We start from the raw sequence: 144,179 nt of genomic DNA, 5'->3' as shown, positions 1-144,179 counted from the left end.
GGCGTGGCGCCTGCGGGACTCAGTCTGCGGCCCGCCCTGGTGGGGGGCGGGTGGACCATTCACCGGCGGTGGGCCTCCAAGACGGCCAGGCTACCAATCGGCAGCCACCGATCCGCAGGCCGTGCGCGATCTGGGGGGGCGTCTATGTTTTCGGTGCTGGTCCGCGGTGTGGGATGGCCATGGCGCCACCGTGCGCATGCGCAGGCCCCCGACCGGATGTGCAGGGCCCCGTATCGGCAGCCAGAGCTGCGAGGACTATTCCGGGGCCCTGCTAGCCCCCTGCAAATCGGAGAATCACCCTGGACTTTCTCCAGGTAATTCTGGAGTGATTCGCGCGTGTTTCTTTGCAGGTGTGGGGACAGGAGAATTCCGCCCCATGTGTTCCACAGAAGGTGCTAGTGAGGAGTTGATAGCAGTCGCATATTAGAGTAGCTCTGTAGTATCTTAGTGTAAGTTAGTGTTAGACCATTATTTCCAACTGTGTTAATCTTAGACAGTGTAGTAATCCGTTTGAGTAGTGTTAGTAATATTGTTTTGTTGTAAAACAAAGTCTAATGTTAACACTACCACATCAAGGTCCAAGATCAGGCGGGAGTTTGTGATGAAGTTGGGGGTCCACAGGGAGGGAGAGTTTATAAGTTTGTGAGGGGACTTTTATGAGACACCTTATCCTTCCAGAATAATTTGAGGTCGACATGGGCGCTTTTTGAAACAATGTTGTTATTGCAGCTTTACATTTTATACACTACATTCAACCAGGGTATGTGCACCGTGTACAATATACCAGACATTTCCCTGGATATATCCCTTCCTTTTGTTGTTTTAAGATCCTTTCACAGGTCACTTATTATGCAGTGGGCAGTTATCTTCCATGTACATTAATGGAGTGTTTCCCTCTTCCCCTCCCTCCATTTGTATTTTGACCCCACCCCCTTCTCCTAACCCCCCATCCCATTTTTGGTGTTTCTTTGGGGGATCCGTTTCTTGTGGCCTTGCTCTCGGCCCCCTGATATCTGTTTCGGCCATTTCCAAGCCTCCCCCTTCTCTCTCCCTGCCCCCCCCCCTTGTCTGTTCCCTACAATCTCCTATGCTCATGTGTGACCCCCCCCCCCCCTCCCTCCCCTCACTCTATTGGCTGTTGACCTCGAACAGATCCTGGAACAAGTTGATGAATGGCCCCCCTGCGCTTTCAGTTTTTCATCCATCTCCAGCAAGGCAACATTCCGTCAACATTTCAGTGAAGTAAGCTTGTACTTAAGTTACCAAATGGGATTTTAACTCACAACTGGCTGATATCAGAGATATGAATGTTATGAGTTAAACCAAGGTGGCACTTTTAGTGCAAAATGTTATTGCTATTACCACATAAAGATTTTTTAAAAGGACATTCCATTACCTGCTCAAATTATTATTATATATATTTACTGGTTCACATTGTGATAACCCTCACATGGACCACGGGGGATTACACATTTATCCATTTATCTCCCCGTGGGGCTTGTGGAATACGAGTTCCCATGGTAACGAGCTGAGACCTGTCCAGCTGGGACTCGCTATCAAGCCTTTTAAATACCATCCCAGACCCGGAATAGGAGTTCCTGTTCGTCCTGGGATGCGACACTAGTGTTGTATGCCGCGCATACAACTTTACTTTTGAGTTAAAATAAATTTGGATTAACCTTTATCTTCATGTCTCATGGATTACCACACGCATTAATTTTGTACTCCCTCCACCAGAGGGGGATATGGAGCAGTTTATATTTCTGATCCCACATCAGCTCAGCAGTTTTTTTTTGCTGTGACGGTAAGTCTCCCAGTTTGATGATTATCATAGAATAGATTATCATAGAATTTACAGTGCAGAAGGAGGCCATTCGGCCCATCGAGTCTGCACCAGCTCTTGGAAAGAGCACCCTACCCAAGGTCAACACCTCCACCCTATCCCCATAACCCAGTAACCCCAGCCAACACTAAGGGCAATTTTGGACACTAAGGGCAATTTATCATGGCCAATCCACCTAACCTGCACATCTTTGGACTGTGGTAGGAAACCGGAGCACCCGGAGGAAACCCACGCACACACGGGGAGGATGTGCAGACTCCGCACAGACAGTGACCCAAGCCGGAATCGAACCTGGGACCCTGGAGCTGTGAAGCAATTGTGCTAACCACAATGCTACCGTGAAGACAAGTTCTCCCATCTCCCCTCCACATATTAATTAACTTAATTTTTAAAATTGAATTAACAATTTTCTTTTGCCCTAACTTTAAAAAAAATTGTTTCTTCTCACTATTTCAAACAGGTCATGTTTACAGGTAAACCTTAGATTAATAGCTTAGCTGTCGTTCACCACTTACTGATTTAGCTCAACATTACTTATCAAGGCCGCTATTTTCGTCAAGTTGGGATAACTGGGGCGCCCTTTAAAAATGGTGGTCAGGGCCTGATTCTGACATTCCTGCTCTCATTCTAGAGGGCACAGATTTCAAGCAACTGGCTGTGGTGAATGTATAATTACTGATAATTCACCAGTGCACTGTATTATGTTATGTTAGTTATTAACCCTGTGGGCTCCACCTATGGGCCATTGTGTGGCTTCACCCACAGGGGGATATGTTGGGGCATGTACAGGCTCCGCCCATGGATCCACCCTTTTAGAGGAAGTATAAGAGCAGCTGACCTGCGGGGCCACCTTCAGTATTGTACCGGTCGCAGGCAGGCATAGTTCTAAGCTGATTAAAACCACGGTTTACTTCTCCACGTGTCTTCGAGTGAATTGATGGTTGCATCAATTTAATCAGCTTAAAATACTACTGTGGAATCAGCCCTCAAACCTGACAGACTGCAACTCGATCCACAGGCCGCGGAGGCTTCACATTGGCTTCAATGCTTCAACGCCTATCTCGCCGCGTCGTCTACGCCATCCGTCACTGACGAACAGAAGCTGAGCCTCCTCCACGCACGGGTGAGCCATCGCATTTCTGTCCAGCTCGACGAAGCCACTTCCTATACAGAGGCTCTCGCACTACTCAAACGCCTCTACGTGCGGCCTGTGAACGAGGTCTACACGCGACACGTCTTCACCACTCGCCGCCAGCACCCCAGGGAGTCGCTAGATGATTACCTACGCGACCTCAAAGCCCTCGCGTGCAACTGTAACTACCAGGCCGTTACGGCCAACTAGCACATGGAGCTCGCCGTCTGAGACGTTTACGTGGCGAGGGTCCGATCGAACTATGTGAGACAGCACCTGCTAAAAAAGGAGCCCAGGACCTGGACAACACGGTAAAGTTGGCCACCCCTCTGGAGGTTGCTTTTCAGAGTCTTACTGTATTCCCGGCCCCCGATCAGAGACTACCCCAGGCCTGTGCCGTGCGGCCGCCAGCCCATCATGGGGGGCTACCCTGCTATTTTTCCGCCCAGTCCTAACACCCCCGACAGCACTGCCCAGCCGCAACACGAACAACAGCAGCTGTGGGCGAAAAGGACACTTCGCCAAGGTCTGCCTGGCCAGGCCTAAGAACTCGAACTCACAGACCTGATCCACAGACTCACAAGCCCGCAGACCCCGCAAGGTGGCAGTGTGTCTGCCGACTCCGCATCCGCACAACACGGGCGAATCATGGGGGCCGCCATCTTGGCCATCCTCCCTCACGCGGCCGGCCACGTGCGATCCATGGGGGCCGCCATCTTCCTCACCACCCGCCACGCTCGACCAACGGGGGCCGCCATCTTGGCTGCCATCTACTACACCGCTTGACGCGAATGATCTGCATGGACAGCCATCGCAGGGCCGCCCCAGCACCTCCGATCGCGCTGCCGGCTACCCACAACTCCAGTGCAGTCACCTTCGATCAGTCGCGACCTAAGCACCTCCGGAGCTCCATGATGGCCGTCCGGGTTAACGGGTACGAGACACTTTGCCTCTTCGACTCCGGGAGCACAGAGAGCTTCATTCACCCGGACATGGTAAGACGCTGTTCGCTCCCAATATTCCCGACGCAACAAACCATCTCCCTCGCCTCTGGGTCGCACTCGGTGCAAATCCAAGGGTGCACTACTGCAACCCTAGCGATACAGGGCACTCCCAGACCTCTGCGCTCCTCTCCTTTTGGGACTCGACTTCCAGTGCAACCTCAGGAGCCTAACTCTTAAGTTCGGGGGGGGCCCCTGTCCCCGCTCACCATATGCAGCCTCGCAACCCTAAAAATCAACCCCCCCCCCCCACCCTTCGCAAACCTCACCGCCGATTGCAAGCCAGTAGCCACCAGAAGCAGGCAGTATAGCATGCAGGACTGGGCATTCTTTAGGTCCGAGGTCCAGCATCTCTTGCGGGAGTGAGTCATAGAGGCCAGCAATAGCCCCTGGAGAGCTCAGGTGGTTGTCGTCAAGACCGAGGAAAAGTCTGAACTAAGGAACTGCTGTATGGGGGTGAAATGTGCGGGTGGGGAGGGATCGAGGGGAGGACGGCGGGTAAAGCATAGGTTTATGGGCCTGTCTGCCCTAGTTTGGTTGAGGGTTCTGTTGTTTGTTTTGCTTGTTTTCCAGGTGTGCGGTGCTAGGGGGTGGGCAACGCCCGGGACGGGCTGTCCAGCGCACGGGAGGTCCCAGATGGCGCTTGCCCCTCTACCCTGCCGGGGAGGGGGTAGGCGGCCCGAAGGAGGCAACAAGTTAAGGGTTGGTATATAGAGGCGAGAGCGGCCGGGGTCAGCATGGGTGAGCCTAACTCACTGAAGCACAATGGGGGGGAAACCAGAGCTAAGTGGATGCTTGGCTGGGGAGGGATGCTGCTTTGCTGACTGAAGGGGAGCTAGGTGAGGGGTATGGATGGAGAGTCTGGCGAGGGGACCGCCGGGGGGAGAGCTGGAGGAGGGAGGCGGGGGCATGCGGTTGGCCGAAAAAGGGAGATGGCTAGTCGGTGGGATGGGGGGGGGGGGCCGGGGGTGGTTACCCCCCCCCGACCAGGCTGATCACTTGGAACGTGAGGGGCCTGAATGGGCCGGTCAAGCGGTCCCGCATGTTCTCACATTTAAAGGGGTTGAAGGCAGAAGTGGCCATGTTGCAAGAGACTCACTTAAAGCTCGCGGACTAGACGAGGCTAAGGAAAGGATGGGTGGGACAGATGTTTCACTCGGGGTTAGACTCAAAGATCAGAGGAGTGGCTATTTTGGTCAGTAAACGAGTGGCATTTGAGGCGGGGAGCATCGTGGCGGATAAGGGGGGCAGGTATATAATGGTGAGTGGCAAGCTGCAGGGGGCCCGGGTGGTGCTAGTGAATGTGTATGCCCCAAACTGGGGCGATGCAGACTTTGAGGCGCGTGTTGGGTAGGATCCTGGACTTGGAGATAAGTCACCTGATTATGGGAGGGGACTTTAATACGGGCTTGGATCGTTCCAAGTCCAGAACGGGAAAGAGGCCGGCGGCGGCCAGGGTCTTGTGGGAGTTCATGGACCAGATGGGGAGAGTGGACCCCTGGAGGTTTGCGCAGCCAAGGACGAAGAAGTTTTCCCTTTTCTCCCATGTCCATAGAGTCTATTCGTGAATAGACTTCTTTGTGTTGAGTAGGACGTTAATCCCGAGGGTGGAGGGGGTAGAATACTCGGCCATTGTGGTTTCAGACCATGCCACACACTGGGTGGACCTGCGACTGGGGGCGGAACGGGGTCAGCGCCCTTTCTGGCGACTGGACGTGGGGCTGCTGGCGGACGAAGAGGTGTGCGGGCGGTTAAGGAGGAGTATTGAGAATTATGTGGGAGCGAATGACACAGGAGAGGTGACGGTGGCAGTGGTTTGGGAGACTCTGAAAGCGGTCATTAGGGGAGAGTTAATCTCCATTAGGTCCCATAGAAAGGAGAGGGCGGAGAGGGAGAGACTGGTGGGAGAGATACTCAGGGTAGATAGGAGGTACGCAGAGGCCCCAGAGGGGGGGCTGTTGAACCAGTGCCGGAAATTACAGACGGAGTTCGACTTGCTGTCCACGGGGAAGGCGCCTCGCAGCTGAGGAAAGCGAAGGGGGCAGTTTATGAGTATGGGGAGAAGGCGAGTAGGATGCTGGCGCACCAGCTGCGCAGGAGGGAAGCGACCAGAGAGATTGGGGGAGTGCGGGATAAGGAGGGCAACATGGTGCTGAGCCCAGAGAGGGTCAATGAAGTCTTCAGGGAGTTCTACGTAAGGTTATACAAGTCGGAACCCCCCCCCCCGGAGGGGGAAGGGATGAGGTGGTTCATGGACCGGTTGAGGTTCCCAAGGGTGGAGGCAGAGCGGGTGCAGGGTCTGGTGGCCACGATTGGGTTGGAGGAGGTAGTTAGGGGGCTGGCAGGCCTGCAGACGGGCAAGGCCCCGGGCCCGGACGACTTCCCCGTAGAATTTTACAAGACGTTCTCGGAGCTGTTGAGCCCGCTCCTGATGAGAACCTTCAATGAGGCAAAGGAGAAAGGGATGCTCCCTCCGAAAACGTCGCAGGCATTGATCTCGCTTATCCTGAAGAAGGAGAAGGATCTGCTACAGTGTGGGTCCTACAGGCCGATATCGCTCCTGAACGTGGATGCCAAGCTGTTGGCAAAATTTCTGGCCACCAGAATAGAGGACAGTGTCCCGGGAGTGATTGGGGAGGACCAGACGGGTTTTGTTAAGGGCAGGCAGCTGAACGCGAATGTTAGGAGGCTCCTGAATATTATCATGATGCCCTTGGAGTGGGGGGAAGTGGAGGCGGTGGCTGCGATGGACGCGGAGAAGGCCTTTGACAGGGTGGAGTGGGAGTATCTGTGGGAGGCTCTAGGCGGGTTTCGATTTGGGGAGGGATTTATAGGGTGGGTCAAGCTGCTGTTTCAGGCCCCTGTAGCGAGTGTGTCCACAAACCGGCAAATGTCAGAATATTTCAGGCTGCATCAGGGGACGAGACCGGGGTGTTCCCTGTCCCCTTTGCTGTTTGCCCTGGCAATCGAGCCGCTGGCCATTGCGCTCAGGACTTTGGGGGATTGGAGGGGACTGGTACGCGGAGGGGAGGAGCACCGGGTCTCCCTCTCTGCGGATGACCTGCTGTTGTATATTTCGGACCCGTTAGAGGGGATGGGGGAGGTCATGCGGATCCTGGGGGACTTCGGGAGGATCTCGGGGTATAGGTTGAACGTGGGGAAGAGTGAGCTCCCGTGGTCCACGGTAGGGGCCAGGAGGAGAGACTGAGGGAGCTCCCACTCAGGATAGTGGAGAGGAGATTTTGGTACTTGGGGATACAAGTGGCCAGGAACTGGGATGCCCTGCACAGGCTCAACGTAACCCGGCTAGTGGAGCAGATGGAGGGCGAGTTTAAAAGGTGGGATATGCTCCCGCTTTCCCTGGCGGGACGGGTGCAGACTGTGAAGGTGACGGTTCTCCCCAGGTTCCTCTTTGTGTTTCAGTGCCTCCCCATTTTCATCCCCAAGTCCTTTTTCAAGCGGGTGAATAGGATTGTTACGGGATTTGTGTGGGCAAATAAAATCCCGGCGCGTCAAAAGGGTATTCTTGGAGCGGGGCGGGGGGGGGGGGGGGGGGGGGGGGTGGCCATGATCAGGAAATGGATGATGGAGGAGGGGGCGGTTGGAGGCGGTGTCGTGTAGATGCACCGTCCAGGGGCACTTGTTACGGCTTCGCTGCCGTTCACGCCGGCGCGATACACCACTAGTCTGGTGGTGACGGCGGCGCTGAGGATCTGGGGGCAGTGGAGGAGACACAGCAGAGAGGAGGGGGCCTCGGTGTGGACCCCGATACGGAATAACCACAGATTTGCTCCGGGTAGGTTGGATGGGGGATAGCAAGGCTGGTATAGGGCAGGTATTAGGAGGATGGGGGACCTGTTTATTCTTGGGACTTACCCTAGCATGCAGGCGCTGGAGGAGAGGTTTGGCCTACCCCCAGGGAATGCGTTCAGGTACCTCCAGGTTCGGGACTTCCTTAGAAAACAGGTGGGGGCATTTCCGCTGCTGCCCCCCGCGTAAGATCCAGGACAGGGTGGTGTCTGGCATCTGGGTGGGGGAGGGGAAAGTGTCGGACATATATCAGGAGGTGGAGGAAGCCTCAGGAGGAGTTGAAGGGCAAGTGGGAGGAGGAGCTGGGTGAGGAGCTGGATGAGGGCCTATGGGCCGCCGCCTTGGGCAGGGTGAACTCCTCCTCATCTTGTGCCAGGCTCAGCTTAATTCCGTTTAAGGTGGTGCATCGGGCGCATATAACGGCGGCAAGAATGAGTACGTTTTTTGGGGTGGCGGACAGGTGCCTGAGATGTGCAGAGAGTCCGGCGAACCATGCCCATATATTTTGGGCATGCCCGGCGCTTAAAGAATTCTGGCAGGGGTTTGTGAGGGTGATGTCTAGGATTTTGGACACTCGGGTGAAGGCGAGTCCAACAGTAGCGATATTTGGGGTGTCGGAGGATCCAGGAGTGCAGGAAGCGAAAGAGGCCGAGGTACTGGCCTTTGCCTCCCTGGTAGCCCGGAGACAGATCTTGCTAATGTGGAGGGACTCGAAACCCCCGGGTGTGGAGACCTGGGTTAGCGATATGGCGGGGTTCCTCAGCCTGGAGCGAATAAAGTTCGCCTTGAGAGGGTCCTTGATGGGGTTCTCCCGGCGGTGGCAACCTTTCCTGGACTTTCTAGGGGAGCAGTAATTGTCAGCAGCAGCAGCCTCCTGGGGCGGGGAGGGGGGTTCAGGTGAGAGTACTGTTGATATAATGTGAGATGGGCATGGAGACAAAACCCACCTTGTTCTGTTTTAAAAAAAGGAAAAACTTTTCTGTTGTGCAAGTAGTTTCACTATAAGGTTTGGGATATGTTGATTGTTATTTTTTATTATCTGTATTTCTATTTTTGTTATGTAAAAACGCTCTTTGGAAAAACTTTAATAAAACATTTATTAAAAAGACCGGGGAAAAGTTCCGGATGGTGGTTGATTACAGCCAGATCATTAACCGGTTTACGCAACTCGATGCGTACCCCCTTCCCCGGATTGCAGACATGGTAAATCAGATCGCACACTACCGCGTGTTCTCCACGGTGGATTTGAAGTCTGCATACCACCAGCTCCCAATCCGCCCGGAGGACCACCACTACACGGCGTTTGAGGCAGACGGCCGCCTTTTCAATTTCCTCCGGGTCCCCTTTGGCGTCACGAACGGGGTTTAGGTGTTCCAACGAGCGATGGACCGAATGGTGGACCAGTACTGGCTGCGGGCCATGTTTCTGTACTTGGACAATGTCACCATCTGCGGCCATGATTAGCAGGACCACGACGCCAACCTCCACCGATTTCTCCAAACCGCACAAAAACTCAACCTCACCACAACCAGGCTAGCTATCTTCGGCTACGTCGTGGAGAACGGGGTCCTAGGGCCCGACCCTGACCGTATGCGCCCACTCCTACAAGTCCCTCTCCCTTACTGTCCCAAGGCCCTGAAGAGGTGCCTTGGATTTTTCTCCTATTACACCCAGTGGGTCCCCCAGTATGCGGACAAAGCCCGCCCACTATTTAAGGCCACCCTCTTTCCATTGGTAGCCGAGGCCCGCCAGGCCTTCAACTGCATCAAGGCGGACATCGCCAAAGCCGCTATGCGCGCGGTGGACGAGTCCGTCCCCTTCCAGGTGGAGAGCGACGCCTCAGAGTTCGCTCTCGCCACCACTCTCAACCAAGCAGGCAGACGAGTAGCGTTCTTTTCATGCACCCTCACCACCTCTGGAATTCAACACTCCTCTGTCGAAAAAGAAGCCCAAGCCATTGTGGAAGCCATGCGACACTGGAGGCACTACCTCGCTGGTAGGAGGTTTACCCTCGTCACCGACCAACGATCGGTTGCCTTCATGTTTGACAATACGTAGCGGGGCAAGATCAAGAATGATAAGATCTTGAGGTGGAGGATCGAACACTCCCCCTAGAACTACGATATAGTATATCGTCCTGGGAAGTTTAATGAGCCCCCAGATGCCCTGTCCCTGCGGCACATGCGCCAGCGCGCAAGGTGACCGACAATGGGCTATCCACGATGACCTCTGCCATCCGGGGGTCACCCCGCTTGCCCATTACATCAAAGCCCGCAACTTGCCCTACTCCACCGAGGAGGTCAGAGCTATAACCAGAGACTGCCAAATCTGTGCGGAGTGTAAACCACACTTCTATTGACTGGATAAGGCCCACCTGGTAAAGGCATCCCGGCCCTTTGAACGCCTCAGTATTGATTTCAAAGGGCCCCTCCCCTCCAATAACCGCAACACGTACTTCCTTAACATCATAGATGAGTTCTCGCGCTTCCCGTTTGCCATCCCCTGCCCTGATATGACCACCCCCTGCCCTGATATGACCACCCCCACTGTCATTGAAGCCCTGCATAGTGTCTTCACCCTGTTTGGTTTCCCCAGTTATGTCCACAGCGACAGGGGCTCGTCGTTCATGAGCGACGAACTGCGTCAGTACCTGCTCAGTAAGGGCATCGCCTCGAGCAGGACTACCAGTTATAACCCCAGGGGAAACGGGCAGGTGGAGAGGGAGAACACGACGGTCTGGAAGACCGTCCTACTGACCCTGCGGTCCAGGAATCTCCCAGTTTCTTACTGGCAGGAGGTCCTCCCCGATGCGCTCCACTCTATTAGGTCCCTCCTTTGCACGGCCACAAACCAGACTACTCATGACCGCTTGTTTGTTTTCCCCAGGGGAGCTACCTCAAGGGCCTCGCTTCCACCCTGGCCGATGACAAGTCCTCCTTCGAAAACCCATTCGGAGCCATAAGACCGACCCCCTGGTAGAGAGGGTCCAGCTCTTGCACTCCAACCCACACTATGCGTACGTCGAACACCCCGATGGCCGGCAAGATACCGTCTCCCTCCGGGACCTGGCACCCGCAGGCTCCAACACCACTACCACTACTGCATCGCCCCCACCCCTATATGGTTCCCGCACTCCCTCCCACCCACCGCACCGGTCCACAGGAATGAAGCTCCGTAAGAGCCGCTCCTGGAGTCCACGCCTGTGCCTGCTCCGGACCCACTTCCACAGCCACCCGAAGCGGCTGCAACACCAGTGCTTCGGCGGTTGCAACGTACGATCCGGGCACCGGACCAACTGAATCTATGAGCTCGTCACCCCCGCCGGACTTCATTCTTTAAACAGGGAGTGAATGTGGTGAATGTATAATTACTGATAATTCACCAGTGCACTGTATTATGTTATGTTATGTTATTAACCCTGTGGGCTCCACCTATGGGCCATTGTGTGGCTTCACCCACAGGGGTATATGTTGGGGCATGTAAAGGCTCTGCCCATGGCTTCACCCCTTTAGAGGAAGTAAAAGAGCAGCTGACCTGCGGGGCCGCCTTCAGTATTGTACTGGTCGCAGGCAGGCTCAGTTCTAAGCTGATTAAAACCACGGTTTACTTCTCCACATGTCTTCGAGTGAATTGATGGTCGCATCACTGGCAAAAGAAGCAAAAGAAATATGAGGAAAAAAAACTTTTTAATGCAGTGATTGGTTAAGGTCAGGTATGCTCTGCTTGAGAGTGTGGTGGAGGTAGGTCAATCAAAGCATTCAAAAGGAAATTAGGTTGTTATCTGAAAAGGGAGACTGTAGGGTTGCGGGGAGAAGGTGGGAGAATGGCACTAAGTGAGTTGCCCATTCAGAGACCCGGTGCAGATATGATGGGCTGAACAGCCTCCTTCTGCACTCTAACACTTCTGATTCTCTAATTCTGAGATTCCCGTTTCTAGGAATGTTTGCAGGTAGGGATGCGATTAGCCTGCCTGCTGCAGCACTCCTTCCTGACCGGTTCCATTGTTGGGGTGAATCATTTAAAGCCCCCTCCCCTCCCTGGGCCCGCATTTTAGTGGAATCGGGCCCTTCCGTAAGTAGACATGGCTCATGGCCTCTCAAAGGACATGAATCACAAGGAAACACCAGTCTGAAGTGGGGAGCCAAAAGAAAAGTCATCTTCTTTGGAATTCTTTCATTGACCGTATTTGAAATACAAATAAATATTATTTCTATTTCAGGGTTAGATTCTATATTGTAAGTGAGATGTGGGGCGGCACAGTAGCACAGTGGTTAGCACTGTTGCTTCACAGCGCTCGGACCCAGGTTCAATTCCAGGCTTGGGTCACTGTAGAATCTTCACATTCTCCCTGTGCCTGCATGGGTTTCATCCAGGTGCTCCGGTTTCCTCCCACAAATTCCGAAAGACGTGCTTGTTAGGTGAATTGAACATTGTAAATTCTCCCTCGGTGTACCCGAACAGGCGCTGGAGTGTGGCGACTAGGGGATTTTCACAGTGACTCCATTACAGTGTTTATAATTTGTGTTTTTACTACAATGATAATTATAGAGTTCTGTCCTGTAAAGATAAGTTGGCTGCTACTAGACTTGAGATCCAAGCAGTATTTTCTTCAGTTTTGAAAGTATAAGAGCACTTATGCATTCAAAACTGAGGGGAATACACTAATATCTCCAGGGTTATAATCTGAAGTGATTTAAATACCCGAGTACTTTAAAGTAAAAGAAAATCTTCAGCAGCTTTCACTTAACAGCTCTGTGGTGAAATGTATTCACCAGGAGATGTGGTGCCTGTGTAACCTTTAACCTTTTAAGGATTGAGCTGGAACCCTGGTAGGCTCCGCCATTGGCTCCGCCCCCCCCCAGGGACGGTATATAGTCCTGCGCCCAGTGAGTGGCGCTCATTTGTACAGAAATCACTGGCAGGCTAGTTCTTTGTGTAATAAAGCCTTCGTTCACTTGTTCATATGGTCTCGCTGTGAATTGATGGTATATCAATTTATCAATTTAGTCCGGGTGCGGCGATGACCAGCTAGGTCGCACGTTTCGGCAGCTCCCGGTGGAACGGACTTTTGGGCTCTTAATAAGAGCCCCAACGGCAATTTTAACGGCTAAAAGCACTGTGCGGTAAACCAGAAGGGAATCCCCCCTGGATACGGATGGAAAAAGGAGAGGAAAGTGGTCGGATTGCGGTGGATCCTTTAGAGCAGCGGCAAGGAAGGCAAGCAAAAACCAAGATGGCGTCGGAAGGTGGCAGTTTAATATGGGGCCCTGAACAACACGAGTTTTTGAAACGCTGCGTGGAAGAGCTTAAAAAGGAGATGAAGAAGGAGCTGTTGGCCCCGATATTACAGGCGATTGAAGGGCTAAAAGATGAGCAAAAGACCCAGGAGCGGGAGCTTCGGGTCGTGAAGGCAAAGGCTGCCGAGAACGAGGACGATATACAGGGCCTGGTGGTGAAGACGGAGATTCACGAGGCACACCATAAACGATGTGTGGAAAGGCTGGAGGTGCTGGAGAATAATGCGAGGAGGAAGAATTTAAGGATTCTTGGTCTTCCTGAAGGTGCAGAAGGGGCGGACGTCGGGACATATGTGAGCACGATGCTGCACTCGTTAATGGGAGCGGAGGCGCCGACGGGTCTGTTGGAGGTGGAGGGAGCCTATCGAGTTATGGCGCGAAGACCGAGAGCAGGAGAAATTCCCAGAGCCATAGTGGTGAGATTCCTCCGTTTTAAGGACAGAGAGATGGTCCTCAGATGGGCAAAGAAAACTCGGAGCAGTAGGTGGGAGAACACGGTGATCCGCGTATATCAAGACTGGAGTGCGGAGGTGGCGAGAAGGAGGGCGAGCTTTAATCGGGCCAAGGCGGTGCTTCATAAAAAGAAGATTAAATTTGGAATGCTGCAGCCGGCAAGACTGTGGGTCACATATCAAGGGAAGCACCACTACTTTGAAACGGCGGATGAGGTGTGGACATTTATTGTTTAAGAGAAATTGGAATAAGTGGGTTATTAAAAAAGAACGTTTGAGACAAAGTGGTGGGGCGAATATGGGGGGCGAAGAGGGGGTAAAAAGGGGGGAGAGATGATTTTTATGTTGTTAATCCTGCGACCCGGTAACTTTTCTCTCTTCCACAGGTTGTGGGAGAGGGAGGAAGGGAGGTGGAGGAGCTGGGGGCGTTGGCCATTGGGGGCGGGGCCAAAAGGGAAGCGCGGGCTTTGTTCCCGCGCTATGATAATTATGGCGGGAATAGGGAAGCAGGAAGGAGGGGGCGTCGCACGGTGCGAGCCGAGGTCACGGGGGGAAGCCGAGGTCGGCCAGAGTTTGCTGACTTCTGGAAGCAACATGAGGGGTGTAACTACGCTAGTGGGGGATCTAGCGGGGGGGGGGAGGGAGGATTTGCTGGGGAGAAGGGGGAGCTGGTATGGGGTGGGGTGGGCGGGGCGGGAGGGCACCGCCTTGGGGGGACACAGCTGCGTGGGAACCGGGTGAGGAGCTGGATAAAAGGGGATGGCTAATCGACAAGGGGGGGGGGTAAAGAGCCCCCCAACCCGGCTGATCACGTGGAATGTGAGAGGGCTGAACGGGCCGATAAAGAGGGCACGGGTACTCGCACACCTGAAGAAACTTAAGGCAAATGTGGTTATGTTACAGGAGACGCATTTGAAACTGATAGACCAGGTTAGACTATGCAAAGGATGAGTGGGGCAGGTGTTTCATTCGGGGCTAGATGCGAAAAACAGGGGGGTGGCTATACTAGTGGGGAAGCGGGTAATGTTTGAGGCAAAGACCATAGTGGCGGATCGTGGGGGCAGATACGTGATGGTGAGTGGCAAATTACAGGGGGAGGCGGTGGTCTTAGTGAACGTATATGCCCCGAACTGGGATGATGTCAACTTTATGAGGCGCATGTTAGGACGTATCCCGGACCTAGAGGTGGGGAAGTTGGTAATGGGTGGAGATTTTAACACGGTGCTGGAACCAGGGCTGGACAGATCGAGGTCCAGGACTGGAAGGAGGCCGGCAGCAGCCAAGGTGCTTAAAGACTTTATGGAGCAGATGGGAGGAGTAGACCCATGGAGATTTAGCAGGCCTAGGAGTAAGGAGTTTTCGTTTTTCTCCTATGTCCACAAAGTCTATTCGCGAATAGACTTTTTTGTTTTGGGAAGGGCGTTGATCCCGAAGGTGAGGGGGATGGAGTATACGGCTATAGCTATTTCGGATCACGCTCCACACTGGGTGGACTTGGAGATAGGGGAGGAAAAAGAACGGCGTCCACCCTGGAGAATGGACATGGGACTAATGGCGGATGAGGGTGTGTGTCTAAGGGTGAGGGGGTGCATTGAAAAGTACTTGGAACTCAATGATAATTGGGAGGTCCAGGTGGGAGTGGTCTGGGAGGCGCTGAAGGCAGTGGTTAGAGGGGAGCTGATATCAATCAGGGCACATAAAGGAAAGCAGGAGAGTAGGGAACGGGAGCGGTTGCTGCAAGAACTTCTGAGGGTGGACAGGCAATATGCGGAGGCACCGGAAGAGGGACTGTACGGGGAAAGGCAAAGGCTACATGTAGAATTTGATTTGCTGACAACGGGTACTGCAGAGGCACAACGGGTACTGCAGAGGCACAGTGGAGGAAGGCACAGGGTGTACAGTACGAATATGGGGAGAAGGCGAGCAGGTTGCTGGCCCACCAATTGAGGAAAAGGGGAGCAGCGAGGGAAATAGGGGGAGTGAGGGATGAGGAGGGAGAGATGGAGCGGGGAGCGGAGAGAGTGAATGGAGTGTTCAAGGCATTCTATGAAAGATTATATGAAGCTCAGCCCCCGGATGGGAAGGAGAGAATGATGTGTTTTCTGGACCAGCTGGAATTTCCTAAGGTGGAGGAGCAGGAGAAGGTGGGACTGGGAGCACAGATCGAAATGGAGGAAGTAGTGAAAGGAATTAGGAGCATGCAGGCGGGGAAGGCCCCGGGACCGGATGGATTCCCAGTTGAATTTTACAGGAAATATGTGGACTTGCTCGCCCCGCTACTGATGAGAACCTTTAACGAGGCGAGGGAAAGGGGACAGCTGCCCCCGACTATGTCAGAGGCAACGATATCGCTTCTCCTAAAGAAGGAAAAAGACCCGCTGCAATGCGGGTCCTATAGGCCTATTTCCCTCCTGAACGTAGACGCTAAGATTCTGGCCAAGGTAATGGCAATGAGGATAGAGGATTGTGTCCCGGGGGTGGTCCATGAGGACCAAACTGGGTTTGTGAAGGGGAGACAGCTGAATACGAATATACGGAGGCTGCTAGGGGTAATGATGATGCCCCCACCAGAGGGGGAAGCGGAGATAGTGGTGGCGATGGATGCCGAGAAAGCATTTGATAGAGTGGAGTGGGATTATTTGTGGGAGGTGTTGAGGAGATTTGGCTTTGGAGATGAGTATATTAGATGGGTACAGCTGCTGTATAGGGCCCCGATGGCGAGCGTGGTCACGAATGGACGGGGGTCTGTGTATTTTCGGCTCCATAGAGGGACGAGGCAGGGATGTCCTCTGTCCCCATTATTGTTTGCACTGGCGATTGAGCCCCTGGCAATAGCATTGAGGGGTTCCAGGAAGTGGAGGGGAGTACTCAGGGGTGGAGAAGAACACCGGGTATCTCTGTATGCGGACGATTTGTTGTTGTACGTGGCGGACCCGGCGGAGGGGATGCCAGAGATAATGCGGATACTTGGGGAGTTTGGAGAATTTTCAGGATACAAACTGAACATGGGGAAAAGTGAGTTGTTTGTGGTGCATCCAGGGGAGCAGAGCAGAGAAATAGAGGACTCACCGCTGAGGAAGGTAACAAGGGACTTTCGCTACTTGGGGATCCAGATAGCCAAGAATTGGGGTACATTGCATAGGTTAAATTTAACGCGGTTGGTGGAACAGATGGAGGAGGACTTCAAGAGATGGTACATGGTATCCCTGTCACTGGCAGGGAGGGTGCAGGCGGTTAAAATGGTGGTCCTCCCGAGATTCCTCGTTGTGTTTCAGTGCCTCCCGGAGGTGATCACGAAGGCTTTTTTAAAAAGGATTGAGAAGAGTATCATGAGTTTTGTGTGGGCCGGGAAGACCCCGAGAGCGAGGAAGGGATTTTTGCAGCGTAGTAGGGATAGGGGGGGGGGCTGGCACTACCGAGCCTAAGTGAGTACTACTGGGCCGCCAATATCTCAATGGTATGTAAGTGGATGGGAGAAGAGGAGGGAGCGGCGTGGAAGAGATTGGAGAGGGCGTCCTGCAGGGGGACTAGCCTACAAGCTATGGCGACGGCGCCGTTGCCGTTCTCACCGAAGAAATACACCACAAGCCCGGTGGTGGTGGCTACTCTGGTGGAACCAGAAGGACTCTCAGGGATGTTAGTGTATAAGTATAATATGTATAGGTTGTTGTTATAGGTAATTGTATACTGGACTGCTGAATTGTATTTTTGGAGAGTATTTATTTGGGACAAGGCAGTTGCCATTTAGTTTTGTTTTTTAATTTTGATGTTGTTTATATATTATTTATTTCTTGTTTAAAAAACTGGCCATTGTTATTTATATAGTTATATAATTGTGTAAAAGATACACAATGTACTGTTATGGTTGGCCAAAAATTTTGAATAAAATATATTTAAAAAAAATATCAATTTATTACACAAACAAAGTCACTATGGACGCCACTCACAAGCCAGAACATTTTGACTTAGACGCCCGTGCCCCAGAAGCCAAGGGGATCTTCTCTCACTGGCTCCGGTGCTTCGAGGCCTACCTCGGCTCCTCCGAAGCGCCTATTCCCGAGGCTCGCAAGCTGCACCTCCTCCACGCCCGGGTGAGCCATCGAATTTCAGTTTTGATCGAAAAGGCGGCCACGTACGAGGCAATGGTCGCGATTCTGAAGAAGCGCTTCATCAAGCCTGTAAACAAAGTGTTCGCGCGGCATCTGCTCACTACCCGCCGGCAGCGCGCAGGACAATCTCTTGACGAATATCTGGAAAACCTGGCCCTACTCGCCAGAAACTGTAATTACCAAGACGTGATGGCTGAGGAGCACATGAAGCTGCAGATCCGGGACATCCATGTGGCTGGGGTCTGCTCTAATTACGTCAGGCAGCGACTGCTGGAAAACGGGGCTACCGACCTGCAGGACATGTAAAACTAGCCACCTCGTTAGAGGTAGCCTACCAGAACCTCAGTGTGTCTGCCCGCCCAGACCGGGGGACCGTCGTGCTACTTCTGTGGCCAGGGCTAACACCCATGGCAGCGTTGCCCAGCCCACTCCGCGACATGCAGCGACTGCGGCAAAAAGGGTTACTTCGCCAGAGTCTGTCTGGCCAGATCAAAAGCCCAGAAACCGAAAGCTCCTCAGGCCTGACCCATGGACTCACTTGCCCGCAGACCCCGTAATGCGGCTGCGTGCCTGCCGGAAACGCCCCATTCAGGCGCATCATCAGCCACGTGCAACTCGTGGGGGCGGCCATCTTCAGCTCAATCCGACACGTGCGACTCATGGGGGCCGCCATTTTATGACCCAGATTCCTCAGACTACACTAATTGCCCGCAGCTCGGCGCCGTCACCCTCGACCAGTCGCGGCCGAAGCACCTGAGGAGTTCCATGATGGTCGTCCAGGTCAACGGGCATGAGACCCCCTGTCTCTTCGACTCCGGGAGCACGGAGAGCTTCGTACACCCTGAAACGGTAAGGTGCTGCTCCCTGCGCATCTACCCCGCATCTCAAATGATCTCCCTCGCCTGCGGATCCCATTTGGTCCGGATCCGGGGGCACTGTGTCGCGAACCTCGCGATACAGGGCGCTGAGTATGCCCTATTTAAGCTGTATGTCCTCCCTCACCTCTGCACCCCTCTACTGCTTAGACTGGACTTCCAATGCAGTCAACGAAGCCTGACCCTGAATTTTGGCGGACCCTTGCCCCCCCATCACGGTATGTAGCCTCGCGACCCTTAAGGTCGCCCCTCCCCCCTCGCTCTCCGCGAACCTCACCCCTGACTGTAAGCCCGTCGCCACCAGGAGCAGGCGGTACAGTGCACATGATATGACTTTCATCAAGTCAAAGGTCCAACGACTCTTGAGAGAGGGGGTCATCGAGGCCAGCAACAGCCCCTGGAGAGCTCAAGTGGTGGTTGGCAGGACTGGGGAAAAGAACCGGATGGTGGTGGACTGCAGCCAGGCCATTAACTGGTTCACGCAACTGGATGCGTACCCCTCCCCCGCATTGCGGAGATGGTCAACCAGATCGCGCAAACGGGGTTTTCTCTCCGGTGGATCTGAAGTCTGCCTACCACCAGCTCCCGATTCGCCCGGAAGATCACCACTACACGGCTTTTGAAGCAGCCGGCCGACTCTTCCACTTCCTCAGGCTCCCTTTCGGCGTCACCAATGGGGTCTCAGTCTTCCAGTGAATGATGGACCGAATGGTGGACCAGTACGGGCTGCGGGCTACATACCTGTACTTGGACAATGTCACCTTCTGCGGCCATGACCAGCAGGACCACAACGCCAACCTTAAGAAGTTCCTCCAAACCGCACAATCCCTCGACCTCACAAATAGGGAGAAGTGCGTTTTCTGCACAACCCGGCTACCATACTCGGCTATGTCGTGGAAAACGGAGTCCTGGGGCCTGACCCCGACCGCATGCGCCCCCTCACGGAACTTCCCCTTCCCCACAGCCTCAAGGCCCTCAAACGGTGCCTGGAGCTTTTCTCATACTACGCCCAGTGGGTCCCCAACTACGGGGACAAAGCCCGCCCACTTATTAAGACCACTACGCTTCCCCTGACGGCTGAGGCCCGCTCGGTCTTCAGCCGCATCAAGGCCGCTATCACTAAGGCCGCCGTGCACGCGGTGGACAAGTCCATCCCTTTTCAGGTAGAGAGCGATGCGTCAGACGTTGCCCTGGCTGCTACCCTCAACCAGGCGGGCAGACCCGTAGCCTTCTTCTCTAGAACCCTCAATGCTTCTGAGATTCAACACTCCTCTGTTGAGAAGGAGGCGCAAGCCATTGTGGAAGCTGTGCAGCATTGGAGGCACTGCCTAGCTGGTAGGAGGTTCACCCTCGTCACCGACCAACAGTCGGTAGCCTTTATGTTTGACAATGCACAGCGGGGCAAGATTAAAAATGATAAGATCTTGAGGTGGCGGATCAAACTCTCCACCTACACTTACGATATTAAGTATCATCCTGGGGAACTCAACGAGCCCTCAGATGCCCTGTCCCGTGGTACTTGCGCCAGCAGGAGGACCAACTGCGGGCTCTCCACAACGACCTCTGCCACCCAGGGGTCACCCGGCATGTCCATTTTATTAAATCCCGCAACCTGCCCTACTCCACCGAGGAGGTCAGGGCCATGACCAGGGATTGCCAAGTCTGCACAGAGTGCAAACCGCACTTCTATCGGCCAGACAAGGCCCATCTGGTAAAGGCCTCCTGGCCCTTTGAGCACCTCAGTATCGACTTCAAGGGGCCACTCCCGTCCACCAACCACAATCTGTACTTCCTGACCGTCATTGACGAGTACTCCCGCTTCCCTTTCGCTGTCCCTTGCCCTGACCTGACCTCGGCCACAGTAATAAAGGCCCTGAACAGCATCTTCACACTGTTCGGTTTCCCTGCATACATCCACAGTGACCGGGCCACATCTTTTATGAGCGATGAGCTGCGTCAGTACCAGCTCGGTGAGGGCATTGTCTCGAGCAGGACTACCAGCTACAACCCGCAGGGAAACGGGCAGGTGGAGAGGGAGAACGCGACGGTATGGAAGGCCGTCCTTCTTGCCCTGCGGTCTAGAAGTCTCCCGGATCCCCGCTGGCAAGAGGTTTCTCCCCGACACACTCCACTCCATTAGGTCGCTCCTCTGCACAGCCACGAATAAGACCCCTCACAACCGCTTGTTTGTCTTCCCCAGGAAGTCTATCCCCGGGGTCTTGCTTCCATCCTGGCTGACAACTCCGGGACCAGTCCTTCTCCGGATGCATGTGAGGAGCCATAAGACCGACCCCCTAGTCGAGAGGGTCCAGCTGCCGCACGCAAACCCCCATTACACCTTCGTCGCGCACCCAGATGGACGGCAAGACACAGTCTCCCTACGGGACCTGGCGCCCGCTGGTTCCCCTGCCAACGCGCCCCCCCCCCCCCCATCCCAGCATCGCCTACCGCCACCAACTGTGTCTCTTTTGCCCCCCTGGGGGTCCTGTGTCCTCCCATGCCTACATGAAAACAAGGCAGACAGAGGACATCTTACAGGAGATGAGTCTGCCAAGTTAGGAATTTGCATAACTTGATATTCCTGTTTCCTCCATGAAAATCTCTGCCAGTTTCTTTCCATTCTCCTTGATTTTTCATGAGCTCCAGGAATTGTTCAGTTGCTACGATGCTTCTTAGTAAAGGCTGTTCCAAATCAGGCCTTTTCTGAAGCACTCTATTCAGTCTTTTATGAAGTCTGTGCTTAGTATGATCTGAAACTGATCAGCAAATTCAGTGAAAGGAGTAAGTGGAAGCTGCCTATGATATTCATTGTAAGTATTCGGGATGCGAGGTTTGAAATTTTGTAGTAACATAGCACAAGGTTCTAGTCCTGTGCTAATATTTCCTCCAAGTGGTGTTCAACATGAATTCAACATACAGTCAAATGCGTAAAGATTTATTGAAGGTGAAATTAACCTGATCATTTTCACAACCAACACCTGAGGTTACAAAGGATGCTTTGTCACATAAGATGGCATGCAGTAGGAGGAGTTGAACCTTCCGGATTTCTCCTTCTTCACCTCCCAATGGCAAACCCAGCCCTGCTCACCCTGCAGAGTCCTCCTTACTAACATCTGGGGGTTTGTGGCAAAATTAGGAGTGTTATCTCGCAGACTAGTCAAGCAACATCCTGACATAGTCAGACTCACAAAATCATACCTTATAGATAATATCCCATACACCACCATCAATATTCCTGGGTACGTCCTACCCCACGAACAGGACAGACCCACCAGAGGTGGGGACACAGGGTAGATAGCTGGGACGGAGTTACCCTGGGAGTTTTACGCATTGACTCTGGACCTTATGAGGTCTCACAGCATCAGACCAAACATGGGCAAGGAAACCCCTTGCTGGTTACCACCTACCTTCCCCCCCCTCAGCTAATAAATCAATACTTCTCCATGTTGAACACCACTTGGAGGAAGTATTGGCATGGAATGTCCTCAGAATGGGGGACTTCAATGTCTATTACTAAAAGAGGCGCAGGAGCACCGCTCAGGGGCTGACTGGGTTCTAAAGGACATAGCTGCTGGACTGGGTCTGAAGCAGCTGGTGAGGGAAGAAACAAGAAGGGAGAACCCATTTAACCTCATCCTTACCAACTTGCCTGCCGCAGATGCATCTGTCCATGTTAGTATTGGCCGGAGTGACTGCTACGTATGTGGAGACAAAGTCCCATCTTCTTATTGAGGGTACCCTCTATTGTGTTGTGTGGCACTAAATAGGATAGATTTTGAAAAGATCTAACAACTCAAGACTGGGCATCCATGAGGCGCTATGGGCCATCAGCAGCACATTTGTATAGAGCCACAATCTGTGACTTCATAACTTGGCAAAGCCCTCACTCTACCATTACCATCAAACCAGAGGAATCAACCCTGGTTCAATGAAAAGTGCAGGAGGCAATGTCAGGAGCAGCAACAGGCATACCGAAAAATGAGGAGTCATCTGGTGAAGCTGGTAGGCAGCGCAGTAGCACATTAGTTAGTACTGTTGCTTCACAGCGCCAGGGTCCCAGGTTCGATTCCCGGCTTGGGTCACTGTCTGTGCGTAGTCTGCACGTTTTCCCTGTGTCTGCGTGGGCTTCCCAAACAAACAGAGGGAAAAGGAGTGTAAAAATAATGGTGAAAGTAAAAGGATAACAGTCTTTGTTTCAGATGGTTGTCTTCCAGTACATCTTTCTTCAGTCTAAGCTTTCAGTTCGAGGTTTTTGTTTTCAGTCTATAATGATTCAAAAATCAGAAGTATTTCTGGAGAGAGAGAGACACTCACAGCTGCTCCTCTCAGCTTCCAGCATCCGACTGACACGACTTGTATCCTCTGAAAACCATCACACTCAGAAGGACCCAATCACCACCTGTTGCCGGACACAATACAGCCTTTTGTCAATACATTGGCTATCAGCCAACCAATCAAACTGAATATCTCCAATCTCTTGGGTGCCATAAAGTCTGAGTTCTGCTGTTCAAAAGGCTATATCTCCAATATTACAGTGTACTATTTTCTAACTTTTGAGTTGCTCACTTCCTCTGCTGAATTTAAAGGTATATGTCCATTAAACATCTATGGATCAAACTGATAACAACAAATTAAAAGAAATGGGAAATAAATGAATCAATAGGAAGGGCCATTATAATATAAATACTGAGGTTACAACAGGTCACAGGTTGGGAACTCTGCAGTTAGTAATTCACCTCCTGACTCTCCAATGCCTGCCCATAATCTACAAGTCACGTGTACTCCCTGCTTGTCTGGATGAGTGTAGGTCCAAGAATTGTCAAGAACCTCGACACCATCCAGGACAAAGCAGCCGTTTGATTGCCATCCCATTCACCACAATAAACATTTATTCCCTCCACCACCGATGCACAATGGCTGCTGGGTGCACTTGCACCATCTGCAAAATGCACTGCACCAATTCATCCAAGGCTCCTTCGACAACATTCCAAACCCGTGACCTCTGTTGATTAGAATGACAAGGACTTCAGATGGATGGGAAAACCACCACCTACAAGTACCTGCCAAGTCAAATGTCACCCTGACTTGGAACTATACACACTGTTTCTTCACTGTCACTGGGCCAAAATCTTCAGCCAGAGGGTTGTGAATCTGTGGAACTCTTTGCCACAGAAGGCTGCAGTGTAGTCTTGGGGATCCTTGGATCCCCCACCCCCCCACCCCACCCCCCGCCAGGGAAAATGGGAATGCATCCCATGTCTGTAGGTCCTTTTTAACTTCCTCCGCTAGATTGGTCAGGTTCCACTTGTGGATCCGTGTCCAGTCATGGGTTACCTGGATCCCTAGGTAGTGGAATATGTTTTGGGCTAGTTTGAATGGTAGCCCCTCCAGTTCTGTCCCTCCCCCGTTCGGGTTCACTGGGAAAGCCTCGCTCTTGCCTAGGTTGAGTTTGTAGCCTGAGAAGGCCCCAAACTTGTCCAGGAGCTTCATGTTTACTTTCAGGCCGTTCTGTGGGTCTGAGATGTAGAGGAGTACATTATCCACATAGACTGAGACTCTGTGTTCTCTGCCTCCTCTTCAGATGCACTTCCAGCTTTCGCACCTCGCAGAGCGATTGCCAGGGGTTCGATTGCCAGGGTGAACAGGAACGGGGACAGTGGGCATCGCTGCCTTGTGCCACTGTGCAGCTGGAAGTATTCAGAGCTGGTGGTGTTGGTCCGAACTCTCACCTTAGAGGTGTTGTACAGGAGTATTACCCTGTGATAGCTGAACCCTGAACCTAGCCCAAACATTCCTGTACCTCTATGAAGTACTTCCATTCACTCTGTCGAAGGCCTTTTCTGCGTCCAGGGAGATCATCTCTGGTGTTCTCTCCCGGGATGGGGTCATTATCACATTCAGCAGCTGCCTAATGTTCAGTTAGCTGTCTACTCTTGACAAAGCCTGCCTAGTCCTCTGCAATCACTTCTGGTACTTAGTTTTTCAGCTTCTTAGCCAGGGCTTTTGCAAGTATTTTTGAGTCTACGTTGAGCAGTGAAATGGGTCTATACGATCCACATTCCGTTGGGTCTTTATCTTTCTTGGGTTTTAGCAATATTGTGGCCTGTGTTAGCGTTGGAGGCAGGGTGCCCCTCGCTAGCGAGTCTGCGAACATTTCCTGCATGTGCGGGGCCAGGGTTGCTGCGAATATTTTATAGAAGTTGGCCAGGAACCCATCAGGTCCCGGCACCTTTCCCGCCTGAATGGAGCTCCCCTCCATACTGTCCCCTCCTCCCAGTCCCCCCATTGTGTTCTCCCTCGCTGTCACTGTGTCCCCACCCTCCTGGCAGGCTCTCCCTCCCTGCCGACAGATGCGCTGCAGCCCCTCTTGCTATCATACTTCCTGCACTAGCTTTCCCCGCTAGTGTGATGGCCCCCTTCCCAGGACTGGTCTTACCCCTGTCTCATGCCCGCTGACGGTCCGCTCCCTCTGCCTATTCCTCACCCTCACCTGCATTCCGCTGCCCTCACCTTTCTCTGTGATCTGATCTTTCTGATCAAAGTGAGATAGTACAGCCCCACGCATAGTGTCTCCATCCTAGTTCTTTCTTTCCCTTGTTCCTCCTCTGCTTCGCCTTCAGCTTTGCTTTGCCTGTCCCTTGTCCAAGCCGTTCACCTGAACAAGCTCATCTGCGTCCGCCAGGGTGTTGGAATAGTGTTCCTTATTTTGGAATGTCACCCAGAACCTGACAGGGAACAACATTCCAAATTTTACTCCGTTCCTCTACAGGGCTGATTTCATCCGGTTAAATCTGACCCTGCATTTTGCCAAGACTGCCCCAATGTCTTGATAGATCTGGATTCTAGGTACTTCCCAGCTGCTCGCCTTTGTCTGTCTTGTCCACCTCAGGATCCTCTCACGATCTTGATACCGGTGCAGTTTTGCGATAATCGCCCTTGGTTGTTCCCCGCCTTGGGCTTTGGCCGGAACAACCTGTGTGCTCTGTCGAACTCCGGGGGATTGGGGAAGCTGTCCCTCCCAACTAGGTTGCCCAGCATTTGGGCCACATAGCAAGCAGGTCCCTGCTTTCGATCCCCTCTGGCAGGCCCACATTCCAAATTCTGCTGTCGGGACCTATTCTCCTGGTCCTCAACTTTCCCCTTCCTCCCCTGGGACAATCCTGTCGCTTTGGTCCATCGACCCCTTCTCCAGCTCGAGGATTGTTTTCCCCTGCGTCTCCACCTTCTTACCCAGTCCATCGATCGCTATGGCCGGGGGAGGGGGGGGGGGGGGGTGGCTGATGCTCAGGTCGTTGGTCTCCCTCTCTCTGGAATGGTCGGGGTCTCTTTGCCTTGTGGGTCCGGCGACTCACCCTCCTTTTGTTCGTGGCCTTTTCTTCCACTCCTGCCGTCTCTTCAGCCTCTTGAGCTCCCATTTGCCAGCATGCTGATATTGTTCCTTCCCTTTCTTAATTGAGGGTGCGATGCTACCGGATTTTCAGGCTAATTTTGCCTAAAGGTGCCTATTTCGCTATGTTCTGGAGTAGAGCCAGCTGATGTGCACCTGCTCAGCGCATCACTGTCACTGGAAGTCCCTTAATTTTTCTAACTTTTTCTAGGTAATTATTACTGCAAGACATTTGGAGTCATCCAACGTTTGCGATTTAAATTGTACATTCACATGGCTTTGATTTCAGGGTAATTGACCAATGGAAGTTAGACCTTCTTGGCAATTGCTGTGCAATCCTTACCTGGGGACTCACATCCTAGGATAGATGTTCCCCTAGGATATCTTTGGGGTACTCCCAGTTATGACTCTTGGAAGCTCAGAAGTTACATCCTTGTGCTTTGTTGAGACTATCAACATTATTATTTTTTTATTAATGGGCAATTTAGCATGGCCAATCCACCGACCCTGCACATAGAACATAGAACATAGAACATACAGTGCAGAAGGAGGCCATTCGGCCCATCGAGTCTGCACCGACCCACTTAAGCCCTCACTTCCACCTTATCCCCATAACCCAATAATCCCTCCTAACCTTTTTGGACATTAAGGGCAATTTAGCATGGCCAATCCACCTAACCTGCACGTCTTTGGACTGTGGGAGGAAACCGGAGCACCCGGAGGAAACCCACGCAGACACGGGGAGAACGTGCAGACTCCACACAGACAGTGACCCAGCGAGGAATTGAACCTGGGACCCTGGCGCTGTGAAGCCACAATGCTATCCACTGTGCTACCGTGCTGCCCTATCTTTGGGCTGTGGAGGTGAGACCCACGCAGACAAGGAGAGAATGTACAAACTCCACTCGGAGAGTGACCGCGGGCCAGGATCAAACCCTGGTAGGGATCGAACCCGGGTCCTCGGCCCCGTGAGGCAGCAGTGATAACCACTGCACCACCGTACCGTCCGTGACAATCAACATTAATAATTCTGATTAACATGTCAATAGGTTTCACAAATCGTCATGTTCAGACTTTGGTGATTAAGCATATGACTTTGCTAAGTTTTACTTCATCTTTAGATATAAGCCACCAGTATGAAAACTGCGGTAGTTTTTTAACATCAAGTGCACTTGCACAATGTCTTGATCTCCATGTTTATCCAACTCCTCTGATGCTTGTTTGAAACAATAACAATTTCAGAAGAGGTTCATGATGGAAGGCATTTATTGCCGTTGACCAGTTTCCACCCAAGGAAGAGAGTTCACATTGCATTAGTGGCAGTAAGACCCCATGATCCCGCTTGCTTCACATAATCATCTCTGAGTCACAATAAATATACCAGAAGATAGTAGACCATGGAGATATCAGATAAGACAGATGCAAACCATTCGATAGCCACAGCTTTACTGAGGACATGTGTCTGCTTAAGCAGGTCATCCATCATGCCCATGTCAATTGGTTTTATAATAGTCTTAATGTTTTCAGTTGGGTGTACTCAGTTGGCAGAACAGCTGGGCTCTCTAATTAATCTTTTAATTGAACAAGCCCAGAACTAACAATAGGTATCATTAACTCTGTATAGTTGCTTAGTTTCCATGAACAATGTGAAGATCTTTCTGGAGGGATTCTGCTGCCATTATTTTCTAGCAGTTGAGATGGTTATTGTAACCATAGTGTCATCCACTCAGTGCTAACATCCCAAAACCAAAATGCAATATCAAATTTTAGCTCTGGCAACGGCAATGTGACAATGCTCTTAATGGTATTATTTATCTTTTGCACTTAATTTTTGAAGTCTTGGATGGTAGTTCAGATGTGGCAAAGGGAAGTTAAGCTTCCACATCATTCAATAGTTCAGTTACTACCTACATTGCAACAGAAATAATTGCAGTTTCTCATTTTTACCTTTTATACTTTATACTTCTGTATTTCTGTGTAATCATTTTAATGAAATAGAGTATTTTATTTTTCTCCTGTTTTCTTTTAATATGAGCTGTGAACTAAAGGCGGGCATTTAAGTATAAATTGGACTCAACATCATGCTAGCTCTTTAACTCATTAATGTAACGCCCAAGCCTGTGATTGAAATATGGAAAACATCTTGCTTCAATTGAAATAAAATGATTCAGCTGCAAGGTTATTTTCTTCTATTTCTGACATAGATTATTATTACAGACTTGACACATGTTTACTATCTTCTAAGGGACAAGCTTAAAAAAAACATGTCTAAAGTGTTACCCTTGGCAGGTATGAATAAGAGGATTCCATGAAAACCTATTTAAATGGGATTCTAAAGAAATACAGGAAATTAAACAGCAGTATGGATTAATGAAACACCATGGTGCCAGAATTCCTGATGGGTGGAACAGTGGTGTCGTATTGTGTGAGGGAACTGCAACTTGGGGCAGAATGTAAATCTCCCATGTTTCCACTTAACATATTCTGGGAATTGCACCATAGAGTGGACAGTCTTCTTTCCTAACCCTTATGCCCAAAGTCAACTATGGTGGTATTCCTGAGGAATTTGTCCAGTCCCCTGGGGGAATTCCGCCCATTTATCATCTGAAAGGCACTGCTTGCGTTAAAAATAACAAAGGAAGGAATTTCCTCTGAATCCATTCAATCTTCATTCAGTACCATCAGCTACAGACCAAGTGCTGCAAAATGGGATTAGTATAGATAGGTTCTTGATGGCTGACGCAGACACGATGGGCCAAAGGGCCTCTTTTTGAGCTGTAAAACTCTGATTCTATCATACTGCTTAAATGTGGAACAGTAACACATTGTAGTGTTACGGTGCAGATGGAGGCTTTTTGGCCCATTTTGTCTGCACTGGCTCTCCAAATGAGAAGTTTCTAATGATAGAAATAAAATTCTATACAGATTGGTTGTAAGGCATACCGAATGGAAATTCAGACAGCTGATACAATAATTTTTTTAAAATCACTTAGTTATCTCCCCACCTGTTTATGGAAACATTAGATTTCAAAGCTGCCTCCATTTTCCATATGGTTGATACATTTAATTTTCTTTATTAAAAAATGAAGCTGAAACTTTAACATTAATGAGCCATCTAAGTTCTATTTAAAAGATGTATATTTGCAGAAATCGTCCAAGTTACAAGCTCCCTATCATGTATGGTGAGCATTAAGGATTTACTTAATGCAAAGTGATCTGGCCTTTAAAGATAGTGGACCTCAGCAGTTTCTAAATGCTTTGTAATGTAAGCTACTAAAAACTTTTCATTATCTGGCTCTTTGAGGTAAAAATGGCCTCCGGGAAGCTTGTGGGTGGTAAATTCTCCACTTGTTAAGTCGTTCCAAGCTGCGGAATTAAATCATGAAACAAGTTTAATCCTCTCTCCAATAGTAAAATTTAATTACAAAACATAAAATATAATTTCAATCCTAATTTCTTTGCTGAACTGTCATGAGAACTGAACTGGCTTCCCGAATGTTCATTAGGAAAAGAAAATGCCACTCCATCTACTCGGGTCTACACATGATTCAGGTCCCACGTTATGTGGTTGACTCTGAGGGAGTCATCTTAACCCCTCGGTTCAAGTGGGTTTGGGTAAGGTGGAAAGTAAAAAAATTAAAAGTTTCAAACTGGACCCTAACCTGTCCACTTCTTTTTTTAACAGAGGTGGGGCAGCCAATCAATCTGCTTTCAGGGTGTCAAGGGCAGTCTTGCTCTCATCTTCAGAATTCAGTTCTTTTGTCCAATACTGAGATCTGAAGCAGAGTGGTTCTGGCAGATTGTAAACTGAGCATTGGTGAGGCAAGTGCCACTCGTTGGGTGGGATTTACCGATCAACCCGCTGCGTGTTTTCCGGCGGCAGAGGTGGCCCGCCAGCGGAATTTACCCACCCTGCCATTATCAACGGGATTTCCCAGTGACTGCACACCTCATCGTCAGGAAACCCGTGAGCTGGTGTGTGACCGGAATATTCTGCTGGCATGAACAGCTGGTAGATCGCGCCTGATAGTGCAGTCAACAATACCTTCCATCACGTGCAGGTGCAGGACTTCGCAAGGAAGGTTTTCCTGACAGTTCCAGTGACACTGCCCTCCTCATTGTTGGAGGGTGTTGTTGTCTGTGATGGGATTGGAGGGAAGGTTCATCTCGGCAATTTATGGGAGGATTTTGGAGGAGGAAATGGTGTTCGCTGGAAGGGGTTAAGGCCAAATGGGAGAAGGAGCTGAGGTGGCGCTGAAGGAGGGGTTGTGGTGTGAGGTGTTGCGGAGGGCGAATGCTTCAACCTTGTGTGCAAGGTTGGAGTTAATACAGTTAAAGGTGGTGTGCAGGGCGCACCTATGAGATCGAGGATGAGCCGGTTGTTTGAGGGGGTGGACACTTACAAGCAGTGTGGGAGAGGTCCAACCAATCATGTACATACGTTCTGGTCTTGGCCAAATTTGGAGAAATTTTGGAGATTGTTTTTCAGTACCAAGTTGGCGATCCTGCCCGTAGACGTGGATTCCAGTCCCCTAGGGGCCATATTTGGGGTGTCAGATCTGCAGGAGCTGCAGACCAGAGCGGGGCGGATATTTTAGCAGCTTTCCCGTTGCTGATTGTTCGCAGGCGGGTCCTGTTGGGGTTAAGGTCAGCTTCTCCGCTCTGTATGACTTGGAGACCTGAAGGAGTTTCTGTATTTGGAGGGGGGAAATTGGGGGGGGGGTTCCACAAGAAATAGGGTCTGTTTATTCCACACAAGTGTTATTTACCATCAGCTGCTAAAGGGAGGAGGTGGATGGTTGGGGGGGGGGGAATTCTTAGCATTATTGGGGAATTGGCTGGTGAAGTGGGGGGCAGGTTCTGTTGTTCTTGTTGTTTTGCATTGTTTTTTATGTATAAAATGTTAAAAACTGAACAAAAATATTTTTAAAAATACCTTCCATCACTTTGCTGATGATTCAGAGTGGACTGATGGGGCGGAAATTGAGTGGGATTTATCTTTTTTTATGGACAGGATGTATCAGGGTAATTTTGCCTTTTGTCAGGTAGATGTTAGCTGGTGTGGCTAGCTCTGGAGTATAAGTCCTGAGCACTAAAGTCATTGCTGTTCCCTCCCACCTTTCAGCCAGGCCCTTTGGCCAGTTGCCTTTAGGTTTGGCAGCATCTCAGCCTCACCTGATATACTACCAGTATATATTATGCCTTTATTTCGAAGTAATCAGAGTTAGTAATTTATACCGAGATATAGGTCAGAAAATTTGACGCACGCATGATCAAAGCAAAATATATTTTGTGAGATAGCTAGTTTAAGTTATATACTGGAACATTGTTGAAATTAATCTCACCTTCAAGGTCATGTGGTACATCCTGTTTTCCATCAAAGCTGCTGATAGAACAAGAGAAGAGCTTGTTCGGAGGTTTCTCATATCTGCAGAAGAAGCAAACTCAATTCAAAATCATTCAAAAGTTATTAACTTCACATTAAACAAGAACAACCTGCATTTTTATAGTGCTTTTTACATTGTAAAGTATTCCAAGGTGCTTCACAGGAGCGTACTTAGACAAAAAATTGTCATCCCACATTGGAAAAACACATCAGCAGCGTCAACGCTTCATTCTTTTAAAAATAGGAACAAAATCAAATTTTTTAATTCAGTCCTCTCTTCAGTTCCACCTTACACATGAAATTTTAGAGACATAGCAGCAGAGAGATGATTGGCTGCTAAGCTGTTTTGAGAAACTGCACAAGGGAAGCTTGGTGTCAGTCCAGTAGTCATGAAAGACACTATGGGCGGGATTTTCCGGCTGCACCTGCCCCGCGACCAGAAATTTCTGCCCGAGGTCAATGGACCTTTACATGGTCCACATCCCACCAGTGACAATATTGCGCCAGGCGGAAGAATCCAGCCCTATATAAATGTATTTATTTATTTTATATACTTCATCTCACAAAGGTGATTCAAGCTGGTATCGGTAATCGAGCAGGCATTTGGTAAGAAAATTACTCGAGGGATATAGTATGAAATGAAAATCGCTTATTGTCACAAGTAGGCTTCAATGAAGTAACTGTGAAAAGCCCCTAGTCGCCACATTCCGGCGCCTGTTCAGGGAGGCTGGTACGGGGATTGAACTGTGCTGCTGGCCTGCCATGGTCTGCTTTTAAAACCAGATCTTTAGCCCTGTGCTAAACCAGCCCCATGTTGTGGGGTTCATGGATGCTCCAAAATAGCTTTACCTATCCTGCACATTTATGTGCCCTTTGTTATTTCACAACAAAATGTACATGCTATATATCAAGGCTACTTTATAACTGATTCAATCATTCTGAGGATCAATGACAGGATTTAAAACTTCATTAACATTGGCACATGAGAATTTTTGCATTCCTGACTGCTCGGAGTCCTGCCAAGGTTAAGTGACCAGCAAGCCTACAGTGGAAACAGGAATATCAAGCTTTTGGGGGAAAGTTTGTGGTGTAATGGGAATGCACTAGTAATCCAGAGACACAGGCTAATGCTCAGGAAACATGGGTTCAAATCCCACCACTGCAGCTGATGGAATTTGAATTTAATTAATAAATCTGGAATTGAAAGCCCATCTGGCTTCACTAATGTTTATTATGGAAGGAAATCTACCATCATTACCTGGTCTGGCTTACATGCATATCCAGACTCACAGCAATGTAGTTAACTCTTAACTGACTTCTGCGTTGGCCTAGCAAGCCACTCAGTCAAGGGTAATAAATACTGGCCTTCCCAGTGAATCACCAACCCTTGTAGGAATGAAGAAAATAAACAGGGATGGTGTTGGGACCCCGAACAGGAGCGTACTTACACTGCCTAGCTTTAGGCAGCCCTCTTCAAAAAGAGTCTGACTTGCTATGTTTCTGGGCTGGGATTGAGCCTGGGTGGGGTGATAATCAGCTTAAGTGCTGGAATTGCTCCGTGGATTTTATGATGTTATTTTCGTTTACTCTAAAACTGAAGTTTGTTATCATATAAATATTTTTAATAAAAGGGTCTCATTTACCTTCTCTGAAAGAATGTTGCTGTAATGACTGTGCAGTTTACCTACTGTAAAATGACAGCTGAAGGCAAGAAGTTTTATCCAGCTGGATGCTTTCATATATGAACCATATAGTTACAATGTTTCGGCAAAGTGATAACCCCAAAAAGGTCCCGACGCACTTCAATTTGAATGTGAAAAACAAATCAAATGGAAAATGCAGAAAATAAATCATTTACACATTGTACACCTATTTTATAATCCTAATCTTACTATATATATTATAAAGTGAATTCACCTAATTAATTCCACAAGTCTAAGATCTGCTTTTAAAACTGGGACAAATAGTTGCAGAATGTCTTTATTGGCAAGAATTTCAGATGGAGTACCACCAATGGATGCCATCCATTCCAAGAATTTATCATCTGGGAGGTCAGCCCTCTTCTGAATGGGGTAACGAGCTGGAGACTACATTGTGGGAAAAGGTGAAATCATTATTCAGTCTCATTTAATCAATTACACTTTACTACAAAAGACAAGTAGAGACAGGTAGAAACAGTCCAAATTAATTTCTGTACTTTGCATTTTCTCATGGTAATATTTGTAGTGGAGTTGGTTTTCCTGATATATCCAGACCATGGTGTACAGGGAAAAATTTATAATGAATACACAACTTGGAAGTATTTTACACTACAAGGAGGAAAATGTAGAACTTCAAATGGACATAGACAAGTTGGTGGAATGAGCAATGAGGTGGCAGATAAAGTTTATGCAGAAAAATGTAAGGTGATATATTTGGATAGGCAGAACATGGAGAGGCAGTATAAAATAAAAGGTTCAACTCTAAATGGGGTGCAGGAGTAGAGGGACATGGGTGTATATGTGCATAAATAATTGAAGGTGACAAGACGGTTCAAAGAGCAGTCAATATGTGCGGCACGGTAGCACTGTGGTTAGAACTGTTGCTTCACAGCACCAGGGACCCAGGTTTGGGTCACTGTCTATGCGGAATCTGCATGTTCTCCCTGTGTCCGTGTGGGTTTCCTCCGGGTGCTCCAGTTTCCTCCCACAAGTCCCAAAAGACGTGCTTGTTAGGTGAATTGGACATTTTGAATTCTCCCTCAGTGTACCGAAACAGGCGCCGGAGTGTGGTGACTAAGGGATTTTCACAGTAACTTCATTCCAGTGTTAATGTAAGCCTACTTGTGACACTAATAAAGATTATTATTAATGCTTACAGTAACCTAGGCTTTACTAATAGTGGCATTGAATATAAGGATAAAGGAGGTTATGATGAACTTGTATAAGATAGTAGTTAGACCTCATTTGGAGTGTTGTGCATAGTACTGGGTGCCATATTTTAGAAAGGACATGAAGGCATTGAAGAAAATGCAGAAAAGATTCATGAGAATTGCCCCAGGAAAGAGGAACTTCAGTTATGAAGTAAGATTGGAGAAGTTAGGACTCTTCCTTGGAATAAGACTGAGAGGAGATTTAATAGAGGTATTCAAAATTATGAGGATGTGGACAGAGCAGATAGGGAGAAACAGTTTCCACCCATGAAAGGATCAAGACCAAGACAGCACAAATGCAAAGTAATTGCCTAAAAAAGCAAAAGCAAGATGGAAAAAAAAAACCCTCCTCACACAGCGAGTGGTTCGGGTCTGGAATGCTCTGGCTGAGGGGAAATGAGATGATTATTTGAAAAGGAACAATCTGCAGGGTTACGGGGAGAAGGCAGAAGAATGGCACTAGGTGAAATGCTCACTCAGAGCTGGTGCAGACATGATGGACCAAATGACTTCAATCTGCACTGTAACAATTCTGAGATACTATGATTTAAGGTGTGGAATACCAGTGCCAGTATGTCAGCTGTAATCGCTTCCAGTAGTTACAGCCCAAGTTACATGCAGCTCTTTACTCTGCTCCAATAAGGCACATTAATCTCAACTTCATATTACACCAATTAACTCTTTTTAATTTCTCACACCAGCCTTCCTTAACCAAGTACTAATGAAGTGTAAAATTATGGTCACTTAAGTTTTGTGTTGGCACAAAGAACATAGATGAGACTGCAGAAATGTGCTCAATTTAGGTCTTTTGCAACTGCCAGCAAGAAAATAAACAGATTTTCATCCAATCAAACTGGGTTCCAAAGGTGATGGGTGAAAGGATATATGATATGGAATCCACTGGTATGTACAGACATATGAAATAGGGGAAGTAGGCCATTCTGTCCCTTGTTCCTGCGCTGCCATTCAATAAGATCATGGCTGATCCGTTTGGGTTTCAAGTTCCAAAATCCCACCTACCCCCTATAACCTATCTTACCTAACAAGAATCGATCGACTTCTGCCTTAAAAAATATTTAGTGGCCCCGCTTCCACTGCCTTCTGAAGCAGAGAGTTCCAAAGTCATGCAACCCTCTGAGAGAAAATAATTCTCATCTCTGTCTAGAAGTGTGATTCCTCATTTTAAAACAGTGATTCACCTTGGTCCCAGTACAGTGCACATTAAGTAAACACAATAAATATTCAAAGTACATACAATTTCAGTACTAACATCCCAGATATAGAGCAGCATCTTGATGTGGCATTGGGGATCTTGCCTGCCAACTGGAGAGCTGGCAAGAGACCTGCCATGCCTCTTTTCGGGAAGGCCCGCTGAGCAACACCCCAATCAGGCAGTGGCAAGGCCATGGAATCCAGACCCCGGGCAGAAGTCCCACCTAGCAGCTGGTCGGAGGATGGCAACTCTTGTGCTCAGCAGTGCCAGGTATGGCAAGTAATAAGGCATATGGAATTTTTTCTTTCAGAGCTAATGAAATAGAGTATAAAAGTAGGGAAGTGTTGTTCCAATTGTACAAAGCATTGGTGAGACCGCACCTGGAATACGGTGTACAGTTTTGGCCCCCTTATTTGAGGAGGGATGTAGTTGCATTAGAGACAGTTCAGTGAAGGTTCACTGGATTGATTTCAGAGATGAGGGATTTGTCTGATGAAGAGAGATTGAGCAGTTTAGGCCTTTACTTTCTAGACTTTAGAAGAATGTGAGGAGAACTAATTGAGGTATACAAGTTGATAAACTGTATTGACACAATAAATGTAGGGCCAATGCTTCCTCTTGTGGGGCAATCAAGAACAAGAGGTCATAGTTTTAGGATAAGGGGTAGCAGATTTAAAACGGAGATTAGGAGAAATTACTTCTCTCAAAGGGTCGTGAATCTGTGGAATTCACTATTCCAGAGTGCAGTGGATGTTAGGACTTTGAGTAAATTTGAGGAAATAAACAGATTTTTAATTAGTAATGGGTTGAAAGGCTATGGAGAATGGGCGGGAAAGTGAAGTTGAGGCCGAGATGAGATTAGCCATGATCTTATTGAATAGTGGAGTGGGCTTGGGGAGCTGAATTGCCTATTCCTGCTACTAATTCTTATGTTCTTTCATTCACTGAGAAATTCATGGTCCTGTGTACTTTGCCTTATCTGAACTCTCCAGATGAACCATGACTCTCACCAGTATTCACAACTGAATACTGGTTGGACAACAAAATGCAGTCGGGGGACTCCTGCAATATGTGCCTCGTCCACTTTGATTACCTGGCAGTCACCTGTTCTGCCTGCACACCTGGAAGTCAGGTGGTCTCAGCTCTGCAAATACACCACAGTGAGGCCAGCTGTTGTTCAAGCTCCAAATCCCACACCACAAGACTGAGGCACTCTGTATGCCTCTATTTAATAAAATAACTAAAGTTAGCAGAGATAAAACTAAAGACATATTACAGCCTTATTAAAGGAAGAAGATGACACACAACTAAACTGCCACTCTGTGAAAGCATCAGAGAATACAGTTTTTCCCACAAGCAATTAGTGTGAATAGGATTTGGGATCACTAGCTGCCAAGAGTTTTTTGTTATGTGGCAGATTAAAGTGGTTAGTGAGAGATCTTGATTTTATGCAGTGAACTCGGGAAAGATTTTATTTGATGAACGATTGAAAACACGTGAAAATGACTATTGTGCTTTGGTTGTTCAAGCATACAAGTGAAAATATCTGTAAAATACAGCCTTATCACTCTGTCTGATCGACTAGATATCTATTTTGCCTCAGAGCCAAGGTTATTTTCTATTTCCAAACTTCTTTGGCTGAGACACATTTGTCAGAAGAAATTACGTAACTCCAGCAGGTTGCAATGCAGAATCATTATCTTTAAGAGTGTATTCTAGTATTGTTGGACATTTCCAGATATTTGCGGTTGAGCTAGCATTAATGGGAACCTAAGAATAGATATTTATTATGTAGCTGCTCCCATCCCCGCACCACCTGGATGCCCATGTATCTGAAGCTCGCCCCCACCACCTTGAATGGCAGCTCTCCCAACCTCCTCTCCTGCCCCCTGTTTCTTCCCCATGCTTAGGTTACATCCGGAAAACCGGCCAAACTCCAGAATTCTCATGATTCCCCCAATACCTCCCAGTGGGTCTGAAATGTACAGCAACACATCGTCTGTGTACAACAAAATCCTGTGTTCAAACCTCCCCCCCCCCCACACACACACACACACACACACACCGCACAATTCCTCTCCATATCCTCAACGATCTAAGCACCATTGCCAATGGCTCTATTGCCAAGGCAAAAAGCAATGGGGAGAGGGGGCACCCCTGCCTTCTCCCACGTGTAACCCGAAATACCCCGGGCTCACCCATTAGTCTGTACGCTCACTACCGGCACCCTATACAACAATCGGACCCAGTCCACAAACCCCTGCCTGAACCCAAACCGTCCCAACACTTCCCACAGATGCTCCCACTCCATCCGATCAAAAGCCGTCTCTGCGTCCATTGCCACTTCTACGTCTCGTCCGCCTGGGAGCATCATTATCACGTTTAGTAATCTCCTAACATTCGCAGACAATTGCCTCCCCTTTACAAACCCTGCCTCATTTTCCCCCATCAGCCCCGGCACACAGTCCTTGATGCATGGGGCCTGTATCTTTGCCAGCAGCGTAGCATCCACATTTAATAGCGATCTCGGGCGGTAGGACCCACGCTGCTCCGGATCTTTATCCTTCTTCAGTATTAGGGATATGGATACCTGCGATAATGTAGGGGGGAGTTCCCCCTTTCCCTAGCCTCATTTTATGCCCTTACCAACAGAGGCCCCAGGTACCCCCCCAAACGTCTTATAAAATTCGAAGGGAACCCATCCGGGCCCGGGGCCTTGCCTGCCTGCATCCCTCCCCATGCTCTCCATCACCTTCACCAGTCTAATGGGTGGCCCCAGCCACTCTACCTGTTCCTCCTCCACCTTGGAGAACTTCATCCCATCCAGGAACTGCCGCATTCCCTCTAAACCCCCCGGATCAATATGAACTCCCTCCCAAAACCACTGCCTTGAGCGCCTCCCATTGCGTGGTGGTCGAGACCACGCCTGTATCATTTGGTTCCACATATCCGCGAATGGTGGCCCTCACCCGCTCACACACCTCCTCATCTGCTAACAACCCTTTTTCCAACATCCACTGTGGGTACTGGGCCCCCACCGGTGCAAATCCACCCAGTGCGACGTGTTGTCTGAAACCATGATCACCGGGTACCCGGAGTCGACAACCCCTGGCAGCAGCGCCATGCCCACCCCAAAAATAATTATTCCCAGAGTACACCCTTTACACATGGGAGAAGTACGAGACCTCTTTTGCCCTTGGCCTCCCAACCTCCTTGGGTCTAAAAATGAAGACAGAAGCAGCATACTTCATAGCACGTTTTCTAGCATGAATGTTTTAATAACAAATAACTAAGAAATGTAATATATTTTACTTACATGTGGTGCTGAAGCACCAGACACAAAAAGGTGCACAGGTTCCAATCTATGATTTCGTTTTAGATATTCTGCTGTAGCAAAGCTGAGGTATGCCCCAAGACTGTCGAGGAAAACAAATGGTTAAGCCGTTTTTAGCCTAGATCATGCATCAACGATCCTACACTTATTTCTTGTGAAATCAGTATCAGTGTTGTTATTATCCATTATGAATGAAACACGTGTATTTACTCAGATGAGTTGTTTAGCACTATTGTTGTTTCTGCACACTCCACATGTACATTCTGCCTACTGCTGGGGTAACTGTTAGAAATTTGCATCAGGCGGTCAAGCAGAAGGCAAAATAAGATAGACTGTGATTCTGCAAAAGCCCACAAACAAGAGAGAACCTCAAAGGCAGTTGACGTAGGTCAGAATATTAGGTATTGAACTTTCATGCGAGTGGCTTCCAGGATACCTAATATTTCAATGGGATAACTTATTTCAAAATTTAAATTCCCTCGTTAAATTTTGTATGCCAGGGCCAGACTTTGGCCAACACACATACCCCTGTATGTAAAATCTAGTTGCAGGCGGGTTACAGGAGCTGGCCTGCTCAGGTAGGCCTCTTATGCTGAATAGAGAATGTTCGGAGGGGAGATGAAAAAGCAAATAAGAGAAACAAAGGGAGATTATGAAAAGAGACTGGCGACTAACATAAAAGGGATTCCCAGGAGGCATATAAATAGTAACAGGATGGTAAAAGGAGGAATACGGTTGTTTAGGGATCAAAAAGGGAATTTATGATTGGAGCCAGAGGCTATAGCTGAGGTATTAAATAAATAATTTGCACCTGTCTTTATTAAGGAAGATGATGCTACCCAGGCCATGATGGAAGAGGAGGAAGTAGAGATGGCATTGAATAGGTTGCCTGCACTTAAAGCCAGGACCAGATGAGATGCATCTAAGGATACGGAATGAAATGAGGGTGGAAACTGCTAAAGCACTAGCCATAATTTTTAAGTATTTCTTATTCTAAAGAATGGTGCCGGGGATGGGAATACTGCAAATGTTGCACCCTTTTTCTAAAAAAATGTCTATAGATAGCTACAGGTCAGTCAATTTAACTTGGTGGCGGAGAAACTTGCAGAAACAATAATTCAGGACAACAATTAAGTCACTTGGACAAATGGAAGTTAATTCAGGAAAGCCAGCATGGATTTCCGTTTTAAGGAAAAATCATATTTAATAACTTTAAGTTTTATTTGGAGAGGCAACAGAGAGGAATAATAAGGGTAATGCTGGTGATATGGAGTGCTTGGATTTCCAAAAGGCATTTGATGCAGTGCCACATAACAGACCTGTGAGCAAAGCCATAGCTAAAAAATAGGTCAGTAGCAACATGGATAAAAAATCTGCTCAGTGACAGAAAACAGAGGGATCATAGAATTTAGAGTGCAGACGGAGACCATTCGGCCCATCAAGTTTGCACCGGCCCATGGAAAGATCACCCCATCTAAGCCCCCACTTCCACCCTATCCCCGTAACCCTGTAATCACATCCAACCTTTTTGACACTAAGGACAATTTAGCATGGACAATCCACCGAGCCTACACATCTTTGGACTGTGAGAGGAAACTGGAGCACCCGGAGGAAACCCACGCAGACACTGGGAGAACGTGCAGACTCCGCACAGACAGTGACCCAAGGCGGGAATCGCACCTGGGACCCTGGAGTTATGAAGCAACTGTGCTACCCAATGGTTGAGGTTTTTCAGCCTGGGTGAAGGTTTATAGTGGAGTTCCCGAGAGGGCCTGGCATGTTGAAACCCTTTCTTTGCCTGTTAAATATTAATGACACAGATCTTGGTGTACAGGGCATAATTTCAAATCTTATAAGACCATAAGACATAGGTGCAGAATTAGGACACTCGGCCCATCGAGTCTGCTTCGCCATTCAATCATGGCTGATATTTTCTCATCCCTGTTGGGGGACATTTTCTGATACTGGACTGTAATATAAATTATAGTTGGCTCTGTAACTACATTTTTGCTCCTATATTACTTTTGAATAGTTCTGCTGAGACAAAAGGTACTCATTGGCTTAGATGCCTGTTTAGAAGAGGCAATTTGTAGCAATAGATAGTGTATACACAATGCTTACTAATATCAGAAAGGACACAAAATGGCTGTTAGCTAAGTTAGCAATACTAAAGACACAAAATGGCTGAACTAGCCACATTCCTGAACAATAAGTTACAAACTGTGTAAACTATCTCATGAGAATCAAGCGTGGGTATGTATAGGGAGTATTTTAACAGCTGCTGATAACAGCTTCACACAACAAGGAATGCAATGTATCCTTAATAGCTCAAAGTCCCCAGCTGGAGACTTGACATATCTTTATGTTAGTCTTGAGTGACTTTTGCATGATGTTAGGGGCGGGTAAGACAACACCCACTTTAACCATATATGTGATAACTAGGATGCTAAGAAAATTGATTGAGTGCATGTAATGAATTGTGACGCGAATATAGTTGATTTATTGTATGTAAATGAGAATACAACTAATTCCACCCCTTGAATCTGTATATTAACCCAATGCTAACCTTAGCTCAAGTGAGAAAGAGGCTTGCGAGGCTGCAGAGCTTCCAATATTTCTCCCAGATCTGATATAATAAACTGCTTCTTTACTCACTCAAAAAGGCCTACGTGTGAATATTTTCACCTCTTAACAATCCCCATTCTCCTGCCTTCTCTCCATAACCCCTGATACCCTTATTAATCAAGAACCTAGCTATCTCTGTCTTAAAGACATTCAGTGAATTGGCCTCCACAGCCTTTTGCGGCAAAGAGTTCCACAGATTCACCATCCTCTGGCTGAAAAAATTCCTCCTCATCTGTTTTAAAGGATCGTCCCTTTAGTCTGAGATGGTGTCCTCTGGTTCTAGTTTTTCCTACAAGTGGAAACATCCTCTCCGCGTCCACTCTATCCAGGCCTCGCAGTATCCTGTAAGTTTCAATAAGATCCCTCCTTATCCTTCCAAACTCCAACGAGTACAGACCCAGAGTCGTCAATCGTTCCTGACGATATAAAACCTAGAAGCATGGTGAACTGTGTGGAGGACAGTGTAGAACTTCAAACAGACCTAAATAAGTTGGGAGAATGAGAGGACAGGTGGCAGATGAAGTTTCATGCGGAGAATTGTGAAGGGATTCATAGAGGTACAAAGAAAATGGGGTGACATTAGAGTTGTACCCTTTATTTTATAAAGAAATTCGGGAACAGAGAAACCTGGGGGTACATGTGCATTGAAGGTGGCAGAACAGGTTAAGAGGTCAACTAATAGAGCAGCACGGTGGCTCAGTGGTTAGTGCTGCTGCCTCACGGCGCCGAGGTCCCAGGTTCGATCATGGCTCTGGGCCACTGTCCGTGTGAAGTTTGCATATTCTCCCCGTGTTTGCGTGGGTTTCGCCCCCACAACCCAAACGATATGCAGGTTAGGTGGATTGGCCACACTAAATTGCCCCTTAATTGGAAAAAATGAATTGGGTACTCTAAATTTAAAAAAAGTTTTTTAAAAAGAGGTTGATTAATAAAACACACAGTATCTTGGGCTTTATTAACAGTGTCATGGAATACAAGAGCAAAGAGGTTATGTTGAACTTGCATAAGACGCTAGTTCGGCCTCTGCTAGAGTATGGTGTACAGTTCTGGGAATCACACTTTTGGAAAGATGTGAAGGCACTGGAGAGAGTGCAGAAGGGATTTGCATGAATGGTTCCAGGAATGAGGAACTTCAGTTATGAAAGTAGCTTAGAGAAGTTAGGACTTTTTTTCCTTGGTAAAAAGAAGGCTGAGAGGAGATATGATAGAGGTATTCAAAATCATGAGGGGTCTGGTCAGAGGGCGAGGGAGAAACTGTTACCGCTCATAAAAGGATTGAGAATGAGAGGGCACGGACTTAATGCCAAAGTGAGAAGAAGCAAAAGTGACATCAAAGAAAACCAAAGAATTCACAGTTCAGCTTTGACAAAGAGTCATTGGACTCGAAACGTTAGCTCTCTTCTCTCCCCACAGATGCTGCCAGACCTGCTGAGATTTTCCAGCATTTTCTCTTTCATTTCAGATTCCAGCATCCACAGTAATTTGCTTTTATCAAAGTAAACCTTTTCAGCAAGTAATTAAGTTCTGGAATATACTGCTCAGTGTGGAAGGGGCAGGTTCAATTGAAGCATTCAAAAGGGAATCAGACTGCTATCTGAAAAGGAAGAATGTGCAAGGTTATGCGGAGAAGGCTGGAGAATGGCACTCAGCAAATTGCTCATTTGGAGACCGGTGCAGACTGTGTTGTAATAATTCTGTGATTCTATAAAAGGAGAAGGTCGCTTCTCAGGTTTTTTTTGTGCTTATGTTATTTTTTCTATTGCTACATTTTAACTATGAATTGGTTAGTTTTGCTGCTGTTTCGTCACTTGCAAATAATTTTCTTCAGTATTGTTGGTTACTGATTCCTTTGGAATTGATCTTACAAAGAAGATGGGTATTATTTTGTACAGTTCTGAATACACTGCATGACTGAAAAAGGAGTTTGTGCAAATTCAAATATTCCTGCAGTGTTTTGCCCATAGATGTCTCAAGTGCGCTTGGACATTTCAGAGTTGATATGGCTTTGCCAATTTCATTTGATGCGGCAGGTTGTCGTAGAGTTGCGTCATCTGCTCCAAAATTACCTGCACATCACATTAGTATATCCCTTCCCATCACGTAGGTTACATATTATTGGATCTTTCCAGGACACCCTAGAGCTATCTGCAACATCTGCTTGCAGTGCTTGGCCACATTAAGGAATTGACAGATTCTCTATTTCCAATGGCAACATTTTGTTCACTTTTCTTTCTATCGGTCAAGGTTACCACAATACTGATCTTTTGTATATCAAGCTCATTTCAAACAACCACAGGGGACACCAGTAACATCAGTCAATTCACAGTTCATGTGTGTATGCATCAAGAATCTTATTGACAAGCTTTTCAACAGAGCAAATAATTTCACAATTCTCCTGAGAAATATGGAGAATTAGTGGGTTCTGCAATCTTGACACTGAATGTGTACTTTAAGTCTAGGATGTTACCTCTGCATTTGTGCTTACCTCAGCCTCTACACACAATCTTTTGGCTTTCATGCAGGATATGGAATCCCACTTCATCTTCAGTTGTAGTTCTTCAGTGGACAGATAAGCTGCTTCCTTTACATTACAGGTCCAGAACGATCTCCAAGATAATCACATTACTAAAATGTGTGCCATGTACATAGGACTAACAATAGGGGACGAGGGAGTGGTTGGTAAACTGGATACTAGATAATACCTGCTCTTGTAACGTTCAGACCAAGAGCTCAGTAGACATGCTTAACAAGACTGATCTTGCAAAAGAACCCAACAAAATTCACCAAACACAATCAGTGTGCTTAAACCCTGCTGTTCCTATGTCAATACCAGAACATTTCCCTAATAAGTCAAATGCCTCATATTAAAACAATTAAGTGAATAAAATTGTATATCATTACTTGTTGCATTGTTATTTCAGAATTATCACAGAACATTTGATTTTACTAAGTAATACAAGTGAAATGAAAAATGAAATGAAAATCGCTTGTCAAAAGTAGGCTTCAAATTAAGTTACTGTGAAAAGCCCCTAGTCGCCACATTCCGGCGCCTGTTCGGGGAGGCTGGTACGGGAATTGAACCGTGCTGCTGGCCTGCCATCGTCTGCTTTAAAAGCCAGCTATTTAGCCCTGTGCTAAACCAGCCCCTGGTGAAGCAAGCAACAAATTGATTTAGAATCTTGGAATCCCTACAATGCAGAAGGAGGCCATTCGGCCCATCGAGTCTGCACTGATCCTCCAAAAGAGCACTCTATCTAGGCCCACTCCCCTGCAACCCCATTAGAAACACTTATGGCAACACGAACGTTGATATTTAGCTGTAGTGCCTGTTCTGACTATAGGTTGATGCTGCAACGGTTTCTTAAAGTTAAATCCAAGGCAACGTTAGCTGCTAAACCAATAGTTGCTACACTGGATAACAAACTTGTATTGGGCAGGGAAGCTGTTTGACTAACACTACTAATTACTCAATCTACCCCTCCGCCTTCTGTCCTTAGAACCATAGAATTCCTACAGCATAGGAGGCGGCCATTTGGCCCATCGAGTCTGCACCAAACCTCTGAGAACACCCTATTCATGCCCACTCCCACGCCCTATCACCGTAACCCCACCTAACCTACACACCTTTGGACTGTGAAACGAATCCAAAGGGAGAAAGTGCAAACTCCACACAGAGAGTACCCAATGGTCAGAGCTGAACCAGGGTCCCTGTCGTTGTGCCACCTTGTCGCCCTTCTTCGGTATCCTCCTTGTTTAGGTCTCCCCTTCCTCTTCCCATTTTCCTCACTCAAATTTGCTTTCCCCCATCCTCTACTTCCTCTTGTCCCTCTAACCTGTCCTCCTCTATCTCTTCTCCCTGGTCATCCCTTCTTTCTTTAATTCATCCCTGTCCACCACCCAAACCTAAAAACAAATTGATCTACCTATTTACCGTCTATTTTTCTCAATACAAGGGTGATTTAACCAGAAAAGGAACAATTTGAGGCTGATGTTTGTTCATTTGTTAAACAAGTAATAACTTTTATATTAAACTATCCTAATTTTCCACTTGGAATAATCATTACTGTGGTGAAAGTTGATGCTGAGATAGACAGACACTAGCACTTTAAAACTGGCATTTGCATGGTTATTGATTATAAAATTTAACTGCTGTTAATGGAAACAATATTACAACATTAAACAATGATCTAAAGTGGTGTGGTTCTTTGTAGCTCAAGATAAATTCAGACCTGGTTCATTATCATCCATACCTGTGACCAAAAAATGCAAAGGGCTTCTCTTTAAGGCTAGGGAGCAAGGTGCTGGAAATTTCCTCAATAAGTTGCTGAAGATTCTGTGCATTCGGCTCCTTAGAACGAATTTCTCTTCCAGGAAGACGTATAGAGTAAACTGAAATTGAAAGATATGATTAATGGTGTCAGCATCTCTTCAAATTCGAGAATGTGGGATGAGTTAGTATTATAAAGCTAGGCTGTCAGAATCAAACCTGCTTAAACATTCCACACTGCCCTGCTACACAAAATGAATATCATAAGATATTCTATGGCTCCAGGTATGAGGGTTGACAGGGACAGCATGAGAAAAAGAAATAAGATAAAGTTTCCAAACCCATATCTATCCCATTATTTACATATAAAAATTATTTTTTACAATATGGCAAGGCAGTGGCAAGATTGCTGTGCCTTCAAGATGGATGTGGACGAGGAAAATAAAGGTCACACAGGAATGTTGTTTGTTGTAGGAGCGTTTTCAGAGACTGAGTATTAAGCAGTGTTTCACAGGCGGTATTTTCCTTCTTAATTACGGCTCAGCTAATACAAAGACTTGGGGAGACAGCAACCCTGGTTAAAGACGGTCTTTATTTTCCAATGTACGTGGAAGAGCAATCTGGGCAGGCTCCAGATTGACTCTGCATTTACATCTTTTGTAGTTCGGTAATCATACAATTTTCAAACGCCAGTAGCCCACTGTGGATGACCCCACGTCACCCCCGCTGGATTTGATTTTTTTAACAGGGGGTGAATGTATTCACCTGAATATGAACTGTCTGTATAGTACTGTGGCCTATGACCAGGAAATGATAATACGATCTACTTCCAGGTACTGTACTGGAACCCCGGTGGCCGGGGCGATATATAGACCAGCCACCTGTGGGTGGCACTCATTTGTACAGCAGACACTGGCAGGCAATTTCCTGGATAATAAAGCCTTACGTTCATTCGTTCTCAGTGAATTGATGGTATATCAATTTATTATCCAGTGACATCACCATGGAAGCCGCTCTAAAGCCAGATAAACCCGAACTCGACACACGAGCAACAGAAGCGAAGGAGATCTTCTCCCACTGGCTTCGCTGTTTTGAGGCCTACTTTGACTCCTCTGCAACGCCTCACTCCGAAACCCTCAAGCTGCGCCTCCTCCACGCACAGGTGAGCCATCAAATCTCTGTAATGATAAGAGAAAGCTGCCACGTACGAGGTGGCGGTCGCGACACTGAAGGCGCATTTCGTGAAGCCCGTCAATGAGGTGTTCGCGTGGCACCTCCTCACTACACGCCGTCAACGCGCCGGGGAAATCGCTGGATTGAGTGCCTAGAGAACCTGACCCTACTTGCAAGGAACTGCAACTATCAGGATGTGAAGGCCGAGGAGCACATGAAGCTGCAGATCCGGGACACCTTCGTGGCTGGGGTCCGGTCTAACTACGTCAGGCAGCGGCTGCTGGAAAACGGGGACCCAACCTGCAGGACATGGTAAAACTAGCCGCCTCGTTAGAGGTGGCCTATCAGAGCCACAGTTCTCTGCAGACCCAGCGAACCCCACGTGGGCACCACCGACGCGGCCTCCACCAGACCCGACTACGTCACAGGCCTGTGCCGCGCGGCTGCCCGTCCAGACCGGGGAACCACTGTGCTACTTTGGCGGCCAGGATCAACACCCACGGCAGCGTTGATCAGCCCGCACAGCGACTGTGGCAAAAAGGGACACTCCGCCAGAGTCTGTCTGGGCCGACCTAAAACCCAGAAGGCGAAAGTTTACCAGGCTCGATCCATGGACTCAGGCCCACAGACCCTGCAACGTGGCTGCGTGCCTGCCGGGAATGCTCCCTCCAGACGTGTCATCAGCCTCGTACGACTCGTGGGCAGCCATCTTGGCCGCCGACTTCAACACCGACCGACTCGTGCGACCGATGGGGGCGGCCATCTTGGTCACCATCTTCGACTCAGCCCGACACGTGCGACTCGTGGGGGCCGCCATTTTGTGACCCCGATACCTCCGACCACGCAGGCTGCCCGCAGCTTGGCGCAGTCACCCTCGGCCAGTCACGGCCAAAGCACCTGAAAAGTTCTATGATGGTTGTCCGGGTTAACGGGCACGAGACCCCCTGTCTTTTCGACCCCGGGAGCACGGAGAGCTTTGTTCACCCTGACACGGTAAGGCACTGCTCCCTTCACATTTACCCCGCATCCCAAACAATCTCCCTTGCCTCGGATCCCATTCAGTACAGATCCGGGGGTACTGTATAGCGAATTACGCGATGCAGGGCTCGGAGTACGCCCATTTTAAACTGTACGTCCTCCCTCACCTCTGTGCCCCCCTACTGCTTAGATTAGACTTCCAATGCAGTCACCGAAGCCTGACCCTACAGTTCGGTGGACCCTTAACCCCCCCTCACGGTATGTAGCCTTGCGACCCTCAAGGTCACCCATTCCCCTCGCTCTTCGCGAACCTCACCCCCGACTGTAAGCCTGTCGCCACCAGGAGCAGGCGGTACAGCGCACAAGACATGATTTTTATCAAGTCAGAGGTCCAGCAACTCTTGAGGGAGGGGGTCATCGAGGCCAGCAACAGCCCCTGGAAAGCACAAGTGGTAGTTGTCAGGACCGGGGAAAAGAACTAGATGGTGGTGGACTACAGCCAAACCATAAACCGGTTCACGCAACTGGATGCGTACCCCCTCCCCCACATTGCGGAGATGGTCAACCAGATTGCACAATACCGGGTTTACTCCATGGTGGATCTGAAGTCTGCCTACCACCAGCTCCCGATCCGCCCGGAAGATCGGCACCATACTGCTTTTGAAGCAGCCGGCCGACTCTTCCACTTCCTCAGGGTCCCTTTCGGCATCACTAATGGAGTCTCGGTCTTCCAGAGAGTGATGGACCAAATGGTGGACCAGTACGGGCTGCGGGCTACATACCCGTACTTGGACAATGTTACCATCTGCGGCCATGATCAGCAGGACCACGCCGCCAACCTTCAGAGGTTCCTCCAAATCGCCCAATCCCTCAACCTCACATATAACAAGGAGAAGTGTGTTTTCCGCACAACCCGGCTAGCCATCCTCAGCTATGTCGTGGAAAACAGAGTCCTACAGCCCCACCCCGACTGCATGCGCCCCCCTCACGGAACTTCCCCCTCCCCACAGCCTCAAGGCCCTCAAACGATGCCTGAGGCTATTCTCCTACTATGCCCAGTGGGTCCCCAACTATGCAGACAAAACCCGCCCACTTATTAAAATACTACATTTCCCCTGACGGCTGAGGCCCGCTGGGCCTTCAGCCGCATCAAGGCCGATATCACTAGAGAGCGATGCATCAGACGTCGCACTGGCCGCCACACTCAACCAGGCGGGCAGGCCAGTAGCATTCTTCTCTAGAACCCTCCACGCTTCCGAAATCCGACACCCCTCGGTCGAGAAGGAAGCACAAGCCATAGTGGAAGCTGTGCGGCACTGGAGGCACTACCAAGCCGGTCGGAGGTTCACCCTCGTCACCGACCAGTGGTCGGTTGCCTTTATGCTTGACAACGCACAACGGGGCAAAATAAAAAATGACAAAATCTTGAGGTGGAGGATCGAACTCTCCACCTACAATTACGATATCAAGTATCATCCTGGGGAGCTCAACGAGCCCTCAGATGCCATGTCCCGCGGCACATGCGCCAGCGTGCAAGAAGACCGACTTCGGGCTATCCACAATGACCTGTCACCTGGGGGTCACCCGGCTTACCCACTTTATTAAGGCCCGCAACCTGCCCTACTCCACCGAGGAGGTCAGGGCCATGACCAGGGACTGCCAAGTCTGCACAGAGTGCAAACCGCACTTCTATGGCCAGACAAGGCTCACCTGGTAAAGGCCTCCCGGCCCTTTGAGCACCTCAGTATTGACTTCAAAGGGCCCCTCCCCTCCACCAATCGTAATATATACTTCTTGACCGTCATTAACGAGTACTCCCGCTTCCCCTTCACTGTCCCCTGCCCCGACAATGACCTCGGCCACTGTTATAAAGGCCCTGCACAGCAACTTCACACTGTTCGGTTTGCCTGCGTACGGCCGGGGCACATCGTTTATGAGCGATGAGCTGCGTCAGTACCTGCCCAGTAAAGGCATCGCCTCGAGCAGGACTACGAGCTATAACCCGCAGGGAAACGGGCAGGTGGGAGAACACGACGGCATGGAAGGCTGTCCTTCTTGCCCTCCGGTCTAGAAGTCTCCCGATCCCCTTAGCTGGCATGAGGTCCTCCCTGACGCCCTCCACTCCATTAGATCACTCCTCTGCACAGCCACGAACGAGGCCCCTCACGACCATTTGTTTGTCTTCCGTAGGAGGTCCATCTCCAGAGTCTCGCTTCCATCCTGGCTGACAACTCCGGCACCTGTCCTTCTCCGGAGGTATACGAGGAGCCATAAGACTGACCCCCTGGTCGAGAGGGTCCAACTGCTGCACGCCAACCCCCAGTACGCCTACGTCGTGCACCAGGATGGACGGCAAGATACGGTCTCCCTACGGGACCTGGCACCAGCTGGTTCCCCTGCCAACCCCCCTCCCCCCCCAACAGTCTACCGCCACCCCCGCACCTCTTATGCCCACCTGGGTCTCCTGTATTGCCCCGCACCTGCACTGTCGTCACCCACGACCCCCCTGCCTACCCCCACCCCTCAACCGTCTCCGACACGCTGGACTGAAGCTCCAGACAACATGCCCCCGGAGTCACCATCCGCAACAACCGTACCCGCCGCACCGCCAGAGCTGAGAAGGTCTAAAAGAACGATCCGGCCTCCAGGCAAACTGAATATTTGATGACCCCACGTCACCCCCGCTGGACTTGATTTTTTTAACGGGGGTGAATGTGGTAAATGTATTCACCTGAATATGAACTGTCTGTATAGTACTGTGACCTATGACCAGGAAATGATAATACGATCTACTTCCAGGTACTGTCCTGGAACCCCGGTGGGCTCCGCCCTCCCCAGGGCATAATATAGACCGACCACCTGTGGGCAGCACACATTTGTACAGCAGACACTGGCAGGCAAGTTCCTGGATAATAAAGCCTTATGTTCTCGTTCTCACAGTCTCGCAGTGAATTGATGGTATATCACCCACCCCAGCTGGGCATGGGGTAATCATACATTGATCAATGTAATTTACTCTCAGTTAGCATGGGACTGCGTGATCAGCTCATGGACAGTTGGAAACTCGTGCATGATCTTCTCATGTTTTCCAGACCCTCTTATCTACTGTCCTGGTTTCTTTACATAGACAATCCCCCCATCTTAACCTGGTTCTTGACTGGAACCATTGTCCGTATTCATAACGGCTGTCTGGGGACTGCTGATAAGGGAGGAATGTTTCTGAAAACAGGTTGCTGCTTTGTGAATCTGCCTTCATAAAGAATGTGGCCAATTTAGCTGGCTACATCCCATGCCTCGCGAACATTTCACTGTTAACAAAGATTTGTATGCTATATTCTGTAATGCTTTAAGAATACTATTAGTACTTGTTGCAGGTGCCTCTATTCGGGGAGTAATTTATAACTCTATCTGTTAATTCTACTTCTGTGTGCTAAGCAAGTTAATACTGTTAACTTTGCGCTTATCGTGTATTTCTCTTTATCCTATTTACTTTAGTCTACTGATCTTTTGTTCCTAACTGCTGAGTCCCCTTACAAGGCTTTTCTCCCAATGTTCCTGCCAATTTAGCACCTGATACTGCAAAGTAAAGACCAGGCCTCGTTGTCAATCAACGTAGTCAAAGAAACATCTCTACCTTGTATCATGATACAAGTATGCAGATACACAGAATCAGCTGCCTTTCCATTCTGATACTGAACACGCCCTTGTTTTATGGTTCATTATTCATGGGGATATCTTTAAATTTGAAACTCTTCCTCTTACAAGTGGACAGGTTCACCTCGCTTGAATTACTGGCAGAATTCTGACTTTCCTGGAGTAGAATTTGCCGCTGCTTTACTGAAAGTCCGGTTTGGAAGCAGGTGACAGGACAGTGGTGCTACCTGAAGAAATGAGGTCAGCGTTCCACTCATTTGTACACGCTTAGCTGCAATATAAAAATTGTTAATTTTTTGGTCCCCATGAAAAATAGTCTTCAAAGGTTACTCCTTTGGAGAAGCAGCATTAACTGGAGCGAATAAGAGAGCAGTTCTCTCTTTCAGTAATGCTTTCTTAGTCTCCCAACCCAAGTGGTCTGGGATAAAAATAGAAAATGCTGGAAAGACTCAGCAGTTGTGGCAGCATTTGTTGAGAGAGAAACACAGTTAAGTTTTGAGTCAAATATGATTCTTCTTCACGTTATGGTGTGTATATTTTTGTATTTCTATGTTTTTGTATATATGCTGCGTAGGTAAGGATAAAGTTGTGTCGGTGTGGGTCCAGGATTAATTGAAGGCAAGATTTTAAACTCAGATTGTCTGTGGAATCTAAGGAATGAAAGACTAAAGGTGCTCTCTTCTTGCATTTTGTAATGAGAACATAAGAACCAGGAGCAGGAGTAGGCAATTCAGCCCCCTGAGCCTGCTCCGCCATTCAATATGATCATGACTGATCTAATCTCGTTCTCATATCCACGTCTTGTCCACCCCCCATAACCCTTCATCTCACTGCTAATTAAAAGCCTATCTACCTCCCCCTTAAATCGGTTTATTGCTCCGGCGGCCACTGCACTCTGGGGTAGAGACTTCATGTTAGGTCTTAATTTACAAGGAAACAGAGTAGATATGAAATTTGCATTTGGGATTAGTTTTGAAATTGGCTTGTAGCTGCTGCATTTCAAAAGAATCTCAAAGGTGTCAAAGAACATTTATTTTTCAGGGGATTTATGAGGAAACAAGGTCTGGCAATTTAAATTTTGTTAACCTGAAATAGAGGTAAAACAGATACATGAAAGGCTTTAATATTTAGGAACCTAGGTTTTCAAAGGGATATTTAAAGTGCTACGATCCCAGCTGATGTTATAACTGGACAGGAAGATCCCGGAATGGAACCCTGGCTCAAAAGACCATAACTTTTACTTTTTAAAAATAAAATGAGGAGGAACATAGTTACAGGGCTACTAATTAGTTTTAACAAGAAGAAAAACATCTATTAAACATGAAAAAATAAATTATGATACAATACTTCTTTACTTCCTACTTAGCTTGACAATTACACACAGATTTAAATATTATCATGGGTTACAAAGTACATTTTAAATTACAATGGTCTCATTAACACACAAAGTCCATTGTAAGCACACAAGATGACGGTGATCAAATACACTCTCCACTCTGAACCTCTAGTAAATGTCTGTGGATTTCTCCTCAGAATTCTCCCAGATGATTGTCACGTGAGTGTTTCCAAACTCCACTCCCAATAAACACTTTAAAACCTCCTCTCATAATGTTTCCCTTAGCGGTTTGCGTTCAGAAATCCAGTCCATGACTTCCAAATGACACTTTTAAACAAAGCTTCCACTCCACTTTTAACAACATATCCAGTCCCAGACTGTATTAACATTGCATCATTCAACTGACCTGCGAGTCTGGTATCCCACTTTAAATCTGGTTACTCTAGTTGTCTCTTTAACTCAGAACACTTTGTTTACTCTTCCTTGAATACTTCTGAACAATACCTTGGTCTCAGTTCACTTTTAACTCCAGTCCTCTTAAACATTCTTAAACAAACCCAATTCCGTGGTTTTCCAGACTGTATCTTGTTCCTTAGGAAGGTTACATCTTTGCAACTCGCTTGCTCTGTCCAGCTTCTCTTGGCAAAGTGAAGAGAGGTTCACTGCCCAGTGTCCTGCCTCCAACTGCAAACAACTTCAGTTAAAACTAAAACTTGCAAGCTTCTCTACCTTACAAGGCCCCAGTTGCTGAGCAACCACCGCAGGTTTATTTACTCTTCACATCATAGCCCTCTCCAAGCACAATCGAATCACTGTTGAAATTGAAACTAATTCTCACATATACAAACATCTTTGTCCAGCATGCATCTAGCTATAAGTTTTGCCCTTCCAGGCACAGAAACATCAAATTAAAACTATACCTAGTTTTATCAGTACAAACATAAAGCCCTTAAAACTAGCTTTGTCTTCTGTTACGATCACATGGTCAGCTCTCAACAGCTAAGAGACTGGATTATCATAGAATTTACAGGGCAGAAGGAGGCCATTCGGCCCATCGAGTCTGCACCGACTCTTGGAAAGAGCACCCTACCCAAGCCCACACCTCCACCCTATCCCCATAACCCAGTAACCCCATCCAACACTAAGGGCAATATTGGACACTAAGGGCAATTTATCATGGCCAATCCACCTAACCTGCACATCTTTGGACTGTGGGAGGAAACCGGAGCACCCGGAGGAAACCCACGCACACGCGGGGAGGACGTGCAGACTCCGCACAGACAGTGACCCAAGCCGGAATCGAACCTGGGATCCTGGAGCTGTGAAGCAATTGTGCTATCCACTATGCTACCGTGCTGCCCCAAATCTGGACCATAACTTTTTAAAGATGTTGCATAAAGATCGATTTGTTCCAGGAGTGATAATATCAGAAATGCGACTTTGTTATTTTATAAACAAACTTTATTAAAAGAAAACAATAGTGAAATTTTTAACCTTAACACAAACAGATTACATGCAGTTTCTTAACCTTAACACGCTAGTTTCTATTAAACAACACAGTAACAAAACATCCAGCTCTCATGCCATTTTCCCAGGCAGACAGAAGCAATATCGGTACTTGCATTTATAAAGCAATCTTTCTTCTGGTAAGGACACTTTTTCCAAACCCTGCCTTGGTCGCAACTTTCATGACCTCCTCGGTCGATTTCCAAAGCCTTCACCCCTGTTACTGCAAAACAGCATTCCTTCTTTGTCTCTCTCTAAACTCCACCCAGCATCTCAAACAAAAGTTCTCTTCTGGCTTGAATCCATCAGTTATCTAGGCTGTCGGATTGCCCACTCCGATTTATACAAAATAACTGAGCCATGCTATTGATAGGCAATTAACCTTCCATTAACGGACAAAGAGGCCATCGGACTCTGTAATGGGCTAGTAGCTGGTTAGACAGAATGGTCCCGAAGAACGATGGATCTGGGACATCATGTGCATTCCCACGAATGAGTTTCAGTTTGACTGGGACAATGTAACACAGTATGGGTGTATCCGTCTTACTTTGTGCCAGCTGGTGTGTTTCCCCCTCAGTCTGTTTAACTCCTAAATTGCCTGCTACATTGGGGTCTCATTTCTGGACCCAATTTCTGAATATCTCCCTTGCATAACACTTCCTAACAAAAGGCAATGACCAAAAAGGCGAAAAAGTATTTATGAAAATGTATTTTGAGCTGTAGTGAGTTGCTAGGTGGGGGGAGGAGTTGTGAAAGCATTTTAATTGAAGTAAGCAACTTAGTTTTAGTCCAGAAGAATACAAGTATGCTTACATTAACACTGCAATGAAGTTACTGTGAGAAGCCCGTAGTCACCACACCACAGCCCCTGTTCGGGTACGCAGAGGGAGAATTCAGAATGTCCAATTCACCTAACAAGCACATCTTTCGGGACCTGGAGGAAACCGGAGCACCTAGAGGAAACCCACTCGGTCGGAGAACGTGCAGAGTCCGCACAGACAGTGCCCCAAGCCGGGAATCGAACCTGGGACCCTGGCGCTGTGAAGCAACAGTGCTACCCACTGTGCTACCATGCCGCACAAGTGTTCCTTTGGAAAAACATCAGCATGGATTTGTTCTGCGGAGTTGTGGATTGTACTTCTGTTTCAAGTGAAAGCACTTTCTCAGTTTGGGAATATCTCCTGGATTTTTATGGTTAAGAATCTATAAGGGCTGGTGTCAGAAAAAATAGTTGTGTATCTTTGATAAAGACTGAAATTATTTTGTAATATTTCTTTTTAATTATGTTTATTTTATCTTGTGTTTAGGTTTTATCTTTTCTTCCTTTTAATAAACATTTTAACTTTTAAAAACTTTATTATTATTGGAGTTCTGTACCTTTTGTGTTCAGTAACTTTCCCTCTTCATTTCTACAATACAGAAAAAAGTACATTTAGCTGAGCGGAATCTCAATCTAAGATCTGTCTTGTTCAGGATTATCAGGAAGTTCTGAAGAAAAATCTTATTGGATTGGGGGTTGGGGGGCAGTAATTCAGCAGCCGAGGGCGGGACGGTAGCACAGTGGGCAACACTGTTGCTTCATAGTTCCAGGTTCCCAGGTATGATTCTCAGCTGGGTCACTGTCTGTGCAGAGTCTGCACGTTCTTCCCATGCCTGCGTGGATTTCCTCCGTGCTTCTTCCACAGTTCAAAGGTGTGCAGAGTAGGTGGACTGGCCATGCTTAATGGCCCTTAGAGTCCAAAAATGCTGGGTGGGGTTACTGGGTTATGGGGATAGGGTGCAGGTGTGGGCTTAAGTAGGGTGCTCTTTCCAAGGGCCGATGCCGACTCAATGGGCCGAATGGCCTCCTTCTGCACTGTAAATTCTATGTAATCTATGAGATAGGTACTCAGTGGCAGGTGGGTTACCACTACTTTAAGCAGATCTACAGGCCCTCGCTATGCTGCCAAAGACCACTCTGTAGAGGGATTCCCATGTTGAAGCACCCTCTCTGTTACTTACCATTCACTTCAGCCCACCGCTCCCCTTGAGCTGAAAGGCCCTCTTGCTTTGAGACCCTACTCACAGCCTTTAATTGTCTCCATGTCAATGAAAGAGACATGCAGTCAAAAAGTGATTGTTTCCCCACGGGGGGTAGGTTTGGGAGCAGGAAACAGGCCACCTCCAAAGCAATAATTCTGCCCATTGTCTTCAAAGCGCAGGAAAAACAGGAAGGAAATTAGAAGAAAAATCACCATTAGATTGACTTACGGAAAACGTATTTACGTTCAATAGATAAATCTATAGAATGGATTAAAATTATACACAAACACGTGCATACCCACTAGGAAGACTTAAATGGAGGCGAATGCAAAGTGTGACTCACAAATAAAAACAAATTCCTTCATTGAAAGATTTAGACAGCAGTATCTCGCTAAATGTCAGAAAGACCAAGGACTGGTCATCAACTTCAGGAAGCGCAGCACAACACACACTCCCGTCTGCATCAATGGCTCCGAAGTGGAGATGGTCGATAGCCTTAAGTTCCTGGGGGTCACCATCACCAACAGTCATTCCTGGTCCACTCACATTGATGCAACAGTCAAGAAAGCCCAACAACGTCTCTACTTCCTACGGATGCTAAAGAAATTCAGCATGTCTGCATGGACCCTCACAAACTTCTACAGATGTGCGATAGAGAGCATCCTATCCGGCTGCATCACAGCCTGGTATGGCAACTAATCGGTCCAAGATCGCAAGAAACTGCAGAATGTGGTGAACTCAGCCCAACGCATCACACAAGCTTGTTACCCTCACATTGATTCTGTCTACACCTCCCGCTGCCTCAGGAAGGCAGACAGCATTATCAGAGACCCCTCCCACCCAGGCATTGCCTTCTTCCAGACCCTTCCATCAGGCAGAAGGTACAGAAATCTGAAGACCAGCACATCCAGACATAGGAACAGCGTCTTCCCCACATCCAGAAGACTCCTCGGACTGATCTATTCCCTGTAAGAACACTATTCACGATGCCCAATATTGCTCTTGCTCGTGTATTTGCTTTGTTTGCCCCTTGATCCGCACTGTAACCAATCACTGTATGTCGATGTACCATTTAAAAAAATATATATATTTTTATTCTCCTCCTTTTTCACATTTTCTCCCGCATTTACACCCATCAACAATAAACAATAATCAGCAACAGGTATGTCAATCCCCATAACAATAACGATACCATCCTCCCACCAAACCCCAAACATCAGCCCGCATGTTTACATAAACAAATGCCAAAAAGGAATAATGGATTACCCATAGTCACCCTTAATATACACAGCCCCCCCCCCACAACCATCCCCCCCCCCCAACTAATGTTCGATGTTATCGAGTTCTTGAAAGTGCATAATAAATAGTGCCCATGATTTGTAGAACCCTGCCGAGCTTCCCCTCAGTTCGAACTTAACCTTCTCAAGGGTCAAGTATTCCAACAGGTCCCCCCGCCATGCCAGGGCACTGGGTGGAGAGGCTGCTCTCCATCCCAGCAGGATCCGCCTTCGGGCGATCAACGAGGCGAAGGCTATGATATCTGCCTCCGCACCCGTTTCCAACCCTGGCTGGTCCGACACCCCGAATATGGCCTCCCAGGGACCAGGGTTCAGTTTCACACGCACCACCTTGGAAACTACCCTAAACACCTCCTTCCAGTACTCCCCTAGTTTTGGACAGGACCAAAACATATGAACGTGATTAGCGGCACCCCCCCCCCCCCCCCCGCAACGCTCACACACATCCTCTACTCCTTCAAAAAATCAGCTCAGCCTCGCCCTCGTGAGGTGCGCTCTATATACCACCTTCAGCTGTATCAGCCCCAACCTCGCACATGAGGTGGAGGCATTCACTCTCCGGAGCACCTCACACCAGACCCCCTCCTCAATAACCTCTCCCAGCTCTTCCTCCCACTTTGCTTTGATCCCTTCCAGTGGTGCCTTATCCTCTTCCAAAATAGCTCCATACACCGCTGACACTGCCCCCTTCTCCAGTCCCCTTGTCGTCAACACCTCCTCCAGCAATGTGGAGGCCGGTTCCTCTGGGAAGCTCTGTATCTCCTTCCTGGCAAAATCCCGAACCTGCATGTACCTAAACATTTCCCCCTGCTCCAGCCCATACTTCGCTTCCAGCTCCCTCAATCCTGCAAACCGACCCCGAAGAAACAAATCTTTTAGCGTCTTAATCCCCCTCTCTTCCCATTTCCGAAAACTTCCATCCCACCTCCCTGGCTCAAATCTGTGGTTCCCCCGAATCGGCATTTCCGTTGACCCTACCGCCAACCCGAAGTTGCCTCCAGATTTTCAATGAAGCTATTATTACCGGACTCCCTGAGTATTTCCCCGGAGCTATCGGGAGCAGCGCTGTTGCTAGGACTTTCGGTCCCAACCCCCTGCACAAACTCTCCTCCGTTCTGACCCACTGGGAATCAACCCCTCTGACCCAGCTCCGCACCGTCTCCACATTCGCCGCCCAGTAGTAGTACAACAGGTTCGGGAGACCCAAACCCTCTGCCTGCCTTCCCCTCCGTAGCAGCACCTTTCTTACTCTGGCCACCTTTCCTCCCCATATGAACAAAGTAATCCTTCCCTCAATCTCCCTGAAAAAAGACTTTGGCAGGAAAATTGGTAGGCATTGAAAAATAAACAGGAATCGCGGCAACACATTCATTTTAACCGCCTGTACCCGACCCGCCAGTGACAGAGGAAGGCCATCCCACCTTGCCAGATCAGCTTTCACTCTCCACACTAAACTAGTGATGTTGTACCTGCGAAGCCTCCCCTATTCCCGGGCAACCTGCACCCCCAGATACCTAAAGTGAGTCCCTGCCCTTCGGAATGGCAGCCCCCCCACCCCCGGCCGAGTCGCCACAAAATACTCACTCTTGTCCAGGTTCAGCTTGTACCCCGAGAAAGACCCAAATACCCGCAGTAGCTCCAATATTCCTCCTATCGACGCACTCGGTTCCGACACATACCAGCAGCAAGTCGTTGGCATATAAGGACACCCTATGCTCTATCCCCCCCCCCCCCGCACTATTCCTTTCCATGCTCCCGAACTTCTCAATGCGATGGCCAACGGCTCAATCGCAAGTGCAAACAGCAGGGGGGGACATAGGACACCCCTGTCTCCTCCCACAGTGGAGAGAAAAGTATCTTGAACTGATATTGTTTGTGCGGACACTCGCCTTCGGCTCCTTATATAGTAGCTTTACCCAGTTCACAAACCTTGGTCCAATCCCAAACCGCTCCAGCACTGCCATCATGTACCCCCATTCTACCCGATCAAACGCCTTCTCGGCATCCAATGCCACAACTATCTCTGTTTCCTTCCCTTCCACCGGTGTCAGAACGACGTTCAAAACCTTCCTAATGTTCGAAAACAGCTGCCTCCCTTTCACGAACCCCTTCTGATCCTCCCCTATCACCTTCGGGAGGCACTCCTCCAGCCTACCCGCCAGTACCTTCGCCAACACTTTTACGTCCACATTCAGAAGTGATATGGGCCGATGCGACCCACACTCCGAAGGATCCTTGTCTTTTTTTTAGCAACAGTGAAATCGATGCCTGCCCCAAGGTTTGCAGCAACACCCCCTTCCCTATCGCCTCCTCAAACATCCCCACCATCAGGGGTGCCAACCTATCCATGAATTGTTTATAATATTCCACCCGGAAACCCATCCAGCCCTGCCACCTTCCAATCGCATCCTTTATCTCCTGCTCCACTATTGCTCCTTCTAATGTAGCCCTGTCCCCCTCCCCTAGCCTCGGGTACTCCAACCCATCTAGAAATTCCTGCATCTCACGGTCTCCCCCGGGTGGCTCTAACTTGTACAACCTCTCATAAAACTCCTCAAAAACCTTGTTAATCAGCACTGGAGCCACCACCAACTTCCCTGCCCTACAAAATGAAATGAAATGAAATCGCTTGTCACAAGTAGGCTTCAATAAAGTTACTGTGAAAAGCCCCTAGTCGCCACATTCCGGCGCCTGTTTGGGGAGGCTGGTACGGGAATTGAACCGTGCTGCTGGCCTGCCTTGGTCTGCTTTAAAAGCCAGCGATTTAGCCCAGTGTGCTAAACCAGCCCCTGGTTTCCCTTATCCCTCACCTGAAGAATTTCCCTTGCCGCTGCCTCCCTCCGGAGCTGACCTGCTAACATATGCCCCGCCTTATCTCCATCTTCATGAACTGCACCCCTTGCTCGTCTCAGTTGGCGCACCGCCTTCCTGGTGGACAGTCGGTCGAAGTTCGCCTGTAGTTCCTTCCTCTTTTCCAGCTTTGCTGGGTCCCCATCTTCTGCATACCTCCTATCTACCTCCAACATCTCATCAATTACCCTCTGCCGCTCCAACCTCTCCTCTTTGACCACCCTGGCCTTAAACAAAATTATTTCACCCCTCACCACCGCCTTTAGAGCCTCCCAGACGACTGCCTTCGACACCTCACCCGTACAATTGAAACCTACATAATCCTTAATTACCTTTTCAATTTTCCCACAGAACACTTGGTTCCCCAAAAGCCCCACATCCAGTTTCCACCCCGGTCTCTGCGCTGCCCCCTTCTCCAGCACCATATCCACCCAATGTGGAGCGTGATATGACACTGCAATTGCAGAGTATTCCGACCCCTTGACTCCAGCCAGCAAAGGTTTTCCCACCACAAAAAAGTCGATCCGCGAGTATATCTTATAGACCGCTGAGAAAAACGAGTACTCCCATTCCCTTGGGTGCAGGAACGCCCAAGAGTCCACCCCTCCCATTTCCACCCCCCCCCCCCCCCCCCCCCCCCCCCCCCCCCCCCCCCCCCCCGATGGGACCAGCCAGAACGGCCGTGAACTGTCCAACCTTGGCTCCTACACCAAGTTCCAGTCCCCCACCACAATCAGCTCATGCATGCCCAAGTCGGGAATGGCCCCAAACATCTTCCTCGTGAATCCCACATCGTCCCAATTGGGACCGTATACACTTAACAGCGCCACTAATCTCTCCTCCAGCGCCCCTGGCACAATCACATATCTACCCCCCTGATCTGCCACCACCTTCTCCATCTGGAAGCGTACCCTTTTGCTGACCAACACCACTACCCCTCGAGCCCTTCCATCAAATCCAGAGTGAAACACTTGACTAACCCAGCCCTTTTTAAGTCTCACCTGGTCCTTCACCCTTTCCTGCAGCACTGCTACATCAGCTTTCAAACTTTTAAGATGCGCAAGCACCCTTGACCGGACCTCCTAGCCCTCTCACGTTCCACGTGACTATCCTTACTGGGGTCTCTCACCCCCCCCACCTTTCTTATCCACCATCACCATACCACCGGGCCCTGCCCGATAAGCCTGACCCGCCCCTGTCCATTGTTAACATCGAACCCCTTCCCCCCCCTCCCAAGAACCCCCCCTACAAAAACAACCCCCAACATCCATCCCTTCCCCCCCTCTCGCACGCCTCGTAGGCCCATTGAAGCCTGCTATCCAGACTCCAACGTCCGCAGCCCTCCTCTCACCTCGCCCCCGTTCACTAGCTGACTTTAGTTAGCTAGCGTGGGTGGCTCCCCCCGCCAAGACATCTCACCCCCTTCCACCCAAACACCAAAACACACGCAACAATCCAACCCCGACAATTCACTAACATAACATTTAACTGTCGCAACACAGAACACCATTAACTTGAACTCTATAACAATGCAAAGAGAAGTAAATTGCAATGCAAATCAGTAAAAAGAAAGTTGTAACCTTTATACATTTTCCAGCTGCTCAAACACAGTCCACAGTCTCTCTTCCAGTTCCGCTCTTCACGTCTGTCCCAAGCCTTCTGCCCTCACAAACGCCCCCGCTGTCTCAAAATAGAAGTCTTTGGCGTTATATATTACTCTCAACTTCGCCGGGTACACCATACCAAATCGCACCCCCTTCTTGTACAAAGCTGCCTTCACTCGCCCAAACGCCGCTCGTCTTTTTGCCAACTCCACCGTCAAGTCATGGTAGATCCGAACCGCAGCACCATCCCACAGCACCTCACGCTTCTGCTTCACCCAGCTTAATACCTTCTCCTTCGTGCAAAACTTATGGAAGCAGATAATTACTGCCCTTGGCAACTCGTTCACTTTGGGCTTCGGCCTTAATGACCGATGAGCTCGGTCTAGCTCGTACAGGGTGGGGCTCTCACCCTCCCCCATCAGCTCTGCCAACTTCTTAGCGAAGTATTGCGTTGGCCTTGGGCCCTCTGTCCCTTTGGGCAAGCCCGCAATTCTCAAATTGTGCCGGCTTGAGCGGTTTTCCAAGTCTTCCAGCTTTGCTCGGAGTCCTCTGTTAACCTCCACCACCCTCCGCAGCTCGTCCCCCATTGATGTGATCCGTGTCGTGACACGGCCTCCTCCACTTCCTTCATCTCCTCGCTCTGCTCTCTTACCTCGGCTGATGCTTTTGCCACCGCCACCCTCACCGGGCCGATTGCCTCCTGCACCAACGACCGCCGTCTCCTTCCTCAAGGCCTCCATGTGCCTCGCAAACTGTTTTTCCAGCTCCACCGCCATCACCTTGGTCATCTTCGCCACCGTAAGTAGTGCGGCCCTGCCTTGCAGCTCGGCTTCCGCCATCCTGTCAACACTTTTGCTCGTCTTCTCCTTCAGCGGCGAACCCGCGTTTCCTCCTTTCTTCGACGCTGCTCTTCGCATCATTTAGCGGCTTATTGTTTTTTATCTTCATTCTTTTTTCCTCTCCCCCTTCACCCTCCTGTCCTTCATCAATCTGAGTTATTCTTTTTTTGAAAAAAAAACTTTTACCAAACTTCCTTAAACCTTCTTTCTTTCTCCTCTGCATTCACCCAGAGCTCCCCTGGGACCAGGCTTCAGCCTTCTTTCTTCCTCCTAGGTGGGAGCCATCCGACGTGGAGCACCCTCCCTACATAGTGCCCTGGCCTCGGGCCTGCTGCCTCAGCCTCCTCGTAGCTCCGCCCCCGCTGCTGACCTCGACGCCGCGATGGGCCCAGCGCCTCAGCCCCTGCCGCCCAACACCCGCGCGGGGTTCTTCGCCGGTTGGCTGCTCATGACGGCCCCAAAGGCCGGCGATAGTCGGGGGGGTACGCGAAGACTTGGGGATTTCCCCGAAATCGTCGCAAATCGCAGTCACCGCCGGGAGCTCTAGTTGCTGCGGCCAACCTGCTCGCCCACGCCACCGGAAGCGATGTACCATTTGTCAATATACTCTGTCGATTATTCTTTTTGTCTACTATGTACGTACTGTGTACGTTCTCTCGGCCGCAGAATAATACTTTTCACTGTACTTTTGGTACATGTGACAATAAATCAAATCAAATCAACTGTGTGTGGCATAAAACATTACTTCGAAATGCAAGTTAACAAGAATCGAGGGAAAACACTCCACTGGTTAGAGTCATACTTAGTACAAAGGAAGATGTTTATGATGTTGAAGGCCAATCATCTCAGTTCCAGGACATTGCTGCAGGAGTTTCTCAGGATCATGTCTTCTGCCTACCATCTTCAGCTGCTTCATCAATAATCTCACTTCCACCTTAAGGTCATGATGTGGAGATGCCGGCGTTGGACTGGGGTGAGCACAGTAAGACATCTTACAACACCAAGTTAAAGTTCAACAGATTTGTTTTGATTCACTAGCTTTTGGAGCACTGCTCCTTCCTCAGGTGAATGAAGAGGTCGGTTCCAGAAACATATATATAGACAAAGTCAAAGGTACAAGACGATACTTTGAATGCAAGTCTTTGCAGGTAATTAAGTCTTTACAGGTCCATATGGAGCAACTGGAGAAAGGGATAATCACAGGTTAAAGAGGTGTGAATTGTCTCAAGCCAGGACAGTTGGTAGGTTTTCAAAACTCAGTCCAGATAGTGGGGGGTGAATGTAATGCGACATGAAACCAAGGTTCCGGTTGAGGCCGTACTCATGTGTGCTCCTTTCCTGCAGTGTATGAGGTAGACAACGTTGGCCGAGTCGCACGAGTATGTACCACGTACCTGGTGGATGGTATTCTCACGTGTAATGGTGGTACCCATGTCGATGATTTGGCATGTCTTGCAGAGATTGCCATGGCAGGGTTGTGTGGTGTCGTGGTCGCTGTTCGAAGGCTGGGTAGTTTGCTGAAAACAATGGGTTGTTTGAGGTTGCGCGGTTGTTTGAAGGCAAGTAGTGGGGGTGTAGTGGGGGTGTGGGGATGACCTTGGCAAGATGTTCGTCTTCATTGATGACGTGTTGAAGGCTGCGAGGATGATGTTGTAGTTTCTCCGCTCCGGGGAAGTACTGGACGATGAAGGGTACCTTAGTCAGAAATGGGATGTTCGCCGATGATTGATGAGGATAGTACAGTTGACGTGGTCTACATGGACTTTAGCAAGAGTTTAGATGAGGGGCCATATAGCAGACTGTTTGGAAAAATAAAATCCATTGAACCAGGGGAATGTAACAAACTCGATTTCGGCGGCAGTGGAGCTGGCTGGTTAGTCAATTTCAGCAGGAGCTGAGAATTTTTTTTAAAAAAATTAATGTTTTAGGCGGGAACAGGATGTCGACCCGCGGACGTCCCTCACCAATAAATTCTGGTGGAGAGGAAACCCGAGACACTACACGTGTAGTGTCTCCCACCCGCCCTCCTCCTCTAACCTAATAATAAAACCCATTGGTCTGAGGTAAGTACCATATTTTATTATATTATTATTATTTTTTATAAAAAATTTAATTTAGTTGTTAGCCAGATCTTGGTAGAAAGTTAGAGGAATGGCAGGGAAGGGAGTGCAATGTTCCTCCTGCAGGATGTTTGAGGTGAGGGATGCAGTTAGTGTCCCTGCTGATTTTACCTGCAGGAAGTGCTGCCATCTCCAGCTCCTCCAAGACCGAGTTAGGGAACTGGAGCTGGAGTTGGAAGAACTTCGGATCATTCGGGAGGCAGAAGGGGGTCATAGATAGCAGCTTCAGGGAATTAGTTACACCAAAGATTGGAGATAGGTGGGTAACTGTAAGAGGGACTGGGAAAAAGCAGTCAGTGCAGGGATCCCCTGTGGTCGTTCCCCTGAGAAACAAGTATACCGCTTTGGATACTTGTGGGGGGGGGGGGGGGGGGGGGGGGGGGGGAGACTTACCAGGGGTAAGCCATGGGGTACGGGCCTCTGGCACGGAGTCTGTCCCTGTTGCTCAGAAGGGAAGGGGGGAGAGGAGCAGAGCATTAGTAATTGGGGACTCTATAGTCAGGGGCACAGATAGGAGATTTTGTGGGAGCGTGAGAGACTTACGTTTGGTATGTTGCCTCCCAGGTGCAAGGGTACGTGATGTCTCGGATCGTGTTTTCCGGGTCCTTAGGGGGGAGGGGGAGCAGCCCCAAGTCGTGGTCCACATTGGCACTAACGACATAGGTAGGAAAGGGGACAAGGATGTCAGGCAGGCTTTCAGGGAGCTAGGATGGAAGCTCAGAACTAGAACAAAGAGAGTTGTTATCTCTGGGTTGTTGCCCGTGCCACGTGATAGTGAGATGAGGAATAGGGAGAGAGAGCATTTAAACACGTGGCTACAGGGATGGTGCAGGCGGGAGGGATTCAGATTTCTGGATAACTGGGGCTCTTTCTGGGGAAGGTGGGACCTCTACAGACAGGATGGTCTACATCTGAACCTGAGGGGCACAAATATCCTGGGGGGGATATTTGTTAGTGCTCTTTGGGGGGGTTTAAACTAATGCAGCAGGGGCATGGGAACCTGGATTGTAGTTTTAGGGTAAGGGAGAATGAGAGTATAGAGGTCAGGAGCACAGATTTGACGTCGCAGGAGGGGGCCAGTGTTCAGGTAGGTGGTTTGTAGTGTGTCTACTTCAATGCCAGGAGTATACGAAACAAGGTAGGGGAACTGGCAGCATGGGTTGGTACCTGGGACTTCGATGTTGTGGCCATTTCGGAGACATGGATAGAGCAGGGACAGGAATGGATGTTGCAGGTTCCGGGGTTTAGGTGTTTTAGTAAGCTCAGAGAAGGTGGCAAAAGAGGAGGAGGTGTGGCGCTGCTAGTCAAAAGCAGTATTACGGTGGCGGAGAGGATGCTAGATGGGGACTCTTCTTCCGAGGTAGTATGGGCTGAAGTTAGAAACAGGAAAGGAGAGGTCACCCTGTTGGGAGTTTTTTATAGGCCTCCTAATAGTTCTAGGGATGTAGAGGAAAGGATGGCGAAGATGATTCTGGATAAGAGCGAAAGTAACAGGGTAGTTATTATGGGAGACTTTAACTTTCCAAATATTGACTGGAAAATATATAGTTCGAGTACAATAGATGGGTCGTTTTTTGTACAGTGTGTGCAGGAGGGTTTCCTGAAACAATATGTTGACAGGCCAACAAGAGGCGAGGCCACGTTGGATTTGGTTTTGGGTAATGAACCAGGCCAGGTGTTGGATTTGGAGGTAGGAGAGCACTTTGGGGACAGTGACCACAATTCGGTGACGTTTAAGTTAATGATGGAAAGGTATAAGTATACACCGCAGGGCAAGAGTTATAGCTGGGGGAAGGGCAATTATGATGCCATTAGACGTGACTTGGGGGGGATAAGGTGGAGAAGTAGGCTGCAAGTGTTGGGCACACTGGATAAGTGGGGCTTGTTCAAGGATCAGCTACTGCGTGTTCTTGATAAGTATGTACCAGTCAGGCAGGGAGGAAGGCATCGAGCGAGGGAACCGTGGTTTACCAAGGAAGTGGAATCTCTTGTTAAGAGGAAGAAGGAGGCCTATGTGAAGATGAGGTGTGAAGTTTCAGTTGGGGCGATGGACAGTTACAAGGTAGCGAGGAAGGATCTAAAGAGAGAGCTAAGACGAGCAAGGAGGGGACATGAGAAGTATTTGGCAGGAAGGATCAAGGAAAACCCAAAAGCTTTCTATAGGTATGTCAGGAATAAGCGAATGACTCGGGAAAGAGTAGGACCAGTCAAGGACAGGGATGGGAAATTGTGTGTGGAGTCTGAAGAGATAGGCGAGATATTAAATGAATATTTTTCGTCAGTATTCACTCAGGAAAAAGATAATGTTGTGGAGGAGAATGCTGAGCCGCAGGCTAATAGAATAGATGGCATTGAGGTACGTAGGGAAGAGGTGTTGGCAATTCTGGACAGGCTGAAAATAGATAAGTCCCCGGGACCTGATGGGATTTATCCTAGGATTCTCTGGGAGGCCAGGGAAGAAATTGCTGGACCTTTGGCTTTGATTTTTATGTCATCATTGGCTACAGGAATAGTGCCAGAGGACTGGAGGACAGCAAATGTGGTCCCTTTGTTCAAAAAGGGGAGCAGAGACAACCCCGGCAACTATAGACCGGTGAGCCTCACGTCTGTAGTGGGTAAAGTCTTGGAGGGGATTATAAGAGACAAGATTTATAATCATCTAGATAGGAATAATATGATCAGGGATAGTCAGCATGGCTTTGTGAAGGGTAGGTCATGCCTCACAAACCTTATTGAGTTCTTTGAGAAGGTGACTGAACAGGTAGATGAGGGTAGAGCAGTTGATGTGGTGTGTATGGATTTCAGCAAAGCGTTTGATAAGGTTCCCCACGGTAGGCTATTGCAGAAAATACGGAGGCTGGGGATTGAGGGTGATTTAGAGATGTGGATCAGAAATTGGCTAGCTGAAAGAAGACAGAGGGTGGTGGTTGATGGGAAATGTTCAGAATGGAGTAGTCACAAGTGGAGTACCACAAGGATCTGTTCTGGGGCCGTTGCTGTTTGTCATTTTTATCAATGACCTAGAGGAAGGCGCAGAAGGGTGGGTGAGTAAATTTGCAGACGATACTAAAGTCGGTGGTGTTGTCGATAGTGTGGAAGGATGTAGCAGGTTACAGAGGGATATAGATAAGCTGCAGAGCTGGGCTGAGAGGTGGCAAATGGAGTTTAATGTAGAGAAGTGTGAGGTGATTCACTTTGGAAGGAATAACAGGAATGCGGAATATTTGGCTAATGGAAAAGTTCTTGAAAGTGTGGATGAGCAGAGGGATCTAGGTGTCCATGTACATAGATCCCTGAAAGTTGCCACCCAGGTTGATAGGGTTGTGAAGAAGGCCTATGGAGTGTTGGCCTTTATTGGTAGAGGGATTGAGTTCCGGAGTCAGGAGGTCATGTTGCAGCTGTACAGAACTCTAGTTCGGCCGCATTTGGAGTATTGCGTACAGTTCTGGTCACCGCATTATAGGAAGGACGTGGAGGCTTTGGAGCGGGTGCAGAGGAGATTTACCAGGATGTTGCCTGGTATGGAGGGAAAATCTTATGAGGAAAGGCTGATGGACTTGAGGTTGTTTTCGTTGGAGAGAAGGTGGTTAAGAGGAGACTTAATAGAGGCATACAAAATGATCAGGGGGTTAGATAGGGTGGACAGTGAGAGCCTTCTCCAGCGGATGGAAATGGCTGGCACGACGGGACATAACTTTAAACTGAGGGGTAATAGATATAGGACAGAGGTCAGAGGTAGGTTCTTTATGCAAAGAGTAGTGAGGCCGTGGAATGCCCTACCTGCTACAGTAGTGAACTCGCCAACATTGAGGGCATTTAAAAGTTTATTGGATAAACATATGGATGATAATGGCATAGTGTAGGTTAGATGGCTTTTGTTTTGGTGCAACATCGTGGGCCGAAGGGCCTGTACTGCGCTGTATTGTTCTATGCATACAAGATTGGCTCAGTAGCTGGGAACAAATGGTATTTGTTGATGGCCATTTTTTCAATGGGAAGGTTGTTTCTAATGGGGTGCTGCCGTGTTCAGTTCTAGTTCCCTTGCTTTTTGTGGTGAATATTAATGATTTGGGCCTAAATGTAGGGGGGGGGGGGGGGGGGGGGGGTGGTCATCAAGATGTTTGCAGATGACACAAAATTTGACTGCATGGCTGATAGTGAGGAGGAGAGGTGTAGATTGCAGGATGATATCAAAGGGGTCAGGTGGTCAGAAAAATAGCAAAAGGAATTAAACCTGGAGAAGGGTGAGGTCAAACAAGGCACAGGAATACACAATGCATGGGAAGATAGTGAGAGGTGTGGCGGAAGTGAGGGACCTTGGAATGCATATCCACAGATTCCTGAAGGTAGCCGGGCAGCTTGATCAGATGATTAAAAAGGCCTTTATTGTCAATGCATAGAATAGAAAAAACAAATAACAAAGAAATGTACAGCTCAGGAACAGGTCCTTCGGCCCTCCAAGCCTGCGCCGACCATGCTAACCTAAAACCTTTCACATCTCCGGAGTCAGTTTCCCTCTATTCCCATGCTATTCATGTATTTGTCAAGGTGCCCCTTAAAGGTCACTATTGTTCCTGCTTCCATCACCTCCTCTGGCAACGGGTTCCAGGGACCCACTACCCTCAGTATAAAAAAGCTTCCCTCGCTCATAAGAGCAGGAAGGTTATTCTAGAACTATATAAGACACAAGTGAGGCTACAACTTGAATACTGCAGTTAGGTTCACCTGACTACAGAAAGGATGCCATTGCACTAGGTATAGAAGAAATCATGAAGAATTTGCCTAATTGCAAAATTGCAGCTATGAGGAAAAATTGGATAGGCTGGGGTTATTTTCCTTGGAAAAAAAAAAGGAGGCTGTAGGAAGATTTGGTTGAGGTATACAAGGTTGTGGGGGGGGGTCTGGATAGACTGGGTCAGAAGGACCTATTTTTCATAGCAGAGAGGTCCATGACCGGTGCAGGGGTGGGGCATACCCTGGTAGAAGAAGGCAGATGTGAAAAAGCCTTTCACCCGAAGGGTGGGAGGACTCTGGAACTCGCATCCTAAATAAGTAATAGAGGCAAAAAATTCAACTAATTTAAAAGGTATCAGGGATGTAGGAAGAGGGCGGGGGAGTGGCAATATGTGAATTCCCCCACCCCCCCTTAGGAGACTGCATGGGCATGATTGGCTGAAAGACCTTCTTCTGTGCTGTACCAATTCTATTCTATGATTCAGAATGTTCAGTGCCATTTGCAACTCCTCAGTTACTGAAACTGTCCATGCCAATAGGTAGCAAGACCTGCACAACATTCAGGCTTGGGCCTTCTTATAAAAGTATTTTACAGCATATGGTGTAAGGCCCCTTCCTGTTTGTTCTTGTTTATATCCTTATTTCCCCTTTCTTTTATATCTGCCATTACATTTTTGATCCATGGATGGTTTATGGACATAGGTCTTTAAGGAAAGTGACCTGTGTCTTTAAATTGAGGCTTATGCTGGTTTGGACAAGTTGTGGACAGGCTGGCACCAATGACAGAGATTGGGTGAGTCTCGGTTTGATTGATTTGGCTGATGGCCAATGAATTGGCCCAAAAGGGCTGTGTTCTGCCTGCTAACAGGTGTTGATTGGATCGATTCCCATTGAATAATGGTTTAGAGACGTAAAGATCTTTCGGTTTCGCTTTGGCAGCTAAGGGAGAAAACCTCTCTTTTTCCCCCACACTATTTTCTCCAAAGATAACCAGCTAATTCTCACCAAAAGCCACTGTGGGAACCAACTCGCTCTGTAGAAAAGGCTGATGCAAGCAGAATCCAGAACCTGATAACTCTCTATGCAGAACAGGCTGATGTGAAGCCAGGGGCCTCTCCTGGAAAAACTGTAAGATGTTGCTAACTGCAAGATCATTACAGGCTGTAAACCAGAGAGTTTAATCCACGCTCATATGGTGAAGAATGTGCACCAAAGAACTCATCATCTGAAGCAGAGACTCTATGTTTTGACTTTAATCCTTATTCTTACCCCTTTCCATCCCTTGGTGTTTATCTGTCTTGTGTGTGGGTCCAGGGTGGGGCAGTTAAAGGGGGAGTCAGGTATTAGTGTGTTGTTAAACAGCTGTATTTTCTGCATTTTTCATATTTGTTCTTGTTATAAATAAATAGTAATTGTGTTGAAACTTACAAACCTGGTGACTGTAATTATCGGACAGCCAAGGGTCAAACACTTTGGGGTAGTTTTATAAGAATTATTGGTTAATTCAATGGTGTTGTGACTTGGGATGAGTGAGGCTGGAATTGACCGCACATTTGCCCAGGGTGTCATAACACTGGGCATCGCAGGCTAGGGCAGCAATTTATTGCCCATCCATAACTGCCCTAGAAATGGTGCCGGTACACCCACAGTGCTGTTTGGGAGGGAGTTCCAGGATTCTGACCCAATGACAGTGAACAAACGGCAATATATTTCCAAGTCAGGATGACGTGTCGCTTGGAGGGGAACCTGTAGGTGGTGGTGGTCTCATGCATCTGCTGCCCTTGTCCTTTTAGGTAGTCATGGTCACAGGTTTGGAAGGTGCTGTCAAAGTAGTCTTGGAGAGTTGCTGCAATGCATCTAATAGAGGTACACACTGCTGCCACTGTGCATTAGTGGTTGAGGGAGTCGATGTTGGAGGTGCTGCCAATCAAGCGGACTGCTTTGCCTTAATGGTTCTGGAGTGTTGTTGGGACTGCACTGATTCAGGCAATTGAGGTGTATTCCATCACATCCGTGACTTCTGCCTTACAGAATGTCGTCGGGCTTTAGGGAATCAGGAGGCAAGTTACTCGCTGCAGAATTTCCAGCTTCTGACCGGATCTTGTAGCTACAGAATTTATATGGCTCATCCAGTACAGTTTCTTGTCAACGGTAATCCCCAGGATATTGAGAGTGAGGGAATTAAGAGATGGTTAGGGTTAAGCCAAGAGGAGATGGTTGGATTTTTTCTCTCTTGGAGATTGCCATTGCCTAGCACTAGCTTGGCATGAATGTTACTTGCCACTTATTAGCCCAAGTCTGATTGTTGTCCAGGTCTTGCTGCATATGGGCACAGACTGCTTCAGTCTCTTACCTCGGGAGTTCAGCTCTTCTGTCAACGTTGGATCACATGTTCAGCCGCATGAAGATCCACAGCAGAAACCCCTGACCCTAGGTAATTGTCACCCTTGAATGGAGGGATAGCTGACATGCACACTTAGCACACAAAAGGTATAACATAACATACATAGGTGTTACCTTCTATTGAATTGTTGAAGTGTTTTCCCCACTGGGCATAATGTATGGATCCACCTCCAGCCCAGGGAAAGCAGATAAGTCTGAAAAGAGCTTCAGGTCTTTTATATAGGCAGTTCACTACTTTATCCATTTCTGTAACATAATACACAATTCTTAAAATAAAGATTTGATTATCCCATAAAATTCGATCACTACATTTCAAGTTTAGAGATTTTGTGCTGCAATTGTTAAAAAAATGTGGGTGTCTAGTTCAAATCTTATTTTATATAATGAATTCAAGGTCAGAAATTTAAGAAACATTGGGCAAAAGTTCAACATATAATTAGCAACGGGGGAGTGGTAGCATAGGGGCACTACTACTAGATTTGTAATTCAGGGACCTGGAATAATGGTCCAGACAGGAGTTCAAATCACACCACAATAGCTCTGGGAATTTAAATTCAATTCATTGAATAATTTTGGAATAAAAAAAAACAGGATATCAAACTACCACTCCCTGATTACAGAATCTCAGAACTTTTACAACACAGGAGGCCATTTGGCCCATCATGTCTGCACCGGCTGGTCAAATGATAAATTTACTTGGTGACATTCCCTCAGCTCCCTGTAACCCTGCCCATTCTTCCTTTTCATTTGTCATGTTCAGCAGCCATATACCAACCCCGAAGAAACACTTTTGTATCTTTCCCTTCAGCCCGAAAAAGAACCATTCGCTGCTATCATTTAAAAAAAAAATGGAGTCAATTTTGTATCCACACAGCCACGTTTCAAGGGCTTCAATTTTACTAACGAGCTGTGACACTTTTATCAAGTGTCCGTTTGTAAAGTCCGCATGCACACACTGCCAACCAGACTACTGGCATTACTTCTCCTGGTTTTGATGAAGTTGAAAAGTTAGCCGTTCTGTTTTCTGTCAGCGGATGCTTCCTGATCTCCAGCTTTCTGTTTCTAATTCCGCCACATCCTGGGGTTTTTTTTTTGTATATCCTGGTGATTTATTTATTTGCTTTTTTTTCTCACGTTTGGTCGGCGTGCGACTTTATAAGGCAACGTATTCATAACGCGATGGAAACATTTGTCCAGGACACAATGGAGTTTAAGTCCAGGGTGAACAAGGGATACACAGGCGGAGTGACAGATACAAATATCGGTAACATTGTGAATTGGCCGGCCAGCCTACCAACCTCGAGGAGAGCGGCTACGCTGCGCGCGAAGCCGGCTGCAGCAGCAGTTGAAGGATTTACCAGCGCTGAGCTGCTGCCTCCTCCTCCGTCCACTGGGATCTTCCTCTTCTCGCACTAGCAGCGGCGCATGCGCGGCGGCCAGATGATGGGCAGTTCTTTCCAAACCCCAGGGAAATATTCCCCAGAGAGAAAGTCCATCAATCTCAAATCAAGACATAGATTATAAAATATAACGGGGACAAGATATCGGGCAATAAAATTGCACCCAGGATTGGAAACTAACTCTAGCCCTCAGCTGAGGGATGAGTGATTTGTATTTTCCCACCAGTGGACCAAACGTATAAGCTGTTGAAAGGTTTGGAGTTGCACTTGTTTTTAAACTAATTTATATTGATTACAGCGCCTTTATGCAGAAATAACTGCAGACACACAGCCTGGTTGCTGAGGGTTTAAAATACATCAAAATGGGTGACATTTTTAAGCAGAGTGAATTGCACTGAACGCTACAACTCCCACAGCGCCAGCAGCGGGCTACGAATGTTGGCGATCTCGCTGGCTCGTGCTAGCTGCCTGCGGGGCGGAAGTCCGGTTGCCTCCCCCGCCTGCGAACGGGACGGAAGTGCTAGCCGGCCTGCGGGGGCGGAAGTGTCTGGCCTGCGGGGCGGAAGTGCCGGGAGAGTGGGGGAAAGCTCACCGCCTCCATCAGGTGGGGGAGGGGGGGAAAGTGGAGCATTGGAGGAGGAGCCGGTCCTCTGCTCGGAGCAATCCTGTTGACACCAAAAGGCAGTGAATAAATCATTCGTTTTCGAAAATTTTCTTTTGCTTTCATTTACCGACTGAAATTAGCTCCGGAAAGCCTAAAGTAAGTTCTTAACCTGAGAGCATTGAGATAAGAACCGCTCCTCTGTGTAGATTATCGATGTGCTTCTCGGGGATTAGTAAAACATACCAGCTGTGTGTGTAAATATATCGACACATTAGAAATCTTGTGCATATTTCCTGTTGTCACCATTTTGGTCACCTATTCATGTGTTAAAAGGGGATTCCTGGATGCAAACCGGTTCCAGGCATTTGGGCTGCAGCCAGAAAGTTGTGGGTTCAAATCCGCTCTGAAGGCGTAGGAGTCCTCAACCAGGACTCGCACCTCAATGAGGGAGTGCTGCATTGTCAGAGGTGTCCTGTTTCTCCTGAAGATGTTACACTGACGCCTGTCTGCCCTCTCTGGAGGTAAAAGTCAAAGGTCCTCTTGATAGTGTTTGAAGAAGGTCAGGGGAGTTCTGCCCAGTCTCCTGACTAGTGCTTCCTTCGCCCGACACCTGAAAACTAGCCATATGTTTAATTGCCACTGGTGAAACTTTCTGCTGTGTTTTCTCCAGTTCAGCAATGGCCCCCGCACCTTCGAAGGTGCATCATCGACCAGTACTATATAATATCAGCAAATTACTATGAATGCTGGAATCTGAAACAAGAACAGAAAATACTGGATAATCTGAGCAGGTCTGACAGCATCTGTGGAGAGAGGAGGCAGCTAACCTTTTGAGTCTGGATGACTGTTTGTCAAAGGGAATTTATTCTTCATTGAACATAGAAGATACAGTGCAGAAAGAGGCCATTCGGCCCATCGAGTCTGCACTGACCCACTTAAGCCCACACTTCCACCCTATTCCCCCTAACTCAATAACCTCTCCTAACTGTTTTGGACACTAAGGGCAATTTAGCATGGCCAATCCACCTAACCTGCACGCCTTTAGACTGTGGGAGGAAACCAGAGCACCCGGAGGAAACCCACGCAGACACGGGGAGAATGTGCAGATTCTGCACAGACAGTGACCCAGTGGGGATTCGAACCTGGGATCCTGGTGCTGTGAAGCCACAGTGCTAACCACTATGCTACCGTGCTGCCCGACCTTTAATGAACCCGACCTTTCAGGACTGAGTTTAGACAGACATTCACTCATTGCTGGCATTGATAAATTTGTAAAACTTGAGTTACTTCTCAGAAATAAATTACCATTTCATGGACTGAAATGGGCAAATATAGCAAAGGATAAGTCGTGTGCTGTAAATATTTCTGCCCTGATGTGCAGTCCTCCTGCACCTAAACTGAATGCAATGGACTGGCTGAAAATCGATAACACTTTCTCCAAAAAGCCAGTGAATGCAATGTTATAGTCACAATATATTTACATAACCCAGTTGAGTTGACTGTGATGCCAACACTGAATGATTAACATTGCCATATAACCTGTGTTAGCCTTGAACTCTTTCTGAATGCTTTTCTGGATAACAGGGAATAGAAGTTGAAATTAGAAATATTGGTATTTTCTTTTCTTTTGATCTCACGTTTAGCTGCTGATTTTCTAATCGATCTTTCTGCCTAATGTACAATTCCTCCCATGCCATGAATTAAGAATCTTCCACCATCCATCTATTGGGGATGCCTCTGCCAGTTCAGTGTGTAGATATTCTGAGTCATGTTGATATTAATAAAGAGGCGGTGTTGGGCATCTTGAAAAGCATTAAAGTAGATAGGTCCCCAGGACTTGATGGGATCTACCCCAGAATACTGCGGGAGGCAAGGGAGGAAATTGCTGCAGCCTTGACAGTAATCTTTGTACCCTCATTGGCTACAGGTGAAGTTCCAGAGGACTGGAGAGTAGCCAATGATGTTCCATTGTTTAAGAAGGGCAGCAGGGATAATCCAGGAAATTTTATGCCGGTGAGCCTGATGTCAGTGGTAGGGAACTATTGGAAACGATTCTTAGAGATAGGATTTACTCACATTTGGAAACAAATGGACTTATTTGTGATGGGCGGCATGGCTTTGTGAAGGGGAAGTCGTGCCTCACTAACTTGATTGAATTTTTCGAGGAAGTGACAAAGGTGATAGATGAGGGAAAGGTAGTAGATGTTGTATACATGGAATTCCGTAAAGCCTTTGACAAGGTACCTCATGGTAGACTGATACAAAAGGTGAAGTCACATGGGATCAGAGGAGAGCTGGCAAGTTGGATTCAGAACTGGCTTGGGCACAGAAGACAGAGGGTAGCAATAGAGGGCTGTGACTAGCAATGTTCCACAAGCAGCAGTTCTGGGGCCTTTGTTGTTTGTGGTGTATATAAATGATTTGGAAGAAAATGTAGCTGGTCTGATTAGTAAATTCGCAGACGACATAAAAATTGGTGGAGTTGCGGATAGTGAAGAGGATTGTCAGAGGATACAGCAGGATATAAACTGGTTGGATCTTGGGCGGAGAATAGGCAGATGGAGCTTATCCGGACAAGTGTGAGGTAATGCACGTTGGAAGTTCCAATGCATGTAGGAATTACACATTAAATAGTAGACTTCTTGTGAGTACTGACAGGCAGAGAGATCTGGGCGTGCATGTCCATCGATCACTGAAAGTGGCAACGCATGTGGATAAGGTGGTCAAGAAGGCATACGGTATGCTGGCCTTCATCGGTTGGGGCACTGGATATAAAAATTGGCAAGTCATGTTGCAGCTGTACAGAACCTTAGTTAGGCCTTATTTGGAATATTGTGTACAATGCTGGTCGCCACACTACCAGAAGGGTGTGGATGCTTTGGAAAGGGTACATAAGTGGTTTAATAGGATGTTGCCTGATGGTCTGAGTTATAAAGAGAGGCTGGATAGGCTGGGACTTTTTTCCCTGGAGCGTAGGAGGCTTAGGGGTGATCTTATAGAGGTCTATAAAATAATGAGGAGCATCGATAAGGTATATAGTCAACAACTTTTCCCAAAGGTAGAGGAGTCTAGAACTGGAGGGCATAGGTTTACGGTGAGAGGAGAGTGATACAAAAGAGACCAGAGGGGACATTTCTTCGCACAGAGGGTGGTGAGCATCTGGAACAGACTGCCAGAGGCAGTGGTAGAGGCAGGTACAATTATTTCCTTTAAAAAACAGATAGACAGTTACATGGGCAGGGTGGGTATAGAGGGGTATGGGCCCCTCTATATGCAGGCAAGTGGGACTAGCTTAGTGATAGAAACTGGGCAACATGGACCAGCTGGGCCAATGGGCCTGTTTCAATGCTGTAAACATCTATGACTCTATGGAATGAAATGTTGGAGGGATTTTAAATGAGGATAAGGATTTTGAATGTGCTACACTGGGGTAAGGTAGGAGTTTGTAGGGTTGTGTGTGTGATGGGGGGCTTAGGTTGCACAGAGAATCCATGGGAGTGATGGGAAAGAAAGGCTTTATGTAAGACAACATGGGTGACAGTTTTGTGCCAGTTGTTGCATAGGAATCTGATAAATAGGACTTTGAGTTTAATAGTCAGGAAAGTGTGGATAAGGGTTTCACTGGTGTGGGAATGATGTATTGACAGAGATGTGCAAGTAGAGGTATACGATCTTGATCTCCCCACAAGATTAGAGATAGTTAAGCTGTGGAAAGGGTTTAGAGGAGGGCTACAAGATAAATTCCCAGTTTAAAGCTCCTCAGTTTCCCAGATAGACTCAGCAAGCTAGATTTCTATACTTAAAAGAAGCATGTGTGAGTCAATTTGATTGAGGCTTCTGAAGGACTGGATTGTGTTTATATAGACCTATTATTTCAGCTGAATAGGCTAAGGAGGACTCTACGTCATGGTTACAAGTTATAGCAGACCTAGACTGGATATTAGGAGATGCATCCTTGAAGAGAGACCCAAACCAATTGCTGAATTCGGTCAGTTCATAAAAGAGGTAGGTATGATGTACTACAAATCAGTGATTTACAGGACTAGGTTTGATCACCCAAAGGGATCAGAGAGGAAATTTACAGCTTCCCTCCCTTCTAGTTGGTATGTGGTTTTATCTGGTTTTAGCCAATTCCAGACGTTTACATGGCTCTGGGTGGCCTGGGCAGTATGTATCTTGTGATGCATAAGATGCATACATCTGTGCGAGACAGGATGAATGGATCTTTTCCTGAACCTTAGTTTTGTATGATTATATTGGTTTTATACCATAACAGTTAATTCCACAAGAGGAAGGGAATAGGTGCAGAATGGTGTTTTGTGCAGTTTGCGTGAAGGAGAACTGGAGGAGGGGTGCAAAGTAAGAGTAGTAAGGAAAAATGCAGCGACAGGCGCCAGAATGTGGCTTTTCACAGTAATTTCACTGCAGTGTTAATGTAAGCCTGAGACATGCTGGCGAGATGCTTTTGTCGTGCCTTTCACTTGTAACAGAGCTGTACTGAGATATTTTTCTTTTCCTTACATCTCTGGTGCTCAGCACAATGGATGGCTAAGTCTGTTCATGTGATCCATTAGTCACCTTCAGGTGACTTAGTTTGTCATGTGACAACAAAGTGTCTTCTTGCACCAGTGCTTCTCCTATTCAGCAGGTTGCTCGCAATTAACCTTTGTCTTTATTTACCAAATTTAGTGTTTTGTAAAATATTAGGAAAATGAACATAAAATTGGGTAGCAATTGATGTGTTGGGTAGGCTGGGTCGATGTGGACTGCACTTGATGCAGTGTAGCGAGAGACAGACCGCCAACACTTGATAAGATGCAACACAATTTTATTTAACATCAAAAATATTATACATGTTCAACTGTGGGTTGACACTATGCTGACTTGACTGGAGACCAGATACTAGCCTAACCAGACTTACTAGCTACCACATGGTGTTTGCACTGGCCAGCTCATGAACTCTGACGGTCTGAGGCTGGGTCCAGAGAGAGCGGGAAAACTGGTGCCCTCTGGCTTTATAGTGGTCGTGTCCTGTCTGGTGATTGGCTGCTCTGTTCTGTGTGCTTACTGGTCATCCTGTGTGTCAATCACTGCCTGTCTGCACTCCATTATATACATAGATGTATATTATGACAGCAGTAAGATGTGGTTCGCCTGGAAAAGGGCACTTTGAACCATTAGGTAATAGGTTTTACGATCGTGAAGGAAGGAATTGTAAAATCGGGCAGATTGTCAGTGAGAGTACCTTGATCGCAGCTTATAAGTCGACCTTTGAAGTTTCAAAGAATCATTCCCAGAATCGGGTGTTGACTTTTACGGCAAGTATAAAATGTGACCCCCCATCAATGTTTGTGCAGTAGAGCCCGTTTAATTTTGCCCCTTGCCATGTGCAGTCTACTGTGTGTGCCTGTTGTAAACCCCTGTGTCCTTTCTTGCCAACACGGCCTGTATCTCAAGCGCCGATTTATAAGGCGGGTGTAAACCTAAACATGTATCTCTGAGGTGAACAAATTGATGCCAACTCCTAGTGCAGTCAATAGTTAGAAATTTTGGGGGGGGGGGCAACTTATACACTGAGTATGGGCCTAAACATGCATTTTAGCACTGAAAAAATGGGCAATCGTGTATGTCAGGTCAACTTGTATGCCGTGTTCTATAGTATTTTGTTTTTGTAATTGTTTTGTCATTTTCAACAGAACAGGCCAGCTTTGAAACATTTTAAGTAGGGTTCTATCAAGTAACCATAAATCTGGGAATCCTGTATATAGACCAAACTCTTTTTTTAAAAACACCTTCTAATATTAGTAAAACAATTGGATTCATACAGCAATAGATTTTCACAAATTTTCCATTGTGCTGCTAGAATAAAAGCAAAATACTGCCGGTGCTGGAAACCCTGAAATGCAAACAGAAAATGCCAGAAATACTCAATAGGGAAGGCAACATCTATGGAGAAACAAATAGTTAAACATTACAAATCAAACTTTGTGTAATAGAGTGGCTTGGTTGTCATACCCCAGCTTTCACACACTCATCCAGTGAAAGGTTTATACTTTCAAGAGGAATGTCTAAAATACCTCATTTTACTTGGACATAACTTGTGGGGAAAAGGTTACCTTTGTCAGCACTTTGTATGAATACTTAGTTTGCTGCTAGAAATATATAGTTCTGTGCTTGCACATTTCATAGCAAATGCTAAATAAAATGCATGCATGCTTTGCTAGCAGATGAGGAGTATTAACCTGGTATTAGACTTTTGTAATCATTTTGGTGCCTGTATTGTCCTGGATCTCTGTATCTGTTGAATTTTATTGCAATAGTCTACTTAAAGTCAAATAATTTTATAGAAATGTGCATTTTTAAAATCCTTCATATTTTGTTATGCTGAGGACACTACATAATTTAAGTGTTGTCATCCGTTTAATATAAGAGATAAGTAATACAAATTTGAAAATCTATGCAGAGTTCCAGGTGGTGTGAGGGTAACTCTGATAGATAGCTTGAGGGATAGGAAAAGATCAGCTGGATCAGCTATTACCTAATGGTATCAAAGTGGTTGGTTATCCCTTCCGGTCAAAGTCTTGGTGATATTCTGATTAATTTAGCCATTCTGGCCCTTCTGACCCTGGACCTGTAGCATACGCGGGTGCTGTGATTATCTGGCAGCAAGCTAGGAATTCTGGCTTGCCTTGAATGTATGAATTTATTTTTGGGATAGAGACTCAATCTCCATTGATATGATAGGATTTTCTGTTCTTGTTTCAGTTAAAGGTGCAGCAGAGGCCTGAAAAAGAAAGAAATCCGGGGGGAGTAATGAGATCACAGTGGAAAGTCAGGAGATAGTGTGCAGGTTTTGGGGCTTTTTTTTCCTGTCCGCTTGTGTTGGAAGGATGAACCTCACCTAGGAGCATACAGTAAAAAGACAAGAAAAGCTCAGTGATGTTTAACCTAGCTGTTATACTGTGCATCCTTGTGCATCACTCTTCTCCCATGACTGGTGATGCTAACTCTGGCATAAGTAGTCCCGGGAGGTCACAGTTACCCAAAACGCATTGGTAAACACTCCGCCTAATTTCCCTGGTGGGCCTTGATATTCTAGCCGGTGCCCTGCGGAAGGCGACATTGTACAAAGATAGAAAGATCTATTTATATTTAGTGTGTTAATTCTAAAGAACAAAGACTTCCTATCCCGCTTTACCTGTCAGTAACTGAGAATGATTTAGTCACCACTGTTGCAACTTATTACATTTTCCGTTTCTTCTTTCTGTGTAGTTGTGGTTTAAAAATAAATTATTTCATTGGACGAGGGTGTCACTGTCCAGGCTAGTGTTTATTTCTCTTGAGCTGCTGCCTTGAAATACTGCAGTCCATCAGGTGTCATTACACCCACAGTGCTGTTAAGATATTTCCCCATCCTATTTAGGAGGAAAGCAAATTACTGTGGATGCTGGAATCTGAAACGAAAGAGAAAATGCTGGAAAATCTCAGCAGGTCTGGCAGCATCTGTAGGGAGTGAAAAGAGCTAACGTTTCAAGTCCAATGACTCTTTGTCAAAGCTAACAGACAGAGAAAGTGGGAAATTTTTATACTGTGGAGCGAGAATGAAAGATCAGTCATAGCCACAGAAAGCCAGGGAAACGGGGTGCTAATAGCCACAGCAACCAAGGGAAAAGAGTGCTAACGGCAGTCCCCAGAGAGCAAAAGGTATGAGAGGCCAAACTGCAGAGAAACTAACATCAGAGGCTAAACTGTGACAGATGGAGATGTGGGGGGGAAGGGAAGGGGGAAGCAAAGGGGAGAAGGGGTAAGGAAAGGTGGATAAGGTTGGGCGGGGGATTTAAATATATATTAAGAAAGACACCTTAAGGTCGTGAATGTAGCGCAATCCATCACACAAACCAGCCTCCCATCCATTGACTCTGTCTACAATTCCCGCTGCCTCGGAAAGGCAGCCAGCATAATTAAAGACCCCACGCACCCCGGACATACTCTCTTCCACCTTCTTCCGTCAGGAAAAAGATACCAAAGTTTGAGGTCACGTACCAACCGACTCTAGAACAGCTTCTTCCCTACTGCCATCAGACTTTTGAATGGACCTACCTTGTATTAAGTTGATCATTTCTCTACACCCTAGCTATGACTGTAACATTACATTCTGTAGTCTCTCCTTCCTTCCCTATGTACGGTATGCATTGTTTGTACAGCATGCAAGAAACAATACTTTTCACTATATACCATTACATGTGGCAATAATAAATCAAATCAAAATCAAAACACCTTCATGCACTCTTGAAATGAAATGTAATGAAAATCGCTTATTGTCACAAGTAGGCTTCAAATGAAGTTACTGTGAAAAGCCCCTAGTCGCCACATTCCGGCGCCTGTTCGGGGAGGATGTTACGGGGATTGAACCGTGCTGCTGGCCTGCCTTGGTCTGCTTTCAAAGCCAGTGATTTAGCCCTGTGCTAAACAGCCCCACTTATACTTTTCTGGAAATAGGGGGTCAAAGCTCTGCAGGAAATAATAATCTGGGGCATTCTTTTAAGAAAGTAGTACAATATAAATGTATGTTGTTGATTGTACTTCATCTGTGGAAGGGACGGTCTTTATAGAATTTTCCCCCCCGTAATTCCATGTTTTCTTGTGTTGTTACTAGAAATACGGTGAAGTTTTGATTTAAAAAAAAAAAAAAGGAAAATCAGATGTTTGAATCAAAAGAAGAACGCACATTCCAGTACCAGGACTCATTACCTCCATTACCTGTTCCCCCTCTTGAGGAATCCTTGCTGAAATATTTAGATGCAGGTACAGTGTCATCGTCATAGTTTACATAGAGTTTTATTTCTGTCTCTATGCAGCAATTGAATGTCTTTTGTGGTCAAAAAAGGAACTATCTTTTCATGTCGACATCTCTTAAAGACCAGACTCATTAAAATTGTTGTCATGTAGCAGTAACTATATAGTGTACTCAGTACTAAACCAAACATACTTGATCTGGTTGTTGGCAGAGAGTCAATTGCCAATTCATAGCTTCAAATCTATCTCTGCTGACTGCTTTCTGTCACACGGCTGAGGACCACTGCAGATTTTTCCCACTTTGCCTCTGTTATTCTAACCCACACTATTCTACTTGCCCATTGCCTGTGTGTTATACATGCAATGGATCCTCAGCCCACCAGTTTCACTATTGAGGCAAGGGTCTAGTTAGATCTTAATACGTTTGAGTATAGAACATAGAACAATACAGCGCAGTACAGGCCCTTCGGCCCACGATGTTGCACCGAAACAAAAGCCATCTAACCTACACTATGCCATTATCATCCATATGTTTATCCAATAAACTTGTAAATGCCCTCAATGTTGGCGAGTTCACTACTGTAGCAGGTAGGGCATTCCACGGCCTCACTACTCTTTGCGTAAAGAACCTACCTCTGACCTCTGTCCTATATCTATTACCCCTCAGTTTAAAGTTATGTCCCCTCGTGCCAGCCATATCCATCCGCGGGAGAAGGCTCTCACTGTCCACCCTATCCAACCCCCTGATCATTTTGTATGCCTCTATTAAGTCTCCTCTTAACCTTCTTCTCTCCAACGAAAACAACCTCAAGTCCATCAGCCTTTCCTCATAAGATTTTCCCTCCATACCAGGCAACATCCTGGTAAATCTCCTCTGCACCCGCTCCAAAGCCTCCACGTCCTTCCTATAATGCGGTGACCAGAACTGTACGCAATACTCCAAATGCGGCCGTACCAGAGTTCTGTACAGCTGCAACATGACCTCCCGACTCCGGAACTCAATCCCTCTACCAATAAAGGCCAACACTCCATAGGCCTTCTTCACAACCCTATCAACCTGGGTGGCAACTTTCAGGGATCTATGTACATGGACACCTAGATCCCTCTGCTCATCCACACTTTCAAGAACTTTACCATTAGCCAAATATTCCGCATTCCTGTTATTCCTTCCAAAGTGAATCACCTCACACTTCTCTACATTAAACTCCATTTGCCACCTCTCAGCCCAGCCCTGCAGCTTATCTATATCCCTCTGTAACCTGCTACATCCTTCCACACTATCGACAACACCACCGACTTTAGTATCGTCTGCAAATTTACTCACCCACCCTTCTGCGCCTTCCTCTAGGTCATTGATAAAAATGACAAACAGCAACGGCCCCAGAACAGATCCTTGTGGTACTCCACTTGTGACTGTACTCCATTCTGAACATTTCCCATCAACCACCACCCTCTGTCTTCTTTCAGCTAGCCAATTTCTGATCCACATCTCTAAATCACCCTCAATCCCCAGCCTCCGTATTTTCTGCAATAGCCTACCGTGGGGAACCTTATCAAACGCTTTGCTGAAATCCATATACACCACATCAACTGCTCTACCCTCGTCTACCTGTTCAGTCACCTTCTCAAAGAACTCAATAAGGTTTGTGAGGCATGACCTACCCTTCACAAAGCCATGCTGACTATCCCTGATCATATTATTCCTATCTAGATGATTATAAATCTTGTCTCTTCTAATCCCCTCCAAGACTTTACCCACTACAGATGTGAGGCTCACCGGTCTATAGTTGCCGGGGTTGTTTCTGCTCCCCTTTTTGAACAAAGGGACCACATTTGCTGTCCTCCAGTCCTCTGGCACTATTCCTGTAGCCAATGATGACATAAAAATCAAAGCCAAAGGTCCAGCAATCTCTTCCCTGGCCTCCCAGAGAATCCTAGGATAAATCCCATCAGGTCCCGGGGACCTTATCTATTTTCAGCCTGTCCAGAATTGCCAACACCTCTTCCCTACGTACCTCAATGCCATCTATTCTATTAGCCTGGGGCTCAGCATTCTCCTCCACAACATTATCTTTTTCCTGAGTGAATACTGACGAAAAATATTCATTTAGTATCTCGCCTATCTCTTCAGACTCCACACACAATTTCCCATCCCTGTCCTTGACTGGTCCTACTCTTTCCCTAGTCATTCGCTTATTCCTGACATACCTATAGAAAGCTTTTGGGTTTTCCTTGATCCTTCCTGCCAAATACTTCTCATGTCCCCTCCTTGCTCGTCTTAGCTCTCTCTTTAGATCCTTCCTCGCTACCTTGTAACTATCCATCGCCCCAACCGAAACTTCACACCTCATCTTCACATAGGCCTCCTTCTTCCTCTTAACAAGAGATTTCACTTCCTTGGTAAACCACGGTTCCCTCGCTCGACGCCTTCCTCCCTGCCTGACCGGTACATACTTATCAAGAACACGCAGTAGCTGATCCTTGAACAAGCCCCACTTATCCAGTGTGCCCAACACTTGCAGCCTACTTCTCCACCTTATCCCCCCCAAGTCACGTCTAATGGCATCATAATTGCCCTTCCCCCAGCTATAACTCTTGCCCTGTGGTGTATACTTATCCCTTTCCATCATTAACGTAAACGTCACCGAATTGTGGTCACTGTCCCCAAAGTGCTCTCCTACCTCCAAATCCAACACCTGGCCTGGTTCATTACCCAAAACCAAATCCAATGTGGCCTCGCCTCTTGTTGGCCTGTTAACATATTGTTTCAGGAAACCCTCCTGCACACACTGTACAAAAAACAACCCATCTATTGTACTCGAACTATATCTTTTCCAGTCAATATTTGGAAAGTTAAAGTCTCCCATAATAACTACCCTGTTACTTTCGCTCTTGTCCAGAATCATCTTCGCCATCCTTTCCTCTACATCCCTTGAACTATTAGGAGGCCTATAAAAAACTCCCAACAGGGTGACCTCTCCTTTCCTGTTTCTAACTTCAGCCCATACTACCTCGGAAGAAGAGTCCCCATCTAGCATCCTCTCCGCCACCGTAATACTGCTCTTGACTAGCAGCGCCACACCTCCCCCTCTTTTGCCTCCTTCTCTGAGCTTACTAAAACACCTAAACCCCGGAACCTGCGACATCCATTCCTGTCCCTGCTCTATCCATGTCTCCGAAATGGCCACAACATCGAAGTCCCAGGTACCAACCCATGCTGCCAGTTCCCCTACCTTGTTTTGTATACTCCTGGCATTGAAGTAGACACACTTCAAACCACCTACCTGAACACTGGCCCCCTCCTGCGACGTCAAATCTGTGCTCCTGACCTCTATACTCTCATTCTCCCTTACCCTAAAACTACAATCCAGGTTCCCATGCCCCTGCTGCATTAGTTTAAACCCCCCCAAAGAGCACTAACAAATCTCCCCCCCCAGGATATTTGTGCCCCTCAGGTTCAGATGTAGACCATCCTGTCTGTCGAGGTCCCACCTTCCCCAGAAAGAGCCCCAGTTATCCAGAAATCTGAATCCCTCCCGCCTGCACCATCCCTGTAGCCACGTGTTTAAATGCTCTCTCTCCCTATTCCTCATCTCACTATCATGTGGCACGGGCAACAACCCAGAGATAACAACTCTGTTTGTTCTAGTTCTGAGCTTCCATCCTAGCTCCCTGAAAGCCTGCCTGACATCCTTGTCCCCTTTCTTACCTATGTCGTTAGTGCCAATGTGGACCACGACTTGGGGCTGCTCCCCCTCCCCCTAAGGACCCGGAAAACACGATCCGAGACATCACGTACCCTTGCACCTGGGAGGCAACATACCAAACGTGAGTCTCTCACGCTCCCACAAAATCTCCTATCTGTGCCCCTGACTATAGAGTCCCCAATTACTAATGCTCTGCTCCTCTCCCCCCTTCCCTTCTGAGCAACAGGGACAGACTCCGTGCCAGAGGCCCGTACCCCATGGCTTACCCCTGGTAAGTCCCCCCCCCCCCCCACAAGTATCCAAAGCGGTATACTTGTTTCTCAGGGGAACGACCGCAGGGGATCCCTGCACTGATTGCTTATTCCCAGTCCCTCTTACAGTTACCCACCTATCTCCAATTTTTGGTGTAACTAATTCCCTGAAGCTGCTATCTATGACCCCTTCTGCCTCCCGAATGATCCGAAGTTCTTCCAACTCCAGCTCCAGTTCCCTAACTCGGTCTTGGAGGAGCTGGAGATGGCAGCACTTCCTGCAGGTAAAATCAGCAGGGACACTAACTGCATCCCTCACCTCAAACATCCTGCAGGAGGAACATTGCACTCCCTTCCCTGCCATTCCTCTAACTTTCTACCAAGATCTGGCTAACAACTAAATTAAATTTTTTAATAAAAAATAATAATAATATAATAAAATATGGTACTTACCTCAGACCAATGGGTTTTATTATTAGGTTAGAGGAGGAGGGCGGGTGGGAGACACTACACGTGTAGTGTCTCGGGTTTCCTCTCCACCAGAATTTATTGGTGAGGGTCTTCCCAGACGTCCGCGGGTCGACTTCCTGTTCCCGCCTAAAACACTAATTTAAAAAAAAAAAATTCTCAGCTCCTGCTGAAATTGACTAACCAGCCAGCTCCACTCCCGCCGAAATCGACTGGCCTGTCCCTGCAAAGACAAGTGCTTTTAAAGGACAGACTTACCTCCCAGCAGCCACTTCCGCACTGCTCCCGCTGAAACTGACTCACCAGCTGTTCTCCCGCCGAAATCGACTGGCCTGCCCCTGCAAAGACAAGTGCTTTTAAAGGACAGACTTACCTCCCAGCAGCCACTTCCGCCCTGCTCGCTGAAACTGACTCACCAGCTGTTCTCACGCCGAAATCGACTGGCCTGTCCCTGCAAAGACAAGTGCTTTTAAAGGACAGACTTACCTCCCAGCAGCCACTTCCGCACTGCTCCCGCTGAAACTGACTCACCAGCTGTTCTCACGCCGAAATCGACTGGCCTGCCCCTACAAAGACAAGTGCTTTTAAAGGACAGACTTACCTCCCAGCAGCCACTTCCGCCCTGCTCGCTGAAACTGACTCACCAGCTGTTCTCACGCCAAAATCGACTGGCCTGCCCCTGCAAAGACAAGTGCTTTTAAAGGACAGACTTACCTCCCAGCAGCCACTTCCGCACTGCTCCCGCTGAAACTGACTAACCAGCTGTTCTCCCGCCGAAATCGACGGGATTTCAATTTTGGCATTTGGGAGATGTTGACTATTGTACATTCTTGAATTTTTATCATGTTTTGTTTAATTTCATAGACAGTAGCTGATCATACAAAATGGGGTATTGCCACAGGCTGTGGCACCCTTTTTGAGCTCTGGTGACTTATTTTATTTCTCCAGTTCTGCTTTTTTGATTTGTATCACTAGACCTCGTGTGTTCCGGCTTTAAGGTTTGATCCCTTTGTTTTAATGTTCATCTGTGAGCTCAATTAGATATTAATACAGCGCTAAGAATTCTGTGCCAGATTATTATGTGTAAATTTTCATTTGATCGTTTCTACCTCCTCCAGTAATCTATCTTACATTCACATTGTGCAATATTTGACCTATGGAAACTGTTTGATTATTAAAAAAAGGTTCCTGGATCTCTAGGATCCTTCAGATTTCAGAATCGTACCTTTATGGTAGCAATGTCCGCATATTTCTCAAGAATATAATGTTTTGTGCTGCATTGTCAGTGAAAACCTGTTATAGTAGGTTTGTCAATATTATTTAGTTGTGATTATACAGTTGAATTTTTTAAAAATTGTTTTAGTGAAGCCATTTTTGAATGAAGAAGAACTTCAAAGGAGTACAGAGATTATTAAAACATTTGGACAAGGGATTGGTAAACAGCTACACCAAAAACTTCTGGAGAGGGCCAAAGTTAGGAGAAACTGGGTAAGCAGGAGCACAGATGCTGTTGGCATTAATATGATAATGAAGTAGTGTAGTTGGTTTACTTTCTGGTTGCCTGTCTACAGATTTGGACATAGTTGCATTCCTTACATTTTTGAAAGGTTTTCTATTTTAATTCTTGCATATTCCTGCATTTAAAAGATATTTTTTGTCCGTTCCATCCCTGTTTTCTCTTTCCCTTGCATCATCTATACATGAAAAGGTGATTGATCTTCCGGGGCTATGTCTATGTTTTCAGGATTGCTAGGAAGCATGTGAGATCAGCATGAGTGTTGACTCTTCTTTGATTCTACTCCTCAATGATATGGTTGAGATCCATCTCTCTTTTCTGTGGCATTGTTCTCTCCATCACATTCCCATGCATATTTTATTTCACCAATTTCCACAAATCCTGATTTTTATTTCTAAGTCTTCCATTTTCACATACCAGGAGTGGCACTGGTACAAGATTGGACTTGCAAGATAGAAGCATGGGTTGATACTGCAGCTGACCACAAACTTTGAGAATTTTACCCAGGGATTTTGCAACAAGGAAGCTATGTACTGCTGACCTTATCATTCAGTTGGGTGGGGACAAGTGATGTTTGGTGTATCAAGCCCAAACTTGAAACCTTTGTCATCCATAATTGTGGTACCTCACCTAGACATTTTGTGCATTCTTTATTTGCACAGAAATAAAACCTTTGAGAAATTGGTATTGAAGTGACGTTGAAGTTGTTTAATTGTAATTGATATTGTATTGCATTATATTACAATTTTCAATATTTGATGGATCCTTTTTATTTTCTGGGGAATCCTTGACTAATGCAAGATGGACTTTAAAGCTCTGACAAGCGCTGTAATGTCTTGAACTGGTACTTTTAAGTATAATAATTTGATCAATTTAGAAATTACTTGTGGCTTCTGCATAAAATGCTGGGATGTCCTTCAGATGCCTGTATAGTTTCAGATCATTTCCAAGTAATTGGTATTGGATGTTGCTTTCTTGTGTGAATTTTGGATTTTATTTTGGATTTTAGAAGCACATGACCACTATTGTTCTGTATCTTTTGATCAGCTTGAGGAATGGTGGCTGACCAGTGGCTATCTGGATGTCCGAATGCCATCAATGTTGAATGTAAACTTTGGAGGTCCTGCGCCCTATTTAGAACATTATTGGCCACCAAAAGAAGGCACACAGCTTGAGCGATCTGCTATAGCTGTATTCTACATGCTGCAATTTTGGAAACTACTTAGAAAGTAAGTTGAATTATATGTAATTGTGAAATGTAAAACATTTTTTACTGAAATGTAATAAGGAAAATAATGTTTAATCCCCATTTCCAAATTAAGCCTTTTGGATTTTGATGGTGATTTGGAATTCAGTTTTTCTGATTTGGAACTAAACTGTTCCATCACTAAAGCTTGCAGTATGTACTCTGTGCCTGAAACACAAGGTGCATATTCAATGCCTTTATCAGATTTAGTGGAGGTTCATCTAACTTTCTAATTTTGATCTCAAACACTGCTCTGAGTATATTATAGAAAATATCAAGGGATAGCCTATATTATCTTTATTAAAAGCACATTGCTACTCTGTGGACGTTCAGACCCTCTCGGACTCTGATTGCCACTCCACTCCTACTTTTCTACTTTGTAGTCTTTTCGATCCCGTCCCACCTGACCTTCTGACTCAGGGCAGGTGAGAATTGTGCAGTGCGGCGTGCTGCTGAGGCCTTCAGTCGAGCCCTGCTGAATCGGAGGCAAGGGTGCCACACCCTTTTTTTAATGGCACCGGGGAGGGGTAGGGTCGGTGGCAGGTGGTCGGTGTGGGGATCAGTCAGGGCTAGGTGTGTAGTCAGGGATTGGGAGTAGTCTTGTGGGAGGGGCCCTGGAGAGGGCTAATCAGAGTTGGGGGGTGGGGCAGCTGGAGTCCCATGGGGGGCTGTTGTGAGTCTGCACAATAGTTACCTAGAAACACAGTGATTTTAATTCTCCTAACTTTTTCTGGGCAACTATTGATGAAAGACGTTCAGGACCATTCAAAGTTTGTAATTTAAATTGCATTTTCGGATGGATCCCAGTACAGGGCATTTACCCACTGGAACTTTGTACTTCCTGCCAATTGCCTTGCCAACCTTACCTGGGTACCTCCAGGGTGAATTCCCCCACGCATCTTTGAGGTACCCGCAGTTACACTGCCCTGGAGCTTAGAGTATACAGCCTGTATTTTCAAACTTTTTTTGTTAAATAATGGAATTCACATGTTGTTAAATGTTTATCCTAGGACAAAATATCATGGCAGCCAGTGTATGTTTACAGTATAATATTGGTATATCGGGAAATGATAAATTGACTTTGGTGAAATGGCATAAGCATATATTGATTTGGGAATCACACAATCACCATGCTGATAATCTGATATGGGATTTATTGTTAACTGTTTAATGCTGGGCACAAGTCTTATAACGTTGTCTTCTTTTTGTCAATGCAGCATTTTATGCGCAATGCTAGGTGAGAAAAATAATCCTCCTCTTTGTTTGCCTTTAGACAGCGCTTGGCTATACACAAAACTGGCAGTGTGCCATTGGACATGGACCAGTTTCGTGCATTGTACTGTACCTGCAAAGTACCTGGAGTAACCAGAGATTCTCTTGTCAGCTACTTTAAGACCGGTAATTATTTTATTGTAAGCAACAAATACAAAAGCGAGTAAGGATCAAATTCTATCTATTATACATATAAAAGCAGCGAGTGGTCTCGGGGTGCCAAAGGTACAGTGTCTATAGGTGGTACTATGAATGTATTGTTACATGGCAAATGAAGAAAAATGGGACGCCACCCAAGATTAAATGCCACCTGCAAAAACTAAATTTTCGTAATGCTCATGCACTGTATTCTGTTCCAAAGATATGTACTATTCTCAGGAACCTGATAATTATTTGTGAACTTTGTAAATGTACCATTGCAAATCTGTGTTAATGAAAAGCCCAGTACCATGGACAAACAATGTGAATGTTTCTCGCAATGAAACATGAGAGAAGATGAAAGACTGTTCAGAAATATCCTATTGGATAGCAAAGTGAACCCAAACGTATCTGCACTCCTTCCCTAAACTGCACACTTTGAACTCCCAAAAAGTCCTCAACCATCCCCAACCCGAACAGTAGAGAGGTTGAGCAGGGACAAAGCCTGCCTTGCGAACATTGCACTGAGTATCCACAAAAGCAGTGAAGATTCTGGTCAGGTCAATCAACTATGATCCAAAACAAGCCTTCATTAATTGAATTTTTAAAAAAGTTATTTAAGAAATATTCAGGACTAGCTGGGAAATTTCAGTAGGGAATAAGACGATTCAGAACAGAGTGTTAGCAGGAAGAAACTGGAGAAAGTAGAAAACGGGAGGTAGACCAGAATGCAACTCTGAAAAACTAATACGAGTAGTGAGCCTGATGTAAAAAAGCTTATTTTAAATTCAAATGGCAATAGCTACGTTGTGTATTAAATCTGGCACTCCGAATTTGTCTTTTTAATACAAAATACAGTTGAGACATTGGATGGTCTACCAGAAACTATGATGGAAGCAAAATTCATAATGGCTTTTTAAAAAAATATATATATTTTATTGAACATTTTTTCCAAACAACAATTTTTCCCTCTTACAAAGCAAACTAAACAATAACAAAACAGAAATGTTTAACAATACACAGGTAACAAAACCTCCTTGTCTATTGACCTAAACTAAACTAACCCCCCCCCCTTTCCCCTGGGTTGCTGCTGCTGGTCATCTGTCTTCCCTCTAACGTTCCCCTAGGTAGTCGAGAAATGGCTGCCACCGCCTGGTGAACCCTTGAGCCGATCCTCTCAGGGCAAACTTTATCTGCTCCAGTTTAATGAACCCCGCCATATCATTTACCCAGGACTCCAGTTCGGGGGGTTTCGCCTCCTTCCACATGAGTAGAATCCTGCGCCGGGCTACTAGGGACGCAAAGGCCACGACATCGGCCTCTTTCACCTCCTGCACTCCCGGCTCTTCCGCAACTCCAAATAGAGCTAACCCCCAGCCTGGTTTGACCCGGGCCTTCACCACCTGCAAAATGACTCCCGTCACTCCCTTCCAATACCCTTCCAGTGCAGGGCACGCCCAAAACATATGTGCGTGGTTTGCCGGGCTCCCGCCACACCTCCCACATTTGTCCTCCACTCCAAAGAACCTGCTCAATCTTGCCCCCGTTATGTGTGCTCTATGTAGCACCTTAAATTGAATCAGGCTAAGCCTGGCGCATGAGGAAGAGGAATTTACCCTGCTTAGGGCATCAGCCCACATACCCTCCTCTATCTCCTCCCCTAATTCTTCTTCCCACTTTCCTTTTAGCTCGCCACCGACTCCTCCCCCTCTTCCCTCATCTCTCTATAAATCTCTGACACCTTGCCCTCTCCGACCCACACCCCTGAAAGCACCCTGTCCTGTATCCCCTGTGTCGGGAGCAATGGAAATTCCCTCATCTGTTGTCTAGTAAACGCCCTCACCTGCATATATCGCAAGAAATTTCCCCGGGGCAACTTATACTTTTCCTCCAATGCTCCCAAGCTCGCAAAAGTCCCATCGATAAATAAATCTCCCACCTTCCTAATTCCCAACTGGTACCAGCTCTGAAATCCTCCATCCATTCTTCCTGGGGCGAACCTATGGTTGTTCCTGATAGGGGACCCCACCAGGGCTCCCCGCACCCCTCTCTGTCGCCTCCACTGTCCCCAGATATTCAGTGTTGCCGCCACCACCGGGTTCGTGGTAAACTTTTTAGGTGAGAACGGTAGCGGCGCCGTCCCCAGCGCCTCTAAACTCGTCCCTTTACAGGACTTTCTCTCCAGTCTTTTCCTCGCCGCTCCCTCACCCTCCATCATCCATCTACGTATCATTGCCACATTGGCGGCCCAATAGTAATCACCCAAGTTCGGTAGTGCCAGTCCTCCTCTGTCCCTACTACGCTGAAGGAACCCCCTCCTTACTCTCGGAACTTTCCCTGCCCACACGAAGCTCGTGATGTCCTATCTATTTTATTAAAAAAGGTCTTGGTGATTAGTATAGGGAGACATTGAAATACAAATAAGAACCTCGGGAGGACCATCATCTTAATTGCTTGCACCCTGCCCGCCAGCGATAGAGGCTGCATGTCCCACCTCTTGAAGTCCTCCTCCATTTGTTCTACCAGCCGTGTCAGATTAAGTCTGTGCAAGGTTCCCCAGCTCCTAGCGATCTGAATCCCCAGGTATCGGAAGTTTCTTTCCACTTTCCTTAACGGTAAGCCTTCTATCTCTCTACTCTGGTCCCCTGGATGTATCACAAATAATTCACTCTTCCCCATGTTTAGCCTATACCCCGAGAATTCCCCGAACCCCCTCAAAATTTGCATAACCTCTATCATCCCCCCCCCCCCCCCCCCCCCCGCTGGGTCCGACACGTATAACAATAGGTCACCTGCGTATAACGAGACTCGGTGTTCTTCTCCCCCTCTAATCACCCCCCTCCATTTCCTGGAGTCTCTCAACGCCATGGCCAGAGGTTCAATTGCCAACGCGAACAACAATGGAGACAGCGGGCATCCCTGTCTTGTTCCCCTATATAATCGGAAATACTCCGATCTATGTCGACCTGTAACTACGCTTGCCGTTGGAGCCCCATAAAGAAGTCTAACCCAGCTAATAAACCCGTTCCCAAACCCAAACCGCCTTAACACTTCCCATAAATACTCCCACTCCACCCTATCAAATGCCTTCTCTGCGTCCATTGCCGCCACTATCTTTGCCTCCCCCTCCACTGGGGGCATCATTATCACCCCTAATAGTCGTCGCACGTTAACATTCAGTTGTCTCCCTTTTACGAACCCTGTCTGGTCTTCGTGCACCACCCCCGGGACACAGTCCTCTATCCTCGATGCCAGTACCTTTGCCAGCAATTTGGCGTCCACGTTCAATAGTGAAATAGGTCTATAGGACCCGCACTGCAACGGATCTTTGTCCCTCTTCAAAATTAGCGATATCGTCGCCTCCGACATCGTCGGGGGTAGAGTCCCCCCCTTCCCTGGCCTCATTGAACGTCCTCGCCATCAACGGGGCCAACAAGTCCACATATTTTCTGTAATATTCCACCGGGAACCCGTCTGGCCCCGGGGCCTTCCCTGCTTGCATGCTTCCCAGTCCCTTAATAACCTCGTCCACCTCAATCGGCGCCCCCAGGCCTGCCACCTCCTGCTCCTCCACTTTCGGGAACCTCAATTGGTCCAGGAACTGCCGCATCCCCTCCTCTCCCTCTGGGGGTTGAGACCTATACAGTTCCTCATAGAAGGTCTTGAACACCTCATTTATCTTTCCTGCCCTTCGCACCGTGTCTCCCCTTTCGTCTCTAATTCCTCCTATCTCCCTCGCTGCTGCCCTCTTTCGCAATTGATGCGCCAACAGGCGACTAGCCTTTTCCCCATATTCATATCTCCTCCCCTGTGCCTTCCTCCACTGTACCTCCGCCTTTCTGGTGGTCAGAAGGTCAAACTCCGTCTGGAGTCGTCTCCTCTCCCTGTACAATTCCTCCTCCGGGGTCTCTGCAAATTCCCTGTCCACCCTTAAAATCTCCCCCAGTAATCTTTCCCTTTCCTTGGCCTCTGTTTTCCTTTTGTGGGCCCCAATAGAGATCAGCTCTCCTCTGACCACTGCTTTTAATGCTTCCCAGACCACTCCCACAGGGACCTCGCCGTCGTCATTGACCTCCAGGTATCTCTCAATACACCCCCGCACTCTTGCACACACTCCCTCATCCGCCATCAGTCCCACATCTAATCGCCAGAGTGTTCTCTGCTCCCTGTCCTCTCCTACTTCCAGGTCCACCCAATGTGGGGCATGATCCGAAACCGCTATGGCTGAGTACTCAGCTTCTTCCACCCTAGAGATCAACGACCTTCCCAACACAAAAAAATCTATCCGGGAGTACACTTTATGGACATGGGAGAAGAAGGAAAACTCCCTAGCCCTAGGTCTAAGAAATCGCCATGGATCCACTCCCCCCATTTGGTCCATAAACCCCTTAAGTACCTTGGCCGCTGCCGGCCTTCTTCCGGTCCTTGAGCTGGATCTATCTAGCCCTGGGTCCAGCACCGTATTAAAGTCCCCTCCTAAAATCAAGCTTCCTGCCTCCAGGTCCGGTATACGCCCCAGCATCCGTCTCATGAATCCCGCATCTTCCCAATTTGGGGCATACACGTTAACCAACACGACCTCCATTCCCTCCAGCCTACCACTCACCATTACATATCTACCTCCGCTATCTGCTACGATGTTCTTTGCTTCAAATGCTACCCGTTTCCCCACCAAAATGGCCACCCCTCTGTTCTTTGCGTCCAGTCCTGAGTGGAACACCTGTCCCACCCATCCTTTCCTTAGCCTAACTTGGTCCGCCACCTTTCGGTACGTCTCTTGGAGCATAACCACGTCTGCCCTTAGTCCTTTCAAATGCGCGAGCACTCGGGCCCTTTTTATCGGTCCGTTCGGGCCTCTCACGTTCCACGTGATCAGCCTCACTAGGGGGATACCTGCCCCCCTCCCGTGTCGACTAGCCATTACCTTCTCTAGGCCAGTCCCATATCCCGCCTTCGCGCTCCCGCTCGCTCCCCCAGCGTCGCACACCATCCCCGCCCACCCACTCTTTAGCCATTTCCTTTTGGATTTCCGCAGCAGCAACCCAGTTGTCCCCCCCCCCCCCCCCCCGCTAGATCCCTATCTAGCATGATTGCTCCCCCCATATCATTTCCATAAGTCAGCTGACTTCAACTGACCCCGGCTACTCCTGCTCACTCCTCGACCCCCCCCCCGTGTGGGGGAACTCCCATCCGCCTTGCGCCTGTCTTCCCGCCTTATTCTTTCTGGCGTGGGAACATCCCTTTACCTGACCCGCCTCTTATGGCGCAGCTCCCTTTCCCCTCTCCTTCCCCATTCTCCGACTATGTCCCGTCTTTCCCCCCTCACCGGCGCCCACATTTCCCCAATGTCTCCCCCCTTCCCTGTTTACTTCTCAATTAACTTCCACCTTAGCATTAACAAAAACAATAACAATAACATTTCCTCAGCATCAGTCCCTCAGTTCCGGTCCAATTTCTCTTCTTTGATGAAGGACCATGCTTCCTCCGCCGTCTCGAAATAATAGTGTCTCTCCTGATACGTGACCCATAGTCTTGCCGGCTGCAGCATCCCAAACTTCACCTTCCTTTTATGCAACACCACTTTGGCTCGGTTGAAGCTCGCCCTCCTTCTCGCCACCTCCGCACTCCAATCCTGGTACACCTGTACCACTGCATTCTCCCATCTGCTACTCCGCACCTTTTTAGCCCATCTCAGGACCTCTTCTCTGACCTTAAGGCGGTAAAATCGCACGATTATCGCCCTCGTTGGTTCTCCCGCTTTTGGTCTTCTCGCCGGAATCCGATTTGCCCACTCCACCTCCATGGGGCCCGCAGGGGCCTCAGCACCCATCAGTGAGCTCAGCATCTTCCTTGCGTACTCTCCACAGTCCACTCCTTCCACACCCTCAGGGAGACCTAGTATCTGAAGGTTCTTCCTTCGCGCTCCGTTTTCTAGGGCCTCGATCCTTTCAGTATACTTTTTATGAAGTGCCTCGTGCGTCTGAGTCTTAACCGCCAGGCCCAGGATCTCGTCCTCAATATCTGTCACCTTCTGCTCCACCACGCGGAGCTCAGTCTCCTGGGTCTTTAATGTCTCCTTGAGCCCCTCAATTGCCTGTAGCATCGGGGTCAGCACCTCCCTCTTCAGCAGCTCCACGCACCGTCTCACGATTTCATCCTGCTCAGGCCCCCATGTCGCCTGCGCTTTCTCCACCGCCATCTTGTACTTCTCTCTTTCTGACCCTTTGTTCGACGATTCCTCGCGCTGCAGCCGCCGCCGCCGGTTTTTTCCTCCTTCGTTTGGGGGGGACTCCCTTCTCACACACCCCACACCGGGTTGCGTCGTCGAAAAATTCCCCGTTGGGGCTCTTAAAAGAGCCCGAAGGTCCGTCGGAGCTGGAGCCGCCGAAGCGTGCGGCTAGCTAGGCATCACCGCAACCGGAAGTCCCTTCAGTGGCCTTGATGAGATCTTTTCATAAGTTGTTCCCTCTGCTGCTAGAATTCACCTTTGATACAGGCCCTCAGGTCAGCTTGCAGCTTTAAGCTTGCCCTTCCCCCGCCTGCATGCTGGAAGAGGCCCTGTTTATCCTGCAGTTGCAGCCAAATCTTTTACTGTTTCTGCCGTGTCTGGGAACCAAGAGACATACCCTTCCTGGGGGACACTGTCGGGGGAATGCTGCAGCCTTCTTCCCACACCGGGAAATGTCAAACAAATGCCGTGGGGGCCCTGTAACGAGCCCAAAAGTCCGTTCCAAGCAGGAGCTGCCGAATATGCGACCTAGCTCTGCATAGCCGCACCCGGAAGTCCCATAATGGCTTTTTGAAGGGCATGGGTAAATATTTGAAAAAGACAATTTTAGTAGGAATGGGAAAAGGGCAGGCATTGATAAATGGATACCCTTTTCTGAGATGTGAAAATGAAGCAACCGCACAAATGCGGCTCTTAGCAATTTCACAGTCGTGGCTAAATTATTTTTTTGCAAGTTTAGACTTCTTGTTGTGGAATGTTGCTTTTATGAAAACAGCAATGCTTTTTTGATGTTTTTTTTATCTTTGATGAATGAATTACTAATGCTGGAACTATTCTGTTTCATCTCTCTCTAGAAGCCGAAGGGCCTTGCCCCTCCCACTTAATGGTTCTCTGTCGTGGGCGAGTATTTACCTTTGATGCCATGTATGAGCATAATATCTTAACTCCACCAGAGCTTTGCAGGTGTTTATTTGCTTTTTCTTATTGCACAATAGATGCAGTTTAATGGAGTTGCCACAAACTGTCTTTTCAATTTTAAACCACATATATTAAACTGTGTATGTGCAAGCTCGCAAGAATAAAGCTCAGAAGAAAGACAATGTAACACCCGTAACACAATTTTTTATTTACAGTGTAAAGAGATGAGGTAAAAGTTTTGATTTTTAAAAAGGTACTATCTACTTTCACTATTTAACACTATCTGCTTTATTCTTTCACAGGCTGTGGGTGTCACTGGTAGGCCAGCATTTGTTGCCCATCCCTGTTTGTCCTTGAAAAGGTGGTGATGAGCTGCTGTTTTGAACCGCTGCAGTCCATGAAGTGTAGGTACACCCACAGTATTGTTAGGAAGGGAGGGAGCTCTAGGATTTTGAGATAGTGATGGAATGGGGTATAGTTTCAGGATGGTGTGTGACCTGGAGGAGAGCTTGTAGGTGGTGGTGTTCCCATGCATCTGCTGCCTGGTAGAAGTCACAATTTAGAAGGTGCTATTGAAGGTGGTAGGGGTCGCAGGTTTGTAAGGTGCTGTCAAAGAAGCCTCGGTGAGTTGCTGCATTGCATCTAGTAGATGGTATATGTTGTGATGTGATGACCTGACCCTTTAAGGAAAGCGTATCTTAAACTACTGCAAATGATTACACACCTCAACAGGATGTGATGTATTAGTCCCATGACAAGTTGTCAGTCTGCAAGCAGCAGTAGTAGAGATCAGATATACCATAGAACAAAGAAAAGTACAACACAGGAGCAGGCCCTTTGTACCTCTCCTCTAAACCTTGCCCCTTGCACCTTAAACCTATGCCCCCTAGTAATTGATCCCTCTACCCTGGGAAAAAGTCTCTGACTATCCTTAGGCTCTCTCGGGTAACTCTATCTGTATAGTTTTATCATCAAATACAGAACCCACATAATTTTTTCACCAAACCTTGTGTATGATTGGCACATATACGTCAAAGAGAAGAACCTAACAGTACACACTGCTGCCTCTGGATGTCGGTAACGAAGGGGTGCATGTTTATGGAGTGCCAATCTAGCAGTCTGCTTTGTCCTGGATGGTGCTGAGTTTATTGCTTACTGTCGGAATTGCACTCGTCCAGGAAAGTGGAGAATATTCCATTGCACCACTGACTTGTGCCTTGTAGATAATGGACAGGCTTTGGAATGTCAGAAGATGAGCTATTTGACGCAGGTTCCCAGCCTCTGACCTGCTCTTGTAGCCACTGTATTTATATGGCTGATCCATTGACGTTGCTGGTTAATAGTAACCCCTAGGATGTTAATAGTTCGTGATCTAACGATGTTAATTTTCTTTTCTTTATTCTTCGGTGGAATGTGGACTTCGCTGGCAAAGCATGCATTTTCAACCATCCCTAATTGCCTTTAAGCTGGAATGAACCATATTGTTGTGGATCTGGATTCACTTGTAAGCCAGACCTGACAAATGGCATATTTCCTTCCTAAAAGACATTAGTGAACCAGATGAGTTTTCATGACAATTGTTGATAGTTTTGTGGTCACCATCGCTGAGATTTTATTTAATTAACTGAATCTAATTTTTTTTCAAATAAATTTAGAATACCCAATTTTTTTTTTCCCCAATTAAGGAGTAATTTAGTGTGGCCAATCCACCTATCCTGCACATCTTTTTGGGTTGTGGGGGTGAGACCCTTGCAGACACGAGGAAATGTGCAAACTCCACGCGGATAGTGACCGGGGCTGGGATTGAACCAGGTCCTCGGTGCCTTGAGGCAGCAGTGCTAACCATTGTGCCACTGTGCTGCCCCTACTGAATCTAAATTCTGCAAGTTGCCAAGGTATGATTTGAACCCATGTCCTCAGAGCATTAGTGTGGGCCTCTGGATTATTAATCCAGTGACATTACCACTATGCCACCATCTTTGAGTTAGGTATGACTGCAGACCGTGGAGAATTTTTCCCCACTTACCATTGACTTCAATCTAGTTATGTTTCCTTGAACGATACTTGAACAAGCAATGCTCTCTAGCATTCCTAACTCTTCAGATACTGAAGCAGTCCATGATCATATGCAGAAAGATCTGGACAAGATTACCATTGCGGAATTCCTCAACATCCTCCAGTTACTATTGACCAGAAACCTGGTCAGCCATATGAATACTGTGGCTACAAGAGCAGGTCAGAGGCTGGAAATTCTGTTGTGAGTAACACACCTCCTGACTCCCCAAAGCCTTCCCACCATCTCGAAGACAGAAAAGATTTGGAATTCTCTCCACTTGCTTGGATGAGTACAGCTCCAACAACATTCACACCACTCCGGGCAAAGCATCTCGCTTGATCAACATTCCATCCATTTAATCACCATTTAAACACTCACTCCCTCCACCAGTGGTATACGATGACTGCAGTGTGTAAACCTACAAGATACTCAGCAACAACTCACCAAGGCTTCTTTTATGGCACCTTCTTAAGCCACAAGACCTACCAACTAGAAGGGCAAGGGTAGCAGGCAGAATAGGAACACCACTGCTTGTGATTTACCTTACAAGTCATGCACCACCTTGACTTCATAATCATCGAATGGTTAAAGCACAGAAGGAGGCCATTCTACCTGGTATGTCCATGCAGGTATCTGCCTTTTCCCCGCTGCCTTGAAAATTTTTTTCCATTTCAGATAATTATCCAATTCTCCTCTGAAGGCTTGGAATCGTATTGCTCCTTTTCTACTCAGCGTCAAAATCCTGGAATCACCTTTTTGACAACTCTGTGGATGTACCTACACAAAATGGACTGCAGCGGTTGAAACAAGTGGCTCACTAACACCTTTTTGAAGCAATTGGGGATGGGCAATAAATACTGGCGATGCCCATATCTCATTGATGAATTTTTAAAAGAAGGACATGGGAAGTACGTCCAATTTAAGATGGGTGAATTCAGTATCAAATCTGGTATAGAAGGGGAAATAAAGACTACCGTTAGCCTCCATGCTATTTTGAAAGCTAATTATAGGTAATTAGATATCAAATTTGCAACTCCAAAAAATCTCCATAGAAATGCGTAGGTATTACCACCTGGAAACAGATTTAATCTGTGTGTTAGAATTTATCTGCCATGTTTCTACAAATACATAAAACAAAAAAGAGTGGCTAAGGTAAATATTGGTCCTTTAGAGGATGAGAAGGGAGATTTAATAATGGGAGATGAGGAAATGGCTGAGGAACTGAACAGGTTTTTTGGGTCGGTCTTCACAGTGGAAGACACAAATAACATGCCAGTGACTGATGGAAATGAGGCTATGACAGGTGAGGACCTTGAGAGGATTGATATCACCAAGGAGGTAGTGATGGGCAAGCTAATGGGGCTAAAGGTAGACAAGTCTCCTGGCCCTGATGGAATGCATCCCAGAGTGCTAAAAGAGATGGCTAGGGAAATTACATATGCACTAGTGATAATTTACCAAAATTCACTAGACTCTGGGGTGGTCCCGGCGGATTGGAAATTAGCAAACGTGACACCACTGTTTAAAAAAGGAGGTAGGCAGAAAGTGGGTAATTATAGGCCAGTGAGCTTAACTTCGGTAGTAGGGAAGATGCTGGAATCTATCATCAAGGAAGAAATAGCGAGGCATCTGGATGGGAATTGTCCCATTGGACAGACGCAGCATGGGTTTATAAAGGGCAGGTCGTGCCTAACTAACTTAGTGGAATTTTTTGAGGACATTAACAGTGCGGTAGATAACGGGGAGCCAATGGATGTGGTATATCTGGATTTCCAGAAAGCCTTTGACAAGGTGCCACACAAAAGGTTGTTGCATAAGATAAAGATGCATGGCATTAAGGGGAAAGTAGGAGCATGGATAGAGGATTGGTTAATTAATAGAAAGCAAAGAGTGGGGATTAATGGGTGTTTCTCTGGTTGGCAACCAGTAGCTAGTGGTGTCCCTCAGGGATCAGTGTTGGGCCCACAACTGTTCACAATTTACATAGATGATTTGGAGTTGGGGACCAAGGGCAATGTGTCCAAGTTTGCAGACAACACTAAGATAAGTGGTAAAGCAAAAAGTGCAGAGGATACTGGAAGTCTGCAGAGGGATTTGGACAGGCTAAGTGAATGGGCTAGGGTCTGGCAGATGGAATACAATGTTGACAAATGTGAGGTTATCCATTTTGGTAAGAATAACGGCAAAAGGGATTATTATTTAAATGATAAAAAATTAAAACATGCTGCTGTGCAGAGAGATCTGGGTGTGCTAGTGCATGAGTCGCAGAAAGTTGGTTTTCAGGTGCAACAGGTGATTAAGAAGGCAAATGGAATTTTGTCCTTCATTGCTAGAGGGATGGAGTTTAAGACTAGGGAGGTTATGCTGCAATTGTATAAGGTGTTAGTGAGGCCACAGCTGGAGTATTGTGTGCAGTTTTGGTCTCCTTACTTGAGAAAGGACGTACTGGCACTGGAGGGTGTGCAGAGGAGATTCACTAGGTTAATCCCAGAGCTGAAGGGGTTGGATTACGAGGAGAGGTTGAGTAGACTGGGACTGTACTCGTTGGAATTTAGAAGGATGAGGGGGGATCTTATAGAAACATATAAGATTATGAAGGGAATAGATAGGATAGATGCGGGCAGGTTGTTTCCACTGGTGGGTGAAAGCAGAACTAGGGGGCATAGCCTCAAAATAAGGGGAAGTAGATCTAGGACTGAGTTTAGGAGGAACTTCTTCACCCAAAGGGTTGTGAATCTATGGAATTCCTTGCCCAGTGAAGCAGTAGAGGCTCCTTCATTAAATGTTTTTAAGATAAAGATAGATCGTTTTTTGAAGAATAAAGCGATTAAGGGTTATGGTGTTCGGGCCGGAAAGTGGAGCTGAGTCCACAAAAGATCAGCCATGATCTCATTGAATGGCGGAGCAGGCTCGAGGGGCCAGATGGCCTACTCCTGCTCCTAGTTCTTATGTTCTTATATGAGAAAGTAGCTTGCAACATGATTATTTGCCTTGTTCGCATCGAGAGTCACAGAGATTTATAGCACGGAAAGAGGTACTTCGGCCTATCGCGTCCGCGCTATGTTTGAATATTTGCAACTTGTGTTTTTTAATTATGTAATAAAAAAGCAGTGGAATTGGACATAATTCCTCTCGCATGAATAAATGTGGGGCTGGATTCCCTGTTTCAGCGGCTAAGTGCTGGCTCAAACAGAATTTGTGGGTGTTTTATGAACCGATAATCGGCGCCGAACCTTAACAGATTCTGGGACTGGTGAGGGGAGAGCAGTGGAGCCGGGTGAAACCCCTGGCTCCTGCGCCATAAACAGCCAGAGAATGGCCGGGTCTCTGGCTGCACATGCGTACGGCGATGACCTGCAGCGGTCGCGCCGTACAACATAGTGCCAGCCGTGCGTGGACCCAATCCGCCATCTGCGACCTCACAGGCCACCTCCCACCAGTCCTCCCAGCCCTCACTGAAGCCCCCCAGGCAGCGGCACGGATCCCGGCCGAGTGTGGCGGTACAGGCAGCAGCAGCACGCCGGGTTCCCGACCGCTCAGACCACACGAAAGCCGCATGGTCGGGAACTCGTCCCATCAGACGAGCCTTGTGGGAGGGCTTGCTGATGATGTGCCAATGCCGTTGCAATGGCGCACGAGGCAATTATGCCACTTCCAAGGGGGTGGAGCATGGCTGACCGGCGTCAGACCAGTGTCGGCCCCGATTTGGACGTCGTAGTGGATTCTCCACCTGATAGCTGATTACGATATCAGTGTCGGGCAACGGAGTATCCAGCCCGTGGTTTTTATTCCATTTGATTATTTGATATTCTCCCACTCTTCTCTCCCCATCCCCCCAGCTATGCATTTGTGGCCCGCCAAAATCACGACCCTTCGTTCTCTTAGCTAAAGGTTGAAAATCCCTTTTCCGAAATGCTTGGGACCGAGTGTGTACCAGATTTAGGATTTTTTCAGATTTTGGAATGTACTGTGTATATGTGGCACACGTTGGCAACTGCGCATCGCCCGGGAACCTTGTGGGATTTCCCACTCGTGACGTCACTTCGGCGCTCGAAAACAAAAGTGCAGATTTTGGAATTTTTGGGGTTTTGGAATTTTGGGGCTCAACCTGTACTATCAAACTATTGAAAGTGGCTTATTGGAAACCAATCTTTTTTCTATCTCTCTTCTCCTACCATGAGGAGACTTCTCTCCTACACTTAGCAACTCTCTGCAGCAGTACATGTGAGATAAGGATCTCAGCGGAGGAATTAAAGTTGTACCAATTACACCTACATTGTTCAAGCAGTATTAAGTTGTCTTCCCATGCTATTTCATAATTGTCACTATGTTAAATGATGCTATTAAAATACTTAAGTGAGCTGAATGTTTAAAGTACTTTGTATAAGTTAACTTAGCAGCTCCTGCTTATTCTTGCCATGTCTGTAGACAGCTGACTTACATCAGAGAAAGATGCAACAGTGAACCTGAAGGACCAGGTGTATCAGCATTAACTGCTGAAGAACGAACACGTTGGGCAAAGGTATGTTGTACAGATTGCAATTATTCTTGGTAGTAGGAGATTCCTTGTTCGAGTATATCCAAACTGTCTGGTTTCATCATTTTCCGTGGGTTCTCTAGTGACTAAAGAGTGGGATCTGGGATCAGCATGGATGTCCACAGAACCAATTCATGTTATCATTGTTGGTGCTTGGAGGAACCTTCTGCACGTGCGCCACCTCTTGCCTTCTGGGCATGTTGCAGATGTGGCGTAGAAAGTCCTCGGAACATGCTCAATCACATTTCAGTGCATCCCTCCACATGAACTGATTGGTTGTAGTGTTCTCCCATGGGAAGTTGTCTGCATTGCACAAGTTTGTAAGACTATTAATTTGCAGTAGAAATTGTCAGTGTCACTGAAACTGCTTACATATTGCACATATTTTTTATGGCGTGTGTGTGTGTGTGCACTGTCGAAAAGCTAGTTCATTGTCTGCTGATGCCTTATCCTGAGCTATTATCATTTTTCTGTGGTGGTTTGCCATTGCCTTCCACTCTCGGGGCAAGGCAAGAAGGCAGCTCCCAAGGGTTCCTCAGCTGGAATAAGAACTGAATGCACACTGTTAACATTCTGAACAATGCACTACTCATTTAGTGAACTAAGCTAACCACCCCACCTATTATTTTATATATTTATTTCTTATCTTGTTTTGAATATGAATGAGGCCCAACAACACTCAAGAGACTTGACATCATCCAGGGCAAAGCAACCTGCTTGATCGGCACCCAACCTACCAATTTAAAAATTCACTGCCTCTGCCACTGATGCACAGTGGCAGCAATGTGTACCATCTGCAAGATATACTGCAGCAACAGCAGCTTCCTATGACAGCACCTTCTAGACCCACGACTTCTACCACCTAGAAGGACATGGGGAGCACCACCACTTGCCTCCACCCTGACTTGGAAATAAATATATCGCTGCTCCTCCATTGGGTCAAAATCTTGGAACTCCTTTCCTAACAGCATTGCAGGTATACCTTCACCAAATGGACTACAGCAGTTCAAGAAGGCAGCTCACCACCACCTTCATATATTGCAGAAATTACAGTTTTAGGGCAATAATAATTATCCTAAAATTGCAGATCCCATGATGCAGATGTACGTTTGCAACAATAGTGAAATGGATTAGAATGCTTTGACAGCATTCTGAAGCTTTGCACATAGAACATACAGTGTAGAAGGAGGCCAATCGGCCCATCGAATCTGCACCAACCCACTTAACCCTCACTGCCACCCTATCCCCCTAACCCAATAACCCCTCCTAACCTTTTTGGACACTAAGGGCAATTTAGCATGGCCAATCCACCTAACCTGCACGTCTTTGGACTGTGGAAGGAAACCCACGCAGACACGGGGAGAACGTGCAGACTCCGCGCACACAGTGTCCCAGTGGGGAATCGAACCTCGGACCCTGGTGCTGTGAAGCCACAGTGCTAGCCACTTGTGCTACCGTGCTGCCCAAATAAATCCTCATTACAAAGCTAAAACAGGTGAAAAGTTAGTGAAACTAAAAGAGTATGTGTATGCTAATGAACTACTTTTTCCTTCACTCAATCATGTTTAATTAAACCAAATTGTGTGTCTTTCAAATTCAAAGCCTAACCATCAAAATGTACACAAGAAAATCCTGGACAAGACTTTTTGTTTTCCGTTGATTGGCTTGACATGTATCTAGAAAGAAAGAACAGAAAGCAACATAATGATTTGTTATTGAAATAACTACTAAATTTCTGCCGTAGAGAATTTTTGAGGCAAAGGTTTTTAATTTTTATCAGGATAATTTTCTTTTCAAAATTTTTTGTGTAGATACGGGAATATCTAATTGACTTGGATCCCAAGAATTTGACTATATTGGAACAAATTCAGAGCTCCTTGTTTGTGCTATCATTGGATGATGCTAGTCCCCATGCAACGGCTGAAGATTACTCTCAAGTGAGTGGATGAACCATCTATATATGATTTATTTTTTCTGTAGGAGCTTTCAAATGAAAACAGATTGAATTCTTCCTTTGGGATCTGTGCATGTAGCTGGTACAGAAATAAAAAGTCAGAATCCCTTGTGCCATCCATGGCCTCGCCCTTTCCTATCTCTGTAATTTCCTTGGTAGCATCTTCCAAACCTGCATGAGCAGCAGATTCATGGGCACATCACAATCTGCATATTCCAATCCAGGCACCAACCTGATTTGGAAATATATTGCTGTTCCTCCACTGTTATCGGAACAAAATCCTGGAACCCCCTTTGCTACAACACTGTGGCTGTACCTGCACCACTTGGACTGCAGCGGTTCAAGGAGGCACCACCTTCTCGAGGACAATTTGAAGAGGGACAATAAATGCTACCTAGCCGGTGACCTCCACGTCCTGTGAAAGAATTTTTAAAAAATCTCTTCCGGCCCCACAATCCTCCCAAGAAATCTGCACGTCTCCAATTTGATGTCCTGCATTCCTGGTTTTATTTGCTTTGTCATTTGGTGGCCTTGCCTTGAATAGCCTGAGCCCAAAGTTTGGGAATTCCCACCCTAGATTTTGCTCGCCCTTCTCCCTCTCTTTTCTCCTTCACTGCGCTCCTAAAACTAACACCCTCTGGCCAAGCATTCAGTAAGCTGTCCAAATATCTCCTGATGTAGTACACTGCCCTATCTTGTTTTATCATGCACTGTTTTGTCTTTGATTACTTGCCTGTGATTACAGCGCATCACTATCGTATACATTTGTAATGAAAAAGAGAAAAAGTCAAATTCACCATCGGAGGTCAGTAGACAGGTTCCATCTCAGTTGGTAACCATTGATTTCCTTTTTTAAGGAGTCAGTCACAGTCAGTTGTTAGGGGTTTTATGTATTGTCTGTTTTTTGTACTTTTATATTTGCTTGTGATTTCTTGCATTCTTTTGTTCAGGCTTTTCGTTGAGTTAGCAGATATAATATTTGGATATATTGTGTATGCATTAAGAAGCAGCCAATATTATGTTTTGTTTACTGTTTTCAGATATGTTTATCGGCACTAACTGGAAACCCAACTATACGATGGGGTGACAAGTCATACAACTGCCTCAGTTTCGCCAATGGAACTTTCGGTTCAAACTGTGATGTAAGTGAACAAGAAAATATATGCCTACATTTTGGGTAGGGAGTTCAAGGATTTCTTAGGCAGTGAAGGAACTTCACAATTTGGAATCATGTGGGACTTGGAGCAGATATGGCAGCTGCTGGTGTTCCCATGTTTCCTCCTGCCTTCACCTTTATTGGTGGTAGAGGTCACAGGTTTGGAAGATGCTGTCAGAGGAATCATTGGTATTTCGAACTGTTTACCAATCGGACAGCTTCAGAACATCAGACCTTTTCAAATTAGTATATTGGCGTTGTTACCGGGCTCGTAATTAGAGGGCCGGACTAATGATCTGGAAACAGGTGTTTGAATCCCAAATGGCAGCTGAGAAATTAGCATTCCGTTATTTCAATAAATCTGGAATAAAAAGCTTGCTTTAGTAATGGTGATCATGAAATGACCAGATTGTCATAAAAGCCCCTCTAGTTTTCATAGCATCATAGAATCCCTACAGTGCAGAAGGAGGCCATTGGGCCCATCAGTCTGCACCAACCCTCTGAAAGATCACCCTATCTAGGCCAGCTCCCCTGTCCTATCCCCATAACCCCACCTGACCTATGGATAGTAAGGAATAATTTAGCATGGCCAATCAACCTTACCTGCACATCTTTGGACTGTGGGAAGAAATCGGAGCACCAGAAGGAAACCCACGCAGCCATGGGGGGTTTATGCAAACACCACATACACAGTAATCCAAGGCAGTAATTGAACCTGGGTCCCTGGTGCTGTGAGGCAGCAGTGCTAACCATTGTGCCACTGTCCCTCCTTTAGGAAGAAAATCTACAGTCCTTACCTGGTCTCGTCTTTGTCTGATTCCATGCTTTAAGCAGTGTGGTTGGCTCTTAACTGTCCTCTGTAAAGGCCTACCAAGCCACAGAGTTGTATTAGGGCTGGGTCAAAATTCTGCACTGTGGGTGTACCCACACCACAGGAACTGCAGCAGCTGAAGAAGCCAACTCACCATTTCCTTCTGAAGGGCAATTAGGGATGGGAAATAATGTGCTGGCCTAGCTAGCGATGGACACATCCCGTAAATTAATACAAAAATCTATTTCAAAAAAAGGAGACTAAAACTGGATGAACCACCTGGCATAGAAGCTTGTTTGGTTTGATTTACCCGATATCTTATGTTTATGTATTTACATTGTGTATTTATAGTTCTATTTATAGTATGTTCTATGTATTCATGTATGGAGCATTCTGCCTGGACTGTACGCAGAACAATACTTTTCACTGTCCCTCGGTACACGTGACAATAAATAAATTAAATCAACTCCGATCAGATTTGGTTTGGCCAATTGTTGGCCTTACATACTTGGCATTGCACGGGCACTGAGATTCATACAATGTTGATCAATTGTGTGATAGGAAAACATACTTTTGGCTGCTCGAATCAAGCAACATGTTCCTCTGACTGTTCATAATATGCAGAGTATAGACTACACTCAACTAGCCTGCACTTGCAAAACCCAAGACAAAATATCACATGTTCGATGTGATTCTGTGATTGGGCAACACCTGCTGAGTGCACCAATAACTACACACCAACAACCAATTTAAGATATCCAGTCAACTTTGCAATTTGGCTCATTTACACTTGCTAGAAGCATACCCCCAGGGGTTTGGTTCTCTGCAAACACAAACCTTGCTTTATAAAAAAAATTAACGAAGAGCATGGGGAGACTATTGTTCATCATTACTGTCTCAGTGGCAACACTTCCGCCAGAGTTGACTTGCCAGCCAATTAAAACCCCTTTTAACGCTGTGGTATAAATTGTTGTGGTTCTTGGAAATTTGGCATTCTTGCATTTGTCGTGATGAGTGCAAGATTAAAATACTTTGGCAACATTGTACACATTGTCTCTTTTCAGCAATATTCAAACAATTCTCTAGTAATGTCAAAAAGGCTGAACATTATTGTGTCAAGACAGTTTATTTTGTTCTGTTTTGTCGCAGCATTCTCCTTATGATGCCATGGTCATGGTTTCCTTGTGTTATTACATTGATCAGACTATCAAGTCGGTGGAAGGTAAATGGAAGGTAAGAAAACAATGTGGGTCTTTCATCAAAAGCAAAATATTGCACATGCTTGAAATCTGCAATAAAAACCAAAATGATGACGATATTCAGCAGGTCAGGCCACATCTGTGGAATGAGAAACTATTTACACTGCAGGTCGAAGACTTTCATCTGTTCTGGCACCATTTTATCACCTTGAAACATTAACTCTATTCCTCTTTCCACAGATGATGCCGAACCTTCTCAGTATTTCCAACCTTTCCCTTTTTGTTTGTGTCTGTCACCAGTTGTACTTGGTATAATATTAAGTTCAATTTTTGTGCCTGTAACAGCGATAATTCTCATGACATTTTTTCCAGTTTGATATAACCACTTTTTATGATGTATCAAAACTTTTACTGTATTTAGGAAATATCAGTGATAATAATTTGAGAACTGTTACATAAGTGTATGATAGGCATGACGATGTGGATAATTTTCCTGTTTTGGTTGCTGATCTTGTTTGAAGGCAGTAGCTAAAAAGTACTGTTAAATTTTAGGCAAATCGAATGTTTAAAAAAAACTGACATCCTGCCATTAAACTCCTTTCCTCCTTCAACTGCTGGAAACTAAATGCAGGTGCATAATTATACATCAACGCTGGTTTGTTACCACCTCAACCCGAGTCACCTTCAGTCTAGTCATAGAGTCGGAGAGGTCTACAGCACAGAAAAAGCCCTTTGGCCCATTGTATCTGCGCCGGTCAAAAACAACCATCTAACTATTCTAATCCCATTTTCCAGCACTTGGCCCATGGCCTGCTATGGGCAGCACGGTAGCACAAGTGAATAGCACTGTGGCTTCACAGCGCCAGGGTCCCAGGTTCGATTCCCCGCTGGGTCACTGTCTGTACGGAGTTTGCACGTTCTCCTCGTGTCTGCTTGGGTTTCATCCGGGTGCTCCGGTTTCCTCCCACAGTCCAAAGACGTGCTGGTTAGGTGGATTGGCCATGATAAATTGCCCTTGGTGTCCAAAAAGATTAGGAGGAGTTATTGGGTTATGGGGAAAGGGTGGCAGTGAGGGCTTAATGTCGGTGCAAACTCGATGGGCCGAATGGCCTCCTTCTCTGCACTGTATGTTCTATGTAAAAGCCTTACATGCCTTGACATTGCAAGTGCACATCTAAATGCTTCTTAAATGTTATGAGGGTCTTTGTCTCCACCACCTTTCCGATTTCCTCACATTCCCTCTAATCTTAAATCTATGCCCCTGGTTATTGAACCCTCCACCAAGGGAAAACGTTTCTTTTTGTCTATCCATGCCCCTCATAATTTCATACACCTCAATCATGCCCCCCTCCCTCAGTCTTCTCTGCTCCAAGGAAAACAACCCCAATCCCTCCAATCTCTCTTCATAGCTAAAATTCTCCAGCCCATGCAACATCCTGGTAAATCTCTTCTGCACCCTCTCAAGTGCTATCAAATGGCGGCACAGTGGTAACGTCACTAGGCGAGTAATCCATAGGCACAGATTAATGCCTTGGGGACATGTGTATTCAAAAATCTGGAACATAAAGCTAGTGTCAGTAATGTTGACCATGAAACTATCATCAATTGTTGTAAAAACCTTCACTAATGTCCTTTAGTGAAGGAAATCTACTGTCCTTATCTGGTCTTGCTACATGTGACTTTGGATCCAAAGTAATGTGGTCGACTCTTAACTGCCCCTGAAATGGCTGAGCAAGGCAATCAGTCCCAGGGAAATTGGGAATGGGTCACCAATGCCGGCCTTGCTAGTGACACCCACATCCCATGAAAGAATAAAACAAAACTACAGGCTGAACACTCCTGTGAAAATTTTGAGATGATTGGCTTTCTACTCCATAATGACCCAAGAATGGTGATTTTATTTTTTTTGTCTAGCTAAATATTTTTGCTTCTTGAGTTGGACCTTTTTTTTTTTTTTGCCAAAGAGTCTTGCCACCTGCATGAGTAAGTTAGGTTGGACAAAGGTCAGGGCAGCACGGTAGCATTGTGGATAGCACAATTGCTTCATACCGCCAGGGTCTCGGGTTCGATTCCGGCTTGGGCCACTGTCTGTGTGGAGTCTGCACATCCTCCCCGTGTGTGTGTGGGTTTCCTCCGGATGCTCCGGTTTCCTCCCACAGTCCAAAGATGTGCAGGTTAGGTGGATTGGCCATGATAAATTGCCCTTAGTGTCTAAAATTGCCCTTAGTGTTGGGTGGAGGTGTTGACCTTGGGTAGGGTGCTCTTTCCAAGAGCCGGTGCAGACTCAATGGGCCAAATGGCCTCCTTCTGCACTGTAAATGCTATGATAATCTATGATTAATCTAGGCAAAAGTTCGGCACAACATCGTGGGCCGAAGGGCCTGTTCTGTGATGTATTTTTCTATGTTCTAAATATTAGAATCGTTTTGTTATTTTGTGAAAATTATTTGGAAATTATCCTTAGACATGTTATTAGACACACACTGATTCTTACGGGATAAACTTTGAACAGAGGTGCTTCCAGTTGTATTCAGCTTACAATAAATTTGCATTGGTTCGTTTTCTGCTGTTTAAGAACATGTTCCCTTCCCTCCATTAACTTCCAAACCATAAGAACTATTGTCAATGATAGTAGCGGGAAAGCACTTTATTATCTTTTGGAAACGTTTCCAGGTGCTATTTTAATGGAAGCATTTACTTACTTATTTTATGTAATGTTAACAACTTCCCTTAATAGTGGATGGGGAATACCCTAAGAACCGGTCAAGCGTTGATCTTTTATTTTCACTAACAGATTTTAGGCCTGTGCCTTTGTTAACTAGTAACCTGAAAGCTTGATCGCTACCAATAATATCACTTTCATGGCACAAACTAGTTTTTGCTAATATATCAGGGGAACAAACGTTGATTAGTCTGAAGCACTTATTAGAATTCTGCTTATGTTCCAAAATGGTTTTTAAAGCCGCTTAGGCACATAAAATGCTTATAAACTGAAGGAAATAATATTGAATTTTACTTGTAGATAGTCACTAAAAATTGACTACACAGCTTCTAATCTGAAATCATGATCTACATTATTATAAAACATTTCTCTCAGGGATCAACTGCGGTACGTCGCCTGGCTTGGCCAGAGGAACTGGTTTTTGTGTTGGATCAGAGGGTTCTAAATGGCATAGATCAAGCTAAGCAGCAGTATTACAAGCAGGTAAGAGTCAGTTCTGTAAAAATAGGTGAGCTATATACACCTATGTTCCAACAAGCACATAACTTATTTTCCAAGAAATGTAGGGGACAAAAATGCAATGTTAGTCTGATGTTTCTCGTACAACTTTGGCTTTCTTCATGCTTCAGGAAAGGCACCAGCCATAGAAGAAGTGGGCCACACTAGGATCCAGAAGAGATCACGATATCTTCATGATGTGTCACGATATCTTCATGACCTTGCTTTTGCCTATCGCTGTAACCTCCTCAAGCCCTACAGCTGACTGTAATCTCTCTATTCCTGTAGCTATGGCCTCTTAAACATTCCCAATTTTCAGCGCTTCACCATCGGCTGTCGTGTGTTAAGCTTCCTAGGTCTTAGCTCTAGAATTCCTACTCTAAATCTCTGTACATCCTCTCCTTTTAAATCATTCCTTTTAAACCTACCTCTTTGACCAAACTTTTGATCATGTCTTGATATCCCTGTTGTTTGGTACCATGTTTGTCTGATGGTGCTTTTGTGAAGTTTTTACTACGTTAAAGATCTATATAAGTTGTTGAACCAACTGTTCACTCAGAAATTAATTTTAGATTGGTGTTGTACAGGTTAATTAGTTGAGGTATTTATTCTCTTCCAACGTACTAATTTAGCTAACATTCTGACCTTTTTGCAGGATATCACAAATGAAAATATGATTGTTGAATTAGGAGTGTGCTCACTGATTCAGCCTTATTTATGTTATGAAACCTATTTCAATAGGTCACAACAGCTGTACTCACAGTCCTCTTGCGTTTTAAAACCCTTACTTTGGAAAGTGGGCTAGGCTGTTTCCAGTTGAATAAAATGTTGAATTGATAGTAGAAGCACAACATTAGTTACACCATATAATATGCCAATTAAATCCAAAGGCTTTGCATCAGCTCCTCTGATGATCAAGATTGTCTTGCTTGTTATTTCTGACATTCCAGCCAATGTTAAGACCATGCACACTTATAAGAAGTATCTGGTTCTTAAGTTTATAGTTTCTGTGGTCGTAAACATGACAACAAAGACAAAGAACAAAGAAATGTACAGCACAGGAACAGGCCCTTCGGCCCTCCAAGCCCGTGCCGACCATACTGCCCGACTAAACTACAATCTTCTACACTTCCTCGGTCCGTATCCTTCTATTCCCATCCTATTCATATATTTGTCAAGATGCCCCTTAAATGTCCCTATCGTCCCTGCTTCCACTACCTCCTCCGGTAGTGAGTTCCAGGCACCCACTACCCTCTGCGTAAAAAAACTTGCCTCGTACATCTACTCTAAACCTTGCCCCTCTCACCTTAAACCTATGCCCCCTAGTAATTGACCCCTCTACCCTGGGGAAAAGCCTCTGACTATCCACTCTGTCTATGCCCCTCATAATTTTGTATACCTCTATCAGGTCGCCCCTCAACCTCCTTCGTTCCAGTGAGAACAAACCGAGTTTATTCAACCTCTCCTCATAGCTAATGCCCTTCATACCAGGCAACATTCTGGTAAATCTCTTCTGCACCCTCTCTAAATCCTCCACATCCTTCTGGTAGTGTGGCGACCAGAATTGAACACTATACTCCAAGTGTGGCCTAACTAAGGTTCTATACAGCTGTAACATGACTTGCCAATTCTTATACTCAATGCCCCGGCCAATGAAGGCAAGCATGCCGTATGCCTTCTTGACTACCTTCTCCACCTGTGTTGCCCCTTTCAATGACCTGTGGACCTGTACTCCTAGATCTCTTTGACTTTCAATACTCTTGAGGGTTCTACCATTCACCGTATATTCCCTACCTGCATTAGACCTTCCAAAATGCATTACCTCACATTTGTCCAGATTAAACTCCATCTGCCATCTCTCCGCCCAAGTCTCCAGACAATCTAAATCCTGCTGTATCCTCAGACAGTCCTCATCGCTATCCGCAATTCCACCAACCTTTGTGTCGTCTGCAAACTTACTAATCAGACCAGTTACATTTTCCTCCAAATCATTTATATATACTACAAAGAGCAAAGGTCCCAGCACTGATCCCTGTGGAACACCACTGGTCACAGCCCTCCAATTAGAAAAGCATCCCTCCATTGCTACCCTCTGCCTTCTATGGCCTAGCCAGTTCTGTATCCACCTTGCCAGTTCACCCCTGATCCCGTGTGACTTCACCTTTTGTACTAGTCTACCATGAGGGACCTTGTCAAAGGCCTTACTGAAGTCCATATAGACAACATCTACTGCCCTACCTGCATCAATCATCTTAGTGACCTCCTCGAAAAACTCTATCAAGTTAGTGAGACATGACCTCCCCTTCACAAAACCGTGCTGCCTCTCACTAATACGTCCATTTGCTTCCAAATGGGAGTAGATCCTGTCTCGAAGAATTCTCTCCAGTAATTTCCCTACCACTGAAGTAAGGCTCACCGGCCTGTAGTTCCTGGGATTATCCTTGCTACCCTTCTTAAACAGAGGAACAACATTGGCTATTCTCCAGTCCTCCGGGACATCCCCTGAAGACAGCGAGGATCCAAATATTTGTGTCAAGGCCTCAGCAATTTCCTCTCCAGCCTCCTTCAGTATTCTGGGGTAGATCCCATCAGGCCCTGGGGACTTATCTACCTTAATATTTTTTAAGACACCCAACACCTCGTCTTTTTGGATCACAATGTGACCCAGGCTATCTACACCACCTTCTCCAGACTCAACATCTACCAATTCCTTCTCTTTGGTGAATACTGATGCAAAGTATTCATTTAGTACCTCGCCCATTTCATCTGGCTCCACACATAGATTCCCTTGCCTATCCTTCAGTGGGCCAACCCTTTCCCTGGCTACCCTCTTGCTTTTTATGTACGTGTAAAAAGCCTTGGGATTTTCCTTAACCCTATTTGCCAATGACTTTTCATGACCCCTTCTAGCCCTCCTGACTCCTTGCTTAAGTTCCTTCCTACTTTCCTTATATGCCACACAGGCTTCGTCTGTTCCCAGCCTTTTAGCCCTGACAAATGCCTCCTTTTTCTTTTTGACGAGGCCTACAATATCACTCGTCATCCAAGGTTCCCGATAATTGCCGTATTTATCTTTCTTCCTCACAGGAACATGCCTGTCCTGTATTCCTTTCAACTGACACTTGAAAGCCTCCCACATGTCAGATGTTGATTTGCCCTCAAACATCCGCCCCCAATCTATGTTCTTCAGTTCCCGCCTAATATTGTTATAATTAGCCTTCCCCCAATTTAGCACATTCATCCTCGGACCACTCTTATCCTTGTCCACCAGTACTTTAAAACTTACTGAATTGTGGTCACTGTTACCGAAATGCTCCCCTACTGAAACATCTACCACCTGGCCGGGCTCATTCCCCAATACCAGGTCCAGTACCGCCCCTTCCCTAGTTGGACTGTTTACATATTGTTTTAAGAAGCCCTCCTGGATGCTCCTTACAAACTCCGCCCCGTCTAAGCCCCTGGCACTAAGTGAGTCCCAGTCAATATTGGGGAAGTTGAAGTCTCCCATCACCACAACCCTGTTGTTTTTACTCTTTTCCAAAATCTGTCTACCTATCTGCTCCTCTATCTCCCGCTGGCTGTTGGGAGGCCTGTAGTATACCCCCAACATTGTGACTGCACCCTTCTTATTCCTGATCTCTACCCATATAGCCTCACTGCCCTCTGAGGTGTCCTCTCGCAGTATAGCTGTGATATTCTCCCGAACAAGTAGCGCAACTCCACCTCCCCTTTTACATCCCCCTCTATCCCGCCTGAAACATCTAAATCCTGGAACGTTTAGCTGCCAATCCTGCCCTTCCCTCAACCAGGTTTCTGTAATGGCAACAACATCATAGTTCCAAGTAGTAATCCAAGCTCTAAGTTCATCTGCCTTACCCGTAATGCTCCTTGCATTAAAACATATGCACTTCAGGCCACCAGACCTGCTGTGTTCAGCAACTTCTCCCCGTCTGCTCTGCCTCAGAGCCACACTGTCCCTATTCCCTAGTTCTCCCTCAATGCTCTCACCTTCTGACCTATTGCTCCCGTGCCCACCCCCTTGCCATACTAGTTTAAACCCTCCCGTGTGACACTAGCAAACCTCGCAGCCAGGATATTTATGCCTCTCCGGTTTAGATGCAACCCGTCCATCTTATACAGGTCACACCTGCGCTGGAAGAGCTCCCAGTGGTCCAGATAACTGAAACCCTCCCTCCTACACCAGCTGTTTAGCCACGTGTTTGTCTGCTCTATCTTCCTATTTCTAGCCTCACTGGCACGTGGCACAGGGAGTAATCCCGAGATTACAACCCTTGAGGTCCTGTCTTTTAACTTTCTGAGTGACTCCAGGATGGTATATTGCCACCCTCGTGCCTGGGTCAAGGATGAGACAGAGTGGCTGCAGGACGTTCTTCAGGGGGAGAGTGAACAGCAGAGGTTGTGGTCCACATTGATACCAATGATTTAAGTAGGAAGGGGGAATCGGGTCCTGCAATCAGAATTTAGGGAGCTAGGCAGAAAAGTAGCAAGCAGGACCTCAAATATAGTCATCTCTGGATTACTCCTCGCGCCATGTGAAAGTGAGTACAAATATATTGTGTACAGTTCTGGGCACCTCACTATAGGAAGGATGTGGAAGCATTGTAGAGAGTACAGGAGAGGTTTACTAGAATGATTCCAGGAATGAGAAACTTCAGTTATGAGGATAGATTGGAGAGATGTGGAATGTTCACCTTGGAGAGAAGAAGGTTAAGAGGCAATCTGATAGAGATGTTCAAAATCATGAGGGAGCTGGACAGAGTAGATAGGGAGAAACTCTTACCGCTTGTAAAAGGATAAAGAATGGGGGGGCCCAGATTTAAAGAGATTTGCAAAAGAAGCAAATGTGATGTGAGAAGAAACCTTTTCACAGAACGAGTGGTTCGGATCTGTAAAGCACTGCCTGGAAATGTGGTAGAGGCACATTACCTGAATAGGAACAATGTGCAGGGGCATGGGGAAAAGGCACAGGAATGGCACTAGGCCATGATGCTCGTTTGCAGTGCCGGTAGAGACACAGTTGGCCAAATGGCCTCCTCCTGTGCTGTAACAAATCTGTTATTCTGTGAGAACAGTTAACACTGATTGAAAATACTCAGTGATTTTTTACCCCTCAGCCTGGGGCTAAATAACTGATGAATGAGGTGAGGAAGATCTCCTCTGCGTGCTCTGTGAAATGAGTTTGGGCAGCCTCCGATCCAGCTCCTAGTGGATTTGGCCTTAAACGTTTAACACAATTGTTAATCTTACTCAGAGGCCAGAGAATAGCTGGTGTGTGAAATAGAAACCAACATCGCACCACTGCAGGAGAAGGTGCTTTTGTAAAATTGAAGCTGAGTTCCATTGTTGGGCAGAGTGGTGAAAGCATTATTCTGAATCTAGCTGTGTTATATCTGACCCAGGAATGAGTGCTTTTGCTAATGCAGGGTGTCTAAAATAGGAAGGCTTCTCTCGTAATATCCTTCCTCGTTTCGATGAGCACATTAAAAACAAATATGAAATTCTTGCTCATGGTTTTGTGATAACCTGCTGAATTGAAGAACTAGGAGGTGGCGGAATAGCTACATGTCTAAGCTGCAGTAATTACATTTAGAATGGAAACATAAAAATTATATTTTAAATGTTTTGTATTAAATGATTCAAATTAATTTTATGTGATTGTAATAACTCATTTGGTTTTACAGGCATTGGATGTCCAAATTGTCAGTTATGCCTTCACTGCATTTGGAAAATCACTGATCAAAATCAAGAAGCTACACCCAGACATATTTGTACAACTTGCACTTCAGTTGGCCTACTACAGATGTCATGGACGGTAAGCATCATGACCTGGTATAGAGTAAATATTATATTTATTCCACAGCCACACTTTTACTGCAAGGCATTGAGTTATTAAACTGAAAACACAAATTGCTATCACATAATGGTCATTGGCACTAGATAGCCTGAATGCAAATATCCAGAATTGCTAATGGCTTTAATAATCCAAAATCAAATTCACAAACCAGAAACTTGTTTATGACTTTCAGAAGCTTGATCTGGGGGAAGCTCCTTGACGAGCAGCTCAGTTTTTGCAACTCCTTTCTGGGCTTTTGCATTTTTCAGCTATTTCAATTTCTCCTTTGAAGAGAACACTAAACATTATCCCTATCGACAAGACGTCACAAGCTCTCCCACCAGCACACACACGTTGTTACCTCAACTGACAGTAACTATAGTTGATGGAAGGCTTTTGCACCAAGTAATGATACTTTAAAAGACATGCTGGAAATACTCAGCAGGTCATGCTGCATCTGTGGAGAAAGAGAGTTAACGTCTCAGGTCAAGATGACCTTTCGTCAGCACTCATCTCGACCTGAAATGTTTACTCTTTTCTTTCTTCACGGATGCTGTCTGACCACCTGAGTATTTCCAGTAGTTTCTGTTTTATTTTAAATTTCCTGCACCTGTAGTATTTTGCTTCTGTTTTTTTTAAATTACTTTTTCTGAGTTACAAAGCCAGGGCTCAGAGTGTGGACAGGGTCGAACCCCTAATCCAGCTCCTCGCCTGCCCCAAAAAACAATTCACATTGAATCCAATTTATGGTCCCACAAGAGAGACATACCAGATCTTCACCAAAAGGCCAAGCAGATGCTACACTTGATCATGACGCCACTGGCTGTAATGTAGTGAACTCGTCTTGAGAAATGAGCAACAGTTTTGAGTCCAGTTTATATTGCAATCTTCATCAGCTGAATTTCTGTTAATATTTGCTGGAGTTAACCAGACTTGCTAGTTTGGAATATAAAGGCAGAGTCTCTGTCTCAGAGTAACATATAAACATGTTGGCAGAATTGGCAAGGATCCTGCACCATTCCCCTCTCTCCCTAATTAATGTCTTGTTATTTTGTTATAAATTGAGATTGAAGCGAGGTTGTATGTGTTACAATACTTTGCAAATAAAGAGGTTGCTAGCTACTTTGATGTGAAAGCCACTGAGTTTAAACCCATGAGTTTTTTTTTTTTAATTTAGAGTACCTAATTTATTTTTTCCAATTATGGGGCAATTTAGCGTGGCCAATCCACCTACACTGCACATCTTTGAGTTGTGGGGGCGAGACCCACGCAAACACGGGGAGAATGTGCAAACTCCACACGGACAGTGATCCAGAGCTGGGGTCAAACCTGGGACCTCGGCGCCATGAGGCAGCCGTGCTAACCACTGCATCACCGTGCTGCCCGTTAACCCATGGGTTAATGCAGTGTTTTTTCCTCCTTTAAATTTCAGCTGCATGATTTAGGTGAGGGAAGTGGCTTAACATGCATTTGTGAGATATCACCAGTGTTTCTACATTGTACGTTTCTTTTTAATCCAAGAGTATTTGCTCCCCGACAATATCTTCAATGTTTATAGTTTTGTGATAACTTCGCAAAGTAACTGACCTTTCCAAATCAATTCCTCACAGACCTGGCTGCTGTTACGAGACTGCTACAACTAGACGTTTTTATCATGGCCGAACTGAGACAATGAGACCCTGCACGGTTGAGGCTGTGGAATGGTGTCGAGCGATGCTGGATCCAGCTGCTTCTGTGGGTGTTCAATTAGTTAAATCTTATTTTTCATTTTATGTTGTTACATTCCTCCAGCCCTGTGCATACTTAAAGGTCAGTCATCATTCAAGTTTCATGTCTTCCTTGTTGCTACAGCTGATAATTTCTGAAAAAAAGCATCAGAAATTATTGCATCCCATTTTGCTTGTCCCAGATCTTACTGTTATGGAACGTTATTGACTGCAGATTTTGCTAGCAGGTAACTAACTATACACAAACTAGCAGAAAGGCACTCCAGTGCTAAGATAATCTGTCCAAGCTGCATTCATTAAAGGTGGCATTAGATGTGTAGTGCAAAGTTGACATCAACCATACGCATACATAAAACTAATAGTTTATGCAATGTCTAAAGTTACATCATTGGGTTGACTGACTTTTCTGTACTTCGTTATTTTGAAAAATAGTTCTTGACCTGTGTGCAATGTTGTGCTCCAGCTGAAAGTTATTTTTCTAAACAATTTTGTGACATGAAAATGTAATTACTGATATATTTTACAAAGGATAATTCAGGCATATGATTCAGATGAAACCCTGAACAGGAGCAAGTGGGTTCATCTACCTCACCTGAAGTTGAGTTGCTGCTTTGAATTCGTTGTTAGCTGAGCATTATATGTAACCTGTACCATTAGAATTTATCTTTAAAAGTAATTTTCCTGGTATAGTAATTATATGAAACTGAGATAGGAATGTTCATTTTATACCTAAAAGTGAATTGGATTTGTGTCGTAGGATTTTCTTTACTAGCTGATTTCTGTTCTTTTAAACAAAGTTAATCACTGCGATGAGCCCTGATTGCCTGTGGATGCCTTTGTTAAGACTAAGATCGTAAAAAGATTTATAAAACAAGAGGCCATTCGGCCCACCATGCCCAAACCAGCTCTTTAATTGAGTATCCAGTTAGTCCCAAACTCCTCCTCTTTCCTCACAACAAAATAATATATAAATTTAAGATTTGAGCTCTGTTATAATGTTGTGCACAGATGTTTAATGTGAACAAATATATACAGGTTTGTGCTCTAGCCCCTAACGCTATACTGTGCCCTGCACCCATGCCAACATAACTACTGTCTACTTATCTGACCTTACGGGTCCTAACAGAATGCCTAGGTGGCTCCCCAGGCAGTCCCTGTCCTGGGCCTCGGCCACCACCTGCAAAGATTGCCCCAGGCTGTGGACATCATGGCCAAGACCTTCACCCCCAATGCCTCCACCGTGGACACCACCCACCCGTGCGGTGTTGGCCTGGGTGGGACGCATGGTCGGCGCGCCCTCCTGCTCCTGCACTCGATTGGACTCCTAAAACTGCATCAGCAGGTGCTGGATGCTCACCGACTACCCTTCATGCTGATCCCTGGATCAATGACTTCTGTCTGTGTCGGTGTCACCGACGTCGCTGCTCGCCACCTGGGGATGTGGTTGTGGTTGGGGTCGTTGACTGGGGACACCAGGAGGGCCCGCCTTATCACCAACTCCTGCAAGACACAAGATAAGACGCGTGATTGCATCGTGGGCCTGGGGTGTGCGATAGGAGTGGTGCTTGTATGGAGCTTGAGGTGGGGGAAGCGTGTCACAAATGCCATGGGGAACCACAACTCAGCAGGGTCTCACTTCTTCGCCGTGCCAACCTCCGCCCCGGCGAATGCCCTTTCTTCGGGCCCTCCGACCACATCAGTACCCTCTGTTGTGCTGCGGTGAGGGGCAACAGATCTGGCAGTCCCCCTCCAGTCTTCTCCCTCTCTCTGCGGTTGTGTGCAGCCTTCTCCGGGGTGGGGTGGGACGGTGGAAACAGAAAACGTATACTGTTAGATAGTTGACAACGCATGCAACCTAGAGGGGGGTGAGTAGCTGGTGGCTTCAACGGCCAGGGCACCCAGCATGTGGTGCAGTGTGGGTGTTTCGGCCGCCCTCCTGGTTGGGGGGGGGGGGGTGTTTACAAGTGTGTGGGACGGCGGTTGGTGCTAGGGGCACTTTACTTACCTGGCCACCCTGAGGAGGTTGTGCAGTTTCTTTCTGCACTGCTGGCTGGTCTGCGCGGTGTTGCCTACGGCACTGACTATCTCTGCCACCCGCGTCCAGGCCCAGCAAATAGCGGCAGCTGGCAGCCTACTTCCCACCCCGGGGTATCGGGTCGCCCGCCTCTCCTCCACGTTTACAGCAAGGTCTCGGGTTTGGCATCCGTAAATCTTGGTGCCGCTCTTCTTGCTGCCATCGTTTTGGCTGGGATGAGTGTGTGTGCGGAGTGCATTGTGTACATGTGGCTGTAGTTTGTCAGCCTCCTGAATGCCACTCCCGAATCCAGCGAATCAGACACTGTTTCTCATTGGAATCGATTGTGTTCCACGTGGTGCCGATGCAAGCCCCTTAACAGTTGCTGACTCGGTCCAGGTGCGGCACCTGTTTTTCTGTTGTAGAAGTCCACTAATCCTGCCCTGGCGTCAACACTTAATCTCAGGAACGGAGAATCCAGCCCAGTGTTTGTAAATTGAGGCTCCAGTACTACTGAACAGCCGGGGGTAGACCTTCACCAGCTTGCTCCTGTTTTACCAGCGCAATTCATCTGAAACCACCCGAAAGAGTATAAAAGATCTTGACGTTTTAAGCACGAGGTAGGTCAGGCCTATGAGGGGCATAGACAGAGTGGATAGTCAGTGGCTTTTCCCCAGGGTAGAGGGGTCAATTACTAGGGGGCATAGGTTTAAGGTGCGAGGGGCAAGGTTTAGAGGAGATGTACAAGGCAAGTTTTTTACACAGAGGGTAGTGGGTGCCTGGAACTCGCTGCCAGAGGAGGTGGTGGAAGTAGGGATGATAGTGACATTTAAGGTGCATCTTGACAAATACATGAATAGGATGGGAATAGAGGGATACGGACCCAGGAAGTGCATAAGATTTTAGTTTAGATGGGCAGCATGGTCGGCACGGTCTTGGAGGGCCGAAGGGCCTGTTCCTGTGCTGTACTTTTCTTTGTTCTTTGTAAACCCAGTTTCTGTGATCTTTGCCACTTAATTTTAAAAAACATCGTTTTCCCCATAAAACTGGCTATGCCCCCCAGAACAATAATGATGCATGGTAAGATTCTGCTTATTACTCCCATTTGAGGAGGCTTTCCTCATTGAGCTATTATTTAAGAGCATTGGTCGGCAGATTTTGAACATTTTTAAGCATTTAAGGAATAATTAATTCACGAAGAAATTGTCTGATGCACATCAGTGAAACTCCTCCTTTGTTGTATGATTCTAAATAAGCTTGCTATTTAACTCCTTTTGTATTTGTAGAATTGGAGGACTATAGTCCAATATCAATGAGCCTCAAATGAAACGGGGAAGTAGTTTTTCTTTTTGTAGCTTGTAGGTTCTTTTATCATTTTCAGTTATTTAGAATGCAGTTACTCGGGTGACATTGTTAAAAATGTTTATATTTGTGATAAACTCAATAACTGCATTCTTAAATCTTCAGCAGGTTATTGCCTTAAATACACCAAGAACTATTTTTTTGATGAAGGCCAAAAAGAAATTGCACCACCCAATTACATTGGTCCTTGGAAGACTTTACTTTTGTGATTATGCCAAGAGTTTGAGTGGAAACTTGAACCATGAACAATAACTTTGCTTTGGAAAACCAGCACCATTTGTGCTTCGGTGCATACTCTTACCCGATGCATACTCTATCTCTATATTTAAGGCAATAACCTGGTGCGAATTTAAAATATAAGCTTATCGTGAAAATAAGCATTTTTAACATTTTCCACTCCGTCACTTGAGTTTAAATAACTGAAAATAACTTTAAAAAGTCACAAAAGTCACAAGCTATGAAAAGAATCTGTTGACTAATTTCACTGCTGTACATTAGAGAATTTCTTAGTAAATTAAGTACACAATACTTAATCTTCCTTTGCACTTTAAAAAAAGCTTGTCAAGAAGGATGGGCAACAGGAACAAAGCTGCCACCAGCAGGAATGTAGGTGTACTGCAGCTTTTCTTCACAAATTCTACTGAACCCACTCCGTTGCCTTGAGGAAGATGTCTAACATGGTTCAAATTGCAAGTAAAGCTCTGCTAAATTTTTGCCTGACCAAAAGGGATAATTGCACAGAATATCAAGATATCTGTCCAACCTTACACTTCACATTATTCAACTCTCACCAGTTATATCCCATATGTATTCATTGTCTTAGTGGCAGAAGTATCCCTCAGAGAATTTAATGATCTATTTCAGTCCCTTTCTTTATAACCTTCAGTCTCTTTCAAAATAGTTACTCAGTTTCATTTTCGAAATGGGTAATTGGCATGACATTAACTACTACAGTTGAGAACGTATTTTACAAATCACAAAGAGTTTCCTTCTAATTTTAATATTCATTTGAGCTCATTGATATTGGACTACAGTCCTCCAATTCTACAAATGCAATAGGAGTTAAATAGCAAGCTTATTTAGAATCATACAACAAAGGAGGAGGCTATTTAGCCCATCTTGTCTGGTAAGCTATTCAATGAATCCAAAGACATGCAGGTTAGGTGGATTGGAAAGGTGTTGGGTGGGGTTGCGGGTTTGGGGCGGAGGTGTGGGCTTGGGTGGGGTGCTCTTTCCGGGAGCCGGTGCAGACTCGATGGGCCGAATGGCCTCCTTCTGCACTGTAAAGTCTATGTCTATGAATCTCACTCCCATTCTATTTCATGATAACTCTAATTTTAGTGAACTTGCTTGTGTCATCTTGCCTCTCCCCTTTTCCCCGTAAAAGTATATTCAGCTTTGCAACCCGCTTCACAACTTAGCTTTAACTCCCACAGCCATCCGTGTTTTTTTCCTTTAAACCGTACCGCTGTTTGCTAACAGCAGTAGCACACTGGGCTAAATCGCTGGCTTTTAAAGCAGACCAAGCAGGCCAGCAGCACGGTTCAATTCCTGTACCAGCCTCCCGAACAGGCGCCGGAATGTGCCGACTAGGGGCTTTTCACAGTAACTTCATTGAAGTCTACTTGTGACAATAAGCAATTTTCATTTCATTCATTTCATTTCATGAAACTTTGAATGTGGAATTCATTCTTCCTGCCCTTTAGTCAGAAGTAAATAACTTTTATCTATGTTTGTTGTAGCATAAGCCTCCCCACAAAATGTATTTTAAATTATTACTAATTACTCAGGCTTTGTGCCTCATCTCTCCATCTGGTACTTGCAGTCCATTATTGCTGATCCTTATAACTGAGGATATTATTCATTTACTGAATCAGTTCAGTCCGGTACACATTTAAATGTCACTCATTGAAGTCAGTGACCCTGCATATTCATTTTGTGTGTCTAGATGATGCATAGAAAAAGTATATGGGGGGAAAACGGGATTAGGCTATTAAATTGGATGACCAGCCCTGATCATAATGATTGGCGAAGCAGGCTCGAAGGGCCAAATGTCCTTCTCCTGCTCCTATTTTCTATGTTTCTATAATACGGGTGCTATAATATTTAGAATCTTTACACTTTTGGGGTACATTTTAATCCATTCATTAATATGAATGTTTTTTTTTTAAAATCAGTGTGCATATAGGGCTGATGCCCCACTTTATAGTCACAAACTTTTGCTAAAAGAAACAGATTAGAATATACCCCTTTGTAGTGTTATTGCTTCTTAAGCTCAGTCAGGCCTTTAATCAAATATATTATTTGTTCACCATTATTAACTGATTGCTAACTTTAAAGTATTTAGAAGTTGAATTTAATGACCATGAAATATAAATTGAATTTTAAAAAGGCTTCCCAATGAAAGGATGTATATGAGTAACTTGCAAATTTACGGTGAGAGGTACATGTGTTTAAATTGGCATGCTGTGTAGCGAAAGGAACTAAGATTACACTGAATTAATCTCTCTGAACTGTACTAAAGTAAGGATAAGACTATGGATTCTTCAACTCTAAATGTTTTTCCTAAATCTATTTCCAACTTGCACAATGTTGTGTCATCAATTGTGCTTTAGTTACTTAATACTCTATCCTAGAATATGAAACGTCAACAGCTGATGATGAAATCTTTTACAAAGCATCACAAACTGATGAGTGACTGTCAGAATGGTAGAGGTATGTAGCTTGCTTTCATTGATTTGGTATCTACTGAGTTTCTAAACTAATGTTTGCAGATTTTATGTATAATTAATTATATGCTCCAATTGTATTAATACTTTAGGTTTTGACCGACACCTGCTGGGTCTGCTGCTTCTAGCTAAACAGGAAGGTCTTGCTGCGCCAGAGCTCTATTCAGATCCTGCCTTTGCTAAAAGGTAATTTACGTTCCCTGTTTCACAGACTACAACAAAAATAACATGACTGTTACAGGTAAGATATAGGTTAGCTCACTGGATGCTTTCATGACAATTTGCTATTAAGTTTCTTTCTTCATTTCTTTTAACAGTGGTGGTGGAGGAAACTTTGTTCTTTCAACTAGCCTTGTTGGATATACTACAATCCTGGGTGCTGTCCTTCCTATGGTCCACAATGGCTATGGATTTTTCTACCGTATCCGAGATGACAGGTAACAATCATAATGTAGATTTAGGGTGTCTTTGGTACATGAGAAATGAGACATTTAAATGCATAGGAGAGTTCTTTATTCAGCAAAGGTCAGAGTCGGCAGACATTCGACGCTCCTTAAAACCTAACTGTGTATGTAGGATAGTGAAGAGGACACAAGGAGGCTGCAAAGGAACATAGGTTAAGTGAGTGGGCATAACCTGACAAATGGAGTATCATGTGGGAAAGTGTGTAATTTTCCATTTTGGCAGGAAAATTAAAAAAAAAATAGTATATTATCTGAATGGTGAGAGATTGCAGAGTTCGATGCAGAGAGGTCTGGATGTCCGAGGTCATGAATCGCAAAAGGCTACTATGCTAATCGAATGTTCTTGTTTATTGTGAGGGGAATTAAATACAAAAGTAGGGCCATGCTTCAGTTATACAGGACACTAGTGAGACAACATCTGGAGTACTGTGTACAGTTTTGGTATCTTTATTTAAGGAAGGATGTAAGTAAGTACTTTGAAATTAGATCAAAGATGGTTTATGAAACTATTACCTGGATTGGGTGGGGTGTCTTATGAGGAAAGGTTGGACAGGCTAGGCTTGTATCTCCTGGAGTTTAAAAGAGTAAGAGGTGGCTTGGTTGAAACATATAAGATTCTGAAGAGTCTTGACAGAGCCGATGTGGAGAGGATGTTTTCTCTGGTCGGAAAACTTGGAAGAAGGGGTCATCGTTTGTTGAAAAATAATGGGTTGCCCATTTAGAACCGAGATGAGGAGATTTTCTTTTCTCAGAAGGTTGAGAGCCTTTGGAACTCTCTTCCTCAAAAGGTGATGGAATCAAAGTATTTGAATATTTTAAGACGTAGGTAGATAGATTACTGATAAGCAAGGGGATGGTAGTTTATTGGGGCGACGCAGGATTGTGGAGTTGAAGTTACTATCAAACCAACCATGATCTTATTAAATGTGGAGCAGACCAAGTAGCCCACTCCTTCTCCTATTTAATGTGTTTGTATGTTTATCCAGTCTTTAGACCATCTGTCCTAATATCACCTTATGTCTTAATTATGCTTTATAATCCGGGAGTGCAGGAGGCGAAAGAGGCCGGTTTTCTGGCCTTTGCGTCCCTGGTAGCCCGGTGGAGGATTTTGCTACTATGGAAAGATGCGAAGCCCCCTAGTGTGGAAGCTTGGATCAATGACATGGCAGGGTTCATCAAGCTGGAGAGGATAAAGTTTGCCCTGCGAGGGTCTGTGCAAGGGTTCCTCAGGCGGTGGCAACCGTTCCTAGACTTTCTCGCGGAGCGTCAGGAGGTCAGCAGCAGCAGCAGCCCGGGGGAGGGGGGGTTCCTTTGGGGTGGCGTTTGGGTGAAGGTGGTCTTTTTTTCCCTATTTGTGTTCTTAAATGTTATGGGGGGTTATTGTATATGGGGAAAATCCAATGTATAATTTCTGCTTGTTGTGCTCTTGTTTTTTTCTTCTTGTTGGAGGGGGGGGTTTTGTTGAAAAATTTGAATAAATATATATTTTTTTAAATAATAAAATTATGCTTTACAATGTTCCTGCCATACGACATTTTATTATATGAGGTGCTTTGTAAATGCAAGTTGTTGAGAGATTCTTTTTTTTTCGTTCTCATAAGAATGAGAGGTAAATGGTATTTAGTATTCAGAAGACATATGCAATGTTGTAAAAGCAAACCATGTAATAACCATAGACTTAAATTCCATACATGTGGATAAATATGTGGCTGTGCAACATTTCCAAGTCTTCAATACAAGTTCAGATTCAGAATGGTGATTTTTTAAATATGTTTTATTTATGGGTTTAATTTGATGTCTTGGGCTATGGAGCTGTAGGCAGAAAAGTCAATCTAGGCATAAGGTACGGAGTATCTGGAATAGACACCATTGGGCCATATCTCTCTTTTTTAAAAATAAATTTAGAGTACCCAATTCATTTTTCCAATTAAGGGGCAATTTAGCGTGGCCGATCCACCTACCCTGCACATCTTTGGGTTGTGGGGGCGAAACCCACGCAAACATGGGGAGAATGTGCAAACTCCACACGGACAATGACCCAGAGCCGGGATCGAACCTGGGACCTCGGCGCCGTGAGACTGCAGTGCTACCACTGCGCCACCGTGCTGCCCTCTGGGGAATCTCTCTTAAGACATTCCCACGTACGGGTATACCCAGCAATTGTCCAGAAGGACTAGCTTCCCCTGGACAATAGCGCTGGGCTGGGATTTATGCAATAAAGCATCCAGCCACCACCCGTGTCCCGACCATACAGTTACAGAACTCTTACAGTTCTGAAGGTTCTGTCAAAAAAAATGGATGAAGTGGCTAGTTGCACATAGTTCAAACGGACATTTGTTCTCCATTTGGGAGACCATGGACGAGATTCTCCGTTGCCTGATGGCGATATCATAATCGGCGATCGGGCGGAGAATCCACTCCGACGCCCAAATCGAGGCCGGCGCGGGTCAGCCATGCTCCGGCCCCTCCAAAATGGCGTAATCGTGCCACACACCATTGCAGCAGCATTGGCGCGTCATCGGCCAGCCCTCCGATGGGCCGAGTACCCGACCGCGCAGGTGACATGTGGTCTCCGTGATCAGGAACCCGGCGTGATGGCTGCGGACTGTGTCAAGTGCCGCCGCACTTGGCCGGGATCCGTGTCGCTGGCCGGGGAGGCTTCCGCGAGGGCTGGGGGGGGGGGGGGGGGGGGGGGCAGGGGGTGGCCTGTGAGGTCACTGATGGCGGGTCGGGTCCACTCACAGCCGGTCCCATGTTGTACTGCGCAACCGCTGCAGGTTGTCGCCGTGCGCATGCGCGGCCACATATGCAGCCATTTTCCAGCCGTTTTTGACGCGGGAGCCGGGAGTTTCACCCGGCACAGCTGCAAGCCCCTCACCGGTCCCGGAATCGTAAAATGTCTGCGCTGAGAGCGCAAATCAAGAAGTGATTCCCAATCCTCAGCCGCGCAAATTTATGCATGGCAAAGATTGCGAGCGATTCCCGAGGGAATTCTGCTATCGAGCTGCCATTTTGAGCAGGCGGCCCAGGAGGTCCCGTGGCTGGCCACCTTTCCACATTGTGAATCAGCGCCTCCCTCCACATCAGCACCCGCCCTGGATTTTAATAAATGAGGACTCCCCAGAGAGACCCCTTAAATAGGAGGACCCCCCCCACACAAGACCCCCTAAATATCCTGATCTTTCCCTGACACCCGATTCTCTGCCGCATCGGGAACCCTGCTACCGGTGGCGGAGAATTTCTCCCATTGAAATTCACTAGTATGACTATAATTATGCTAGCTTTCTGAAGGTTTTTGCCCCCTTCTGACCCCTAACCATGTCTTGAACGATCCCTCACAGCCAGCTGATTCACCCATTAAATGCATAAATCTCATCTTTGTCGCATAAAATCACTAGGAAGAATGAAATAACAAATATTAATTTATATTTTGAGAGGTTGCAGATTCAATTTTCTTCATTTTTGTGAATATTATAAACGCAGTTACTGTGTTGTGGAATTGCACAATGCAGACCATAAGTCATTGGAGCAGAATTAGGCCACCCTGCCCATCGAGTCTGCTCCGCCATTCAATCATGGCTGATATTTTTCTCATCCCCATTCTCCTGCCTTCTCCCCATAACCCCTGATCCCCTTATTAATCAAGAACCTATCTATCTCCGTCTTAAAGACACTCAGTGATTTGGCTTCCACAGCTTCTGCGGCAAAGAGTTCCACAGATTCACCACCCTCTGGCTGAAGAAATTCCTCCTTATCTCTGTTTTAAAGTCCCTTTAGTCTGAGATGGTGTCCTCTGCTTCTAGTTTTTCCTACAAGTGGATACATCTTATCCACGTCCACTCTATCCAGGCCTCGCAATATCCTGAGAGTTTCAATAACATCCCTCCTAATCCTTCTGAACTCCAACGAGTACAGACCCACAGTCTCAATCGTTCCTTGTACAACAAGCTCTTCATTCCAGGGATCATTCTTGTGAACCTCCTCTGGACCCTTTCCAAGGCCAGCACATCCTTCCTTGGATATGGGGCCCAAAACTGCTCACAATACTCCAAATGGCGTGTGACCAGAGCCTAATACAACCTCAGAAGTACATCCCTGGTGTTGTATTCCAGCCCTCTCGACATGAATGCTAACATTGCATTTGTCTTTCTAACTGCCAACTGAACCTGCACATTAACCTTTAGAGAATCATGAACAAGGACTCCCAAGTCCCTTTGTGCTTCTGATTTCCGAAGCATTTTCCCATTTAGAAAATAGTCTATGTCTCCATTCCTCCTTCCAAAGTGCATAACCTCCTACTTTTCCACATTGTATTCCATCTGCCACTTCTTTGTTCACTCTCCTAGCCTTTCCAAGTACTTCTGCAGCCCACCGGCTTCCTCAATACTATCTGTCCCTCTACAGATCTTTGTATCATCTGCAAATTTAGCAACAGTGTCTTCAGTTCCTTCTTCTAGATCATTAACCGTTGTGCCTTACACTTCTTGCTATTCCTGAAACGGAAGCCAATCTTCGGCTCTAAAGGTGGGAGAGAACTAAGAGTCTGACCTCTATTTTCAGAATCCTAGTTCTCTACATAGTACCATAAAATGTTTTCCTGAACCATCCAGATTAAAACACCTTTTTAATTTAAATTTAGAGTACCTAATTCATTTTTTCCAATTAAGGGCCATTTAAGTGTGGCCAATCCACCTACCCTGCATATCTTTGGGTTGTGGGGCCGAAACCCACACACACACAGGGAGAATGTGCAAACTCCACAGGGACAGTGATCCAAAGCCGGGATCGAACCTGGGACTTCAGCACCGTGAGGCAGCAATGCTAACCACTGCACCACCGTGCTGTCCTCAGTTTAAAACCCCTAATTCCCTTTGGTGTGACCGAGGTCTGTGCCGGGGATGGGGTTGATTATGGCGGGGCATCATAATGTTGTGTGGCTTTTATCTGAGTTTCATGATGAAATTAATGTTCTTTTCTAACTCCAGGCATAAACTGGTGCCACTTTTGAAAAGTGAAGACCAAAATGCTCTTTTAAAAATGCAACATCTTTTCTCTTGTCCTAACAGGATTGTCGTAGCTTGTTCTGCCTGGAAGTCGTGTCCAGAGACTGATGCAGAAGAACTGTACCAGGGGCTAGCTCAATCTTTTCATGAAATGATCAAGTTGACAACAACAGCCCAGCTTTAAGCAGTGCCAAAAACAAACACACACTGCTACAATGTTCTAAAATGCTAATTCTTTACGTATTTGCATTAATATTGCAGTAATTAATGCACAATCTCCTGTGAAGTCTATGCTACAAACATTTACTTGAAGTAATAATGTTCTTTTTTGAATCACTACTTTGCAATATCAATGCAACATTTTTGAAACTATGCACAATACAATGCAAAAAATGCACATTTAAACCACAAAAAGTAAACTTAGAATAATTACAAAGGCAACTTTCACATCGTGTTTTTAGATTCAGCTTTCAATTGTGTGGAAAAGGAAAAAGCCACAAATAATTATTCATTTTAATTAACCCTTGACTGAACTATTCCATCTATTTCATAGAAACAGTTTTTGGATCTAGGATTCTGAAAATAGGAGTCAGACTCTTAATGTCTAGAGTTTTAAAGAAAAATGTTATGATGTGTAAAAATGAAGTTAGGATTTATTTAATATTCAGTATGTAAGGTAGAACATCAATATTGAACTAATCTTCGAATTGTTTTACCCGGTTTTACAATTTTGCTTAATTCTGTAATATCCATTGGATAACTACCAAGATAAAACATTGTCAAGAAGCTGACTACGGTGATTGCTGCCCATTCTAAAGAAAGAGATTCACACACAACAGATTGAAATGTGTCCAGGGCCTGCAAGGTTGTTAGTAGCCTATTGGTACAGGTTCGACATGCAACAAGCAAGAATGAGCAAAGTAACTAATTATTAATCAAATGTGAATTTTTTTTGTCAGTTGAACAAAATTAAAATATGCTATCTTACATTACCTGCGAAAGATTGATTTAATTCAAGATGGATAACAGATCCGGTGACAAATCCATAAAATCCCTACAGTGCAGAACAAGACCATTCCGCCCATCGAGTCTGCACCAGCCCTCCGAAAAAGCACTCTACCTAGGCCCACTCCCCTGCCCTATCTCTATAACCCCACCTAATCTGCATATCTTTGGATTTTGGGAGAAAACTGGAGCAACCGGAGGAAATCCATGCAAACATGGGGAGAACCTACAAGCTCCACAGAGATGGTTAACCAAGGCCTGAATCGAATCTGGGTCTCTGGCGCTGTGAGGCAGCAATGCTAACCACTGTGCCACCATACCATTTAGCATCAATTTTATTTTCCCAGTTATCACAGTTTGCCTTTTGTTTTTGAGGTGTATCAAATGTTTTACTTCCTTTTTTACCTCTTTTACCTCACTGCACATAATGTCCATTGGAAGCAGCAAGATTATTTTCAAAAAGGATTTAGCAGCTAGTGAGAGATTCCCACATTCTGCAGGTCAGCTGTGTTTCATCTGATGTTAATACTTAAAGCTGGCAAGTGAAACCCATCTGAGTCCCTGCTGTTTAGTTTTTTGCTTTTGAACAGTATTCCTTTTCACTATGATATTTCCCCAAACTAATACCCAGTTCTGCCTATATCTGGCAAATTTGACTTCACTGTTTCATTGCCTTCATTCCCTTTCACTAGATTTTCTTTTGTATAATTTGCCTCTTAATTTGGACCTGTTCTGGTTTTTGTTTGCTTGCATTTCCTTTGACCCTTTCCTTCCTTGTTTAAATGACTTATCCGTATTTGCCCATCATTCTAGCTAGTTGGCGCTCTTCCTGTTAAGAAGTAACCTGCTGCATAAGAACTCCTCCTTTTTCCAAAATTGATGCGAGGGTCCCCTGAAACACCATTGAGCAATGTGTTGAGCTTCCAAATCATCTTATCTGCAACGCAAACTGGAGGAACAACATCTCATCTTCCGGTTAGGCAAGTTACAGCCTTCCGGTCTCATTTCATTTTAACTGTCTTTTACCATTTCTTTCTTTCTTAATATATATTTAATTCTCCCCCCCCAATCTTATCCACCTTTCCTTCATCTTTCTCCTCTTTGCTTCCCCCTTCCCCTCCCCCCACATCTACAGTTCATCCTCTGATGTTAGTTTCCTGCTGTTTGACCTTTCACATCTTTTGTCCTCTCTGGGGACTGCCATTAGCACTCTTTCGCCTTGGTTTCTGTGACCATTAGCACCCGGCTTCCCTGGGTTTCTGTGGCTATGACTTATCTTTCATTCTCATAGATTATCATAGAATTTACAGTGCAGAAGGAGGCCTTTCGGCCCACCGAGTCCGCACCGGCTCTTGGAAAGAGCACCCTACCCAAGGTCAACACCTCCACCCTATCTCCATAACCCAGCAACCCCACCCAACACTAAGGGCAATTTTGGACCCTAAGGGCAATTTATCATGGCCAATCCACCTAACCTGCACATCTTTGGACTGTGGGAGCAAACCGGAGCACCCAGAGGAAACCCACGCACACACGGGGAGGATGTGCAGACTCCGCACAGACAGTGACCCAAGCCAGAATCGAACCTGGGACCCTGGAGCTGTGAAGCAATTGTGCTATCCACAATGCTACCGTGCTGCCCCATATTCTCACTCCACAATATAAATATTTCCCACTTTCTCTGTCTGTTAGCTTTGACAAAGAGTCATCAGACTCAAAACATTAGCTCTTTTCTCTCCCGACAGATGCTGCCAGACTTGCTGAGATTTTCCAGCATTTTCTCTTTCGTTTCAGATTCCAGCATCCGCAGTAATTTGCTTTTATGCTTTCATCTTATCCTTCCCTATTCTAACATGTAGCAAGGGACCAATCTAAAGATTTTCACCCTTGAAGTCCTGCTCCTAAATCTGTTTTGTATCTCCTTTTGCAGGTTTTATCATTGACTCCCTTTCCTTAATCTGCATACTGTCCAAAATGTCCTTCCCGCTCCCAACTGGGAGACAAAGCACCTGGGGCTCTTTAGACTACAAGAAAATGCACCTGCTCTCTAACTATAAATAATTACTGTGAAAAGCCCCTACAGGACTCTCCTATTGGTGTTGCATTTCTAACTGAATTACTAATCTTTCTCTCTCTACACTAAAAAAGACTGGATTTGAACCCTCTTTATTACTTACCAAAAATAAATGTATGCATATTCTGCTCCTATACTGAAAGAATGTTTCACAGAAGAGTACATGAACAAAGTGGAAATAGGCAGTACTTCCTCATGAAGAATAAATTGACCTTTAACAATAATGGATCTCCAGTGGTACTGCTTACAGTTTCAGATCATGCTGATTTGTATAACAAATAATGCTTCTTTTGTTAGAAAATAAAATGGATCGTCTGTAGCAATGGTCACAGAGTTGTATATATGGGTGTTAGCCGAGTTTGGGTTGGTGGTTTACTGGTCAGTGAAGGTTGTACGAGATTTGAATCATGGAATAAATAAACTATAAAGTAAGAATGTTTTGGAAAGAACAAAATGCTGTGTACAGGCTTGCAACAGCCAATAAAAGGAATAGACCAGGGATGGCAGTTAGTAAAAAGGACAGGATTGGTGCAGGCAAAAGTATAAAACAACATTGGCTTCATTACTAAAGAGCAGTACTCTTTTAACAATTAATCATTTGCAAGTCCCCTTCCAAGCCACTCGCCGTCTTGAATTGGAAATATATTACTGTTCCTTCACTGTCACTGGGTGAAAATTCTGGAACTCCCTAACAGCGCTGCGGGTGTATATACACGACATGGACTTTGGTTCAAGAAGGCAGCTCACCACCACCCTCTCCCCGGGGGCAGTTAGGGACAGGCAATTAATGATCGCCTTGTCAGCAATGTTGACAACCCAAAATTATTTATTTTTCAAAGTGGGGTAAAGAGCTTGTGAAGAAAAGAGTTATAGAAATTGCTGTGACATGCTTTCTGGGTAGAGTTCAGTTTTAATGACACCATGTATGCCTAAATAGATGATATTGATGCTGCCATGTGATTCCCGCTGGCCCAGCTCTCAAATGCATCTTCGATGGCATTATGTCTAAGCACCTGATAATTTGTTTCCCTTCAGTCCGGATGAAATGATCAATCGAACACCAAGTCACTTCAACGTACTTTTATTCACGGCCGGGGCTGCACCACCGTATTTCGGGGAGGTACAGTAGCAAGCCAAAATTAATACATCAACAGTAGCTTATATGCAATATATGACACTGTTCCTTTTCTGAGGACGGCCCCCTTAGAGGAGGCCTAAATTACGGCATTCTGTTGCTCTCAGCTAAGTTATAATTATCTTTAGAATTAGGACCCATTCCCAAGGCTGTATCTTGTTATTGCAAACTGTCTAGTGCAAACGCAGAAGCGATTCATCTCGAAAGTCACGTACACAGTTACAAAGCCTCGACATTCCAGTTTACGCAAAGCTCTATTTGACATTCCATTATCCATCAAGCTCTATTCTATCTTGAGCCAAACTCTCACACCTACCCATGCTTATTTTTGATATAGATGATACATTTGCTATATTTGAATCTGCAGCTGCATGTAAGAACTTCCTTACAAACCTTAAAGGGCTTCATCATTCACCTTTGAAATAGAGCAGTCAAATGAGATCCCCTTCCTCAACACGCTATTTGAACAATTTTCCATTGGATTCTCTACTAATGTGTGCCGCAAGCCTACCGTCACTGGTCATTACACACTTTGGGATTGCTACAGTTCCACATGCAAAAGAGTGGCCTTATTGGCAACTTAGTAAATTGGGCCTGAGCCATTTTCACATTGTGCAACCCTGATTCTGAAATAGGGAACATCAAAGCCATCCTGTGGGATAATGGCTACTCTGATCAGATCATTGCTCTGCACCTCGCATAAACTCATGAATGGGCCTAAGGCATCATGGGCAGCACGGTAGCACAGTGGATAGCACTGTAGCTTCACAGCGCCAGGGTTCCAGGTTTGATTTCCCGCTGGGTCACTGTCTGTGCAGAGTCTGCACGTTCACCCTGTGTCTGCATGGGTTTCCTCCGGGTGCTCCGGTTTCCTCCTACAGTCCAAAGACGTGCAGGTTAGGTGGATTGGCCATGCTAAAAAAATTGCCCTTGATGTCCAAAAAAGGTTGGGAGGGGTTATTCTGTTACGCGGATAGGGTGGAAGTGACAGCTTAAGTGGGTCGGTGCAGACTCGATGGGCCGAATGGCCTTCTGCACTGTATGTTCTATCTTCTATTTTTGCTCCTAAAAAATGCCCCATCTACCACAAATGACCCTGGAAGGATAAAGTGTCTCAAAATTTGGGCTAATAACAGCTAGCATTGCATGTTATTATTATGCAGGAGCAACACAAGTGGGATTCTTCACGAACAGGATGCTGCTGACAAGCCAAAAATATGTTTTGCCGACCACACAAATGAGTAATGTGGTATAAGAATTTCAGCGCCAGTGTGATGTTGGGTATGCAGACTGTATATCCCGAAGATTGGTGGATTGTATCACGGCCCATTAGCTGTTCACAACAGGCAAAGTACTGACTGTACTCAACCAATCGGCGCTTGCAAAACTCAAAGCGCAGTGTCCAACATTAGATGTGATTCCGCATTTGGACAATATCTGCTAAACAATCCTGATTATGAAGATTACACTGAAAGCCAATTTAAGATTGCCAGATGGGTTTACAGTATGGCTCACTTAAGCATGCTAGAAGCCACATATGTTTACAAACGTGGCCCTCCCTACGGAAGGAACATATCCACACATTGCACCTATTTCATCCAAACAAATGGTTATGGAACAGTCATTCATTCACTGGTTCATTCCCCAGAGCAATGCCTCGACCAATCAGATTTGAGATGCCCGGTTTTAATTTGAACAAAGCTGGGCGGCTAACTGCTTCATGCTGCAGTCTCCAAGGCAACCAATGGTCAGCACCCTCATCTCGTGCAGTACAAATTGTTGTTCCCCCATTACAGTTTGGTAATTTCTTGCAAGACAAAGCTTAGGTAGTATGTCTTTTTTTTTAGCAATTCTTGATTCCTGCATTACCAAACAATTTAAATAAATATATAAATATTTGGTTATTTTCTAACCGTAAATGTATTTTATAAATTTGTATTTTCTGAATTACTTGTAAATCATTTCACAGTTTGGATTAGTTACTTGAACTGAAAGATTTACATGCGCAAATCAACCTGCCAATGCTGAACATAAATTTGATAGTAATCAACTTTCTTCAATTTGTTCTTATGATTTAGAAATCAAGTTTGCACAAATAAGTTATTACATTGTGGCAATGTTTTTGGTTGAGTTGTTTCAAAGTTAGTTTTTTTAAATTTAATTTCACCCATGTGGACTAAATTCAAAATAAAGTAATATCCTATCTCTAATATTTGTAGTTATGCAGTTGCCTTGTGTTACTTTGTAGCTCACTTATGCCATGAGTAAGAAGTTTGTGGGTTTAAATCCTACTCCCCGCTCAAAATCTAGGCAGATGCTTCAACGTGATACTGAAGAAGTGTTGCACTATTCAAGGTGGTCTTTTTTTTGGGATGAGAGGGCGGCATGGTGGCACAGTGGTTAGCACAGCTGCCTCACAGCGCCAGGGACCTGGGTTCAATTCCGGCCTCGTGTGACTGCAGTTTGCATGTTCTCCCCATGTATGCGGGGGTTTCCTCCAGGTGCTCTGGTTTCAATGCAGACTCAGTGGGCTGAATGGCCTCCTGCACTGTAGGGATTCTGTGATTCTATGTGACACCAAGGCCCGTTTTTCCCTCTTGGATTCTCGTAAAAGATCGCATCGTACTATTTCAAAGAAACACTTATGGGGAACATGATGAGCCAAATGGCCTCTGGAATTCTGGAAATGTCATTATTTCTAGTTTTTTTATCTGGAGTCTTGGCCAATATTTATCTCCCAACCAGAATCACAAAGTAAATTACTTGGTCATTATCACATTGCTGTGTAATCTACCTTGTGCGCAAATTAGTTGTTGCTTATCCTACTTTATACCAGTGACATTTCAAATTAACTTCATTGTGTAATGCTTTGGGACATCCTCTGGTGAGGAAAAGCCCTTTATATTAATCTCTGAATTACTTAAGCTCACTCTTCAATCAAGACGCTAACAGAGAGATTCCCTTCCAAAGTATATGCAATTTATTTTTCAAACTTCTCCCTTCAGTTCTGAATACAAGACATGTTTGACTTGAAATATTAATTCTGTTTTGTTCTTCACTGAAGCTGCCAGACATGCTGAGTATTTCCGGTATTTTGTTTTCATTTCAGGGGCTGTTTAGCACAGGGCTAAATCGCTGGCTTTGAAAGCAGACCAAGGCAGGCCAGCAGCACAGTTCAATTCCCGTATCAGCCTCCCCGAACAGGCGCCGGAATGTGGCGACTAGGGGCTTTTCACAGTAACTTCATTTGAAGCCTACTTGTGACAATAAGCGATTTTCATTTTCATTTCAGATATCTGGCATTCGCAGTATTTTGTTTTAGCTCATTCTTTGGATCTGGGTGTTGCTGCTATTTGTTGCCCATTCCTAATTGACCCTGAGACTATGATGAAGATGTGTGTTAATCTCTAGCTTGCTCAGAAATGTGCCACTTCAGTAACCTTCTAAATAACTTCATTTTGAGATGAATGTCGTACCTCCATCAGTATATCTATACTGAAGGTCAATAAAGGGATAGGGGAAATAGGTGAGCTTATTACTATTAGGAAATATTTCCAAAGTGGCTTCACAGATGCAGTCAGATTCAAAGGGTGCGATCTGGCCACACAGTGCCTGAAAAGCAGCTCGCCACAGTGCACCGTGGCCGGTGAAAGCGGGGAGACCCTGCTCCTGTGAACAACCTGGCTCGCAATGCCTCATGAGATTCAACACAATGAGCGGGATAGGTTTTGGCAAATCTTCATATTAGAGCAAGGCAGTAAACCTTACTCAAATGTGCAGATTTCCACGGTGACTGAGGCTTTCGGATTCAGTCCCTTCACCTCAGGCAAGCGCTGTTTGGTACTGGTCCCCACAAACAGGGACCAGATGAAATGGCACTCAGGGTCTCCAAGGGATCGGATGCTGCCAGCTGCATGTAAAGGTGGTGCCCTGGCACTGCCCAGGTGGCACTTTCCAGTTGACACTGCCAAGGTGCCATGCTGACATTTTCTGCAGGTGCGCGATCAGGTCGGGGTTGCCCAGTGTGGGTGTTGGTGGGTGCATGGGGGGCTGGGGACCCTCCCATCTCCCATGTTGCGTTCAGGCTGGAGGGAGGTCAGGGATTTATTTTTTGTGGGCCTCTGAGATCAGCATACCATTTTAAAATGGGGTCCCGATCTCGTGCTACAATATGGAGTTCTGATGAGCGGAGCATGATCAGTGTAACTTGGCAGTGTCACTTCAATTCAGCCATCTTGTTGAAAATTCCAGCTTTTCGGTTCAATGCCCAGGAGAGCATGTGATGAGGACCCGTGTGCCGTGATCTCAGCTCTGACATTTAAAAGGACAATGCAGAGATGCAATTTAGAGGATTTGGAAATGGAAAGAGAACAGAAAGTTCCAGAATGAATTTAAGATGGTCAAAGGCTGCATCCCAGTTCATTCAGACTGAGGTGCTGAAGGGAGATGCTGTTTCTTAACAATAAAAGGTGGGATATAGTGGCAAAAACAACAGCGTCCAGGTTCGATATTACCCAGGATATGTGCAACAATAAAACAGTTTAATGATCTGACAGGATTATGAAAAGTGTACAGTGCACATTGACTAAATCCATTAAAGGCAATGAATATTGGAAAAGTCTACTGGTTGGAGTCATACCTAGCACAAAGGAAGATGGTTGAGGTTGTTGAAGGGCAAGGAGTTTCCTCGGGTATTTCCTAGGCCCAACTGATGGCAGCTGTTTAATCAATTACCTTTCCTCCATCTTGAAGGTCAAATAATAGTAATAGTGCGAGGTAATCAGCACCATTAGTGACTTCTCACTAAAGCAGTCCATATACATATGCAGCAATACCTGGACAATAGTCAGGCATAGGCTGATAAGTGCTAAATAACATTTTTTTAAAAAAATGTTTTTTATTGGATTTTTGAAAAGTATATTTGCCGTTATGTACGCAGGATATGACATATATATCGATGTAGAAGGGAAGGGCACACACACAAATCACAAAGGGAGAGTAAAAAACAAACGGTAACAACATGAGAGAAATAAAGTAACTGGTAGGGTATAATGCACCCACCCAGCCGCAGCAACTCTGTACATTTGGCTAAATTATTTACACACACAAGTAGGCAGCTGTTTGTGCCGGAGAGAAAATTCCAGAGGTCAATCCTCGAATGAGCCTGATGCTGGTGTGGCCCCTTGCTTCTCCCAGACTGATTTTGTGCCGTTGTCGTCTCGTGCTCACTACCGCTTCAGCCGGCCCTCCCGTCTTCCGCCCGGATTCTCCTCTTTCTCTGTTCCTGTGGATGCCAAGTTAGTTTACGTTTCCCTGCCTTCCCCCCCCCCCCCCCCCCCCCACACCTCCCTGGCTCTCTATTGTTCCCTGTCTCTTCCCTCCTCTCTGGCTACCAGGCTATTCTGCTAGTTTGTTGGCCACAAACAGGTCCCGGAACAATCGGGTGAATGGCTCCCAAGTTCTGTGGAAGTCGTCGCCTGACCCTCGGATGGCGAATTTGATTTTCTCCATTTGGAGAGATTGCGAGAGGTCGGACAGCAAGTCTGCAGCTTTGGGTAGTGCAGCTGACCGCTGCCGAACAGGATTCTATGGCGGGCGATCAGGGAGGCAAAGGCAAGGGCGTCTGCCCTCCTCCCCAGGCTGGTCTGAAACCCCGAATACTGCCACTTTCGGGCATGGCTCCACCCTCAGCCCCATCACTTTGGACATTGCCTCGAAGAAGGCTGTCCGGTATTCCACAAGTCTGGAGCAGGACCAGAACATGTGGGCGTGGTTGGCCGGGCCTCCTTGGCACCGTTCACATCTATCCTCCACCTCCGGAACCTACTCATACGGGTTCTTGTTGAGTGGGCTCTATGTACCACTTTCAGTTGCGTCAGGCTGAGCCTCGCGCACGTGGAGGTGGAGTTGACCCTATGCAGTGCTTCGCTCCAGAGTCCCCACCCTATTTCGATCCCCAGGTCCTCCTGCCATTTCATTCTTGTTGCGTCCAGTACGGTGTCGGCCCCTTCTACCAGTCGGTCATACATGTCGCTACAGTTTCCTTTCTCTAGTATGCTTGCGTCCAGTAACTCCTCCAGTAATGTCTGTCGTGGCGGTTGTGGGTAAGTCCTTGTCTCCTTTCGTCGGAGGTTTTTGAGTTGCAGGTACCTTAGCTCGTTCCCCCTGGCTAGCTGGAATTTCTCTGTCAGTTCGTCCAGTGTTGCGACCCTGCCATCTGTGTATAGGTCCCTGACTATCAGTTCCCCCCCCCCCCCCCCCCCCCCCGTCCTGTCCCCACCTTTTGAAGGTGGCGTCAGTCAGCGCTGGTGTGAACCTATGGTTGTTGCAGATGGGAGCTTTGTCCGACATTTTGGTCAGGCCAAATTGCTGCCGTAGTTGGTTCCAGGACTGGAGGGTGGCTATCATCACCGGGCTGCTGGTGTGTTTTTTGGGTGGGGATGGGAGTGCCGCCGTGGTGAGGGCCCGGAGGGAGATCCCCTTGCAGGAGGCCTCTTCCGCGCGCACCCACTCGGCTTCTGGCTCCTTGATCCATCCCCTTATTCGCTCGGCCGTTGCCGCCCAGTGGTAGAATTGTAGGATTGGGAGGGCTAGCCCTCCCCTTGATTTTGTTTTTTGTAAGACCTTCTTTGGGATCCTAGCATTCTCTGCACCCCCCCCTTATAGGAACACCATGATTAGGTTGTCTCGTGCTTCAAAAAAGGCCTTGGGGATGTAGATCGGGATGGATCTGAATAGGAAGAGGTACCTGGGCAGCACGTTCATTTTGATCGTCCGGACTCTCCCCGCGAGGGAGAGTGGGAGTGTGTTCCATCTTTGCAGGTCCTTTTTTACTTTGTCTGTCAGACTGGTGAGGTTCCATTTGTGGATCCCTTTCCAGTCATGGGCTATTTGGATACCCAGGTAGCGGAATTTGTGTCGGGCTTGTTTAAACGGCAGTCCCGTTCGTGCTGCCCCACCTACTTGTGGGTGTACCCGGAAGATCTCGCTTTTGCTCATGTTGTGTTTGTAGCCTGAGAAGGCACCAAACTCTTCCAGGAGCGCGATGATTCTGTCCATGCTGCTTTGTAGGTCTGAAATGTAGAGGAGCAGGTCATGTGCATAGAGTGGGACTCTGTGCTCTCTGCCGCCCCTTTGGATCCCCCTCCAGCTTTTTGCCGCTCTGAGCGCAATTG

General features: G+C 46.5%; 2 protein-coding genes across 6 annotated transcripts; one reads left to right on the top strand and one right to left on the bottom strand.

The window, feature by feature from the left end:
• Positions 1-27,154: 27,154 nt before the first annotated feature.
• On the bottom strand, positions 27,155-73,620 carry olah (oleoyl-ACP hydrolase). Of its 2 annotated transcripts, none has more exons than XM_072508654.1 (7): positions 73,458-73,620; positions 72,274-72,405; positions 45,626-45,764; positions 38,733-38,832; positions 33,210-33,379; positions 31,252-31,334; positions 27,155-29,272 (listed from the first exon to the last, which is right to left on the bottom strand). In XM_072508654.1, the coding sequence occupies exons 2-7, from the start codon at positions 72,401-72,403 to the stop codon at positions 29,130-29,132; spliced, it is 765 nt and encodes a 254-aa protein (XP_072364755.1). In that variant the 5' UTR covers positions 72,404-72,405; positions 73,458-73,620; the 3' UTR covers positions 27,155-29,129. The 2 variants fall into 2 exon arrangements, with proteins under 2 accessions (XP_072364755.1, XP_072364756.1); XM_072508655.1 differs by lacking the exon at positions 73,458-73,620 and adding an exon at positions 73,140-73,426.
• A 108-nt stretch (positions 73,621-73,728) lies between these two features.
• On the top strand, positions 73,729-133,777 carry crot (carnitine O-octanoyltransferase). 4 transcript variants are annotated; one of them, XM_072508651.1, is made up of 17 exons: positions 73,729-73,812; positions 82,820-82,968; positions 88,749-88,873; positions 89,949-90,130; positions 91,421-91,545; positions 98,641-98,749; positions 105,189-105,282; positions 107,109-107,234; positions 108,292-108,393; positions 110,368-110,451; positions 113,515-113,622; positions 119,340-119,470; positions 121,102-121,225; positions 127,231-127,309; positions 127,416-127,509; positions 127,641-127,760; positions 132,854-133,777. In XM_072508651.1, exons 2-17 carry the CDS (start codon positions 82,866-82,868, stop codon positions 132,972-132,974), a joined length of 1,827 nt encoding a protein of 608 aa, XP_072364752.1. In that variant the 5' UTR covers positions 73,729-73,812; positions 82,820-82,865; the 3' UTR covers positions 132,975-133,777. The 4 variants fall into 4 exon arrangements, with proteins under 4 accessions (XP_072364752.1, XP_072364751.1, XP_072364754.1 ...); XM_072508650.1 differs by lacking the exon at positions 73,729-73,812 and adding an exon at positions 74,156-74,319; XM_072508653.1 differs by lacking the exons at positions 73,729-73,812; positions 82,820-82,968; positions 88,749-88,873 and adding an exon at positions 74,168-74,319.
• Positions 133,778-144,179: the final 10,402 nt, after the last annotated feature.

This window comes from Scyliorhinus torazame, chromosome 6, assembly GCF_047496885.1.
Source record: "Scyliorhinus torazame isolate Kashiwa2021f chromosome 6, sScyTor2.1, whole genome shotgun sequence".
Lineage (NCBI taxonomy): Eukaryota > Metazoa > Chordata > Chondrichthyes > Carcharhiniformes > Scyliorhinidae > Scyliorhinus > Scyliorhinus torazame.
Note: the sequence above shows the minus strand (reverse complement) of the source record. Positions and strands in the feature narration are given on the sequence as shown.

Bases quoted from the DNA above. Each gene is read 5' to 3' on its own strand.
- olah (XM_072508654.1), bottom strand. From the start codon at position 72,403: ATGGATAAAGTAGTGAACTGCCTATATAAAAGACCTGAAGCTCTTTTC. The intron at 38,833-45,625 runs GTATGGATGATA...TTTCCTCGACAG, and splicing joins TTTGCATTTTTTGGTCACAG to TCTTGGGGCATACCTCAGCT. The intron at 31,335-33,209 runs GTGAATTCACTT...CTTCTTCTGCAG, and splicing joins AGACTTGTGGAATTAATTAG to ATATGAGAAACCTCCGAACA.
- crot (XM_072508651.1), top strand. From the start codon at position 82,866: ATGTTTGAATCAAAAGAAGAACGCACATTCCAGTACCAGGACTCATTA. The intron at 105,283-107,108 runs GTATGTTGTACA...TTTTTTGTGTAG, and splicing joins AACGAACACGTTGGGCAAAG to ATACGGGAATATCTAATTGA. The intron at 119,471-121,101 runs GTAAGCATCATG...AATTCCTCACAG, and splicing joins TACTACAGATGTCATGGACG to ACCTGGCTGCTGTTACGAGA.